The 138,883-nt window shown below is 42.8% G+C and overlaps 8 protein-coding genes and 1 long non-coding RNA gene across 17 annotated transcripts in view; 5 read left to right on the top strand and 4 right to left on the bottom strand.

Moving 5' to 3' along the window:
- Positions 1 to 1,326: 1,326 nt before the first annotated feature.
- On the top strand, positions 1,327 to 7,518 carry LOC105006886 (presenilins-associated rhomboid-like protein, mitochondrial). The gene is made up of 10 exons (XM_013131980.3): positions 1,327 to 1,694; positions 2,190 to 2,418; positions 2,614 to 2,706; positions 2,912 to 3,044; positions 3,830 to 3,925; positions 4,361 to 4,510; positions 4,853 to 4,926; positions 5,563 to 5,664; positions 5,746 to 5,843; positions 6,203 to 7,518. The coding sequence occupies exons 1-10, from the start codon at positions 1,609 to 1,611 to the stop codon at positions 6,348 to 6,350; spliced, it is 1,209 nt and encodes a 402-aa protein (XP_012987434.1). The 5' UTR covers positions 1,327 to 1,608; the 3' UTR covers positions 6,351 to 7,518.
- A 10,826-nt stretch (positions 7,519 to 18,344) lies between these two features.
- LOC106023856 (vascular cell adhesion protein 1) lies at positions 18,345 to 34,905 on the top strand. The gene is made up of 15 exons (XM_034291351.1): positions 18,345 to 18,511; positions 18,604 to 18,885; positions 19,183 to 19,494; positions 19,828 to 20,088; positions 20,356 to 20,628; positions 20,790 to 21,059; positions 21,199 to 21,510; positions 23,397 to 23,405; positions 31,329 to 31,610; positions 31,908 to 32,219; positions 32,553 to 32,813; positions 33,081 to 33,353; positions 33,517 to 33,786; positions 33,926 to 34,237; positions 34,403 to 34,905. Exons 1-15 carry the CDS (start codon positions 18,460 to 18,462, stop codon positions 34,903 to 34,905), a joined length of 3,984 nt encoding a protein of 1,327 aa, XP_034147242.1. The 5' UTR covers positions 18,345 to 18,459.
- A 6,406-nt stretch (positions 34,906 to 41,311) lies between these two features.
- Positions 41,312 to 47,518, top strand: vcam1a (vascular cell adhesion molecule 1a). 2 transcript variants are annotated; one of them, XM_029115589.2, is made up of 7 exons: positions 41,312 to 41,549; positions 41,642 to 41,923; positions 42,221 to 42,532; positions 42,900 to 43,169; positions 43,309 to 43,620; positions 43,786 to 44,226; positions 46,371 to 47,518. In XM_029115589.2, the coding sequence occupies exons 1-7, from the start codon at positions 41,498 to 41,500 to the stop codon at positions 46,517 to 46,519; spliced, it is 1,818 nt and encodes a 605-aa protein (XP_028971422.2). In that variant the 5' UTR covers positions 41,312 to 41,497; the 3' UTR covers positions 46,520 to 47,518. The 2 variants fall into 2 exon arrangements, with proteins under 2 accessions (XP_028971422.2, XP_028971424.2); XM_029115591.2 differs by lacking the exon at positions 41,312 to 41,549 and having other exon boundaries at positions 41,557 to 41,923.
- Positions 45,216 to 57,252, bottom strand: LOC109615257. Its single transcript, XR_002196233.3, has 3 exons — positions 57,108 to 57,252; positions 55,893 to 56,767; positions 45,216 to 46,477 (listed from the first exon to the last, which is right to left on the bottom strand). It is a non-coding gene; the product is annotated as an uncharacterized LOC109615257 (long non-coding RNA).
- A 10,308-nt stretch (positions 57,253 to 67,560) lies between these two features.
- extl2 (exostosin-like glycosyltransferase 2) lies at positions 67,561 to 70,354 on the bottom strand. The gene is made up of 5 exons (XM_010866513.4): positions 70,257 to 70,354; positions 69,035 to 69,468; positions 68,771 to 68,841; positions 68,411 to 68,526; positions 67,561 to 68,276 (listed from the first exon to the last, which is right to left on the bottom strand). The coding sequence occupies exons 1-5, from the start codon at positions 70,259 to 70,261 to the stop codon at positions 67,877 to 67,879; spliced, it is 1,026 nt and encodes a 341-aa protein (XP_010864815.2). The 5' UTR covers positions 70,262 to 70,354; the 3' UTR covers positions 67,561 to 67,876.
- A 41-nt stretch (positions 70,355 to 70,395) lies between these two features.
- Positions 70,396 to 75,577, top strand: zgc:110366 (aldo/keto reductase). 2 transcript variants are annotated; one of them, XM_010866519.3, is made up of 8 exons: positions 70,396 to 70,618; positions 71,525 to 71,773; positions 72,073 to 72,174; positions 72,286 to 72,377; positions 72,567 to 72,749; positions 73,340 to 73,399; positions 73,750 to 73,850; positions 74,556 to 74,643. In XM_010866519.3, exons 1-7 carry the CDS (start codon positions 70,465 to 70,467, stop codon positions 73,843 to 73,845), a joined length of 936 nt encoding a protein of 311 aa, XP_010864821.1. In that variant the 5' UTR covers positions 70,396 to 70,464; the 3' UTR covers positions 73,846 to 73,850; positions 74,556 to 74,643. The 2 variants fall into 2 exon arrangements, with proteins under 2 accessions (XP_010864821.1, XP_010864820.2); XM_010866518.3 differs by lacking the exon at positions 73,750 to 73,850 and having other exon boundaries at positions 70,399 to 70,618; positions 74,556 to 75,577.
- Positions 75,578 to 76,046: 469 nt separating this feature from the next.
- Positions 76,047 to 84,071, bottom strand: LOC105007547 (zinc finger protein 658B-like). Of its 3 annotated transcripts, XM_010866514.4 has the most exons (7): positions 81,785 to 84,071; positions 81,169 to 81,371; positions 80,742 to 80,846; positions 79,858 to 79,953; positions 79,631 to 79,741; positions 79,191 to 79,320; positions 76,047 to 79,100 (listed from the first exon to the last, which is right to left on the bottom strand). In XM_010866514.4, exons 1-7 carry the CDS (start codon positions 81,813 to 81,815, stop codon positions 76,588 to 76,590), a joined length of 3,189 nt encoding a protein of 1,062 aa, XP_010864816.2. In that variant the 5' UTR covers positions 81,816 to 84,071; the 3' UTR covers positions 76,047 to 76,587. The 3 variants fall into 3 exon arrangements, with proteins under 3 accessions (XP_010864816.2, XP_010864817.2, XP_010864818.2); XM_010866515.4 differs by lacking the exon at positions 80,742 to 80,846 and having other exon boundaries at positions 81,785 to 84,069; XM_010866516.4 differs by lacking the exon at positions 81,785 to 84,071 and having other exon boundaries at positions 79,858 to 80,535; positions 80,742 to 81,277.
- Positions 84,072 to 84,480: 409 nt separating this feature from the next.
- Positions 84,481 to 112,145, bottom strand: LOC105007549 (RNA-binding Raly-like protein). 5 transcript variants are annotated; one of them, XM_029115738.2, is made up of 10 exons: positions 111,529 to 111,664; positions 111,146 to 111,198; positions 103,225 to 103,506; positions 90,662 to 90,740; positions 87,669 to 87,716; positions 87,371 to 87,567; positions 86,474 to 86,581; positions 85,472 to 85,620; positions 85,247 to 85,284; positions 84,481 to 84,901 (listed from the first exon to the last, which is right to left on the bottom strand). In XM_029115738.2, exons 2-9 carry the CDS (start codon positions 111,165 to 111,167, stop codon positions 85,252 to 85,254), a joined length of 918 nt encoding a protein of 305 aa, XP_028971571.2. In that variant the 5' UTR covers positions 111,168 to 111,198; positions 111,529 to 111,664; the 3' UTR covers positions 84,481 to 84,901; positions 85,247 to 85,251. The 5 variants fall into 5 exon arrangements, with proteins under 5 accessions (XP_028971571.2, XP_028971575.2, XP_028971569.2 ...); XM_029115742.2 differs by lacking the exons at positions 111,146 to 111,198; positions 111,529 to 111,664 and adding an exon at positions 111,908 to 112,145; XM_029115736.2 differs by having other exon boundaries at positions 111,146 to 111,664.
- Positions 112,146 to 136,472: 24,327 nt separating this feature from the next.
- LOC109615260 (putative selection and upkeep of intraepithelial T-cells protein 1 homolog) overlaps positions 136,473 to 138,883 on the top strand; it is an 8,826-nt gene continuing 6,415 nt past the window's right edge. Inside the window, exon 1 of the mRNA XM_020044170.3 lies at positions 136,473 to 136,582. The gene's annotated coding sequence lies outside the window, so the exon portion shown is untranslated. The remainder of the gene's footprint in view (positions 136,583 to 138,883) is intronic.

The following is a 138,883-nucleotide window of genomic DNA, read 5'->3' as shown; positions in this document are numbered from 1 at the left end:
GGTGCATGGTGGTGGTCTCGCCAAACGGTAAGCTTTCCCGCCAGCTGGACACCTAAGGAAGCGCAGTTCATCTAGGCACACCTGGGACCGCGTCCACTCAGGGGTGGGTTCGTTACTAGAACACAAGACGTAAGACGATGTTAGCACCCCGTTACCAACATGAGACCCACCCTGGCAGGTTCTTCCGGTCACGTGACAGATGCCACTGCCACCCTCGTGTAAGCACGAGATGAGCAGAGCACCCAGCCCGGCGTCCGTTCCTGGCAGATCGATAGGAGAGCCTGAAAGACGACACCAGACCACTGCTGAGAAAAATGCGCTCTATCGATCAGGGAGGAATCCAGAGTCCTCTACGGACTCGTCCACCACAAGGGGAGAGAGTGAAACTGTGTGCCTGTTTTTATCACTGTATTATTGTAGCATTGAGCAGACTAGTGTGGCACATTTATCCATGCATGCTTAAAAGAGCTTAAAGCACCAACTGCTTTTTCCTGACTCTACTTCTGACGGCTCTCAAATATTTATGCCTCTTCCTCCCCTGTGTTTTCTCTTCTCGTTTCTCATAGGTAATTTCTCTCCCCCCCCACCCCCAATTCCCTATCTCTCCCTAAATGTTTTTATTTTGTCCTCCTGCCTCCCACCCCTCCCCGTCTTTCCTCTTTTTCAGACACAGACCTGGAGGGCAACATCCAACTTGATAGTGTGTCCTTGGTTCTCTCTGGCTCTTTTACCCTCGCTCTGTTTTTCATTTCCCTCTCTCACTTTCCATCCTAAAGCTTCCATGCCTCTTTAAAACTTGTTTGTTTTCCCCCAAAAAAATAAAAAGTTCCAAAACTAGCTGGTCTCCCTGGATTCTCCCACTCCTTAAATGGACTCAATACCCATCCCGCCCCAGACCAAATCTATCAATGAAGTGGTGTGAAAGGAGGTAATGTACAGTTGGTGTGTGTACAGTATGTGAAGTTTGTCGCCATTTCATTTTCCAGGACTGCACTGCAGCTGGACTCAAACCCCACCTACTTCAGCCTACCTATTTCTGGGATATTTGGCATGCTTAGTGAAAACCTTCTGGACCCGGTCCAAGTGCCAATAATCTAACCTCAGGTCGGTCAATAGGCCTCGCCTGGTTCTGTGGAGACAAACACTCTCCTGGTGGACCTATAAAATAAAGCCTATATACCCTTCCCCAACCATGGCCCTCTCTTCCCCGCCCACTCTTCTCGGTCCTCGTTCTTTTCCAACTACCATACTTTCACATACCCATTGGACCTCAGCCAGATGTTGCGCAACTGCTCAAATAAATATATATGCCCCACTAGGGGGCAGTAAAACATAAATCCAGTAAATCCCTAACACGACTGCCTTCTTTCAGTTGTTCCGTTTTGCTATGTTTTGATGGGAATGCTCAAAGATTACACAGCCTAATGTCTACATACAACGAAGGAATTAAACTGTACCGTTTAGCTGGGTTTGTTTGGGTACAAACTTAGCATCTACAATCAAAATGTTCTAGAATTCATGACAAGGCAACCGTAATTTCTTCGCTAAACGTAGGATCTTTGTCCTGACCCGGTAGTGAACCGTCCCTGGACGCTGCGTTTGGAGTTCATGAACATGGCGTGGAGGGGATGCTTTGTGAAACTGACCAAAACAGAATTGATCAATTCTGTCTCCACGGTATCGCGGGGTTGCAGGTGAGCGATGGAAACATGGGAGCGTAATATATTCAGGTTGCAGTATCGTTGGTAACAGCGGAGCTGTAGCACACTTTCCCTCAACATTGACTGTCCTCTATTAACTGTCCTTTTAAATAACTTATTTGCGTTATTGTTGACAATCGCTACCAATGCAGCTTTGTCCATATTAAAGCTTTCCAGGCCGGAAAATTTTCTTAGATTGACAAGGAAAGTCATTCTCATTAAATAAATTCAACATAAACAAATCTTACAACATTATTTGGCATCGGCAGGTTAGAATGTTGCTTTGTAAAATAATCCGTAACAACGCTGGTGTAGGTAGGCTGGTTTTGAGGAATAAATTAATAGTAAAATGCTTTAAAAAAACATCTGCTACAGACATAACTAAAAACAATAACATTCAAGATAATGAAAGCAGTCCCACATACTTGGTGAATATTTTCGGATAAGTTTCAAACTTTGGTTGAACAAGCTGTATGTACCTTTCCTTAGGTTGACCCTCCACCCCCAGCAGAAATGTGGTTTTAGGAAAGAAGCGAGGAAACCGGAGACGCTTAAGAGGAACAGCGGCACCCCAAAAGAAAAAGTACCTCCTCCCTCTGAGGCTGGCGATGCCGTGGTGCTTCGGAAGGCGGCACGCCCACCGACGGGGGCACCACCCCCTAACGCGTCCCCAAGGCACACTGGGAAGTTGTTCAAGCCCTTCATATTCACAATAGGGGTAAGTCCTACCAACACAGCTATTTCTCATTAAAAACCCAAAATGGTCCTGATATTGGAAGTCACTGTTCTAAAGAACTGTGTGTTCATATCTAACATAAAGGAGCATATAGTAAATGTCTATCCAGTGAATATAGCTGCATGGTGAGCAGACCCCAAAAAAAGGAATTTGAGGTCTTCTCTGACTCCATGTCAGTTTACAGGGTGCTCCTTTGGCGCGGCAGCAGTATTGCAGTACGAGTCCTTGAAGTCACGTGTGCAAACAGCCAGGGACAAGACAAATGGGCAAGTGAGTGTAATGGAGATCTCCTTTTAGTCTCTGCATATCTGTCTGACTTTCACTACATTTTAAAACGGCGAGGGCACGCTTCTGCACGACAGTACACATTCGATTATCGATGCCATAAGTTCTCCCGAAGGGGCTGGTAGAAACACACGACCACGTCACATGGCGTGACACCGTGACACCCGACTCGTCTGTATTTGGTTGTTAGGCATCACAGGACACAACGTACTGGCACAACTGGTGGAACCAGCTCACTGACTTCCAGAAACAGGCCATCTTGCTCTTGTCGTTCGCGGACGATATCTGGAGCGGTCTGACGGAGGGGCAGCAGGTGGCTTCTGGTAGGTGGCCCTGAACGGGTGACCCGTCTTGGGGAAGGATGGGAACCATGGCGTAGGCCTGCAGTGTTTTCAGACTTTGTCCCAAGCAAACGGTCGACAGGTCTAAATCAAAGGCGTAAAAAAGGGTGTGTTAATTTGAAGGCTGTGGCAAGACGCACTGGGCGTGTTCAGGGCCGGGCTGGTAAAAATAAAGCCTGCCTCAGATGTTGTTCCGGCCAAGCTCAAACACCTCATTTAAGGTGGTATGTTGTTTTAAAAGCTGCCATTAGTTGTTTTGTGTTGTATTAGTGCTGGGATGAAACAAAAGCCTGCACGCACTGTTGTCCACCCCTGGATTTCATTTTGTACGAGATGCAGAGAAAGCGTAATTGCCAGAAAGTGCATGAATGTATCATGCTCAGGAACCAAGGTTGTGTTCAGTGGGGAATGGTGTAGAATTAAGTCATTTCGGCATTACTGTCCTGTAACCTAACGATTGGAGCATCTGACCCGTAACCGAAAAATTGTTGCACTGAATCCCTAAGTCGTCAAGGTAAATATAATTTGTACTGTTCGTAAGCGAGACAGTGAACCTTATTTGTTCCTGTGAGTTGCTATAGATAACATGCTTTTTAAAATAAAGTGTAAGAAAACTATATACTAGTATACTGTATATGTAATGTGTATGTATGGTCTGCACTAGCCCTCATCAATAACTGCATTCTGTCTAGGCTGCCCAAAAGAGAACTTCCGCCTTGTAGATATTGTAAGCCCTTTGCTCCAACATCTCTGTCTCTTTCTCGTAGCGATCATAGCGGTCAATGCCATGGTTCTCTGCTGTTGGCGAATTCCGTCTATGCAACGATCCATGCTCAAGTACTTCATCGCCAACCCAGCCTCCAGTATGTTCTGCATAATTTTTTCTTCAACCAATGCACCTGAATGCTGTTTGTATGGTCGCTTTATTATTTGTTTTAAAAGTTATACCCCATACCTCGGGTTTTCTGGTGCATTAAGAAAGCTTCACTGAACAAAAATGTAAACGCAACAACAGCAGATGAAACACGGGACAACGCTTTCTAAGTTGCATTTATTTCAACTGACTGATTCCATTCTGTTTATATATTTATTTCAATATAAACACTGGTGTTTCTTTGACTGTTGTCTCAATTTCAGGCTTTTCTTAAAAATATAGAATTTTCAGAATATTTTGGCAAGTTAGCTGGCTAATTCCATGAACCTGTTTTGTAGTACTATCAGGTAATCGTTTTTTTATTTGTCCTCCTTGATCGAGCGTCGTGGTTCTGCCGTCCTCTTCCTCTGTGCTCTTCCTCCAGAGACGCGGTGTCTTCCCATGATCCTCTCCACCTTCAGCCATTACTCTGTGATCCACATGGCAGCCAACATGTATGTCCTGTGGACATTCTCCTCCAGCGCCGTCTCTGTCCTGGGCAGGGAGCAGTTCCTAGCGGTCTACCTCTCTGCTGGTATGACTAGACAAAATTTTGTGTGTGCGCGCAGGGTGTGTGTGTAGTGGGTATGCGTATAGGGTGTGTGTGTAGTGGGTATGCGTGTAGGGTGTGTGTGTGTGTGTGTGTGCACAGGGTGTGTGTGTAGTGGGTATGCGTGTAGGGTGTGTGTGTAGTGGGTATGCGTGTAGGGTGTGTGTGTAGTGGGTATGCGTGTAGGGTGTGTGTGTGTGTGTGTGTGTGCACAGGGTGTGTGTGTAGTGGGTATGCGTGTAGGGTGTGTGTGTGTGTTTGTCGGTGTGTTTCGATGTGTTCGGTCATTTCAGGAGGCTGCTGCTAACCTGCTCTCTCTGTGGTCAGGTGTGATCTCCACCATGGTTAGTTACGTGTGCAAGACCGCCATTGGAGGACGCCTGCGTCCCTCACTTGGGGCGGTACGAGTCAACACACCCCCAAAACACAACCCCAAAACACACCCCCAAAACACACCCCCAAAACACACCCCCAAAACACACCCCCAAAACACACCCCCAAAACACACCTGGCTCCTACACCCCCCACACACACCCCCAAAACACACTCCCAAAACGCACTCCCAAAACACACCTGGGTCCTACACCCCCAAAACACACCTGGGTCCTACACCCCCCACACACACCCCCAAAACACACCTGGCTCCTAAACCCCCGCACACACCCCCAAAACACACCTGGCTCCTAAACCCCCGCACACACCCCCAAAACACACCTGGCTCCTAAACCCCCGCACACACCCCCAAAACACACCTGGCTCCTAAACCCCCGCACACACCCCCAAAACACACCTGCCCCCCCCCCCCCCCCCCCCTTGTTGGGCCACACCTCACGGTACAACACCGTCCAAATGTTTGTTACTGTAGGAACAAGGAATACCATGACAGCCAAGAACCACACACTTCCACAGGCTTTCACATTACGATAGTCACATGTAGTTAGTGCATGACAATGACTGTTTACCGATCGCTCTCTTGTTCATTACTGCGGCGCTGATGCAACATTGTGACGTCACTTCCTTTTTTCCCGGACTCCCAGTCGGGGGCCATCATGACGGTGCTGGCCGTGGTCTGCACCGAAATGCCGGAGGCCAAACTCGGCGTCCTCTTCCTGCCAGTGGTCAGCCTCACCGCCGGCTACGTGAGTGAGAGGGCAATGAGGGAGGGTGTCCGGGGGTTGGTTGTGCAAACCTGCAGCTCACCGTGTGCTGTTCCTCTTCAGGCGTTGAAAGCCATCGTTGCCGTGGATGCAGCCGGCCTCGTTATGGGATGGAGGCTGTTCGATCACGCGGCTCACCTTGGGGGTGCCCTCTTCGGAGTGTACGTATCTGGTTTCCCTGCTCACACTGCAGAAACGGGCGACTGGACTCAACCGAGCCCAAATGGCGTGTCAAAAAAATAAAAACAAGCCGCCGACTGTGTCATGCATAGCCGTGTTGCCAAGGCAATATTGACGAAGTATAGTAAGAAATACCTTACACGATGTATTTACATAACATGTGAAGCGCCTTGACATTCAGTGAACAGCGCTAAATAAGTTCAACACATTCCTAATGCTTGTCTGGTCTCGCCGAGACACTGCAATGCGCGTGGACCAAACAGGCCTTCCTGGCACTGCGTTTGTGATACCACCATGCTGTCGTCCGTTTTGTCTCACTCGCCGTCCCCCCCCCCCGCAGGTGGTATGTGTCCTACGGCCACAAGCTCATCTGGAGGAGGAGGGAGCCACTCATCAAGGCCTGGCACGGCGTCAGATCTCCGGGCCCTGGTGGACGGGGCGGGCCGGGGGGCTCTGGTTCCGTCGGGGGCCGACCTGGTCCCGTGTAGGATCGGGCGTGGGCACTTCGGCTCCGGCGTCTGTGCTGAGGGGCAAGTCGAAGTACGGGGCGGGACTTCCGCTCGTCATCCAGGTGACGGCTACAGAAAGCACGGCCGACGGCCCGAAGCTGTGTCCGCCCTCGTGGGTGTTCTATCGGACCGTTGGGACGTTGACCCGCTATGGCCGGTCTGTAACTGTTGGCGACGCGTGACGCTTCCATCTCATTCCTCCTCCATCCTCGTCTACCTCACAGCGGGGTCTACCTGGGTGTGGTCTTGATCTCCGCAATGTCCTTCTGTCAATCAACTGAGGTGGTGAAGGGACTTGCCCTCTGATTGTTAATGGCGTTCAAGTGTGCGGGTGTGAGTGTGTACTAGCTGCTAATGTGGCCATTAATGACTGCTATGCGTCCTGCAAATATCGCCTCCTGTTCGTGAGGAAGCGCAAAAACAAAAAAAATACAGGTCTGGACGTGAGAAAAACAACAAAGTAATTCTTCCGCAGCGTTCTTGTCAATCACCTGAAGCCTCCTGGTCATTCTAGGGAGAAGCGGAAACGCCAGACTTAGAAACATGGTGAATCCTGTCCTGCAGTATTGTAGGGTAGAGACTGCGGGCACAGTGACCACAAATACTACGCCACGGATATACTGTACAGCCCACTTCAGAATCTCTGTGGTTCTTAACAGGAGTGGAGTGCAGTTCAGTGGTTTCACCACAAGGTGGCACCAGGTAATACATTTATTTTCCATTTTAGTCATTTAGCAGATGCTCTTAACTGGAGGGACTTAAAATTATTACATTCGTCTTGAGAAGGACCAGCACTTAGCCCAGTGGTGAGATGGAAGACGCAAAATGAATACAAGCATTAGTTCACAAAGGTAACAGTGGGGGGAGTGGTGTAGGGATATTTTCATAAAATGTTATTTCACATTAACCTGATGAAGAGTAGACAGAACGTCTCATGTGATCACCTGTATATTAATTGAGTGTTAATTGATAAAACATTTAACCAGGGCTCATGTTATTTCCCCAAACAGTTTAATTAGTTAAGAGCGAGTCATGAACTATTGTTCTCATGGTCAGTGCAATGAGTGGTTGTTGTTATCTCATATTGAGGACAGAAGGACCTGTAGCTTGTCCTTGACTGTCTTGGCAAAATCTTGGGAGGATGAGTGAGCCCATAGATAAGGAAATCTTTCCATTTCAGAGAATATGCTGAGTCATGACGAGTAGTGGCTGGGGGAGCGAATCCCAGAGGGTTGTGAAAAACATGATGGAAAATTCAAGAAGGATCCATCCAGAAATTAGCATAATTGGGAGGACCTAATATCATTGTTTAACCATACTGTATAAAAATGTGTGTTTAATGTTTGGAAGTCGGTTGTTCTGCAGACCAACATGGCTTTATGACGTCAATAAAGTATACTTTTGGATTCGACGGCTCCTGAGTCTTTGCATCTTTTTTTGTCTGGAAATCTGAAGTGTTTTCCACGACATAATTGGCGCTGCGAGCAGGGGTGGCATCGGGCTGGCTGGCTGTCGACTGCAGAAGGCGCCGTGGGTCGGGTCGCACAAACAACACGTGGCCACGTTGAGAGGTAAGCATGTTCTTACTATAATTTAGTGGTTTGTGTGACTTGAAACACCTAGCCTGGCAGTTTGGCACCACCAAATTTAACGAACTTAACCTTTTTTGATTGATGCAATAGGGAGCTTCTGAATCCCAAAATTGGGGGGTAAATGGCATGCTACACATTTAGGTAGGACACAGCACAACAAGATAGGTCATATACAAATAAGTGTGAGGGTTGCAACCAGTATAAGTCCTGTGCTCCCACCACGGTCTGTTAGGGCCGACCGTGGGAGTTGAGGAGGCAGGCAGGATTCGTGATAACGGCTCGACGGCCCGAGCGACTGCATGGACGAATCCACCGCGCCGTGCCACCCTCAGCAGGAGAAGAAGACTGCTGTGGGACAGGACCGGGTGGCTTTGAATTCAGCTGTATGAGTGTGGCCCCGCGAGTACCGCCTCAGATATAGACTTTGGGGGACAGCACGGGTGGGGGCTGAATGACAGTCAAGGTTTTAACTTTGTGTTGTGCGAGGTTCCATCTTTGTTTCTCACCGAGTAGGAGTCCTGAATCCTGCAACCCTGATACACCTTGTCCAATAAAGGGGTAACTCACACAGATGGCCCAGATCATTCCAAGGCCAAACCAAGCCCAGACCTGTGAGAGACTGCCTTGGGTTCAGAATAAGAATATTGGACACTGATGGTTCCAGCTACACCACAGTCAAGGAGAGGTTGGAGGAATGGAGAGACGCATGCAGAACAAAGAGGCTCCTACATCCATGACTGTAACAGCCAGGAGCCACTTGACTGGACAAGGGGAAATACGAGAGGAGAGGGGAGTTTTATTTTAATCTTTAATACACTTTTTATATCAATGTTATGTTTGGGTTTTGAAATTTATGTGAAACAGTGTTTTGTAAAATGATACCCCTATAGCACCAAGAAAACAGTTTTTACAGATTTTGTGATTTGGAACCTATTGACCAAAATACATTCACATGGGTGGAAACATAACTTGGACAAAAAAGGAAGTTTTTATTAGGGCACTGATAATTCATATTGTTATTTTAAATCTAAATCGATAACTATTTTGGATTTGTTGTGAATTATTTGTGATGATTTTATACATCTGAAACATTTGTTTATTTGTCTGACATTTAAGTAATGGTCCCTCCATCTCTAATGATTGAGTATTATTAGAGTATGGCAGTAGCCCAGATGTAAGGGCCCAGGAGAATAGATAAACTAATGGAGTGTTTTTGTCTTCTCTTTCTCCTATGGGGATGGTGTCATGGACCTCTGACTCAATGCATGGAGACGATTTGGAAACAGTGGTGTGAATGGAAACCTCCTGCAACCATTCCCTTTGGCACTTTCTGGGTTCCAGAACCTGATTCATGAACATTTCATTGGGGGGGATGGCGGAAGGCCTGTCCTTGTTATGTCTGGAACACATCAATGAGGAGACAGAAGAGCAACAGATCTGAGGCACAGAGTGGCTCACTGCCAAAGAAGATGTGACTGAGTTTCTGTTAAAGTACTTACAACATCAAGACCAAAGCAAAGAGGCCTTTGGGTCAAAACGTCAACAGACAATAACAGCAAAAGGACAATGTGCCAGGTGAAGGGAGAGGACTAGAGAGTAACTTCCCAGTTAAATTCAGACTTTGCCATGTATTGGGATAGAGGTTGTGACACAAAGTCTAAATGGACCGGGAAGTCAAAACTAAAATGTAACTCTTTTGTTATAGGTATTGCAGGTGTGATGGTAATTCCATGTATCGACACTTGGAGTAAGGGACACAGAGACAAAGTTCTCTTTGTACATTATAACCGTTTTATTAATTATTATGCACAGAGACTATAATGAGAGACGCGTCAACCGCTTACACACACATAATCGTCTGAGGAGTCTCTAACTCCATATAGCTCATACAACCGTATATATCACATAGGAAAAAGGGGTGTGGTAAGATGCTGCCATCTGTCTCATGTCAATCAAACACATTCCCTTTGTTCTATCACACAAGTCAAATGCTGTCTTCCCCCACCTTATCCTTCCTGCCATAATGTTTACTACTGTGTTTACCTAAGCTTCACACCAAGGACAGCTCTCCTTCCCGCCATAAATTACTTCTTCAATTCTAAGAGTTCTTACAGTATCTGGACAGACAATAGATGCCCCCTATGCAAATACCAGAACCCCCACATTCCTCTATCTATCTAAACAATAGGGACTCAAGTCCTTTAATCAGTAAGAATGCATCAGGCTTCAGAAACTTCCCCAACACAGGACAACGAATATCCTAGGAAGATAGGTGAACAAATGTTTCAAGATGACATATTAATTACTCATTGTCTCAAAGGGGCTGATTTCTGTGCTGAGTTGGATTGTTCTCCACTGTTACTGAAGGTTTCAAGTTCCTAGGTGGCTGGTAGCCAACCTATTACAAAGGGAGTACTGCTTGGAGAATTAGATGGTTTATTATTTTACTTATATTCTCATACTCTCTTTGATTGAAGTGATTATCATTCAAATGATGTATGATTTATTTTATGCAATTTATACTCATTGTATAATCAGTTTATATTCCATTCATATGTAATGGTTTGAAACAACATATTTTGCAAGGCTCTGAAAGAAATCTGCACATGCTTACACACACTCACTTGATTGGTCAGGTTGGAAGTCTTTACTTCCTCCCAGCCAAACGGGGAGGGAGAGGTTTGTCTTCCAGCCTCTGGAGCGGTGGTTGGCAGAGGAGATTGTTTTAGGAAATTGGGTTGATTTCAACTCTCTTGTGGGAACTGAGTTCTCCTCCTCAACTACCGTTTCCAGGCCTGGATGGTGGGACAGAGGGGATGTGAGGGTCAAGGGAGTCAGTGGATGTGTAGGGATATTTTCATAAAATGTTATTTCACATTAACCTGATGAAGAGTAGACAGAACATCTCATGTGATCACCTGTATATTAATTGAGTGTTAATTGATAAAACCTTTAACCAGGGCTCATATTATTTTCCCAAACAGTTTAATGGTTAAGAGAGAGTGATGAACTATTGTTCCCATGGTCAGTGCAATGAGTGGTTGTTGTTATCTCATATTGAGGACAGAAGGACCTGTAGCTTTTCCTTGACTGTCTTGGCAAAATATTGGGTCAGCCCATAGATAAGGAAATCTTTCCATTTCAGAGAATATGCTGAGTCATGATGAGTAGTGGCTGGGGGAGCGAATCCCAGAGGGTTGTGAAAAACATGAGGGAAAATTCGAGAAGGATCCATCCAGAAATTAGCATAATGGGAGGACCTAATATCATTGTATAACCATACTGTATAGAAATGTGTGTTTAATGTTTGGAAGTCGGTTGCTCTGCAGATCAGCATGGCTTTATGACGTCAATAAAGTCTACTTTTGGATTCGACGGCTCCTGAGTCTTTGCATGTTTTTTTGTCTGGAAATCTGAAGTGTTTTCCACGACGGGGGGGGTGGGGGTTGGCTTTTTATACTGGTGTAAAATATAACACACCATTAAAATAAAAGAGGCCAGATCAAATTAAAGTATGCGAGACACACAATACAACCAGAGAGCTATTCGATACTACTGTGGATCGAAATAAAATGTAGATATTAATACACGCATTGTTTGAATGGAACTAATACGTAATTTATTTAAGTATTTTATTTACGGTAATCTCTCAGTGTCCTGTGGGAAATAAAGCATATGGGGTTTGTCCCCTCATCTGCTGTTGTAATCTTTTTTTCTTGAAGTGTGATGTATTAGATAGAAATCAAGACAGTATCGGCCTTTTCACGAAGAGCTGAACAAATCCCTTTTGGACTTTTCGTGGTTAGGACAAATCTGTAAGGATTTAACGACACAGGAACAATCCATTGCTGTATTGACAAGGTTCATTTCCTTGAAAACGCTGTGGAGCTGGACAGACCCTGGCTGTGCTCCAGACTGGCAAAATACCTCCCCTAGCCACTTTCCATTTTGTGGAAATCCCCATATGGAACAATGCTTAAAACCCTGCACAGAAATCTCCCCATCTGCCTTAGATTTAGCTTCAGGGACCAAATAAACAACTTTGCTCACGCACAGGGTTGATATCAACCACAATTGAATGCAGTAAGGCTTTAGGGGCTAACTGGACCATCCAGTAAGGCTTTAGGGGCTAACTGGACTGTCCAGTATGGCTTTAGGGGCTAACTGGACTGTCCAGTATGGCTTTAGGGGCTAACTGGACTGTCCAGTATGGCTTTAGGGGCTAACTGGACTGTCCTCTAAGGGTTTAGGGGCTAACTGGACCATCCAGTAAGGCTTTAGGGGCTAACTGGACCATCCAGTAAGGGTTTAGGGGCTAACTGGACCTTTCAGTAAGGCTTTAGGTGCTAACTGGACTGTCCAGTAAGGGATTAGGGGCTAACTGGACCATCCAGTAAGGCTTTAGGGGCTAACTGGACCATCCAGTAAGGGTTTAGGGGCTAACTGGACCTTTCAGTAAGGCTTTAGGGGCTAACTGGACCATCCAGTAAGGGTTTAGGGGCTAACTGGACCACCCTGTAAGGGTTTAGGGGCTAACTGGACCATCCAGTAAGGCTTTAGGGGCTAACTGGACTGTCCAGTATGGCTTAGGGGCTAACTGGACTGTCCTCTAAGGGTTTAGGGGCTAACTGGACCATCCAGTAAGGCTTTAGGGGCTAACTGGACCCTCCAGTGGCCACTTCCAGTCAGTGCAGAGATGCCGCCTACGCTGGCAAAGTGGAATCCCATAATGCATCGCTTCAGCTTTCAGCTTCTGCAATTTCACACGAAAGAATAGAAAGGCCTGCCTAATTAAGTTACACCATTTGTTTGTGCCTGATTTTGTGACCTGAGTTAAGGGCAGAGGGTGGACTCAGAAGGGACCCATTTGGGACCTGGCAGTCGCGCTAAATCGTTGCTAATCATATAGGGGCCCTCTAGGGGCCGCCGTTGAGTCCTTATAACTCACGATAAGGAAAACGGCAGAGAGTTTTGGCTGGTCTGAAATGCGTTCATTGCTACAGTGCATCGTTCTTGGAGCAATAGCAATAACTCGACATAAGACAACTTCACCGTTTTTTCATGTAGCTATATTAAAACAACACAATACTCTGTGTACTTACATCTAGTCCCTCTGTTCTTAATGGTGTGTTCAACTCACTGCTCCACTTATGTTCTCTCTACTTTCCATCCTCCCTCTGCTGTTCGGCTGTTGTAGTTGTTTTATATAGGTGATTATAGATGCAAGAGAAGAGACTATCTGCATAAATGAACTTCAGTTAGTGCTGAAAATATGAATACGTTACCCATGTCCTGGCGTCTTTACACTGGCTGCCTGTTAGGGTTAGGGCTGATTTTAAGGTTTTACTCTTAACCTATAAATCAATACATGGACTTGCTCCTACTTACCTTGCTGAAATGATCCAGCCATACATACCTACACGTAACCTACGATCACAAGATGCAGGCCTTTTAATTGTACCTAGAATTTCTAAACAAACAGCCGGAGGCAGGGCCTTTTCTCATAGAGCTCCACTACTGTGGAATGATCTGCCAATTAAGGTTAGAAATGCAAACTCAGTGCAAACTTTCAAGTGTCTACTAAAAACCCATCTCTACAGCACGGTTTATAATTAGGTGTAGCCTGGCCTGGGGGCGTGAAGGTGACCAGTAGGCTTGATACTGTCCACCCTTGCTGTCTTGCCAGGTGGGCTCTCATCGCCACTGGGATTCCCTCCCTCCAATGCCCTTTGGGGGAAGAGTCACTGGCTTGTTGTTGACGCTCTGTTGCGCACTTGTGCTGTACGCTGCTGGCAATACTCGGCCCTCATTCAGGGGGGTTGCGGTTGGTGGGTGTCCCTTTGGTTGATGCCTGGCAATGTGGGTGGACTGATTTCCTGCCTGTTGGGCCCTGTCCGGGGCCTCCCCCCGGGTAGGGCCACAGTGTCGCCGGACCCCCCCATCTTAGTTCCAAGGTGTTACGCTGCTATATTATTGTGCTGGGGGATATGAGGAATGCACTTTCTAACTTAAAATTTCTTCCTAAATATTCGGCCTTTTTAGGGAGTTTTTCCTAGCCACTGAAATTCAACACTACTGTTGTTTGCTCCTTGGGGTTTAAGGCTGGGTGTATTTGTAATGCAATGACAACTGCTGTTGTAAAAAGGGCTTTATAAATAAATGTGATTGATTGATTGAAGAGACAAGGTTTCACATTGAAATATATATTTTGGTCTAATTGAAGTCCCTTGAAAAAATCAGTACATAAACTGATGTCAATTAAATGTACTTAAACCTACTGATGTTTGTGTGGCTGATTGTTGAGGTATGTACCTCATTTATATTAGTTCTTTTTCTCCACACTTACGTTGAATGTCATTGTGAAATGTTCTTGAATTGCATTCTGAGGGGCATTAAAAACTTTTTAAATTAACGCCATGAAACCTGTAGATACTCGGCTCACTCAAGGTCGGTAAATACCATATGCCATTGCAATATCAAATATTCTTAATCTAGAGGTCCATGTGAGATTGAATGTCTAGGCTTGAAGTCTTTCTCTTGCTGGAGAGGCCAAAACTCTTTCTCTGAATCTGTGTTTTTCTCTGCCGAGTCTGTCTGACCACAGTGGCGTCAGACGTCTGTTTTTCTTTGAAGTATTTTGTTGTTTTTACAGGCAAAGCAAAAGAGCATTTTGATTGTTGACTTTAGTTGCCCGTGACTTCCTACAGCAGAGGCCATTTATTTGAAATCTCATTGCCTACGGTCTATCTGATGTTCCAGCCACCCCCAGTAATGAAAACTTAACTTATCTCCTTCACACCCTCTCAGCAGAGATTTCCTCCCAACCAAACACCACACAACATTTTACTGCCACGTTGATAAGTCCTGGGAAAAGTGCCCACTATCTGCATACATATGTAACCTGTTACTGCAGTGGGTTTTTAGTAGTCTTAAACAAATCTATTTTACAGTCTTATTAGCAAAGGTACACACCTCACCCTCAGTATTACAGGCTTAAAACAGAGATAGCACCTAAACCCAAAAAAAATAACTTCTATCGCTGGCTAGTGTCCAATCAGAGACAATGGCCAGGTTTCTCCAAAACAACCTGTCTGGGCTGCTACGGACGATTGGGGTCTGATCAGGATTGGATATGTTGCGATGGACCCAGGTTGCTAAGTATCCAAAATCCCAGCAACCTGGGCTCATTGAAAATATTTATCTGAAAATGTCAAGTACTATAGGCTAAATATGGGGGAAACCCACCCTTAAGGAAAAAAGCAACGCTGGGATAGATATGTACTTACTATAGTCAGAAAAAACACATTTAGAAAAACATTATTTGGCAGAATTATTCTATTTTCTTGGAAATTAATGAAATGCCAAACAGTGAAAAGGGGGCGTTTTACCCCACTATAAGGGTAAAATGACCCTCCCAATGGGGTTAAATTCCCCCCGGGTGTTGTTCTACCCTGAATTAAGATTAATTCTATATTTAGGTGTCAAAATCATTGATAACATTGGTGTCACAATCTATAGATAACATTGATTGAATGACTTTGACACCTAAATATATAATTATTTTAAGTGGTTTGCAAACTTTTTTTGTTACTGTAACACCGACAATTTTGCTCTGCTTGGAGTAACCCTGAAGTACCCGGTCATGTGAATTTCATTAGTAAGCCTATTGTATCTTCATTTTCAAGTGCCCCCTGTGGAAAGGCCAAGTGCCCCCTGTGGAAAGGCCAAGTGCCCCCTGTGGAAAGGCCAAGTGCCCCCTGTGGAAAGGCCAAGTGCCCCCTGTGGAGAGGCCAAGTACCTCTGGTTGGGAACCACTGGTCTATACCAGTATTTTGAAAGAAATGTATTTTTGACAGCAGTATTTAAGTGAACAAAACACATTTTAACCGTACTATTGCACATTCCACAAACTGGGGCATTGAGCCCCACCATTTCTGTTTCCCAATGAACACTGCAAATTTTAAATTAATTAGATATGCTTCATATTGATAGAAAAGGACTCCTCAGTCATTTCATCCTGGAGCCGGGATTACTTGTCTCTAAATTGACAATATCCAAAGGCAGAAAAATCTGTATTAACATTGATTACAATATCAAATAACTTTTGATTAATATGTACAGGTGCTGGTCATAAAATTTTAATATCATCAAAAAGTTGATTAATTTCAGTAATTCCATTCAAAAAGTGAAACTTGTATAATGTATACATTCATTCCACACAGACTGATATATTTCAAGTATATTTCAAAATGTATTTTAATTTTGATGATTATAACTGACAACTAATGTCAACCCAAATTCAGTATCTCAGAAAATTAGAATATTGTGAAAAGGTTCAATATTTAAAACAACTGGGGCCACACTCTAATCAGCTAATTAACCCAAAACACCTGCAAAGGTCTTTAAATGGTCTCTAAGTCTAGTTCTGTAGGTTACACAATCATAGGGAAGACTGCTGACTTGACAGCTGTCCAAAAGACGACCATTGACACCTTGCACAAGGAGGGCAAGACACAAAAGGTCATAGCTAAAGAGGCTGGCTGTTCACAGAGCTCTGTGTCCAAGCACATTAATAGAGGCGAAGGGAAGGAAAAGATGTGGTAGAAAAACGTGTACAAGCAATAGGGATAACTGCACCCTGGAGAGGATTGTGAAACAAAACCTATTCAAAAATGTGGGGGAGATTCACAAAGAGTGGACTGCAGCTGGAGTCAGTGCTTCAAGAACCACCACGTACAGATGTACGCAAGACATGGGTTTCAGCTGTCGCATTCCTTGTGTAAAGCCACTCTTGAACAAGACACAGCGTCAAAAGCATCTCGCCTGGGCTAAAGACAAAAAGGACTGGACTGCTGCAGAGTTATGTTCTCTGATGAAAGTACATTTTGCATTTCCTTTGGAAATCAAGGTCCCAGAGTCTGGAGGAAGAGAGGAGAGGCACAGAATCCACGTTGCTTGAAGTCCAGTTTAAAGTTTCCACAGTCAGTGATGGTTTGGGGTGCCATGTCATCTGCTGGTGTTGGTCCACTGTGTTTTCTGAGGTCCACGATCAACGCAGCCGTCTACCAGGACGTTTTAGAGCACTTCATGCTTCCTGCTGCTGACCAACTTAATGGAGATGCAGATTTCATTTTCCAACACACTGTGCCAAAGCTACCAGTACCTGGTTTAAGGACAATGGTATACCTGTTCTTAATTGGCCTAGCAAACTCGCCTGACCTTAAACCTATAGAAAATCTATGGGGTATTGTGAAGAGGAAGATGCGATACGCCAGACCCAACAATGCAGAAGAGCTGAAGGCCACTATCAGAGCAACCTGGGCTCTCATAACACCTGAGCAGTGCCACTCCATGCCACGCCGCATTGCTGCAGTAATTCAGGCAAAAGGAGCCCCAACTAAGTATTGAGTGCTGTACATGCTCATACTTTTCATGTTCATACTTTTCAGTTGGCCAACATTTCTAAAAATTATTTTTTTGTATTGGTCTTAAGTAATATTCTAATTTTCTGAGATACTGAATTTGGGATTTTCATTAGTTGTCAGTCATAATAATCACAATTAAAAGATAATAAACATTTCTGTGTGTAATGAATAAATATAATATAAAAGTTTCACTTTTTGAATGGAATTACTGAAATAAATCAACTTTTTGATGATATTCCAATTTTATGACCAGCACCTGTATATATATATATATATAATATATATAAAAAAATATTAATATATTTTGGTTAACCATGCAAAAGTAGTAAGTTAAAAACCACAAATCAATAAAATACTCAGGAATTCATTCAATATCAGTGCCAACTGATCATAAGATCAGAGAGCCTCTGCTGCTTTGTTTAATCACTGAACATGGAATTTCCGAAAAGCTGGAAAATAATTAAAAGCCCCACTAATTTTCCGTTAGAAAGTGAAAGTGTAAACCCATTTCCGAGAAGTAGCTTTTTATCCTGAAACACATGACTTTTTACAATTAAATAAGGCAATCACTTTTAGTTTTTTTGACCTAAACTACTCCTACACATTTCTTGTAATCTACTTGTCACATATGCCCTCAGTAGCTGATGCTCAGACACTGATTGCAGTTATACAGTAACTAAACTGCAGAATAATGCATTTCCAAAAACAAAGAACAGCAATGCAGTGTAGTAGCACGATGCTATGGGTAAGTGTTCCCCTAACCCCCTTTCCCTTTTACGCGGCATGGTCTATGTATTCGGATCTAGGGTTGGTATATGTCGGTCTTAATTAGAACCCCCCACACACACACACACAATCGGCAAGGTGTTCTTGTGTGGTTCCTTCCTTCCGTCTCCAGATGTGTTAGCTTGGATGAAAACTTCCAGCAGGAGTCTTGCCAACTGAACCACCCCCGAACACAATTAAACGATTCCTATATAAATATGAAATGGTGCAAAGCACAGACATTTACTTCTTCTTGGGCTTTTAAAGGGAAAGGAGTAGTCTGCTTGTATTTTCTTAAAACACATTATGTTTCAATTCGCAATTGGTTTGATTTGCATCATATTGCTGCCTACTTCAGGTAAGAATTAAAGGCTTCTCGTAACATAATGTAAATTTGGGTTTTATGTATCTCAGAGGGCATATTTTTAAATGTACATTTTATATTTTAAGAATCAAAATTGGTATTAGTCCTGACACCGAAAAATCCCATGGCTCGAGTCGGCGAAAGACTGGTCCTGACTTGCAGCGCAAGCGAATGCGCGGGTGATGTGACGTTCACATGGCAATCCTTGAAACACAGACCGCTCTACGGTCGAATGGAGAAAAACAACACAGCGTCTCAACAGATTTTTGACCCGGTGGGAATGCAGCACGAGGGCAAGGTCAGCTGTGTGGCTACCTGCGCGGATCCAAAAGACAAGGCTCAAAGGTCTGCTTCAGTGGAAGTTTATGGTACGTTTTCTGGATCTTTGTTTTTACTTTGTATCAAACTGTTTTATTAGAAACTGTACAACATACAGCTATTGTAGACATAGCGGGTGATTAATCTTTTAACATAAAACAAACAAGACGGACAAAAAAGAAAGTACACTTCCAAACACCTGCCTCCTACCATAGGCCAATTGCTAGCTTACTGGCATAGCTGCAGGTCTGTTACCTGTAACGGGCATGGGACAGTAATGGATTTCAGTAGTTGGATGAATGGGTTTCTACAGAGACTAAATATTCACTGATGTTTCTCATTGACAGCGTTCCCAAAGGATCCCATCATATCTGGAAGTGAACTTTTGACGGAGGGTCAGGACAGTGACCTCACCTGTATAGTCCCAGATGTGTACCCAGCTGACCGTCTAAAAGTGCAGTGGCTGCTGGGAGATAAAGTTCTGAAGGACGACAAAGCCCTGAACCCTGTGATTAAAGGTGAAGCCCAGACGGTGACCTCAGTGTTGAAATACAAACCGACAGCCCAGGACCATGGACAGAATGTTACATGTAGAGCCACGCTGGATATTAAGAATGAACCAGAAACCAGAGAGACTGTTGCCTCAATCACAGTTCAATGTAAGTACATCATGCATTTAGGTCCAGAGCCTTTCAGTCTTTCACATCAAAGAATGTATGAAATACTACCAGTGAAGAGGTTTAAGTGGCATTCCAAACTTTTGCGTCTGGTTTTCTCTTGAGCAAAAATGGGTTTCCTAAATACACAAAACTACTACTATTTAGCAACAATATCCGTGTGTCCAAGATTGTTCCAGGGGTGTATGCACATCTTTTGATGTTCATAATGACTGTATTTTGACCCCATAGCCAACAAGCCAAACTGTGTGGCAAAGAATTAGTAACTGAATACAAAATCTATTTTAATATCAACTAATTGTTTTCCAAATGTAGATTCCCCCAGAGATGTCCACATCTCAGAGAATATTCAGGTGAATATTGGAGAAAGCTTTACCCTGACCTGTCAAGCCAAGGGGCACCCTGAACCCACAGTGCTGTGGAGAAAACTGGAAAAAGGTGGCCTCTCTGTCATGGTAGGAGACGGTGAGACCCTACGGGTCAAAGAAACGTCATGGTCCCACGACGGAGACTATGAATGTATGAGCCACAACACTGTAGGGAATCTCACAGCTCAAGTGACTGTTAATGTTCAAGGTGAGTCAGATGGTAGATGAATACATCAGCTTGGTTTGGGGTCTTCAAGCCACATCCCATTCAGTTCCCTTCCTATAGACAAAGACGGACTGTAAGCAAATGTCTAAACAATGACCAAGTAAAATTATAACTCACAGGACTGTACATTCACACATTTATAACAAAGTCTGTCATATATGTATCCTGTCAACTCTTCAACTATGATGATGTTTAGTTTTTCCCTGGTAAATATGTCACAGACATTTATACTGTCACTATTTTTCTCAGGCCTTCCAGGCAAACCTGTTCTCCATCTGAGTCCATCCGGCGAGCTAAAAGAGGGAGACAGTGTGACAATTTCCTGCCAATCAGAGTGCGGGTCGCGGGGTCGCGTGTCACTGCGGCAGGTGGCCGGCGGTCAGGGGGCGGAGCTTCAGTCCAGCCTGGGAAACGCCTCCATCACAATCCAGTCGTTGACGGTCAGAGACTCGGGAAGATATGAGTGTGAGGCCACAAATCCATTTGGGAGCGTGACATCCGCCATCAACGTCACAGTCAGAGGTGAGTTTGTATCACACACTCACACACACACACACACACACAGACACACAAACAAACACACACATACACACAAACAGACACACACACACACGTAACATATTGCGTTACATAAAGCCATTAAACATTTTTAAAATAAATCTTCTGCTCTTCCTCTCATAAAGCACCTTTCATTGTAAACCTAACCCTGGAGAACACAGTCCATCATATCGGTGACACCCTTAAATTGATCTGCGTCGCGATTGGCTGCCCAGACACTGTGTCATTCACATGGAGCCCCTCGATTGGCGGGTCAGCCGAGGACCAATCACACGGCACTGGGCTCTTGACCCTTGAACCTGTGACGATGGAGCACAAAGGCCCGGTGGTGTGTAACGCCACCTGCAGGGCTTCTGGAGAATACAGGCAGGCGTCAATCGACCTGGAGGTTTATTGTGAGTTATCATTCATCACGGGAGCCTTAAGTGGACTCCAATCGTGTGTTATAAATTGATCAGAAAATCTCTGTAGGATAAAGATAAAGGAATGGCGACCACGTGATTATTAACCAATCGCTTGATTTGTCATCAACAGCCTTCCCAAAGGATCCCATCATATCAGGGAGTGAACTTTTGACGGAGGGTCAGGACAGTGACCTCACCTGTACAGTCCCAGATGTGTACCCAGCTGACCATCTAAAAGTGCAGTGGCTGCTGGAAGATATAGTTCTGAAGGACGACAAAGCCGTGAACCCTGTGGTTAAAGGTGTAGTCCAGACAGTGACCTCAGTGTTGAAATACAATCCGACAGTCCAGGACCATGGACAGAATGTTACATGCAGAGCCACGCTGGATATTAAGAATGAACCAGAAACCAGAGAGACTGTTGCCTCACTCACAGTTCAATGTAAGTACATCATGCATTTAGGTCAAGAGCTTTTCAGTCTTTCGCATCTAAGAATTTATTATTAGGGCACTGTTTTTATTTTTTATTAGGGCACTGATAATTCATATTGTTATTTTAAATCTAAATTGATAATTGTTTTGGATTTGTTATGAATTATATGTGATGATTTTATACATCTGAAACATTTGTTTATTTGTCTGACATTTAAGTAATGGTCCCACCATCTCTAATGATTGAGTATTATTGGAGTATGGCAGTAGCCCAGATGTAAGGGCCCAGGAGAATAGATAAACTAATGGAGTGTTTTTGTCTTCTCTTTCTCCTATGGGGATGGTGTCATGGACCTCTGACTCAATGCATGGAGACGATTTGGAAACAGTGGTGTGAATGGAAACCTCCTGCAACCATTCCCTTCGGCACTTTCTGGGTTCCAGAACCTGATTCGTGAACATTTCATTGGGGGGGATGGCGGAAGGCCTGTCCTTGTTATGTCTGGAACACATCAATGAGGAGACAGAAGAGCAACAGATCTGAGGCACAGAGTGGCTCACTGCCAAAGAAGATGTGACTGAGTTTCTGTTAAAGTACTTACAACATCAAGACCAAAGCAAAGAGGCCTTTGGGTCAAAACGTCAACAGACAATAACAGCAAAAGGACAATGTGCCAGGTGAAGGGAGAGGACTAGAGAGTAACTTCCCAGTTAAATTCAGACTTTGCCATGTATTGGGATAGAGGTTGTGACACAAAGTCTAAATGGACCGGGAAGTCAAAACTAAAATGTAACTCTTTTGTTATAGGTATTGCAGGTGTGATGGTAATTCCATGTATCGACACTTGGAGTAAGGGACACAGAGACAAAGTTCTCTTTGTACATTATAACCGTTTTATTAATTATTATGCACAGAGACTATAATGAGAGACGCGTCAACCGCTTACACACACATAATCGTCTGAGGAGTCTCTAACTCCATATAGCTCATACAACCGTATATATCACATAGGAAAAAGGGGTGTGGTAAGATGCTGCCATCTGTCTCATGTCAATCAAACACATTCCCTTTGTTCTATCACACAAGTCAAATGCTGTCTTCCCCCACCTTATCCTTCCTGCCATAATGTTTACTACTGTGTTTACCTAAGCTTCACACCAAGGACAGCTCTCCTTCCCGCCATAAATTACTTCTTCAATTCTAAGAGTTCTTACAGTATCTGGACAGACAATAGATGCCCCCTATGCAAATACCAGAACCCCCACATTCCTCTATCTATCTAAACAATAGGGACTCAAGTCCTTTAATCAGTAAGAATGCATCAGGCTTCAGAAACTTCCCCAACACAGGACAACGAATATCCTAGGAAGATAGGTGAACAAATGTTTCAAGATGACATATTAATTACTCATTGTCTCAAAGGGGCTGATTTCTGTGCTGAGTTGGATTGTTCTCCACTGTTACTGAAGGTTTCAAGTTCCTAGGTGGCTGGTAGCCAACCTATTACAAAGGGAGTACTGCTTGGAGAATTAGATGGTTTATTATTTTACTTATATTCTCATACTCTCTTTGATTGAAGTGATTATCATTCAAATGATGTATGATTTATTTTATGCAATTTATACTCATTGTATAATCAGTTTATATTCCATTCATATGTAATGGTTTGAAACAACATATTTTGCAAGGCTCTGAAAGAAATCTGCACATGCTTACACACACTCACTTGATTGGTCAGGTTGGAAGTCTTTACTTCCTCCCAGCCAAACGGGGAGGGAGAGGTTTGTCTTCCAGCCTCTGGAGCGGTGGTTGGCAGAGGAGATTGTTTTAGGAAATTGGGTTGATTTCAACTCTCTTGTGGGAACTGAGTTCTCCTCCTCAACTACCGTTTCCAGGCCTGGATGGTGGGACAGAGGGGATGTGAGGGTCAAGGGAGTCAGTGGATGTGTAGGGATATTTTCATAAAATGTTATTTCACATTAACCTGATGAAGAGTAGACAGAACATCTCATGTGATCACCTGTATATTAATTGAGTGTTAATTGATAAAACCTTTAACCAGGGCTCATATTATTTTCCCAAACAGTTTAATGGTTAAGAGAGAGTGATGAACTATTGTTCCCATGGTCAGTGCAATGAGTGGTTGTTGTTATCTCATATTGAGGACAGAAGGACCTGTAGCTTTTCCTTGACTGTCTTGGCAAAATATTGGGTCAGCCCATAGATAAGGAAATCTTTCCATTTCAGAGAATATGCTGAGTCATGATGAGTAGTGGCTGGGGGAGCGAATCCCAGAGGGTTGTGAAAAACATGAGGGAAAATTCGAGAAGGATCCATCCAGAAATTAGCATAATGGGAGGACCTAATATCATTGTATAACCATACTGTATAGAAATGTGTGTTTAATGTTTGGAAGTCGGTTGCTCTGCAGATCAGCATGGCTTTATGACGTCAATAAAGTCTACTTTTGGATTCGACGGCTCCTGAGTCTTTGCATGTTTTTTTGTCTGGAAATCTGAAGTGTTTTCCACGACGGGGGGGGGTGGGGGTTGGCTTTTTATACTGGTGTAAAATATAACACACCATTAAAATAAAAGAGGCCAGATCAAATTAAAGTATGCGAGACACACAATACAACCAGAGAGCTATTCGATACTACTGTGGATCGAAATAAAATGTAGATATTAATACACGCATTGTTTGAATGGAACTAATACGTAATTTATTTAAGTATTTTATTTACGGTAATCTCTCAGTGTCCTGTGGGAAATAAAGCATATGGGGTTTGTCCCCTCATCTGCTGTTGTAATCTTTTTTTCTTGAAGTGTGATGTATTAGATAGAAATCAAGACAGTATCAGCCTTTTCACGAAGAGCTGAACAAATCCCTTTTGGACTTTTCGTGGTTAGGACAAATCTGTAAGGATTTAACGACACAGGAACAATCCATTGCTGTATTAACAAGGTTCATTTCCTTGAAAACGCTGTGGAGCTGGACAGACCCTGGCTGTGCTCCAGACTGGCAAAATACCTCCCCTAGCCACTTTCCATTTTGTGGAAATCCCCATATGGAACAATGCTTAAAACCCTGCACAGAAATCTCCCCATCTGCCTTAGATTTAGCTTCAGGGACCAAATAAACAACTTTGCTCACGCACAGGGTTGATATCAACCACAATTGAATGCAGTAAGGCTTTAGGGGCTAACTGGACCATCCAGTAAGGCTTTAGGGGCTAACTGGACTGTCCAGTATGGCTTTAGGGGCTAACTGGACTGTCCAGTATGGCTTTAGGGGCTAACTGGACTGTCCAGTATGGCTTTAGGGGCTAACTGGACTGTCCTCTAAGGGTTTAGGGGCTAACTGGACCATCCAGTAAGGCTTTAGGGGCTAACTGGACCATCCAGTAAGGGTTTAGGGGCTAACTGGACCTTTCAGTAAGGCTTTAGGTGCTAACTGGACTGTCCAGTAAGGGATTAGGGGCTAACTGGACCATCCAGTAAGGCTTTAGGGGCTAACTGGACCATCCAGTAAGGGTTTAGGGGCTAACTGGACCTTTCAGTAAGGCTTTAGGGGCTAACTGGACCATCCAGTAAGGGTTTAGGGGCTAACTGGACCACCCTGTAAGGGTTTAGGGGCTAACTGGACCATCCAGTAAGGCTTTAGGGGCTAACTGGACTGTCCAGTATGGCTTTAGGGGCTAACTGGACTGTCCTCTAAGGGTTTAGGGGCTAACTGGACCATCCAGTAAGGCTTTAGGGGCTAACTGGACCCTCCAGTGGCCACTTCCAGTCAGTGCAGAGATGCCGCCTACGCTGGCAAAGTGGAATCCCATAATGCATCGCTTCAGCTTTCAGCTTCTGCAATTTCACACGAAAGAATAGAAAGGCCTGCCTAATTAAGTTACACCATTTGTTTGTGCCTGATTTTGTGACCTGAGTTAAGGGCAGAGGGTGGACTCAGAAGGGACCCATTTGGGACCTGGCAGTCGCGCTAAATCGTTGCTAATCATATAGGGGCCCTCTAGGGGCCGCCGTTGAGTCCTTATAACTCACGATAAGGAAAACGGCAGAGAGTTTTGGCTGGTCTGAAATGCGTTCATTGCTACAGTGCATCGTTCTTGGAGCAATAGCAATAACTCGACATAAGACAACTTCACAGTTTTTTCATGTAGCTATATTAAAACAACACAATACTCTGTGTACTTACATCTAGTCCCTCTGTTCTTAATGGTGTGTTCAACTCACTGCTCCACTTATGTTCTCTCTACTTTCCATCCTCCCTCTGCTGTTCGGCTGTTGTAGTTGTTTTATATAGGTGATTATAGATGCAAGAGAAGAGACTATCTGCATAAATGAACTTCAGTTAGTGCTGAAAATATGAATACGTTACCCATGTCCTAGCGTCCTTACACTGGCTGCCTGTTAGGGTTAGGGCTGATTTTAAGGTTTTACTCTTAACCTATAAATCAATACATGAACTTGCTCCTACTTACCTTGCTGAAATGATCCAGCCATACATACCTACACGTAACCTACGATCACAAGATGCAGGCCTTTTAATTGTACCTAGAATTTCTAAACAAACAGCCGGAGGCAGGGCCTTTTCTCATAGAGCTCCACTACTGTGGAATGATCTGCCAATTAAGGTTAGAAATGCAAACTCAGTGCAAACTTTCAATTGTCTACTAAAAACCCATCTCTACAGCACGGTTTATAATTAGGTGTAGCCTGGCCTGGGGGCGTGAAGGTGACCAGTAGGCTTGATACTGTCCACCCTTGCTGTCTTGCCAGGTGGGCTCTCATCGCCACTGGGATTCCCTCCCTCCAATGCCCTTCGGGGGAAGAGTCACTGGCTTGTTGTTGACGCTCTGTTGCGCACTTGTGCTGTACGCTGCTGGCAATACTCGGCCCTCATTCAGGGGGGTTGCGGTTGGTGGGTGTCCCTTTGGTTGATGCCTGGCAATGTGGGTGGACTGATTTCCTGCCTGTTGGGCCCTGTCCGGGGCCTCCCCCCGGGTAGGGCCACAGTGTCGCCGGACCCCCCCATCTCAGTTCCAAGGTGTTACGCTGCTATATTATTGTGCTGGGCGATATGAGGAATGCACTTTCTAACTTAAAATTTCTTCCTAAATATTCGGCCTTTTTAGGGAGTTTTTCCTAGCCACTGAAATTCAACACTACTGTTGTTTGCTCCTTGGGGTTTAAGGCTGGGTGTATTTGTAATGCAATGACAACTGCTGTTGTAAAAAGGGCTTTATAAATAAATGTGATTGATTGATTGAAGAGACAAGGTTTCACATTGAAATATATATTTTGGTCTAATTGAAGTCCCTTGAAAAAATCAGTACATAAACTGATGTCAATTAAATGTACTTAAACCTACTGATGTTTGTGTGGCTGATTGTTGAGGTATGTACCTCATTTATATTAGTTCTTTTTCTCCACACTTACGTTGAATGTCATTGTGAAATGTTCTTGAATTGCATTCCGAGGGGCATTAAAAACTTTTTAAATTAACGCCATGAAACCTGTAGATACTCGGCTCACTCAAGGTCAGTAAATACCATATGCCATTGCAATATCAAATATTCTTAATCTAGAGGTCCATGTGAGATTGAATGTCTAGGCTTGAAGTCTTTCTCTTGCTGGAGAGGCCAAAACTCTTTCTCTGAATCTGTGTTTTTCTCTGCCGAGTCTGTCTGACCACAGTGGTGTCAGACGTCTGTTTTTCTTTGAAGTATTTTGTTGTTTTTACAGGCAAAGCAAAAGAGCATTTTGATTGTTGACTTTAGTTGCCCGTGACTTCCTACATCAGAGGCCATTTATTTGAAATCTCATTGCCTACGGTCTATCTGATGTTCCAGCCACCCCCAGTAATGAAAACTTAACTTATCTCCTTCACACCCTCTCAGCAGAGATTTCCTCCCAACCAAACACCACACACCATTTTACTGCCACGTTGATAAGTCCTGGGAAAAGTGCCCACTATCTGCATACATATGTAACCTGTTACTGCAGTGGGTTTTTAGTAGTCTTAAACAAATCTATTTTACAGTCTTATTAGCAAAGGTACACACCTCACCCTCAGTATTACAGGCTTAAAACAGAGATAGCACCTAAACCCAAAAAAAATAACTTCTATCGCTGGCTAGTGTCCAATCAGAGACAATGCCCAGGTTTCTCCAAAACAACCTGTCTGGGCTGCTACGGACGATTGGGGTCTGATCAGGATTGGATATGTTGCGATGGACCCAGGTTGCTAAGTATCCAAAATCCCAGCAACCTGGGCTCATTGAAAATATTTATCTGAAAATGTCAAGTACTATAGGCTAAATATGGGGGAAACACCCACCCTTAAGGAAAAAAGCAACGCTGGGATAGATATGTACTTACTATAGTCAGAAAAAACACATTTAGAAAAACATTATTTGGCAGAATTATTCTATTTTCTTGGAAATTAATGAAATGCCAAACAGTGAAAAGGGGGCGTTTTACCCCACTATAAGGGTAAAATGACCCTCCCAATGGGGTTAAATTCCCTCCGGGTGTTGTTCTACCCTGAATTAAGATTAATTCTATATTTAGGTGTCAAAATCATTGATAACATTGGTGTCACAATCTATAGATAACATTGATTGAATGACTTTGACACCTAAATATATAATTATTTTAAGTGGTTTGCAAACTTTTTTTGTTACTGTAACACCGACAATTTTGCTCTGCTTGGAGTAACCCTGAAGTACCCGGTCATGTGAATTTCATTAGTAAGCCTATTGTATCTTCATTTTCAAGTGCCCCCTGTGGAAAGGCCAAGTGCCCCCTGTGGAAAGGATAAGTGCCCCCTGTGGAAAGGCCAAGTGCCCCATGTGGAAAGGCCAAGTGCCCCCTGTGGAAAGGCCAAGTGCCCCCTGTGGAGAGGCCAAGTACCTCTGGTTGGGAACCACTGGTCTATACCAGTATTTTGAAAGAAATGTATTTTTGACAGCAGTATTTAAGTGAACAAAACACATTTTAACCGTACTATTGCACATTCCACAAACTGGGGCATTGAGCCCCACCATTTCTGTTTCCCAATGAACACTGCAAATTTTAAATTAATTAGATATGCTTCATATTGATAGAAAATGACTCCTCAGTCATTTCATCCTGGAGCCGGGATTACTTGTCTCTAAATTGACAATATCCAAAGGCAGAAAAATCTGTATTAACATTGATTACAATATCAAATAACTTTTGATTAATATATACAGGTGCTGGTCATAAAATTTGAATATCATCAAAAAGTTGATTAATTTCAGTAATTCCATTCAAAAAGTGAAACATGTATAATGTATACATTCATTCCACACAGACTGATATATTTCAAGTATATTTCAAAATGTATTTTAATTTTGATGATTATAACTGACAACTAATGTCAACCCAAATTCAGTATCTCAGAAAATTAGAATATTGTGAAAAGGTTCAATATTTAAAACAACTGGGGCCACACTCTAATCAGCTAATTAACCCAAAACACCTGCAAAGGTCTTTAAATGGTCTCTAAGTCTAGTTCTGTAGGTTACACAATCATAGGGAAGACTGCTGACTTGACAGCTGTCCAAAAGACGACCATTGACACCTTGCACAAGGAGGGCAAGACACAAAAGGTCATAGCTAAAGAGGCTGGCTGTTCACAGAGCTCTGTGTCCAAGCACATTAATAGAGGCGAAGGGAAGGAAAAGATGTGGTAGAAAAACGTGTACAAGCAATAGGGATAACTGCACCCTGGAGAGGATTGTGAAACAAAACCTATTCAAAAATGTGGGGGAGATTCACAAAGAGTGGACTGCAGCTGGAGTCAGTGCTTCAAGAACCACCACGTACAGATGTACGCAAGACATGGGTTTCAGCTGTCGCATTCCTTGTGTAAAGCCACTCTTGAACAAGACACAGCGTCAAAAGCGTCTCGCCTGGGCTAAAGACAAAAAGGACTGGACTGCTGCAGAGTTATGTTCTCTGATGAAAGTACATTTTGCATTTCCTTTGGAAATCAAGGTCCCAGAGTCTGGAGGAAGAGAGGAGAGGCACAGAATCCACGTTGCTTGAAGTCCAGTTTAAAGTTTCCACAGTCAGTGATGGTTTGGGGTGCCATGTCATCTGCTGGTGTTGGTCCACTGTGTTTTCTGAGGTCCACGATCAACGCAGCCGTCTACCAGGACGTTTTAGAGCACTTCATGCTTCCTGCTGCTGACCAACTTAATGGAGATGCAGATTTCATTTTCCAACACACTGTGCCAAAGCTACCAGTACCTGGTTTAAGGACAATGGTATCCCTGTTCTTAATTGGCCTAGCAAACTCGCCTGACCTTAAACCTATAGAAAATCTATGGGGTATTGTGAAGAGGAAGATGCGATACGCCAGCCCCAACAATGCAGAAGAGCTGAAGGCCACTATCAGAGCAACCTGGGCTCTCATAACACCTGAGCAGTGCCACTCCATGCCACGCCGCATTGCTGCAGTAATTCAGGCAAAAGGAGCCCCAACTAAGTATTGAGTGCTGTACATGGTCATACTTTTCATGTTCATACTTTTCAGTTGGCCAACATTTCTAGAAATAATTTTTTTGTATTGGTCTTAAGTAATATTCAAATTTTCTGAGATACTGAATTTGGGATTTTCATTAGTTGTCAGTCATAATAATCACAATTAAAAGAAAATAAACATTTCTGTGTGTAATGAATAAATATAATATAAAAGTTTCACTTTTTTAGTGGAATTACTTAAATAAATCAACTTTTTGATGATATTCAAATTTTATGACCAGCACCTGTATATATATATATATATATATATATATATATATATATATATATATATATATATATATATATATATATATATATATAATATATATAAAAAAATATTAATATATTTTGGTTAACCATGCAAAAGTAGTAAGTTAAAAACCACAAATCAATAAAATACTCAGGAATTCATTCAATATCAGTGCCAACTGATCATAAGATCAGAGAGCCTCTGCTGCTTTGTTTAATCACTGAACATGGAATTTCCGAGAAGCTGGAAAATAATTAAAAGCCCCACTAATTTTCCGTTAGAAAGTGAAAGTGTAAACCCATTTCCGAGAAGTAGCTTTTTATCCTGAAACACATGACTTTTTACAATTAAATAAGGCAATCACTTTTAGTTTTCTTGACCTAAACTACTCCTACACATTTCTTGTAATCTACTTGTCACATATGCCCTCAGTAGCTGATGCTCAGACACTGATTGCAGTTATACAGTAACTAAACTGCAGAATAATGCATTTCCAAAAACAAAGAACAGCAATGCAGTGTAGTAGCACGATGCTATGGGTAAGTGTTCCCCTAACCCCCTTTCCCTTTTACGCGGCATGGTCTATGTATTCGGATCTTGGGTTGGTATGTCGGTCTTAAGTAGAACCCCCCCCCCCACACACACACAATCGGCATGGTGTTCTTGTGTGGTTCCTTCCTTCCGCCTCCAGATGCGTTAGCTTGGATGAAAACTTCCAGCAGGAGTCTTGCCAACTGGAACCACCCCCCGAACACAATTAAACGATTCCTATATAAATATGAAATGGTGCAAAGTACAGACATTTACTTCTTCTTGGGCTTTTAAAGGGAAAGGAGTAGTCTGCTTGTTATTTCTTAAAACACATTATGTTTCAATTCGCAATTGGTTTGATTTGCATCATATTGCTGCCTACTTCAGGTAAGAATTAAAGGCTTCTCGTAACATAATGTAAATTTGGGTTTTATGTATCTCAGAGGGCATATTTTTAAATGTACATTTTATATTTTAAGAATCAAAATTGGTATTAGTCCTGACACCGAAAAATCCCATGGCTCGAGTCGGCGAAAGACTGGTCCTGACTTGCAGCGCAAGCGAATGCGCGGGTGATGTGACGTTCACATGGCAATCCTTGAAAGACAGACCGCTCTACGGTCGAATGGAGAAAAACAACACAGCGTCTCAACAGATTTTTGACCCGGTGGGAATGCAGCACGAGGGCAAGGTCAGCTGTGTGGCTACCTGCGCGGATCCAAAAGACAAGGCTCAAAGGTCTGCTTCAGTGGAAGTTTATGGTACGTTTTCTGGATCTTTGTTTTTACTTTGTATCAAACTGTTTTATTAGAAACTGTACAACATACAGCTATTGTAGACATAGCGGGTGATTAATCTTTTAACATAAAACAAACAAGACGGACAAAAAAGAAAGTACACTTCCAAACACCTGCCTCCTACCATAGGCCAATTGCTAGCTTACTGGCATAGCTGCAGGTCTGTTACCTGTAACGGGCATGGGACAGTAATGGATTTCAGTAGTTGGATGAATGGGTTTCTACAGAGACTAAATATTCACTGATGTTTCTCATTGACAGCGTTCCCAAAGGATCCCATCATATCTGGAAGTGAACTTTTGACGGAGGGTCAGGACAGTGACCTCACCTGTACAGTCCCAGATGTGTACCCAGCTGACCGTCTAAAAGTGCAGTGGCTGCTGGGAGATAAAGTTCTGAAGGACAACAAAGCTGTGAACCCTGTGGTTAAAGGTGAAGCCCAGACGGTGACCTCAGTGTTGAAATACAAACCGACAGCCCAGGACCATGGACAGAATGTTACATGCAGAGCCACGCTGGATATTAAGACTGAACCGGAAACCAGAGAGACTGTTGCCTCAATCACAGTTCAATGTAAGTACATCATGCATTTAGGTCCAGAGCCTTTCAGTCTTTCACATCAAAGAATGTATGAAATACTACCAGTGAAGAGGTTTAAGTGGCATTCCAAACTTTTGCGTCTGGTTTTCTCTTGAGCAAAAATGGGTTTCCTAAATACACAAAACTACTACTATTTAGCAACAATATCCGTGTGTCCAAGATTGTTCCAGGGGTGTATGCACATCTTTTGATGGTCATAATGACTGTATTTTGACCCCATAGCCAACAAGCCAAACTGTGTGGCAAAGAATTAGTAACTGAATACAAAATCTATTTTAATATCAACTAATTGTTTTCCAAATGTAGATTCCCCCAGAGATGTCCACATCTCAGAGAATATTCAGGTGAATATTGGAGAAAGCTTTACCCTGACCTGTCAAGCCAAGGGGCACCCTGAACCCACAGTGCTGTGGAGAAAACTGGAAAAAGGTGGCCTCTCTGTCATGGTAGGAGACGGTGAGACCCTACGGGTCAAAGAAACGTCATGGTCCCACGACGGAGACTATGAATGTATGAGCCACAACACTGTAGGGAATCTCACAGCTCAAGTGACTGTTAATGTTCAAGGTGAGTCAGATGGTAGATGAATACATCAGCTTGGTTTGGGGTCTTCAAGCCACATCCCATTCAGTTCCCTTCCTATAGACAAAGACGGACTGTAAGCAAATGTCTAAACAATGACCAAGTAAAATTATAACTCACAGGACTGTACATTCACACATTTATAACAAAGTCTGTCATATATGTATCCTGTCAACTCTTCAACTATGATGATGTTGAGTTTTTCCCTGGTAAATATGTCACAGACATTTATACTGTCACTATTTTTCTCAGGCCTTCCAGGCAAACCTGTTCTCCATCTGAGTCCATCCGGCGAGCTAAAAGAGGGAGACAGTGTGACAATTTCCTGCCAATCAGAGTGCGGGTCGCGGGGTTGCGTGTCACTGCGGCAGGTGGCCGGCGGTCAGGGGGCGGAGCTTCAGTCCAGCCTGGGAAACGCCTCCATCACAATCCAGTCGTTGACGGTCAGAGACTCGGGAAGATATGAGTGTGAGGCCACAAATCCATTTGGGAGCGTGACATCCGCCATCAACGTCACAGTCAGAGGTGAGTTTGTATCACACACTCACACACACACACACACACACACAGACACACAAACAAACACACACATACACACAAACAGACACACACACACACGTAACATATTGCGTTACATAAAGCCATTAAACATTTTTAAAATAAATCTTCTGCTCTTCCTCTCATAAAGCACCTTTCATTGTAAACCTAACCCTGGAGAACACAGTCCATCATATCGGTGACACCCTTAAATTGATCTGCGTCGCGATTGGCTGCCCAGACACTGTGTCATTCACATGGAGCCCCTCGATTGGCGGGTCAGCCGAGGACCAATCACACGGCACTGGGCTCTTGACCCTTGAACCTGTGACGATGGAGCACAAAGGCCCGGTGGTGTGTAACGCCACCTGCAGGGCTTCTGGAGAATACAGGCAGGCGTCAATCGACCTGGAGGTTTATTGTGAGTTATCATTCATCACAGGAGCCTTAAGTGGACTCCAATCGTGTGTTATAAATTGATCAGAAAATCTCTGTAGGATAAAGATAAAGGAATGGCGACCACGTGATTATTAACCAATCGCTTGATTTGTCATCAACAGCCTTCCCAAAGGATCCCATCATATCAGGGAGTGAACTTTTGACGGAGGGTCAGGACAGTGACCTCACCTGTACAGTCCCAGATGTGTACCCAGCTGACCATCTAAAAGTGCAGTGGCTGCTGGGAGATAAAGTTCTGAATGACGACAAAGCCGTGAACCCTGTGGTTAAAGGTGAAGCCCAGACGGTGACCTCAGTGTTGAAATACAAACCAACAGCCCAGGACCATGGACAGAATGTTACATGCAGAGCCACGCTGGATATTAAGACTGAACCAGAAACCAGAGAGACTGTTGCCTCAATGAATATTCGAAGTAAGTGCTCCAAAAATATCTTATGTTCAGGTTGTATACTGGTTGTAAACGAACGTTTTGCAAACGTCCTTCAGCAGCAAAGCTGAAAAAATACTAACATATTCTCACAAGACCCAGCCAGGTGAATCCTTCATTTCAGTTGGTCACCTTTCTTTTTCCCCAAAGCTCCGCCCAGGTACCTGTCCGTGGAGGTGTTTCCGTCTACGAAGGTGGAGGAGGGGCAGAACGTGTCCCTCCGGATCTGGGCAGTGGGAGTCCCGCTCCCTTCCGTCACCCTGATTAGGCTACAGGACAGCGTGGAGCCACACTCCCCCAACGGGACCCTCAACCTAATCGACATGGGCCCAGTAGAGACGGGCCAGTACCTGCTAAAACTAAACAACTTGGGCCCGGAACAGACGGGCCAGTACTTTCTAAACCTAACCAACGTGGGCCCAGATCAGATGGGCCAGTACCTGCTAAACCTAAACAATGTGGGCCCAGATCAGATGGGCCAGTACCTGCTAAACCTAAACAACTTGGGCCCGGAACAGACGGGCCAGTACCTGCTCAACCTCACCAATGAAGTGGGACACCAGAGCCACCATTTCAGCCTTAGTATTCAAAGTAAGACTGCAGAGAAACATTCACACAAACACAGCATGTACATGTGTATATTGTGTGTCTGAGACTCACACACGCACAAGGAGTTCTGAACTCTTGGACTTCATATTTTCAAGGTGCGCCATAACCGATGCGTAGACACGTCACCTATGGTGCATCTAGTTACTGTGCCATGAAAAAGTATTTCGTCCCCCATCTGATTTCTTGCACATTTTTAACATTGTATTTGGTCAGACATTTCTATGGGTTGTAGTAACATATAGTCTATTAATGTACAACCCTGTTTCCAAAGAGTTGGGAGGCTGTGTAAAATACAAATAAAAACAGAATGCAATGATGGGTATATAATTTATTCCTATATTTAATTGAAAATAGTACAAAGGCAACATATCAAATGTTGAATCTGAGAAATGTTATTGTTTTTGGAAAAATACATGCCCGTTTTTTTTAATTTGATGCCAGGAACACGTTTCAAAAAAGTTGGGACAGGGGCATGTTTACTGTTTACCAATATTGGTTTTCAGCCTTGTCCCTCACGTAGAGAGATTTCTCTATATTCTCTGAATCTTTTAATGTTATTATGTAACATTGATGATGAGATCCCCAAAGTCTTTGCAATTTTACCTTGTGAAAGGTTATTCTTAAATTGTTGCACTATTTGCCTGTGCAGTCTTTCACAGAGTGGTGAACCCCTCCCCATCTTTACTTCTGATAGACTCGTCCTTACTGCGATGCTCTTTTTATACCCAGTCATGTTGCTGACCTGTTGCCAATTTTTTTTTCGTTACACAACTTTTCCTGTCTTTTGTTGCCCCTGCCCCAGCTTTTTTGAAATGTGTCGCTGGCACAAAATGGGCATGTATTTTTCAAGAAACCATAACATTTCTCAGTTTCAACATTTGATGGGTTCTTTTTTTACTCATTTCTATTGAATATAGAATTCAATTATTTGCACATCATTGCATTCTATTTTTCTTTACATTGTACACAGCATCCCAACTTTTTTGAAAACCGGGTTGTATATATATTTTTATTTGTTTGATGTTGCTATGTAATCAAACATGCAATATTCCACCGTAGTTATAAAGGGATTCTTAGGGTCAGGTGTTTTGAACACCTTGGTAAACAATCAGACCTGACTGGCGCCAGCCCTGCCCAATAAAAATCTGACTGATTTTGGCTTTCCCTGTCAGTTTGGTCATCGCAGGAACCAATGGTCAAGCCTTGTGTTGGCTGTGTCACAGGAACCAATGGTCAAGCCTTGTGTTGGCTGTGTCACAGGAACCAATGGCTAAGCCTGGTGTTGGCCTTGTCACAGGAACCAATGGCTAAGCCTGGTGTTGGCCGTGTCACAGGAAGCAATGGTCAAGCCTTGTGTTGGCTGTGTCACGGGAACCAATGGTCAAGTCTGGTGTTGTTGCCATGTCACTGTTTGAGGACGTTTTTCCACATCAGGACCTGGACATCTTGTCTTTGTTGAAGGATCTATGACTTCTGCTTTGCATCACAGATTTCCACAGGATAATGTCAGGCCATCTGTTAGTGAGCTGAAGCGGAGTGAACGATCTGAAACCCCCAAGCACATCTACAGCAGAATGTTGAAAGAGCAATACTTTTTTTTATGTTTTGTAACGTCCCACTCAATGTCCAGGCCTTAACCCCACTGAGATGCCTAGGCAAGACCTGAAACAAGCAGTTCACGCTCAATGCCAACAGATTCACTGAGTTATTGCAGCTCTGTGCAAAGTGGGCCAAGTTCCTCAGAGGCCCTGCAGGAGACTGGTCAGCAACAACTATGTTTAATGTGAAAGGCTGGGAGGAATGAACTGAACAAGCACATTGAACAGAACTGGTAGAATGAAAAATATTGAGTCAGATGTCTTTATCTGAATGTCTGGATGTAATGAAATAATAACTGGGCCTTTATGACCAATGGAGTCATTACAAAAAACTAAATGGCAGAAATGTTTCTCCTAAGGGGGACGATTGCTTTTTCACAATGGCGGCCTTGGGTGTTTCTTAAATTCTTTATCATTGTTTTCTTCACTCAGGTTCCCTTTTATCTAAAGTCTTAGACCTCCCCAAGTTTGACAGGAATATTTCATGTTGTTTGTGGAGTTGGCTAACATTGAATCTCACCCCTCCAGGTAAAACTCGACTGGTTGGACCCGACTGGTACCATCCGAAGACTGTCGTCATACCTGCCGTGGGTTTAGTTTCCATAGCGACAGCTGCCGGGTTTCTCATACGATTCCTGAAAAAGAGAAATTCATATGAAACATCCAGGGTGGTATAGACTCTACTCTTGGAGGTCTTGTGTGGCTCAGTTGGAAGAGCATGGAATCCACGGAAGGACAGAAACAAAAAAGTGCTGCATGTAAATGTATCCAGCCAGGATATGCTTGAAATAAGGGAAGGGAAATATTCTCATCCTTGGTCCGCAAAGGAACATTTGTACACTGGAATAATTCAATTCTTATGTTGAAGCTCCCAGTTGAGGTCAATTGGAATCAAAGCCACTCCTATGGAGATGGATTTCTATCAAAATGTTGCGAGTCACAAATACATAATGCAACTGTCAAATAACATTACTGTCAACAAATATGCGCTTACATTTTCACAAACATATGTTGAAATCCCAAAACAAAGTTAATCGTTAACAAAAACAAAGGTTGATTATCAAATAAATGTAAGATAATTATTTATTTTCAAAGTTTTGTGAATGTCACAGCATTGTGCTTCAACTCTGGTTGCTTATTTGTTTTGTAAAAGCACTTTGTGACAACTGCTGATGTAAAATACTTTATAAATACATTTGATTTATTGATTAATTTGTCATCAACATTCTACAGATTTGTGACTTTCATTACATTTGTGAGTGGCCTTACATATTTGTGTACTGTTCTGCCTATTTATGAGTGCTGCTACATATTTGTGAGTGGCATTTAAGATCAGTTGGTCAAGGAATCCAGATTTGGACCTCCTTACTTCTGGTTATACTTAGTCTCCAGAAACCAAATATGTTTAACCTCAGAGTTCCAGAATTTGATGATGACATTCCATCCACAGCTGCCCAAAAACACCATGCTGCTTACTGATTATCCATCTCATGTCTGATTTCAACTGGTAAAAATGATATTAGCAAACTACTAATGGCATTAATACTGGTAAAAGGTATACTGAATATTAATGACTGCTATGCGTCCTGTATGTCGCCTCCTGTTTGTAAGGAAGCGCAAAAGAAAATGACTGGTCTGGATGTAAGAAAAACAATAAAATATTTTTTTGTGCTGGTGATGGCCCGTTGTCTGCACGCCTCCGCGAGTACACGCTCGACACGCTCGACCGTAAAGGGAGATTCCCGCTCCATGTCTCAGTAGAGGAACGTGCCGAGCATGCATGAGAGGAGGCGGCGATTCCACAGGTGGTCCTCCTCCATCATAGCCTGCTGGTTCCAGTTTAGGTGGCTCATTCTGTCACAACAGGTGGTGTAGTGATGTGTTGCGAGAGCAAGGAACCAGATGCAGGCAGGGGTAGTCGGTGTGGATTCTTTAATATATAAGAAATAAACAAACACAGAGCACAAAACACACAAAAGCAAAGGGCTGACTAAAGCAGCAAAAACGACAATAAGAAATGGTACAAGTACTTACAATAACGGCAACACACACACGACATCCAAACATGACAAGAACAATGAGCCACAATGTGGGGAGCAGAGGGGAAACATACATACACATACAAATTAGCTAGATTAGGACCTGGTGTGGAAGATTGGAAACATGTGACAGTCCGGGATGTGTTCGTGAGAATATGGGAACTTGTGAAAATATGGCACGGTGGCGCTGCTGCTCACCGCACCATGACAAGTAAGCCTATAGTATCTTCATTTTCAAGTGCCCCCTGTGGAAAGGCCAAGTGCCCCCTGTGGAAAGGCCAAGTGCCCCCTGTGGAAAGGCCAAGTGCCCCCTGTGGAAAGGCCAAGTGCCCCATGTGGAAAGGCCAAGTACCTCTGGTTGGGAACCACTGGTCTATACCAGTATTTTGAAAGAAATGTATTATTGACAGCAGTATTTAAGTGAACAAAACACATTTTAACCGTGCTATTGCACATTCCACAAACTGGGGCATTGAGCCCCACCATTTCTGTTTCCCAATGAACACTGCAAATTTTAAATTAATTAGATATGCTTCATATTGATAGAAAATGACTCCTCAGTCATTTCATCCTGGAGCCGGGATTACTTGTCTCTAAAGTGACAATATCCAAAGGCAGAAAAATCTGTATTAACATTGATTACAATATCAAATAACTTTTGATTAATATATACAGGTGCTGGTCATAAAATTTGAATATCATCAAAAAGTTGATTAATTTCAGTAATTCCATTCAAAAAGTGAAACATGTATAATGTATACATTCATTCCACACAGACTGATATATTTCAAGTATATTTCAAAATGTATTTTAATTTTGATGATTATAACTGACAACTAATAAAAAACCCAAATTCAGTATCTCAGAAAATTAGAATATTGTGAAAAGGTTCAATATTTAAAACACCTGGGGCCACACTCTAATCAGCTACTTAACCCAAAACACCTGCAAAGGTCTTTAAATGGTCTCTAAGTCTAGTTCTGTAGGCTACACAATCATAGGGAAGACTGCTGACTTGACAGCTGTCCAAAAGACGACCATTGACACCTTGCACAAGGAGGGCAAGACACAAAAGGTCATAGCTAAAGAGGCTGGCTGTTCACAGAGCTCTGTGTCCAAGCACATTAATAGAGGCGAAGGGAAGGAAAAGATGTGGTAGAAAAACGTGTACAAGCAATAGGGATAACCGCACCCTGGAGAGGATTGTGAAACAAAACCTATTCAAAAATGTGGGGGAGATTCACAAAGACTGGACTGCAGCTGGAGTCAGTGCTTCAAGAACCACCACGCACAGATGTATGCAAGACATGGGTTTCAGCTGTCGCATTCCTTGTGTCAAGCCACTCTTGAACAAGACACAGCGTCAAAAGCGTCTCGCCTGGGCTAAAGACAAAAAGGACTGGACTGCTGCAGAGTTATGTTCTCTGATGAAAGTACATTTTGCATTTCCTTTGGAAATCAAGGTCCCAGAGTCTGGAGGAAGAGAGGAGAGGCACAGAATCCACGTTGCTTGAAGTCCAGTTTAAAGTTTACACAGTCAGTGATGGTTTGGGGTGCCATGTCATCTGCTGGTGTTGGTCCACTGTGTTTTCTGAGGTCCACGATCAACGCAGCCGTCTACCAGGACGTTTTAGAGCACTTCATGCTTCCTGCTGCTGACCAACTTTTCCAACACACTGTGCCAAAGCTACCAGTACCTGGTTTAAGGACAATGGTATACCTGTTCTTAATTGGCCTAGCAAACTCGCCTGACCTTAAACCTATAGAAAATCTATGGGGTATTGTGAAGAGGAAGATGCGATACGCCAGACCCAACAATGCAGAAGAGCTGAAGGCCACTATCAGAGCAACCTGGGCTCTCATAACACCTGAGCAGTGCCACTACATGCCACGCCGCATTGCTGCAGTAATTCAGGCAAAAAGAGCCCCAACTAAGTATTGAGTGCTGTACATGCTCATACTTTTCATGTTCATACTTTTCAGTTGGCCAACATTTCTAAAAATCTTTTTTTTGTATTGGTCTTAAGTAATATTCTAATTTTCTGAGATACTGAATTTGGGATTTTCATTAGTTGTCAGTCATAATAATCACAATTAAAAGAAAATAAACATTTCTGTGTGTAATGAATAAATATAATATAAAAGTTTCACTTTTTGAATGGAATTACTGAAATACATCAACTTTTTGATGATATTCCAATTTTATGACCAGCACCTATATTTTGGTTAACCATGCAAAAGTAGTAAGTTAAAAACCACAAATCAATAAAATACTCAGGAATTCATTCAATATCAGTGCCAACTGATCATAAGATCAGAGAGCCTCTGCTGCTTTGTTTAATCACTGGACATGGAATTTCCGAGAAGCTGGAAAATAATTAAAAGCCCCACTAATTTTCCGTTAGAAAGTGAAAGTGTAAACCCATTTCCGAGAAGTAGCTTTTTAACCTGAAACACATGACTTTTTACAATTAAATAAGGCAATCACTTTTAGTTTTCTTGACCTAAACTACTCCTACACATTTCTTGTAATCTACTTGTCACATATGCCCTCAGTAGCTGATGCTCAGACACTGATTGCAGTTATACAGTAACTAAACTGCAGAATAATGCATTTCCAAAAACAAAGGACAGCAATGCAGTGTAGTAGCACGATGCCATGGTGTTCCCCTAACCCCCTTCCCCATTTACGCGGCATGGTCTATGTATTCGGATCTAGGGTTGGTATGTCGGTCTTAAGTAGAACCCCCCCCCCACACACACACACACACCCACACTCACACAATCGGGAAGGTGTTCTTGTGTTCCTTCCTTCCACCTCCAGATGCGATAGCTTGGATGAAAACTTCCAGCAGGAGTCTTGCCAACTGGAACCACCCCCCGAACACAATTAAACGATTCCTATATAAATATGAAATGGTGCAAAGCACAGACATTTACTTCTTCTTGGGCTTTTAAAGGGAAAGGAGTAGTCTGCTTGTAATTTCTTAAAACACATTATGTTTCAATTCGCAATTGTTTTGATTTGCATCATATTGCTGCCTACTTCAGGTAAGAATTAAAGGCTTCTCGTAACATAATGTAAATTTGGGTTTTATGTATCTCAGAGGGCATATTTTTAAATGTACATTTTATATTTTAAGAATCAAAATTGGTATTAGTCCTGACACCGAAAAATCCCATGGCTCGAGTCGGCGAAAGACTGGTCCTGACTTGCAGCGCAAGCGAATGCGCGGGTGATGTGACGTTCAGATGGCAATCCTTGAAAGACAGACCGCTCTACGGTCGAATGGAGAAAAACAACACAGCGTCTCAACAGATTTTTGACCCGGTGGGAATGCAGCACGAGGGCAAGGTCAGCTGTTTGGCTACCTGCGCGGATCCAAAAGACCAGGCTCAAAGGTCTGCTTCAGTGGAAGTTTATGGTACGTTTTATGGATCTTTGTTTTTACTTTGTATCAAACTGTTTTATTAGAAACTGTACAACATACAGCTATTGTAGACATAGCGGGTGATTAATCTTTTAACATAAAACAAACAAGACAGACAAAAAAGAAAGTACACTTCCAAACACCTGCCTCCTACCATAGGCCAATTGCTAGCTTACTGGCATAGCTGCAGGTCTGTTACCTGTAACGGGCATGGGACAGTAATGGATTTCAGTAGTTGGATGAATGGGTTTCTACAGAGACTAAATATTCACTGATGTTTCTCATTGACAGCGTTCCCAAAGGATCCCATCATATCTGGAAGTGAACTTTTGACGGAGGGTCAGGACAGTGACCTCACCTGTACAGTCCCAGATGTGTACCCAGCTGACCGTCTAAAAGTGCAGTGGCTGCTGGGAGATAAAGTTCTGAAGGACAACAAAGCTGTGAACCCTGTGGTTAAAGGTGAAGCCCAGACGGTGACCTCAGTGTTGAAATACAAACCGACAGCCCAGGACCATGGACAGAATGTTACATGCAGAGCCACGCTGGATATTAAGACTGAACCGGAAACCAGAGAGACTGTTGCCTCAATCACAGTTCAATGTAAGTACATCATGCATTTAGGTCAAGAGCTTTTCAGTCTTTCACATCAAAGAATGTATGAAATACTACCAGTGAAGAGGTTTAAGTGGCATTCCAAACTTTTGCGTCTGGTTTTCTCTTGAGCATAAATGGGTTTCCTAAATACACAAAACTACTACTATTTAGCAACAATATCCGTGTGTCCAAGATTGTTCCAGGGGTGTATGCACATCTTTTGATGGTCATAATGACTGTATTTTGACCCCATAGCCAACAAGCCAAACTGTGTGGCAAAGAATTAGTAACTCACACACACACGTAACATATTGCGTTACATAAAGCCATTAAACATTTTTTAAATAAATCTTCTGCTCTTCCTCTCATAAAGCACCTTTCATTGTAAGCCTAACCCTGGAGAACACAGTCCATCATATCGGTGACACCCTTAAATTGATCTGCGTCACGATTGGCTGCCCAGACACTGTGTCATTCACATGGAGCCCCTCGATTGGCGGGTCAGCCGAGGACCAATCACACGGCACTGGGCTCTTGACCCTTAAACCTGTGACGATGGAGCACAAAGGCCCGGTGGTGTGTAACGCCACCTGCAGGGCTTCTGGAGAATACAGGCAGGCGTCAATCGACCTGGAGGTTTATTGTGAGTTATCATTCATCAAGGGAGCCTTAAGTGGACTCCAATCGTGTGTTATAAATTGATCAGAAAATCTCTGTAGGATAAAGATAAAGGAATGGCGACCACGTGATTATTAACCAATCGCTTGATTTGTCATCAACAGCCTTCCCAAAGGATCCCATCATATCAGGGAGTGAACTTTTGACGGAGGGTCAGGACAGTGACCTCACCTGTACAGTCCCAGATGTGTACCCAGCTGACCATCTAAAAGTGCAGTGGCTGCTGGGAGATAAAGTTCTGAATGACGACAAAGCCGTGAACCCTGTGGTTAAAGGTGAAGCCCAGACGGTGACCTCAGTGTTGAAATACAAACCAACAGCCCAGGACCATGGACAGAATGTTACATGCAGAGCCACGCTGGATATTAAGACTGAACCAGAAACCAGAGAGACTGTTGCCTCAATGAATATTCGAAGTAAGTGCTCCAAAAATATCTTATATTCAGGTTGTATACTGGTTGTAAACGAACGTTTTGCAAACGTCCTTCAGCAGCAAAGCTGAAAAAATACTAACATATTCTCACAAGACCCAGCCAGGTGAATCCTTCATTTCAGTTGGTCACCTTTCTTTTCCCCCAAAGCTCCGCCCAGGTACCTGTCCGTGGAGGTGTTTCCGTCTACGAAGGTGGAGGAGGGGCAGAACGTGTCCCTCCGGATCTGGGCAGTGGGAGTCCCGCTCCCTTCCGTCACCCTGATTAGGCTACAGGACAGCGTGGAGCCACACTCCCCCAACGGGACCCTCAACCTAATCGACATGGGCCCAGTAGAGACGGGCCAGTACCTGCTAAAACTAAACAACTTGGGCCCGGAACAGACGGGCCAGTACCTCCTAAACCTAACCAACGTGGGCCCAGATCAGATGGGCCAGTACCTGCTAAACCTAAACAATGTGGGCCCAGATCAGATGGGCCAGTACCTGCTAAACCTAAACAACTTGGGCCCGGAACAGACGGGCCAGTACCTGCTCAACCTCACCAATGAAGTGGGACACCAGAGCCACCATTTCAGCCTTAGTGTTCAAAGTAAGACTGCAGAGAAACATTCACACAAACACAGCATGTACATGTGTATATTGTGTGTCTGAGACTCACACACGCACAAGGAGTTCTGAACTCTTGGACTTCATATTTTCAAGGTGCGCCATAACCGATGCGTAGACACGTCACCTATGGTGCATCTAGTTACTGTGCCATGAAAAAGTATTTCGTCCCCCATCTGATTTCTTGCACATTTTTAACATTGTATTTGGTCAGACATTTCTATGGGTTGTAGTAACATATAGTCTATTAATGTACAACCCTGTTTCCAAAGAGTTGGGAGGCTGTGTAAAATACAAATAAAAACAGAATGCAATGATGGGTATATAATTTATTCCTATATTTAATTGAAAATAGTACAAAGGCAACATATCAAATGTTGAATCTGAGAAATGTTATTGTTTTTGGAAAAATACATGCCCGTTTTTTTTAATTTGATGCCAGGAACACGTTTCAAAAAAGTTGGGACAGGGGCATGTTTACTGTTTACCAATATTGGTTTTCAGCCTTGTCCCTCACGTAGAGAGATTTCTCTATATTCTCTGAATCTTTTAATGTTATTATGTAACATTGATGATGAGATCCCCAAAGTCTTTGCAATTTTACCTTGTGAAAGGTTATTCTTAAATTGTTGCACTATTTGCCTGTGCAGTCTTTCACAGAGTGGTGAACCCCTCCCCATCTTTACTTCTGATAGACTCGTCCTTACTGCGATGCTCTTTTTATACCCAGTCATGTTGCTGACCTGTTGCCAATTTTTTTTTCGTTACACAACTTTTCCTGTCTTTTGTTGCCCCTGCCCCAGCTTTTTTGAAATGTGTCGCTGGCACAAAATGGGCATGTATTTTTCAAGAAACCATAACATTTCTCAGTTTCAACATTTGATGGGTTCTTTTTTTACTCATTTCTATTGAATATAGAATTCAATTATTTGCACATCATTGCATTCTATTTTTCTTTACATTGTACACAGCATCCCAACTTTTTTGAAAACCGGGTTGTATATATATTTTTATTTGTTTGATGTTGCTATGTAATCAAACATGCAATATTCCACCGTAGTTATAAAGGGATTCTTAGGGTCAGGTGTTTTGAACACCTTGGTAAACAATCAGACCTGACTGGCGCCAGCCCTGCCCAATAAAAATCTGACTGATTTTGGCTTTCCCTGTCAGTTTGGTCATCGCAGGAACCAATGGTCAAGCCTTGTGTTGGCTGTGTCACAGGAACCAATGGTCAAGCCTTGTGTTGGCTGTGTCACAGGAACCAATGGCTAAGCCTGGTGTTGGCCTTGTCACAGGAACCAATGGCTAAGCCTGGTGTTGGCCGTGTCACAGGAAGCAATGGTCAAGCCTTGTGTTGGCTGTGTCACGGGAACCAATGGTCAAGTCTGGTGTTGTTGCCATGTCACTGTTTGAGGACGTTTTTCCACATCAGGACCTGGACATCTTGTCTTTGTTGAAGGATCTATGACTTCTGCTTTGCATCACAGATTTCCACAGGATAATGTCAGGCCATCTGTTAGTGAGCTGAAGCGGAGTGAACGATCTGAAACCCCCAAGCACATCTACAGCAGAATGTTGAAAGAGCAATACTTTTTTTTATGTTTTGTAACGTCCCACTCAATGTCCAGGCCTTAACCCCACTGAGATGCCTAGGCAAGACCTGAAACAAGCAGTTCACGCTCAATGCCAACAGATTCACTGAGTTATTGCAGCTCTGTGCAAAGTGGGCCAAGTTCCTCAGAGGCCCTGCAGGAGACTGGTCAGCAACAACTATGTTTAATGTGAAAGGCTGGGAGGAATGAACTGAACAAGCACATTGAACAGAACTGGTAGAATGAAAAATATTGAGTCAGATGTCTTTATCTGAATGTCTGGATGTAATGAAATAATAACTGGGCCTTTATGACCAATGGAGTCATTACAAAAAACTAAATGGCAGAAATGTTTCTCCTAAGGGGGACGATTGCTTTTTCACAATGGCGGCCTTGGGTGTTTCTTAAATTCTTTATCATTGTTTTCTTCACTCAGGTTCCCTTTTATCTAAAGTCTTAGACCTCCCCAAGTTTGACAGGAATATTTCATGTTGTTTGTGGAGTTGGCTAACATTGAATCTCACCCCTCCAGGTAAAACTCGACTGGTTGGACCCGACTGGTACCATCCGAAGACTGTCGTCATACCTGCCGTGGGTTTAGTTTCCATAGCGACAGCTGCCGGGTTTCTCATACGATTCCTGAAAAAGAGAAATTCATATGAAACATCCAGGGTGGTATAGACTCTACTCTTGGAGGTCTTGTGTGGCTCAGTTGGAAGAGCATGGAATCCACGGAAGGACAGAAACAAAAAAGTGCTGCATGTAAATGTATCCAGCCAGGATATGCTTGAAATAAGGGAAGGGAAATATTCTCATCCTTGGTCCGCAAAGGAACATTTGTACACTGGAATAATTCAATTCTTATGTTGAAGCTCCCAGTTGAGGTCAATTGGAATCAAAGCCACTCCTATGGAGATGGATTTCTATCAAAATGTTGCGAGTCACAAATACATAATGCAACTGTCAAATAACATTACTGTCAACAAATATGCGTTTACATTTTCACAAACATATGTTGAAATCCCAAAACAAAGTTAATCGTTAACAAAAACAAAGGTTGATTATCAAATAAATGTAAGATAATTATTTATTTTCAAAGTTTTGTGAATGTCACAGCATTGTGCTTCAACTCTGGTTGCTTATTTGTTTTGTAAAAGCACTTTGTGACAACTGCTGATGTAAAATACTTTATAAATACATTTGATTTATTGATTAATTTGTCATCAACATTCTACAGATTTGTGACTTTCATTACATTTGTGAGTGGCCTTACATATTTGTGTACTGTTCTGCCTATTTATGAGTGCTGCTACATATTTGTGAGTGGCATTTAAGATCAGTTGGTCAAGGAATCCAGATTTGGACCTCCTTACTTCTGGTTATACTTAGTCTCCAGAAACCAAATATGTTTAACCTCAGAGTTCCAGAATTTGATGATGACATTCCATCCACAGCTGCCCAAAAACACCATGCTGCTTACTGATTATCCATCTCATGTCTGATTTCAACTGGTAAAAATGATATTAGCAAACTACTAATGGCATTAATACTGGTAAAAGGTATACTGAATATTAATGACTGCTATGCGTCCTGTATGTCGCCTCCTGTTTGTAAGGAAGCGCAAAAGAAAATGACTGGTCTGGATGTAAGAAAAACAATAAAATGTTTACACCTTTCAACATGTAGCTGAAGCCTCCTGGTCATTCTAGGGAAAAGCAGAAATGCCAGACTTAGAAACATGGTGAATCCTGTCCTGCAGTATTGTAGGGTCGAGACAGCCAGGTAGCCAGTGTATACATTTACATTTTGGTGACTGCGGGCACAGTGACCACAAATACTATGTCACAGATATACACTAATCAGCCATAAAATATGATCACCTGCCTAATATTTTGTAGGTCCCCATTTTGCCGCCACTAGACCTCTGAAGGTGTGCTGTAGTATCTGGCACCAAGACGTTAGCAGCAGATCCTTTAAGTCCAGCAACTTGTGAGGTGGGGCCTCCATGGATCGGACTTGTTTGTCCAGCACATCCCACAGATGCTCGATTGGATTGAGATCTGGGGAATCTGCAACAATGCTTAGGTTGGTGATACGTGTTAAAGTAACATCCACATGAATGGCAGGACCCAAGGGTTCCCAGCAGAACATTGCCCAAAGCATCACACTGCTTCCGCCGGGTTACCTTCTTCCCATAGTGCATCCTGGTGCCATGTGTTCTCCATGTAAGCAACACACACACACCCGGCCATTCACGTGATGTAATAATAAACATGATTCATCAGACCAGGCCACCTTCTTCCATTGCTCCATGGTCCAGTTCTGATGCTCACGTGTCCAATTGTGGGTGCTTTCGGCAGTGGACAGGGGTCAGCATGGGCTCCCTGACTGGTCTGCGATTACACAGCCCCATACGCAACAAACTACGATGCCCTGTGTGTTCTGACACCTCTCTATCAGTAGCAGCATTCATCTTTTCAGCAATTTGAGCTACAGTAGCTCGTCTGCTGGATTGAACCACACGTGCCAACCTTTGCTCCCCATGTGCATCAATGAGCCTTGGCCGCCCATGACCCTGTCGCCGGTTCACCTCTTTTCCTTCCTTGGATCACTTTTGATAGGTACTGTCCACTGCAGACCGGGAACACCCCACAAGGGCTGCAGTTTTGGAGATGCTAAGACCCAGTTGTCTAGCCATCACAATATGTCCCTTGTCAAAGTCGCTCAGATCCTTACGCTTAACCCATTTTTCCTGCTTCTAACACATAAACTTTGAGGACACAATGTTCACTTGCTGCCTAATACATCGCACCCACTGACAGGTGCCATGATAACGAGATAATCAATGTTATTCACTTCACCTGTCAGTGGTCATCTTGTTATGGCTGTTCGGTGTACACTCCATTTCAGAATTTCTATGTGGTTCTCAATAGGAGTGCAGGCAACAGGTAATACATTAATTTTCCCTTTAGTCATTTAGCAGATTTTCTTAACTGGAGGGACTTACAATTAGTACATTCGTCTTGAGAAGAATTAACACTCAGTGATATTGAGTTCACCTTTTTCATTGAAGCAGGTGCCACACACCATTAAAATAAAAAAGAAACTTAAAGTATACAAGACACTCAATACAACCAAAGAGCTATTCGATACTACCATGGATCGAAATAAAGAGTTGATATTAATACGTGCACTGCCTGAATCTAATTAATGCATATTTTATTTACATATTTTAAATAACAAACAAAAATGTAAGCCTAGGAGCAACCCTTGAGAATGCCCTGTCACCACAGCCTCGGAGCCTGGACTTGGGGTTTATGAGGTAGCCCTCAGTACCAGAACGGGGTGAGCGTGTAGGTTGATATGGAAGAAGGTCAGAGAGGTAGGCAGGAGTGATACTGTTTAGGGCTTTATATGTCAGTAGGAGGATCTTGTAGTCAATGCGATGGGAGAAACAACAGTGTCATCGATGCTGAGAGTGAAAGTGCCAATTTTGATGAGGGTGGATGTGATTCCAATGTGTAGGAGTTCTGTTTTGTCACTGTTTACTTTGAGGACGTTGTCCTTCATCCATGCTTTTATTACAGCCAGACAGGATTCAGTATGGGTCAGAGGTGGGTTGGTGAGAGATTTGGTGGCTAGATATATTTGTGTATCATCAGCATAGTCATGGAAATTTAGGTTGAAGTGACGGAGGATTTGACCAAGGGGAAGGATGTAGATGATAAAGAGTAGGAGAGCAACTACTGAGCCCTCTGGGACACCGTGAGAAACTGAGTTTGTGTAATGTAATGGGTTCCGTTAGTGAGATAGGAGTTCAGCCAGGAGAGTGCAGTTCCCTCAACGCTCAGCCCCTCGTTCTATTGTTTTCTATTGAAGTGTAATGCATTAGATAGACATCAAGACAGTATCGGCTTTCTCACAACGATCATAATGAATGCCTTTTGGAATTTTTGGGGCTAAGACAAACCTGGACGTTTTTTACCATACAAGAACAGTCCATTGCTGTATTTACAAGGTTTATTTCCTTGAAAACGCAGGAGAGCTGGACAGACCCTGGCCGGGCTCCAAACAGGCTAATTACCTCCCCTAGCCACTTCCCGAGTCACTTCCCTAGCCACTTACTGAGTCAGTCCCCAAACCACTTTCCCTTTTAGGCAATCCCCTTATGAAACAGATGAAGTTTTGATTGCCATCTCAAATTCCTGTCCAGAAAACCTCACTTTACTGATCCGGTTCTTTTTTAATCTTTTGGTAAATAGAACAAATCGTTCGACTAATTTCGTTAATTTGAGTCAGCCCATCCCACCTCCTGTCCTGGCACAATCCAAAAGATTAACCAGTGATCACGGGATGAAACGGATCATGAGAAAAGTTTATTAATGAACTGGATCAGTTTATGAGAGTCCTGATATTTACAGTATTACCAATAGACATGTACATAACATAATCACTTGACGGCTGAATAACAGCCCACTGTCCTAAAATGTATTGTAGTTAACATTTCTTACTTTGGAACATTAAGGATGATAACATGAGATACAATGAGACCAGAAAGGTGGAAATAATTATTTTCGTCATTAGTCGATTGCCTTCCATCTTTCTCAGGTGATCCAAAGTGCATTGTTCATTTCGTTCATCTTTCCTTCCTGTGAACAAGATTCAAAGATCCGAAGAACCTACTGAGATCAATCATGAATCACAATTTACCAAAAGGATTTATTCAAAAGGAACAAATCATTCACGAACGACCCATCACTAGCGAGTTGGCTAGGTCAAATCACCACTCTCCCTTGCTTGAGGAGGTGCCTGTGCAATATACTATGATGATGTAAAACATCATTCAGTGGCTGAGGTTGTATGGTTTACGGCAGTGTTTCTCAACCCTGCTCCTGGAGGCCCCCTGCCCTGCATGTTTTAGATCTCTCCCTGCCCTAACACAGCTGATGTACCTCATCTAGGACTTGATAATGAGCTGATCATTTGAATCAGGTGTGACAGAGCAGGGAGAGATCTAAAACATGCAGGGCAGTGGGCCTCCAGGAGCAGGGTTGAGAAACACTGGTTTACGGGCTCTCTTCACTTGCTGAATCCTAAATGGACCACTACATATCAATCAATCAATCAAATGTATTTATAAAGCCCTTTTTACAACAGTAGTTTCACAAAGTGCTTTTACAGAGACACCCGGCCTTAAACCCCAAGGAGCAAACAACAGTAGTGTTGAATTTCAGTGGCTAGGAAAAACTCCCTAAGAAGGCCAAATTTTAGGAAGAAACCTAGAGAGGACCCAGGCTCAGAGGTGTGACCAGTCCTCTTCTGGCTGTGCCAGGTGAAATATTAAGAGTCCAATTGGAATAATTAATACATTTATCTTGGCTAAATCCAGAGTCTATTTAAAATTAGACTAGGTCAGAAGTATGACCAGATGGACAAGGACAGGGACAGCAACGGGCCCCCCAAACCAGGTATTCCGCAGGTGTAGACCAGGACCTCATGTCCTCCTAAAGCTTAAAACGGGAGAAGATTGCAAAAAATTCTGAAAATGCATTCATCATATCAACAACGATTTATAGTGGAAAAGGAGAACTTTGTGGGGAAGGAGAACTGACCCAATCCCCCAGCACAATAGTATAGCAGTGTAAGACCAAGGGTCTGAGACGGGGGGGTCCGGCGACACTGTGGCCCTACCCGGGGGGAGGCCCCGGACAGCTGAAAGTCTGTATTGCCCAGCGACAGCCCCGAAACCTGAAGGATCTGGAGAAGGTAGTATGGAGGAGTGGGCCAAAATCCCTGCTGCAGTGTGAGCAAACCTGGTCAAGAACTACAGGAAACATATCTATTTCTCGTGACAGGAATAAATCTAAGGTGTGATTGTGGCAATGTGTTGAACCTGAGACATGTTGGATAAAACCCATTGAGTCAATTATGGCTTCAAAGTCTTTTTGAAGAGGATCATTGGACTTTTACTAGTTGACACGCTGATGCTATGTTCTGCTTCGTAACCTCTGACGGTTTCATCCTAACGTCGTTGGTGCCAACATAAATAACAATATCTCAGTATGTAATGGGGACTCTTACTGGTTATGAAAATTTGTCACCGATAAGGGGTGTCTAGTCAGGACACGGAAGGCAGGGATATTCTTTGAAGGGTTTAATATATTCTTTCAAATACAAATGCACAATCTCTTAAACGCTTTACAGTGTAGGTGTGGTTCTAAAGGAAACAGGAATAAACATCAATGTTAACTAACATAAACACAATTGAGGCTAATAACTCCCTAGTTACTAAATATATAGTGCTAAACATGTCCTGAAAATGGAAACTACAATAAGAATGGAATGAAAGCCATACAATGGAGATAAAGGCTGTCACTTACTGCAAACTTGATAATAAATTGCTCATGTTAACTTATCTATATAATATAACTGTAACTTACTTGTGGTCACAAACGCACACGAACACCACCTGAAACTTTGCTTATGAACTGAAACGGAAGCCAGGGCATGTCTCAACATGTTGGAGAAAGGGGGCGTGGCCTGAGAGAACACTCGCTGTACATGCTCTGTCCACTTGAGCCTTTTGCATACAGTACTTCTTTATACTTGCCACTTTTCGACTTCGCTAACACCAATCCCAGATTTGCGGCTATGTCGTTGGCTCTGCCCCCCAGCAAACAGTGTACGATCACGAAACTGTGGCCCTATCTGGAGGAGGCCAAACCAGGAAGTCAATCAGGAAGTCAATCCACCCACATCGCCAAGCATCAACCAAAGCGACATCAGCTAATCGCAACCACCCTGAGTTCACCCTAATTGCACAATGGGAGCAACGGAGAGACGACAACAACAAGCCAGTGACTCCGCCCCCGAACGGCAATGGAGAGACAACAGCAGGCCAGTGACTCCGCCCCAGAACAGCATTGGAGAGAGGGCATCCCAGTGGCGATGACAGCCCACCTGGCAAGACAGCAAGAGTGGACAGTTTCCGTTCACAAAATAATCAGTTGATTATAACTTGTTTATTATTACAGGGGATTTTAACATCCACATAGATAATCGTATGGACAATAATGCCAAATAACGTTTTGCACTACTTGACACTTTTGATCTCACACAACATGTGAAAGAGCATACACACACTCGAGGCCACATTCTAGATCTGGTTATTTCTAAAGGTCTCGATATTTCCTCTGTCATGGTTAAAGACTTGGCCCTGTCTGATCATTTCTGTGTCTTTTTTTGATTCACTTATCACCCCGGATGTTCCAGTAAACTCTGTTTCTGTTAAGAAAAGGTACATTAATGAGAGTACCAATGCTCAGTTTATGGAAGCCATAGCTATCTCTCCAACAATAAGTGCAGAGTCAGTTGATGTACTCCTGGATAATTTTAATGCCAAAATATTGAATGTCATGTATCGTGTTGTACCATTAAAGATATAGAAAACTTTGAGCAAACAGAAAACCCCATGGAGAACCACCATGATGGTAAGCGCCCTGAAAAGAGAATGTAGGAAAGCTGAACGTAAGTGGAGGAAAACCAAACTTCAAATCCACTATGACATCTATAAACAAAGCCTTGGTAGCTTCAACTATGAGTTACGCAGGGCCAGACAGCAACATTTATCGGGAATGATCAACAAGAATATCAAAACCCGCACTCTACAAGCTTACAAACCCCCTAAAGCAGAGAGCATCAGAACCCATGTCCACTGTGAAATGGAATTAATTTGCGTGTTTCTTTAGTGAAAACATTTAAAGTATTAGACAGACCATCAGAACTACACAGTCTAACAAGGACTCTGTACCGTCACCATGACCACCATGACCACCATGACATAACTTGGTTATTATGTCGCAATTTAATACAATTGATCGAAAATCCCTAGAAGAAACAGTTCTACATATTAAAGCTTTTACATGTTGTCTCGACACACTGCCATCAGACTTAATGTATATTTTTTTAACTATATAACAATGGCCTGCAGCAAATTATTAATACCTTTCTGCAATCAGGCATTTTCCCAATGTCTCTAAAAACAGCTGCCATTAAGCCTCTTTAAAAAAGAGAACACTGGATGCATCTATATTGAATGACTACAGACCAGTATCAAATCAAGCTTTTATAGCAAAGAACATTGAGAAGGTTGTCTTAAATCAACTCAGCATTTTGTGACCTCAAATGGTCTCTTACACAAATTTCTGTCAGGCTTCCGACCTCACCACAGTGCTGAAATGACCCTGATTAAAGTTTTAAATTATATATGGCTGAATACTGATTCAGATAAAATAACAGTTCTGGTCCTATTAGAGCTCAGTACAGATTTTGACACTGTAGCTCATAGAACACTTAGATAGGCTGGACAATTGGGCAGGACTCTCCAGGACAGTCCTTGATTGGTTCCGATCTTATCTAGATGGCCGGAGTTGCTTTGTTACCATTGGTAATCATGAATCTGATAGGGTGGCTATGACCTGCAGAGTTTCCCAGGGATCAGTTCTCAGACTGCTTCTATTCAATCTCTATATGCTACCTCTGGGCCAAATTCTACAGAACAAAAATATCTTCATTTTTGATGCAATGCAGGATTTTTATTTGGTATTGTAAACCCAAATGTGACATTGGTTATTAGTGACATGACATTTCTTATCCATGAGCTGCAGGAGGGAGAAATGTTCAATGGGATGGCGGTCATAGACCTTCCACCTCCATAATGAAAAGGAGATTATGGGCCAAATCTAGGGTCAGGAATCAGGGATAGGCCCAAAACCAGTCTTGAATCTGAATGTTCCCGAATGGAGGAACCAAACATTATCACACACAATGTCTGAGGAACTCAAAAGGCGTGTTCACACTTGCATATTTGGAAGTGGTCTAGCACCACCCTTGGCCGGGGCTAGCCCCAGAAACACGGTGCCAAAGTAACCAGTGTGAAACGGGGTCAAGAATAAAACCATAGAACGTTTACTGTCCAACCAAACCACCTGCCCTTTCACTTAATTTACATACACTCGTGACACACGCCGTTATAGCTGGGTCTGTTTTGGTCCTTTCACTCTGCAAAGTGTCATTTCGTTATACATGCCAAATCTTAGCGAAGTAGTTATTGCAGCTTTCTTTGGAAGTAAATCTAGCAAATGAGTTGAAATAATTAAGGTTGATTAAAGTTTTTCTCTTTCTTAGCATACTTTTAACAAGTTGTCCAAGCAAATAGAGAGAGGTGGGCATCTTGATCAACCGATGTCAAGTTCTTAATGAAATCGCTGTAGCGTAACATTGATCATTTAGTGACACAGTGATCTAGGCTACAATAACATAGTTAGCTTGAGAACATAATATTTGTAGCTTATCATAGAATGTAAAATGGTATTGTATCGCATTTGTACGTTAGCCCAGGGCTTATGAATACAAGTGTGAATCCTTTGCCTAGGGTAAACCTTAGCCCAGGGTTGACAAACTCTTGTGTGAACACAGGCTAAGCAAGCCCAGGGCCAGCCTTAGCCCAGGGCTAAGATAGCCCAGGGCTTAGAACAATGCAGTGTGAAAAGGCCTAATGAGGTCTACAGCCACAGAATTGTAAGACCCAAGAAGGAGCTTACGTCCCACCGCCCCATCTTCAGATATGGATACAGGAATATGTTTCTCCCACATTGTCTGCTCACCTGCTGTAATCAGTTTTTCCAAGCAATCTCCCACTCCCTGAAGGAGCTTTGCCCTTTTTTTTGGTCTTGTAATTATACAGCCCTCCTCCCGTGGCTGTATAAATACAAGACCATCCGGTTCACAGGTAACTTTCATGCCCAATTTGCACGTCTCTGTCTAACCTGGTCTCTGCCAGCCAAATTGCAGGGACAACAGGTAGATAAAATGAATCGGTGCCGATTTGGAATACCATCTACAGATAAAGGCATATTTAAAGGCTCAATCGTCTCTACACCAGAAGCACCTACAGTGCGCACAGTTTCATCTGACGTGGGAGAATTCAACATGGAGTCATGCATGATCACAGACATTGCAGCACCAGTATCTACTAGAAAACTTAGGGGCTTACCTTCGATCAGAAGGGTAACACAAGGTATCTTTGGACTTGGTAAATCTCTTAAGGAACTGCTTCTGTGAAACACACTTCAGTCATCCTTAGGTTTATTGAGTGTGACATTGTGTGGTGGTCCCGTCTGCCATCCGCCACCCACAACTTCCTGTCTCTCCAGTTCAGGGCACCTTCTATAAAAGTGACCATATTTACCACAACTGGAACATGACTGATCTCTTGTCTGGTCCCCACTCCATCCCTGTCCACCTCTCCCACGGCCTCGTCCTCCCCTCTGATCTCCTCCACTCCTCGGAAATCCACCAATTCCTCCCCCCTTTTCGGCTGAATTGCTGACCTTCTCCCTGATAATACATGAGCTGAGCAGCCTGGAGCTTGGTGTTTTCCTTTTCTTGTTTGGATGTAGCCTTGTTATCAGCAGACTGCTGCTGCCGTTCTGCATGTTTACAATGTTCAGTCACAGTCTGTTGAGGTACTGTCTCCCACCCAATGCAAGTGAGTTTCACAGTTTTGCTCAAAGCAAGCTGAAGTCCACGCACCAGGGCAGCCTTTAGCAGGCTATTAAAGTTCTCAGAGCTGGTCAGGCCACTGTATTTCCTGAAAGACTTCTCCAACCTGTCTCTGTAGTCTCCCAGCTACTAAACGAGCCAAAAGGAAAGCCTGGTCAGGGTCGGCTGATCGTCCGGACCTGGTAAACATGGGAGCTGGTTCAGGAGAAGGAATGAAGGCGGTGTGGGAAGAGGGAGTGGAGGCAGACGGAGGTTTAAACCCTGTAGGGGAGACCATGAGGTCTTCCAGCTTCGGGTAGAGGAGTGGCCGGGGCGGCGCCTGGGTTGGGGATAGAGACGGGCCCGGGACCGGTGCTGGTTCAGGAGCTGCAGGGATTGGAGTTCAGTAAGGAGGTGGAATGTCACGCTCATCATCCTCTCTATTCCTTTTCTTCACTTTCTCGTCGCCCTCTGTCACACTTTCCTTTACCATTATCTTTTTACTCCCACTCTCTGTCCTTCTCTCAGCCTCTCTCTCCCACTTACCATAGTTATCCCACTTTACTTTATCTTTCTTTCCTCTCTTACTCTTTTCAAACTCTTCTAACTTCCTTCTACATTCTTTTAACTTAGCCTCGCTAAATGTTCCCTTTAATGGAAAATCAGATACTTTGTGCCACAATACCACTTGTCTTGAGACATCCGTGCCACACTTATCCATCATTACCTTTGCTGGTCCGATCAGTGGATCTGGCAGGTGTTGATTTTACTGCAGCCAGTCCCCATGGTATCCGCTCACCCGTCACCATGGTATCCGCTCACCCGTCACCATGGTATCCGCTCACCTGTCACCATGGTATCCGCTCACCCGTCACCATGGTATCCGCTCACCCGTCACCATGGTATCCACATCACTTGTACTCAAAACAGGTGATAACTCACACAAGAATAACGTATTAGTTTAGGGAGATATCGCTATTTCCGCACTTATCAACAAGTTTTTTCATTATCTTTCATGTAAACATCTATGCCATGTTATACCAATTCTCTTGTATATACATGCATCTTATATTCATCCTGGGAAAAAAACGGTTTACTGCGCAGCCTGTTCCACGAGGGGTCCCACGGGCCCAAACAGGTTTTATTAAAAGGTATTTAGAACCTTTCCCCAAACAGGTTTTATTAAAAGGTCTTTAGAACCTTTCCCCGAACATGTTTTATTAAAAGGTCTTTAGAACCTTTCCCCCAATGGTGTTATTCCAAGAAGAAAATCAGTCTCACCCTTTAGTTTTTTACGTTCGAGATGATGTATCCATCCACTGACGCTCCCTGCTAGATCCGAGGCAGGTCCCTTCTGCTCCGGCCTAGACAGAGTGTGAGCTCCCTGAACCACACTGTTGTGGTCCTTGCCAGTTAACCTTGGAGTCCCCGGGAACGATCAGTGAACGGAGTTAGCCATCCCATCCTTGGACAGCTCTTTGGTCTTGACCATGGTGGAGAGTTTTGAATCTGATTGATTGATTGCTTCTGTGGACAGGTGTCTTTTATGCAGGTAACAAGCTGAGATTAGAAGCACTCCCTTTAAGAGTCTGCTCCTAATCTCAGCTCGTTACATGTATCAAAGACACCTGGGGAGCCAGAAATCTTTCTGATTGAGAGGGGATCAAATACTTATTTCACTCATTAAAATGCAAATCAATTAATACAATTTTTGACATGCGTTTTTCTGGTTTTGTTGTTGTTTTTATTCTGTCTCTCACAGTTCAAATAAACCTACCATTAAAATTATAGACTGATCATTTCTTTGTCAGTGGGCATACGTACAAAATCAAAAGGGAATCAAAAAGAAATCCCTCACTGTAGGCCGAGGTTAGGTCCTTCAAATGGTCCCATCCACATGTTGGAATCAATTGTCAATGGTCCAATAGAAATTGTTGACGGTTGGGTTGGTATCATGTTTGTCTTCCCCCCCAACTTCTGTTGTGGTCTTCGTCTTACTGGTATATTGTGGGCGTATTACTTTGTTTTTCTGTGATGGTAACCCTGTAGTTGTCAGGTCTGGTGGCCAACAGGAACTCAGTGTCTACGTTTAGATTTAGCATAAATCCCATCAGATTTTATATACATCGATCAGCCATAACATTATGACCACTGACAGGTGAAGTGAATAACACTGATACACCCATCAGCCATAACATTATGACCACTGACAGGTGAAGTGAATAACACTGATACACCCATCAGCCATAACATTATGACCACTGACAGGTGAAGTGAATAACACTGATACACCCATCAGCCATAACATTATGACCACTGACAGGTGAAGTGAATAACACTGATACACCCATCAGCCATAACATTATGACCACTGACAGGTGAAGTGAATAACACTGATACACCCATCAGCCATAACATTATGACCACTGACAGGTGAAGTGAATAACACTGATACACCCATCAGCCATAACATTATGACCACTGACAGGAGAAGTGAATAACACTGATACACCCATCAGCCATAACATTATGACCACTGACAGGAGAAGTGAATAACACTGATACACCCATCAGCCATAACATTATGACCACTGACAGGTGAAGTGAATAACACTGATACACCCAACAGCCCCAGGAATTGGATGTCTGGAGGAGGTGGGAATGTTAGATCCGGTGAGTCAGTCTAGGCTCTGGACGGAAGCCTAGACTGTTTGCAGCGCCGGTCTGTTAGATGAACATATTTTTAACCGTTAGGCTAATAGATGTTCATGTAGATTTACACAGGTGAAAGAATGAATCCGATGTTTATTCAGCAGTCATAGAACATGTCTCAAGATGTTACAATCACAGCTCTCACCAGTGTTAGTTTCTCTCTGCTGATTCACACCATCTAATAAGCCAACTTAAAGTACGACCTACACTATGGGTAATGACTTAAATCATAACAGGGAAAACTTGCTTCTCACTTGGTCAGCAGAACATCTCTTCTGGAGCAGGCTTGACCTCATCAACGTTGTCAGGTCACCACAGGCCTGTAATGATTACAGCAGAGACAGAAATGTGCATCAGCAAACCTAACATCCAACATTTTGTTCCGAGACGTTGACAGACACAGCAATGCTAAAGTCATTTCCTCAGAGACGGGGGTCAAAGGGCATCCAAACACAGGATAGTACTGCTAGGAAAACAGCGATGAAATAAACGTACTTGCCAAGGCCTCGCCTAGGTCTTCGAGTACCTCCCGACACCACATGGTTTTGTCAAATCGCCGGTCAAACACATGATTCATCTAATTTAAGGCCTGGTTCTCAGTTGACTCATGTGTGCTTGTCAAGGCTTAAAGAATAAGAACTGGCACTGCAGTAGGCTCAGTGCAGTTACTAGTGTTATGATAAAACCGGCCCATTTATGGTGGCAGGTTCCTCCACTGGCCAAACTCCAGCCTAAGTATAATCCAATTTGACACAGAGGTCAAAGATATACTGCCAACAGCCCTCTGGATCAACCAGAAGAAACCCTGCAAAAAAGGCAATATGCACTGCCCTGGTTGGACAAAAGTGAAGTAGCCGGGACCTGTTCAACAGGCACTAAGCCAGTCAAAGCAGATTTTTCTATAAATAATAAACAGGGCCAATTTCCACTGGAAGTTCCAGAATCGGTTATCACAATCACCTCTTTCCTCATACGTGTCTTAGGGAAAAGTCAAGAACATGATTACATTCTTTGAAAGTAGACTGATTTTGGCCTGGGAACGTCCAGTATGTTTCTGGGGCCAAAGAAAATGAAAGAGGTGTTTTGTCATGGCTATTAATAATATATGGCCTGTTGAGGTGGAACGTAACACAATGAGACAAAAGGCTGTAAACGACCGGATACTCTAACAAAATAATCCATATGCTGACATATTTTATGACATAAAAAACATTAATCCTGTAAAGCCTGACACATCAAATAATAGCCTGAAAATTCTAATTCTAATGTTTAATAGACCCTTTGAGAAAATATTTTAAAAATATATATAATTTATATATATGCAAAAATGTATAGGCATTTATGGCAATTTATTGATCACTACAATTTTTATTTTAGAAAACCAAATAGACATTGTTTATTGGATTTGGACCATTGAACTATTTTTTTTCAACTGGAACCATTTTATTTTGCTGTGTGTGTGTGTGGGGGGGGGGTGGGGGGGTCTGGCTCTAGAGAGGATAGTGGTCTGCCACACCTCTACTTCTGCACTAGTCTGGTCAACACTTTCTTCTCAAACTTCTTCCTCATCACTACCATCTGAGCTTTCCTCAGAAAGCTTTGCATTAGGAGTCCATTTCTCATCATTCTCATCTGCCCCATGTCACTTGAATTGCCACACATAGTCATGCTGATGACATTTTGAACATTGTACTTCTTTGGCCATCTAAAAATACATTGCATACTCTGAATTTCATTGCATACTCTGAATTTCTTCTCTGAATTTGTCAATACAACATACAGATTATGATAGCCAAGGAGTTATTTTTGTGAAAGTCGATGATAAAAAGACTTCATCATGAGAGTGGGTTGCATATACAAAAAAAACCCACAAATATCTACATTTCCACTGTAAATATATCTTAAAATATATCCAATGTTTCATTAGTTTAATTAAAATATCTAAATTGTGTATTTGGCATTATGGTAGGCATAAAGCAGATTGAATCATGAAATCCAATGCAATGACGGTTGAGGGATTTAATACCTTATATACCTGCTGTATCATATTTGATACACACATTATCAACACGATGTTACTATAAAATAAGGTACGAAATATTAAGTAATTATAAGTTGCTTCAATACAGTAAATATTCATATTGAAATATTACTAACAAGAACATCAGCCATAACATTATGACCACTGACAGGTGAAGTGAATAACACTGATACACCCATCAGCCATAACATTATGACCACTGACAGGTGAAGTGAATAACACTGATACACCCATCAGCCATAACATTATGACCACTGACAGGTGAAGTGAATAACACTGATACACCCATCAGCCATAACATTATGACCACTGACAGGTGAAGTGAATAACACTGATACACCCATCAGCCATAACATTATGACCACTGACAAGTGAAGTGAATAACACTGATACACCCATCAGCCATAACATTATGACCACTGACAGGTGAAGTGAATAACACTGATATACCCATCAGCCATAACATTATGACCACTGACAGGTGAAGTGAATAACACTGATACACCCATCAGCCATAACATTATGACCCCTGACAGGTGAAGTGAATAACACTGATACACCCATCAGCCATAACATTATGACCACTGACAGGTGAAGTGAATAACACTGATACACCCATCAGCCATAACATTATGACCACTGACAGGTGAAGTGAATAACACTGATACACCCATCAGCCATAACATTATGACCACTGACAGGTGAAGTGAATAACACTGATACACCCATCAGCCATAACATTATGACCCCTGACAGGTGAAGTGAATAACACTGATACACCCATCAGCCATAACATTATGACCACTGACAGGTGAAGTGAATAACACTGATACACCCATCAGCCATAACATTATGACCACTGACAGGTGAAGTGAATAACACTGATACACCCATCAGCCATAACATTATGACCACTGACAGATAGTGACTGACTCACCGGATCTATCGTCGGCCAAAATTATATATATTTTTAAAATATTTTCTCAAAGGGTCTATTAAACATTAGAATTTTCAGGCTATTATTTGATGTGTCAGGCTTTACAGGATTAATGTTTTTTATGTCATAAAATATGTCAGCATATGGATTATTTTGTTAGAGTATCCGGTCGTTTACAGCTGGCTGTCTCATTGTGTTACGTTCCACCTCAACAGGCTAAGATATTATTAATAACCATGACCTAATGGAGTCATGCTAGAATAACAACAAAACATCTCTTTCATTTCCTTTGGCCCCAGAAACATACTGGACGTTCCCAGGCCAAAATCAGTCTACTTTTAAAGAATGTAATCATGTTCTTGACTTTTCCCTAAGACACGTATGAGGAAAGAGGTGATTGTGATAACCGATTCTGGAACTTCCAGTGGACATTGACCCTGTTTATTATTTATAGAAAAATCTGCTTTGACTGGCTTAGTGCCTGAAGTGAATAACACTGATACACCCATCAGCCATAACATTATGACCACTGACAGGTGAAGTGAATAACACTGATACACCCATCAGCCATAACATTATGACCCCTGACAGATGAAGTGAATAACACTGATACACCCATCAGCCATAACATTATGATCACTGACAGGTGAAGTGAATAACACTGATACACCCATCAGTCATAACATTATGACCCCTGACAGGTGAAGTGAATAACACTGATACACCCATCAGCCATAACATTATGACCACTGACAGGTGAAGTGAATAACACTGATACACCCATCAGCCATAATATTATGACCACTGACCGGTGAAGAGAATAACACTGATACACCCATCAGCCATAACATTATGACCACTGACAGGTGAAGTGAATAACACTGATACACCCATCAGCCATAACATTATGACCCCTGACAGATGAAGTGAATAACACTGATACACCCATCAGCCATAACATTATGATCACTGACAGGTGAAGTGAATAACACTGATACACCCATCAGTCATAACATTATGACCCCTGACAGGTGAAGTGAATAACACTGATACACCCATCAGCCATAACATTATGACCACTGACAGGTGAAGGGAATAACACTGATACACCCATCAGCCATAACATTATGACCACTGACAGGTGAAGTGAATAACACTGATACACCCATCAGCCATAACATTATGATCACTGACAGGTGAAGTGAATAACACTGATACACCCATCAGCCATAACATTATGACCACTGACAGGTGAAGTGAATAACACTGATACACCCATCAGCCATAACATTATGACCCCTGACAGGTGAAGTGAATAACACTGATACACCCATCAGCCATAACATTATGACCACTGACAGGTGAAGTGAATAACACTGATACACCCATCAGCCATAACATTATGACCACTGACAGGTGAAGAGAATAACACTGATACACCCATCAGCCATAACATTATGACCACTGACAGGAGAAGTGAATAACACTGATACACCCATCAGCCATAACATTATGACCACTGACAGGTGAAGGGAATAACACTGATACACCCATCAGCCATAACATTATGACCACTGACAGATAGTGACTGACTCACCGGATGTATCGTCGGCCAAAGTGCCCCAGGAATTGGATGTCTGGAGGAGGTGGGAATGTTAGATCCGGTGAGTCAGTCTAGGCTCTGGACAGAAGCCAAGACACAAACGGAAATCAACCACCCTGTTTGCAGCGCCGGTCTGTTAGATGAACATATTTTTAACCGTTAGGCTAATAGATGTTCATGTAGATTTACACAGGTGAAAGAATGAATCCGATGTTTATTCAGCAGTCATAGGACATGTCTCAAGATGTTACAATCACAGCTCTCACCAGTGTTAGTTTCTCTCTGCTGATTCACACCATCTAATAAGCCAACTTAAAGTACAAACCTACACTATGGGTAATGACTTAAATCATAGCAGGGAAAACTTGCTTCTCACTTGGTCAGCAGAACATCTCTTCCGGAGCAGGCTTGACCTCATCAACGTTGTCAGGTCACCACAGGCCTGTAATGATTACAGCAGAGACAGAAATGTGCATCAGCAAACCTAACATCCAACATTTTGTTCCAAGACGTTGACAGACACAGCAATGCTAAAGTCGTCTCCTCAGAGACAGGGGTCAAAGGGCATCCAAACACAGGATAGTACTGCTAGGAAAACAGCGATGAAATAAACGTACTTGCCAAGGCCTCGTCTAGGTCCTCGAGTACCTCCCGACACCACATGCTTTTGTCAAATCGCCGGTCAAACACATGATTCATCTAATTTAAGGCCTGGTTCTCAGTTGACTCATGTGTGCTTGTCGTGGGGGGGGGGGGGGGGGTCTGGCTCTAGAGAGGATAGTGGTCTGCCACACCTCTACTTCTGCACTAGTCTGGTCAACACTTTCTTCTCAAAATTCTTCCTCATCACTACCATCTGAGCTTTCCTCAGAAAGCATTGCATTAGGAGTCCATTTCTCATCATTCTCATCTGCCCCATGTCACTTGAATTGCCACACATAGTCATGCTGATGACATTTTGAACATTGTACTTCTTTGGCCATCTAAAAATACATTGCATACTCTGAATTTCATTGCATACTCTGAATTTCTTCTCTGAATTTGTCAATACAACATACAGATTATGATAGCCAAGGAGTTATTTTTGTGAAAGTCGATGATAAAAAGACTTCATCATGAGAGTGGGTTGCATATATAAAAAAAACCCACAAATATCTACATTTCCACTGTAAATATATCTTAAAATATATCCAATGTTTCATTAGTTTAATTAAAATATCTAAATTGTGTATTTGGCATTATGGTAGGCATAAAGCAGATTGAATCATGAAATCCAATGCAATGACGGTTGAGGGATTTAATACCTTATATACCTGCTGTATCATATTTGATACACACATTATCAACACGATGTTACTATAAAATAAGGTACGAAATATTAAGTAATTATAAGTTGCTTCAATACAGTAAATATTCATATTGAAATATTACTAACAAGAAAAATGTTATTCTTACTGTAACTTTTTCAAAATTAGCAAAGAATTCCCTATCAAAAACGGGTGTGTCGCTATATGAAAGCAGACATTTTTGATCGGTCATTCATCGGTCATTCATTGCCTGCAGTGCACGGACTATCCACCAGGGGGAAGAAGAAGTACCAGATTGCATACAACAGGTTTTTAGCGAAAGTGTTGATCATGACGACGTAGAGGTCTCAGAAACTCATGTATCAAATCTGATACAATTGGCGTTACAGGGTTAAGAAAACCACGTTCATGAAACAGCCTTTAATTGTGCCATGGTGGGCGTCTGAAAAACATTAACAATTGTTAGCAGCTCATACAACAGCATAATTATGTAAACAAAGCCAAATAAAACCTTACATTTCAGTTGAAACTCAAGGTGGATATATAGGACACCTCAGGTGCCACTAAATAGATTTTGGCGCGACGGAATGTTCCAGTGCATCATAATTACAGGCTCCGTGGATCCGTGAAACACTTAGCAATATAATGACCTAAATCACTTGTTCAAATTGAACAAGAGGATTATAAGCTTCGATGTTTCACATATTCCATTTCCTTAATTGTTTATAGAAAAAAAATATATGTACATCATTTTAAATTGTTATTTTGGTTACTTCTTTCATTGTTCAAATGCACGTTTTGTCAGTATGAACAAATGACTATAAATCTTTGTGTGCTTGGTCTTTGGTTTCATTGGACACCATTTCAGTCCGGATTAGCAAATGTTTCCAATTGAAGCCTAATTAAGGCAAAAGACCAGATAGAACTAAAAACAGTAAATGCAATCAAATGTTTTGTTCGCCATAATAAATACACCCTAAGGATTAGGAACTAATTATTGACACCTAGGTTTCCCCAAACTCACCTTGGACCCACCCCAGGTAATTTCATATTTCTGGTTTAACCCTAAAATAGCAAACCTGATTTTAATTACTTTAAGAACCATCAAGCCTTTTGTTAACTGAATCAGGTGTGTCATTTTACGGTAAAAACATGAAGATCAAAAACATCTGGGGGGCCCAGTGGAGCAGTTTGGGAAACCCTGTTACAGTACTTTGAAAATGTGCATACTGCAATGGTGACATCTGCTGGGCATACAAGCAACTGCGCCAACAGACACTTCTACATACAGTACTGTACCATGTAACATGGAAATTATGAATTTCAACAGAAAATGTCCTTGTTTTTTTACCGTTGTTTAATCCAACGCTATCTTGTCTGTGATGGTCAGCTCATCATCTCGGTCTGTATCCTGTATACAAAAACATCTGGGGGGCCCAGTGGAGCAGTTTGGGAAACCCTGTTACAGTACTTTGAAAATGTGCATACTGCAATGGTGACATCTGCTGGGCATACAAGCAACTGCGCCAACAGACACTTCTACATACAGTACTGTACCATGTAACATGGAAATGATGAATTTCAACAGAAAATGTCCTTGTTTTTTTACCGTTGTTTAATCCAACGCTATCTTGTCTGTGATGGTCAGCTCATCATCTCGGTCTGTATCCTGTATACTGTTCCTGGGCCCTGGCCGTTCGACAGCAACAGGATTTCTCTCATTCCCGCTTCCTCCCAACACGTTTTTGTATGACGTACTGATGATGGACCAGCTCCTAAAAACATATTTCACTTCTGGCAGCATCTATCGAGCAAACTTTGCTTAACCAACATTATTATGCCTGTGCACTAAACCAAGATTCTGCAGAGTGGGCACTTCCATGTCACAAAATGCATTACAGACAAGTTGTGTTTTCAGGCCTTCAGTGTCAGAGGGATCTAGTCATGATGAAGGTATACAGAGGGATATAGTCATGATGAAGGTATACAGAGGGATCTAGTCATGATGAAGGTGTACAGAGGGATCTAGTCATGATGAAGGTGTACAGAGGGATCTAGTCACGATGAAGGTGTACAGAGGGATCTAGTCATGATGAAGGTATACAGGGGGATCTAGTCATGATGAAGGTATACAGGGGGATCTAGTCATGATGAAGGTATACAGGGGGATCTAGTCATGATGAAGGTGTACAGAGGGATCAAGTCATGATGAAGGTATACAGAGGGATGTAGCCATGACATATGAACCCCTTGGTCCCTACTGTTGGCCCTCCACATAGCAGTAATTCACGCCTCTGCCATGGCAACACAGCTGCCAGACCCATAGAGCACCAAGACAGGCATGCCCAAAGGTACGGACAGGCATGCCCAAAGGTACGGACAGGCATGCCCAAAGGTACGGACAGGCATGCCCAAAGGTACGGACAGGCATGCCCAAAGGTACGGACAGGCATGCCCAACTCTATGACATTTGTAAATTGACTAATTTCAAGTCTTGACACACAACTGAATGCCTCAATAAAAAGTTTTACTGTCCCTGAGGTCAATACCTTGTAAAATGGAAAGGAAGAATTATAAATGTGCATTTCACCCACGCTTTATTATTCAAAATGTGAAACATTAACTGCACCGTTCAAGTCAAAGTGTGTCCTGAAGTCGCTGGGATCCCTTTGAGTTTCCACGACAACAACACGTGACAGCGGAGGTCCCTCCGAGGCAAGTAAGCAGGGGCAAGGGTCCGAATCGAGATTCGCTGTGTTGTTCGCGCCTTGTTTCCTAGAAAATATATATCAGAGGATTTGACCCCCATCCCCTCGCCGTGCTGGGGCATCCCAATACCTCTACATGAACCTGTGTTGGCCAATCCGAAAACGCCAGCCCACGCCCTCTGCCCCGCTCAGCCATGGCTCTTGTGGTTGGCGTAGCTCGGGAAGCCAAACTGGCACAGCATGATGTTGGAGTACTGGAGTGGCATGGTGCCGTAGATCTGGGCCAGCCGGTTCAGGCAGTAGGAGCGCTGGAGCAGGTGTTCGGGCCGATGCCACATGCCCAGGTAGCCGCTGCTGGCCTCCCTCTCCAGGTTACGCAGGTCCACGGGCCGCACGAACACGCCGGAGGGTCTGCCTCCCGCGCCCCCCGACCTTTCGCCCAGCGCCGCCGCCACGACGAAGTTCATGGCGATGTCATCGCAGTTCTGCGTGTTGTCCACCAGGGCATGCACCTCCGAAGGCTGCTCCTGGAAGAGCTGCAGGTAGCGGCGGTGGAAGAAGGCCGCACCAATCAGGACCAAGGAGTACCTGAAGGAGGCGTACGCCACATTCTGATTGGTTCAAAGAAGCCACAACAGGTTCCAAGGTTGCAATGAACCTGTTCAAAGCAGTGGTGTTTACAGGTCGGCCTTCAATGTGCAGTTATGCCGGGTTCGAGTTACCTGTCACCGCCTCCCATCTCCGGATCCTGGAGTTCAAAGCTGCCGTAACTGTATATACCAGATGCCGTAGCAACGTGTTTACGAGGAACAAATCCAACAATCTGCTCTGGAAATTGCTGTTGGAGGACAACATGGAGATTACGGAACATTGAGTATCATTGAAATCGTAGTTCAGTATAACAGATTGTGTAGAACGAGCAGGCATCTCTCGGATGGATCTGTGTGTGTGTGTGTGATGTGCTTTTAGGCCCGGCTGGGTCTCAACGGAGTTCCACGATCGGGTCAGCTCTTCTTGACATCGCTGTGCTCAACAATCGGACAACGCATTTACTACACACCGCGTGAGTTGGGGCACGGTACCTTCCACACTGAGTAGGCAAAGCTGATGTCCGGAACACTGACCAGGGTGTCGTCGTCCAGCATCAGCACAGCTGAGGAGAAAAAGGAGGGGACACCCGCAACATCAGCGTGTCGTCGTGCCAGCACACCCAACTGTCCCGGGACTTATTATGCAGACGAGGAAAGGAGACGAGGGGAAGAGAGAGGGACATAATTCGGGCTCCGCCCTTAGAGCCGCTCACCCGTCCCTCCCCCTCGACAGGTGCGGGCGCACGCGCTTCTCACCGTCGGTGTCGATGTCTGCGAACGGCTGCAGGCGGTTGCGCACGCGGTTGACCCGCTGCTCCTTGAACACCACCGGGACAGGATGGGGCCCCAGGGCGTCCCAGATGTCCCGCGGCGGCGGCTCCCCGACGTTGTTCCACACGACGACGATCCGCCGGAGGTGCGGCACCGCCTGGTAGTGGTTGAGCACCCTCAGCAGGACGTCGGTGCGGTTGTACGTCTGCATGACCACGGTAAAGCCGGCGGCGGCTTTCCTTTCCGCCTTGAGCCCGGCCACGGCGTCGGCTCTGCGGCGAAGGGCGCCCACGATGCCGCCATTGGCCCGGTCGTCGACGGATGGCAGCAGGGCCGTCAGGGCAGCGCCGACCAGGAGGAGCACCAGGATGGGAACCACGAGATGGGACCGCCGGAGGCCTTTGCAGCCACGGAGGAGTCTGTGCCCAGAGAATGAGATTTTTTTTAAAATAATAATTTACAAGCCTGAATCGATCCCTTGGCCCTGTGGCAGGGGTTCCTAAACTTGTTTTGGCCTTTGACCCAATTTGGATTGACATCTCCTCACAGCCCTATCTGACATCCTGAGCCATCTTTCTCCGACCGTGCTGAGCAAATCTGAAGTCCTCTATGAAACCCCTGAACACTGTCAGGAGGTCAAGACCAGGATTTGACCACTGCGCTACGGTACATGGAAGCACCCTAAAACATAGATAGATACTGACTAACTACCTGGTCCTGTCCATTACAAAAGGAGAGGAAATAGAAGAGAAACGTGTCCCTCAATTTTATCTATCAGCAAGACTCATAATATTTTGTATTGTAACCTGACGCACAAGCAAGAAAAAATAAACAGCACTTAGTTGGTACGCAACATCCAGTTTGGGAAAGGCTGCCCTACTGAGATTTGGAAGCATTACAAGGTAATGAACAATATGGCTATCGAGCATACGGGTCGTCCTCAGTAATTTAAATATTGCTTTGGAAAACTGAATATATATTTCTCTCATGCAAATGTTGTCCCAGACATCACAATTACTACAACACCCACTAGGATGGCCTGATTATCGAAGATAACATGCGGGCGCGAATTATGCAGAAATGTAAACATTTTCCAAAAGTTAACGTTATCAAACTATCAATTCCGTTCGGGATGTTTTAAGTAGCCCACAATAGTCTAAACTACCCTACCTAAAATGCAACACAACATTTATAAAAATATCTATACCTCATTTTATCCGTATAAAAAGAGCATTCCAAAACAAATTCTTAACTTGATACTCCTACTTCTCCCATTCCACACAACGCTCTGTACATCTGCGCAGGCGCAACATAAACTTGCAGGAAGGTAATTGTAGGCAAGCTCGCACAACTCGTGAAACTACAGTGACTTACGACTGTGATTATACTGCTTTACCGCATTTCTTTCGACACTAATGAGGGCTATATCGTTCGTTTTACGACGTGTTGGGGTTGAACGTTTTAGAAGAATACCCGCAGTCGTAGAAGAACAAGCAATGTATTCTACTGAATCAACTTGTCCCAAAGTTTCTCTTTCCAACGGACTGAAAATTCCAATTATTGGATTGGGTAAGATTGTATCTATGACATGAGGCTATGAATGTTCAATACTGGTTTTATTTTCACATCATGTGCAGCTTTTTCACGGGAAACGTCAAGTTTATTTGAATGAACTGACCACTTTGCAAGTTTGATTTTGCATACGCTCAGCATTTTGTCAGATTCGTGGAAAAGAATCAGAAATTGACAGTGAAGTTCACAAAAACCCTCGTATATGACATCTTGAGATCACTTGCCATTTAAAAACAAGATTTCAGCTTTTTTTAAACCAGGTAAGCCGATAGAGAACCAACTATCATTTATAAGTGACGACCTGGCCAAGAGCTTAACAATTGCTGGGCAACACAGTCTCACACATACAATCAAAGGAGAGATTTAAGTCCACTATGCTCTGGTTACTCCGAGGAATCTTGGCAACACTTAGTAAACTGCCCTAAATGGCGTAATATACGACTGACTGAAGAGGTGGGAGTATACCAGTAACCCAGACAGGCAAGTAGCCTAAAGGTTAGTGCTTCTGACAAGTAGCTTAACCAAAAGGTTGCTAGATTGAAACCCGTGGCAGGATGAGAAATATGTTGTTCTAGACATGAGCGACATTGTGTCAGTTCATTTACTTGGTGAATAAAGGTCTCGAGTTGTTTCGTTCTGTTTGCTATTGCTGGCATTCGTTTAGTCATTTGGTTCCTACTGAATAGTTTCCCTGTGCTTCTGCACCAATGTGCAGGAACTGGTCTGGTGAAAACAGAAATCCAGTAGGCACCATCCGCATTGCTTTCTGCTGTTGCTAGAGTGCATGATGGAGAAGATACTAAGGAGAGACAGCCACCTCAAATAGATGGTACCCCATATTAAAGAAGTTTACTGATGGTAATTCTAAATTCAGTTTGTGCGCGTTTTCCTTTCCTTCCCAAGGAACATCACATCATGGCGGTTATTCTCATGACGCCGTATTGTACGCGCTCCGCGAGTGTGGCGTGCGGCACATCGACACGGCGAAGCGATACGGCTGTGAGGAGCAACTTGGTAAAGCTGTGAGGGAGAGCGGAATACTGCGTGAGGACTTGTGGCTCACCACCAAATTGTGGCCGGGAGAATACGGTTTTAACACGGCTAAACAGGCCTGCCGCGACTCCTGTTCTCGTCTGGGGGTGGAATACCTCGGTAAGGCTACGGTCTGAATACGTTTACAATCTATAAAAATATATATTTTGTAAAAATACTCAGACTAAAAAACTAGTCTTTGACCTTAAGTTCTGATAATTCAGATTTAGAGGTGAATTAAAAATACAGTTTTTATTTTCAAGAGGCAATATCCGCAACACTGAAAATGAGACCTGGGGTGGTCCATCACCCAAGCTGCTGTTTCCAATGTACATGTACTTCTCCAGTGTGGTTTTGGCCCTCTGCTTTTTCTGCAAAAACATATTTTTCACCCCTTTTCCTTTCACTCTCCCTCTCAGACTTGTACCTGATGCACTGGCCAGACGCCATGGTACCTGGAAGGTCCAACAGGGAGGTCCGGGCGGAGACCTGGAGGGCCTTGGAGGAGCTGTACGATGAAGGTGAGACGCAGAGTACCGGACATACACACGGTGTTTAGAAGCTTTAAGGGCACTGCGGCTTTCTCTCACCTATCGCCCGGCCTCCTTGTCTCTCGGGGGAACGTGGGGTAGGCGTGTGCCGGGCCATTGGCGTGAGCAACTTCCTCGTGTCCCACCTGGAGGAGCTCAAGGAGGACTGTGGCGTTGTGCCTCACGTCAACCAGGTGAGCGGGTGTAGCTCCGGGGGCTTTGGGTGGGTCTGTGGCCACCTCCGACATGGAGGGGCCAACGTTGCAGCGTTCCACCCAGAGGTCTAGGAGTTAGACCGAGTGCGGCCCATGTATATACCCCTCGACCCTCTGGTACATCCGGAACCAGGAACAAGCGGCGTGATGTCACTTCCTCCTCCCCAGGTGGAGTACCACCCGTTCCAGCAGCCAGGGGAGCTGCTGGCGTACTGCCGCCGGGAGGGCATCGTGTTCGAGGGCTACTGCCCCCTTGCCAAGGGCCAGGCCCTCAGCCACCCCGTCATCCTCCAGATGGCTCAGAAGTACGGCCGCACGCCCTCTCAGATCTGCATCCGCTGGAGCATACAGGTACCGCCCGGGCCCCACATTTGGCACACCCTTGTTGTGGTTACTGCGGTTGAAATAAACGGAAATAAACGGAGCAGTCTGAACTCAAGTCAGTGATGGCATAACAGGCGGTCCCAGATGTGGTGAAGAGCTCAGTGGGGGGATACCATGGGGAACAGAAGAACACTGGTCTATGCGAATATTCTGCTCTATGCGAATATTCCTGTCTATGCGAATACTCGTTGAATCCGTAGTGACTTATTTTTTGTATCCTATATATTTTTTTCTATAATTTTCTTTTTATTCATACGTAATTAATTGAAATGGACTTTGTTTTTGCTCTACAGATATTCATAGTCAAAAATGTAAAAGAATGAACTGTAGAGGAAGGAGAACATTTTTCCCAATTGAAAGCACCAAAAAACAGTAGCCTGCAACATGACATGTAATATATATTTTTTAAAGTAGTTCTCATGCCTGAAAAGGTAGGAGACCCCTATAAAAGGCTGAAAACATTCTGCGTTATTTCTGAAAGTATTGTTTTATAATGACACACTATTTTGATGTGGCATGTTTCAACTCAAACTGCTTCTTCCCATTTTCCTCTTCAGAACAGAGTTGTTACCATTCCCAAGTCCACCAAAAAGGAAAGGATTCTGGAAAACTGTCAGGTGGGTTTAGTTTAGTTTGCTACATCAAGAAATCAGAGCTGTGTGATTGTCTTAGTGCTGTCTGAGCATGTTGATATAAGTAGCGAGACTAACCTTAAAGGACACTTCATCCCAGTTGTGCAACATTGAGATCATTGTCACGTAATTCAGATGTTGGAGTGCGTGCTACTTAACCCTGTTATTTTGGGATAACTAATGCCGACGTGTGCTGGTCTTGGCTAAAAAGTTACATTTGGGTGTTGGTACTTGAAGATCGAATAAATATCTAACAAGTCATCTCTCACTTCACCATGTCTGTCCCCTCAACATTCACCCCTCCCCCTGCTGCTCCTGGCCCCTCCCACTCCCAGGTGTTTGGGTTTGAGCTGGAAGGGGCCGACATGGCGTCGCTGGGCAGATTGCATGATGGGAGACACATGAGCTGGGACCCCACGCATGTGGAGTGACGCAGGTGGAGCATCTGTTCACCATCAGAGCCTCTCTCTCTCTCTCTCACACACACTATATAGAACACCTGGCCTGTGATTCAGCAATTTCTGTCATAGGACCAGGACACGAGGTATTGACCGTTCAACTAATTGGTTAATTATCCCGTTCCCTGAGGACAATGCAGCAACAAAAGGAGTAAATAAAATCGGACCTTAAGATGGAAATGTTAATAACTAGATGGGTGAATAGATGGCATAGAAGTAGAAGATGTGGGCTGTTCCATTGCAATATGAGGACATGCTAACCTGAGTTTTCACATTAAACCCCCGGAGTTACTAAATAACCCGTTAACACAAAAATTCTTCCTCTGCTCTGGTCTTCCTGTTTTAATTGGCTGTTGTCCACTCCCTCTTGAGTGATCACTTGTGTTCAGTTTCCTGATCTTTGGTTACTTTTTCTCGTGTCTGCGTGAGTGGTATTACACCTTCTACTTCTGCCTGAGAAAATGATGTATACAGAGTATGTACAAAGTATGTATACAGTAACCCAGACCGGTGTTGCTTGCGTGTCTTAGTTTCGTTTTTAGTGTTTTATTAAGAGTCGGAATGTGAGTTCACTGAGAACAAACTGCTGCTTCGCAATTCAAAATGGCACCGTGGTCTCTTCAGCGTTGATATCTGGTGTGGATTGTTCTCTAGAATGTCGCTCATAATTGGTGTCTCCTCAGGTCTTTGGGTTCTCTCTCTCCAGTGAGGATGTGGATCACATCAGGAGACTTCACAGTGACCTGAAGCTCGTTCATCTCAGCTACCCGCTGTGGAAAGGATAGACGTCACCTAACAACGCAGAGATTTTGGCAAATTACATCGGCACAACTAGATGGTGAATAGGAAATATGACACAGGCGCTTCACCCAGAATTTTGAAACCCAAGTTTCTGCCAAATGCATCCAAGTGCCTTACCCCCATTCTCCTAGTTAACGTGACAGGCAGAATGGTACTGACATTGATTTACACAATCATTAGTAAAACTTAGGCGGAATTGTACTGACTTAAATAATCAGTAGTTAATATTAGCCATAATGGTAATGACACTTATTTAGATAACATGGGGCTGGTGTGCTCCAAGCTGCTTTGATCAGTCAGAAACAAACTAATGTTCATTGGAAATGTGGAGGTGAATGATTACAATGTAATTGACTGGTTGCCTGGCTAGCCAATGTACTCATCGCTTCTGGCCCACTGACATTTCTTGACCACATTCGGGGTGGGTTTTCCTCCATCCCTGAACATTTCTAGAATGCAAACACATTCTGTTCTGATTGGTCGTCTAGAAAGTGACAGGCTGGGCTAGAGCTGGCTTAAGGGAAGTTGTTATATTAATACTCTGACTGGTTGAATTGTTACACCACTCAGTTTTAAGTTACATAAATTACTTCTGGGGTGTTTGAGGAAATGTAACAGTCGATAGTGAAGCATCAGCAGGAATAAATTTTGTCTTGCTGCAAAATGTTCTGACATAACAATAGAAACACTGAATCAGATCAAGTTTGACATTATGTACAAAAGTGAATTCCTTGAGGATATTAATTATCCTATCATGATGTGGGTTATAGGGTAACATTTCCTTCAAAGACTTAAGGATTAAATATATGTGGTGGAGTTTCTCAAATGACCCGCGGTTCGTTTTGTAAATTTTTTAGGCCAAAGTTGATTTACTGTTTAACGCATGTTAAAAAAAAAAAAAAAACTTTGGTTCAGATTATGGGAACTGCATTTGCAGTGTAGCGATCAACCACTTTTTTTCACCAATGAGGTCTGACGAGGTTACTCAGTGCCTACTGAACTAAGGTTGTTATAGAACTTAACTAGGCTTATGTTTATGTTATGGCAAAATGTTAAAACGTGTTGCATGTTGCAATGTGTTTTATTGATATGTATCAATAATTTTTTTGCTATTGTAACTTGAGGGTGTACAGTTTTAATCCTGCTCTATTATTCAGAAATTCTGCAATGAACTGAAAAGGCATTACATCATGAATATTAACAAATACTTAATGTTTCTTGTAATAAGTCAAATTAAACCCCAATATAACACCCAGATCTTAAAAAAACATTGGGTCTCACATGGATACAAACTGTACAGCTACATGTCGCTGGGTATAATATAGCAAGTTTTAGTCTGAGGACAAACACATGGGGAGAACTGCCACCACTCGTGAATTCAAGGCATTGTTTATTTTTATATCTACGTCATGCGTTTGACATTAACGTAGAATTTTCACAAAGGAAAATAACAGCCAGCATTGGACAAATTACTGCAGCAAAGGTGACCGCTACACAGCTTTTTCTATTAGTGTGTATGTATATACTTAATCTAGATAAAAGTCCAGCAATGTGGTCAAACGATGCAATACGATATTGTGAAACACAATATCATCGTCATAATGGGAATGCTACGATTAAGCGTGCAAAGTAGAAAGCGCAGATCTGACTGGTCCTGGAAGAAAAAAAAAAATTGTTCCAGACCCAATTGTTAGCAAAATGGGTGTTTTTTTAGAAAACAGTGACAAAAACTGGCAAATGAAGTGTTTTGAATCAAGGACAACGTTCCTGCCATTTGCCCATCTTTCACATGAAGAACAATTTAGGAGACACTTATCCAGAGAAGCGTACCTCAGCGAATGCATACATCTCATACTTCGTACTTTTAACCAATCAAAACAGAGGAAAAACAGCACACATCCTAGTATAAACAACTTAGGAACATGACGCTAGCAGATGTTTCCTCAGCAGAAATTTCAGCTGAAAGGTCTTCCCACAAGCCAGACACTTATGAGGCCTCTCCCCCGTATGAGTTAGCATGTGTATTTTCAGTTGGGACTTGATGCGACAGCGTACTTTACAGAAGGTGCACGCGAACGGCCGCTCCCCGGAGTGGACCCGCTGATGGGCTTTCAGGTTGCCCTTTGAGGAGCAACTTTTGCCACAGTTTGGGCAGGAGAACGGCCTCTCCCCCGTGTGAACGCGCATGTGCACCGTCAAGGCGTACTTGGTCCTGAAGTCCTTACCGCACGAGTCGCACAGGTGGGGCCTGTAGACGTGCGAACGAACGTGGGTGTACAGTTTATACTGCTCGGTGAACGTCTTGCCGCAGAACCTACAGTCAAACCCCTCCCCCGTGTGGCACACCATGTGTGTCTCCAGTTTGCCCTTGCTCCGGAACCACTCCTGACAATGGGGGCATGAGAAGACCGGCACGGCGTCCGTGGGAACGTTCTCGTGCGCCACGCGATTGCGACGCATCGGTCCGCACCCGGTTTTCCGGGCCTGATGTCTTATCAAAAACAACGCCTGACTAAAGCTCCGGGAACAAATGCTGCACGTGTGCTTTCCCTGACCCGGGCTATGGCGTTGCACATTCAGGAGCAAACTTGCTCTGTCGCAGAAGGTCTTGTCAGTTGGCGGAACGTCGGAAGTCGTCTGGTTCTGGGTTGACTCGCTACTGGTCTGGGGTGTCCCAGACTCCCTCTCAACCAGAGAGCTGCTTCCATCCAGTGGATCCGCTTGTTCTGGATGATGGTTTGGATCAGCTTCCTTACTCTGGTCTTGCTGTCCTATCGGAACGTTAACCTCCTCACATTTATAAGTGTGGTGTGGCGACAAATCATTTGAACATATGTCCGTGCTGTTTAACTCCGTATCGTTTCCACAACCAACTAGAGGCCCACTGGGTTGCTCTCTTGTAAGGTTCTCACCCTCAACGGTCTTTAACTGCTGCGGTCCAGATTGAGAAGTTCTTTTTCGGCACCCCGGACACTTTCTGGAGTCTGGAATGTTCTGACCCGAACACTTGTGCGTCTGCAGATCGGATACGTTTGGGAAACTTTCCCCACAGTGGATGCATGGGTAAGGGTGTACGTCATGATGAAATTTGAGGTGTTTCCTCATGTTTGCTACAGTATCAAAAGTCTCATTACACAGGAGACACGTCTTGTAATTGCTGGAGGAGGGTGTCATGACGGGAAGCGCATTAAGAGATGTTGTGTTCTGTGGTGCCGAACTGGATGGTTGGGGTGCCCCTAGAACATGTTCTTTTACAGCGTTCAACGTCTGTTGTTTCCCCCGCGGATGTTCTGTCGGCTGAGTAGGCATAAAGTTCACGCCGCACAGAGAGCAAGTTTGGCGTTTCTTCAGCTTCACACACTCTTTCACATGCGTTTTTAAATCGGGGTTGTTCCCAAAACTTTCCTCACAGTTGTGGCACATGTACGGTAGCAGACCGTGCACAGATTTGATGTGCCTTCTCAACATGAATAAGTTACATAAGGTCTTGTCACACACGTAGCAGACTTGTCTGGCTTTGGAAGGCTGGAAGGCTTTCGTGGCGTGGCGGACATAGGGACCTCTTTTGCTCTGAGGTAAAGTGCCAGGGGGTCGGGCTGCCTCACTCTGATCGTGCCCCGCCGAAGTCGCAGGCGTATCGTCCTCCTCACAAGACAGCGTGGACACGTTGTCCTTGTGTTGAGTTGACTTCTCGCACACGTTCTGCTGATGTTTCTGGAGGTCCTTTTGGAGTTCAAAGTCCTTTCCACAGTGGGCGCACCTGCAAGGGCTCTGCTCAGTGTGAGACCTCATGTGTGCTGTCAAATCCTTCGCTTGGCTAAAAGACTTCCTGCATAAAGAGCACACTTTGACACGTTTGCTCTTTTTGGACCGCCCCGTGGCAGGGCTCGGGTCAGGAGCTAAAGGATTCTGATGGTGACCATCATAGGCTTTGTTTTTGACATTCCTCTGACTTCGTTGTGACACAACCTGATCTGTCTTTCCGTGTGACCTCACTCTTCTACTCTTCCTCCCCAGAGAGACCTCTGACACAGGTAATAGAATTTCCTGTTTCCTGTTATGAGGTTTTGCATGGATTTTCAGGCCTCTGTCAATTTGAAGGTTGTGAAATGCTTTATTCTTTTTTCCGACCTTTGTGCGATTCATTTTTCTCCCTTTTGCTAGCTCTTTGTGTTTTACGTTCTCTTCTTTTTCGTGTATAAACAACACATCCGAGAAAGCGGGCTTTGCTTCTTCGTTTACAGAAAACGTTTTTCTCTCTGTGTAATCCAACACAGGGGCCATTCCTGCCTCATTGTCAGATGAGACGGGGCTCATACATCCCTGCATGGGCTCTGACTGGATCTCTGGGTCAAACACGGCATCAACAGCCTCAGAGGGAGAGAGAGATGTCGGCGAGAAGATCCGATCGTCTCCCGAAAGCTGGGCTGAAAATGAGAAATAAAGAAATTACGTTAAGGCACGGCGTGGAAACGGGACAGTGATGATGTCTGTTACGTTAAGCCTATTCCCCCTACCACTGCCTACGTGGACAGATGTGTTGTCGTGGCGGTGGTGCTGGAGAATGTTCTTCAGGGGCTGGGGGTGACACACACACTGCACACACTCCTCCAGGACAGCGGGGTCCGGCAGGAACCACGACGCAGTCTGACGGAAAAGGGAATGAAAACAGTTGTTAAATATGAATTAAGCAGAGGCTGGGTCTAGAACGACTAGCTTAAACACTGACACTGTACCAGGGATCTTGCAGGTGACACTTTATTTTTATTTTATTTATTTTTTTATGGGGAGAAGTAATGAATAAAATATGGTCAAATGAGAAATTATCCAACAATTAGGATTTATAATTGCAATGATGTGTAGCATTGTTCTCCGTAACACCTAACAGCTGAGGTTAAAAACAACCTTGAACAATACACCCCGATGATGGCAGTGAGACTTAGTGAGACATGGTCACCTGCTGTAGGCTCGGAGACGGAAGAGTCGTGTCCAGCCTGGAAAGAAATTCCCACAATAGAGCCTGGAGGGCAGAGTCGTACTTGGGGCCAAACTTCTCAGCAAAAACGTTCTGATAGAAACACGTACAGGGCATTCAATCATTTTCCATCCGGATAAGGATTTACATCACCTTGTAAAAATTAAAACACCAATCGCCAGTTTATAGTTTCGGGCTATGAAGGTAACCTGAAAGAAGTGTTCTTTCTCAACTGGGTCTTCCAGCAGAGTCTGAACCAGCTTCAGGAAGGTTGATTCTGACGCCTCAACCTCAGGATCAGAAATCTGTAGCAAGTGCAGAAAAATCCACAATTGAAACCAGTCAGTGTACATATCTGCTGATATAGACATTATAGACAATGCTTGTGTCTTCTATTTACAATGGGTTATTCTTTGACTGAGGAGTTTTGTGAGGAACCCTGATGCTTGGGTCTGTACTTTAACACAGCTTCCTTGCATGAAAACCAAAAAAGGAAGCAATGAGATGTTGAAACACAGTGGCTAGCAAGACCTTCCTTAAAAGGTTGGAAGCCAGGAAGAAACCCAGAGAGGAGCCAGACTCTGAGGGGTCGCCAGTCCTATTCTGGCTGTGCCGGGTGGCAATCACAAGTGTGTGGTGACAATTTAGGGCCACACAGTTAATCAAGATATGCAAATGTTCAGATGACCAGTAGTTCAAAAAAATGTAATATGAGTGGGAACAGAATGGGTTGTGACCAATAACAGCAGAAGTCTTCAGGCAGAGTCCAGATCAGCAAAATGACCAGGTGAACTAATTACCTACCTGGCATGCCCCAACCACCTGTCTGTTTCGTAACCATGGATGAGGTGTAGTTCCCTGGCTTTTATTTTGCGCTGATGTGAAAGCTATGAAAGATAGGTTTGATTACTGGTGGTAAAAAAATAAATATGCCATTGTGATTGTAGTTCCAGGCAACAGCAGGCAAATAAATTTTTGCGAAGCAGCAGGGGTTTTAGGGGGCAGCGGCCAGCCTAGTGATCAGTAACCGGAAGGTTCTGCCTGGTTAAAAAAAACCTGCAGAGTGCTGTTGTGTCCTTAAAGTGCCGCTCACCTCTGGGTCCCTGCAAGAGATGATGCAGGTGTGTATCCTGTTCAGGTGTGGCTGGATGGTCTCATGGTCCGCTAGGTGATCAGAGCGGCACAACTCGAGAACCAGCTGGGAAAATATTTTTTAAAAGCAACCACTTTTTCTACGTTTTTTTTTTTTATGAGGAAGCAGAAAAATCTATATTTTTTATCTCAATCACATGAAAAAGGTGATGTTGAAATGTGTATGGTAAAATTTACTGGACCGTAATTTGAGTAAAGGGGGGTGGAGCATCTGAGCCCAATGGGCTGAGAATGGGACGGCCCTATTTGGAGTTTTTCCCAGCATGACACTGTTGTTTTTATTGCAAAATAATTGTATAGGTTGAACACTAATGAATATAACTGAGAAACAGGCTACTGCCCGCGCATCGATCAGCTCCCGGCCTCACCTGAGCCCGGAGTCCCATGACGAGTTGAACTCTTTCCCTGTAACTCATCTTATCCGGGGCTTCTTCCAACACGGTGGTGACAAACTCCTCCACCAACCCGTAGTCCATGACATCCCTCCGCAGAACAATTTGCCATAGGGCTGCAGAAACCAGCCGAAGCGGAGAAACCAAGAGACGCAAAGAGGACAAGGGGAGAGGAGGACCTGCCGTCCGACAAAACAATTAGATCGACTACAAAGACCCCGGTCCTCTTTGATGACACTGACAAGACTTCTTGTAACTCTGGCTGCCGTCGAACAACGTGTTGGCCAGTGGCTAATGTTTATTTTAAAATCTACAGAAATCTACTAGCTGTATGGAAGGAAAAGAAAAACTATTTCTGTGAGAACATTTAACGGAATGCATTTACATCGTTGTATGAGTGGCTAAATATTTTTTCGTAACATCTGTCACAAAAAGTGTTTACCAGTACAATGCCGATAGTAGTATTTATTATGTAACCCGGCTAGTGAGCTTGTTAGCATTATGAATACTATACCGTAGTGCCACGCGTTTTTAACGTAATTATATCTTACTACATAAGTCGAGTCCAAATTGGAGGCCCCTGCAAACATACCTGTGTCCATAAGTAAACTCTGTTTTTGCATTTCAAGATTTCACTTTCAGTAACGGAGTTATGGCGATTTAAAGTATAAAAAAAAAAAAAAAAAAAAGCTGTTTACGAACGTCTTCCTTCTTCTTCGTTGTGTTTTTAAACTAAGAATTCCCGTGTAGTGGAGTTTTACCACCACCAAGTGGATGGGGTGAACCTAGACGTTTGTTAAACTTGCATTTGGTATCTATAATTTCAAAATATACTGGGTTATACAAAATATACCGAGTGCCAATCTGAAATACACACAAAAAAAAACTAGAATAAAAATGTACAAGCAACTGTAATTGACTAACTTAACATCTTGTCAAGTGTACTTGGAATTTGGAACTTGTGCACGACATCTTCAACTCCCCGAAGTTTTTTGGGAGTTCCTGTGTGGCCATAATTATTAGTCTATTCTCACAATGTAATCAGCACCAACTGATCTGCGTTTTACAAGCAACTCCCTTATTCCACCGCTTGGCAAGAGTCAAGTGCTGTCACTCTCAAGCAAACATGGGCACAGATTTGTGCTCATTCATGATTGATAAATGAGGCCTGTAAGCATCACAAGGACATCAAACACTCCCCTTGATAAAGCACTCCTGCCATTTGGCAATTCTACACACTGTAATCAGGGAGCTAGTCAGTTCAGCGGGTGAGAGGTCACGCTCACTTGACTCAAGACCTCAGTTCACTTGATGGCGCCTGACTTGCCTGAGGGAGTCGCTAGAGCGGGGATAATTTCAGGCTATCCCTGTTGACAAGGCCACCCCACCCTGGGCAACACTTGGGGGATGTTGCCTCGTGTTGTTAACACAGCTCTGAGGCACTTTTTTCGTTTTTTTGTTTCAAATATTTTTATTAAACAAACACATCAAAAATAAAGCTTACAGAAATCAGGCATACAACACTACTTATTGCTTACCATCTTTCAACCTGAAGCTCAAATATTGTCAACCTAGTTAAGATCTGCCTGTTTTGGGGCCCCGCGGGGACAATTAATTAGTCTGGATATGTATAACACAATGAATTCAATGTTTGTTTCAAATATTTTGTAGAACACACAGTTTAAAGGCACAGTACAAAATTATTACTGAAAGTATATGTGCGTTTTTAAAGATGTATTATTATCCTCCTTTGATTCCATGGCAACCAAAAGAACACAGTGGTAGACCTGTTAAGTACTCTTTGAATCATTTGTTAAATGGTACCGCTACTGCTTTTTAAACCAACTGTATAAATTAACTTTAAATGAGCAATTAGTAGCATATATAACCCACTAACGGTGGGAATAACAAACATTCCAGCTAGAGACACCAAAATACATGTTCGGGGTTTCTTATCCTTCAAACCATTTTACCAATTAAAAACCAATTTACCCAAGGAAATGTAATTTCCTAACTGGATGATTAATTAAATTAAGTCGCAAATTGCTTCACACATTGTTGTTAGAAAGGGCTAAATCGACCTCTTGGGTTGGGATGAACAAGTGTCGGGGTAGAAAAGACATAGATGGTGAAAGATTACCATGCTTTAATACCGTGGACAGAGCTAGTTGTAATATGCTGTATTCAAAGGTCGACCTTGCGCAAAAACACAAAAACAATGCCTAATTTGTCAATGTCAATAAATAATGGAAGAGCAAGATATGGAAAGCCCCTCCCTAAAGCCCCTTCTGCTCCACCCTGGTCCTAGCAGTGTCTGACGAGTGGGAGTAATTTATCAGTGTGATTGAAGACCCACTAAATGCACATGCCATTCCTGTTTTACTACTGAGAAACAGTCTACCTTAAAATAAACAACCTGTTTTAATTTGCAAAGATGATCTTTGGGACTTTGTGGAGGTTGCTTTGTAGTCTTACACATACGTACATATTGTTCCCCGTAGTTGAACTCGGGGCACTCAAACCTCAGCTTCTGACGCCGATAAACTGCCAACATCCTTTTTCAGAACCTGACCTCTATTACAGTAATGATCAAGATGATTAATTCAGTCCATTAGATATTGAGCCCTGCCCAAATTGGAGTAACACTACGATTGATAACAGTAGTTATTATTCGCTCCTGGCCCTGATTTACATATATGACAGCCAATTAGCCGTCCCGTCAGCGCAGTGGACGGCCCATGTTTACATGGAACCAGATGACGTGCTGCTAAGAAAGGCGGGGAATCAGACTGGCCATTGTTTCCTGACGATCTGACATTCATCTTTCCCAGACAATCTGGCCAAGCCAGACAATCTAATGATATGCCTTTCAAGGGAGCTGCCGAGAAGCAATTTCGACAGAGGAAACCAAGTCTGGATTTAACCTTGGCTTGCAGCTATTGTGCTGAGAGTAGGACAGTGTGCTATATGGCCACACTCCTTACCTGGATGAGGTGACACGAGAGGGAAACTCACATTCAGGCAACCTTACACATGATAATTCTATGTTTACAGAGATTACACAATTTAATATCCATGGCATGAAGCCTATTAAATAATTTTCTGAATACACACATACATCCATTTCACGTAACCTTTAATAAACACACCTTTAAAGCCAAAGTTAAGCTAATTTCTGAATTTGTTTGTGTTCTGCCATCCAAGGACCAGAGACATGCCACTGCAATTTGTAAAACATTTAATCACCTCACTGCCCCCCCCCCCCCCCCCCCACCACCACTCCCCCCTGTGGGTAGCCGTACAACAGCTGAAAAAATTAAATAAATAAACTCACAATTCCAACCACCATTCATGTTTTAGACAACGACACCTCAGAGGCCAAAACAGTTCTGAGGACAATGAGAATGGGCCCCACTTCCACCCCATATCACCGGAATAAAACACGTTAGGTTGAACTCTTTCAGGTTACGTGTTGAGCATGAAATGACGGTGCAACTCCGAAGTGACAGGCCAGCAAGTGTGTCGCGACTCAATGGAAAAAACGAAGCACTCTGAAGTCCGCGAGAGCCTGTCCCCTCGTTGTTCCTCATTGACTCGTTTTCTTTTCGTTCCGCTGATTTGTCGTTCAAGTCCTGTTCTTCTCCGTCAATGCAGCTGCTACAGTAGCCCGTTTGTTCTTGAAACTCCAATGAGGTGTAATTTTAGCAACCTGTGTAGAAGGCACACAAGGCAGTGTAAGAGTTGTGAACCTAACTGTTGTTATCTTCACAATTGGAAAAAGCCAAATAGCATGTTATTATTGTGGCCCCCTACTTCATCATTCATCTTTGAAATCGAATTCATCATAAACCCTTATGGTAAACCCATTGAAAAAGACATGTCACATGAGTGATTACTCAGACATGTCACATGAGTGATCACTCAGACATGTCACATGAGTGATCATATAGACATGTCACATGAGTTATCCATCATCTCTCCCTCACCTGTACACTTGCACTCATGATAAACCCATTATTGCTGAACAAATGATGCCACCTGAGTGACCACTGACCTCTCTCAATTGTCAATGTCCGACACGTGGTTTTCCATCTGAAAAGAAGAAAACACAATATAGTTAACACAGATAGGCTTCCTCCCGGAGTTCAATAACACCAAACCGTGGCCTCAGAACTCCTGAAAATTGGGCTCCAGCACACAGGGGACACAGAGATGACGGTTAATCTGGGTTTTTGACCCCAGATCAGGTGTCAGACTTATGGTGATCGTCTGGCCTCACCACGTCGCCGTCGCCTTGACCATCAAAGTCCTCCTCACTGTCTTCGTCGGTCACCCCTCCCACCGCGCTGCTCCTGGACCCGTTGGCTCCGGAACGGTCCGCCGTGTCAGCGTGGAGACGTGTATACGGTGCCGCGTGTTTCCGCTGAGCTGGTTGGTGGATGAGAGAGACGGGACAGAGGAGAACCGTAGACACTTTATGACGTTTACACGTACACACACACTCACTCACACTTTTTTTCTGAATTTATATTGAGACGGGTATGTAGAGGGGGAGTCGGCCCAGCCGGGGCTTAAAACACCCCTTCGTCTCCAGGGGACATTTGGGGTCTGGGCTCGGGAGGGTAGATAGCCCCCTTCGTCTCCAGGGGACATTTGGGGTCTGGGCTCGGGAGGGTAGATAGCCCCCTTCGTCTCCAGGGGACATTTGGGGTCTGGGCTCGGGAGGGTAGATAGCCCCCTTCGTCTCCAGGGGACATTTGGGGTCTGGGCTCGGGAGGGTAGATAGCCCCCTTCGTCTCCAGGGGACATTTGAGGTCTGGGCTCGGGAGGGTAGATAGCCCCCTTCGTCTCCAGGGGACATTTGGGGTCTGGGCTCGGGAGGGTAGATAGCCCCCTTCGTCTCCAGGGGACATTTGGGGTCTGGGCTCGGGAGGGTAGATAGCCCCCTTCGTCTCCAGGGGACATTTGGGGTCTGGGCTCGGGAGGGTAGATAGCCCCCTTCGTCTCCAGGGGACATTTGGGGTCTGGGCTCGGGAGGGTAGATAGCCCCCTTCGTCTCCAGGGGACATTTGAGGTCTGGGCTCGGGAGGGTAGATAGCCCCCTTCGTCTCCAGGGGACATTTGGGGTCTGGGCTCGGGAGGGTAGATAGCCCCCTTGGTCTCCAGGGGACATTTGGGGTCTGGGCTCGGGAGGGTAGATAGCTCCCTTCGTCTCCTGGGGGCATGTGGTTCGGAGGGCAGAGAGCCACACCCAAATCTGGCACTGGCTTCTGTTTCTTACCGGCATGCTGTTGTCTCTCAATCCTCTCCAGACGCCCCAGGAGAGAGTCCACCTTGGTCTTGATCTGTGACAGCTCCCGCTTGATAGTTACCAAGTGGTCCATCTTTACTGGGAACACAATCCTCAGCGTCAAGGACATTTCCACACGATTCACATCTTCTCAGTGATGAACAATCACAATTTGGGATTTAGTTTTACACTTGGAATTGTCTGGAATTCAAACAGAATTGATGCCCAGCCTGCAAAGTATGTAAAAACGAAAAGCTCAGTTTATAAGAATTAGGAAATAATGAATGATGAGTAAGGAGAGAGAAGGACAGATGAGTAAGGAGAGAGAAGGACAGATGAGTAGGGAGAGAGAAGGACAGATGAGTAGGGAGAGAGAAGGACAGATGAGTAGGGAGCGAGAAGGACAGATGAGTAGGGAGAGAGAAGGACAGATGAGTAGGGAGAGAGAAGGACAGATGAGTAGGGAGAGAGAAGGACAGAAGAGTAGGGAGAGAGAAGGACAGATGAGTAGGGAGCGAGAAGGACAGATGAGTAGGGAGCGAGAAGGACAGATGAGTAGGGAGCGAGAAGGACAGATGAGTAGGGAGCGAGAAGGACAGATGAGTAGGGAGCGAGAAGGACAGATGAGTAGGGAGCGAGGACAGAGATGGAGTAGATGGGAGGACAGAAGGTGTAAGAGGATGACAAAGCAGGTACCCAAATTATTTCAACCGGGTTGCCAAATCTCAGTCCTCAAGGGCAAAAAACACATCTGTTTTAAGTTTCCACCTGATAGTTAATTACCATCCCCTGGTGTCCCATGTCTGACTGTGTCCCTGATTAGAATGACAGAACCAATGCGCCCCAGGACCACCAATGGGCAACCCTGGTTCAGCGCAGGAAACATACTCTTAGGGCCAGCAGTCGACGTCCCAGAGGTGAGCCGAACAGGTACGGAGGAAGAGGAGGAAGAGGAGTTGGAGGAGGTCCTGACAGGGAAGGACGATTTGGTCGGCCGCAGGGACGGGACCACAACTCGAGAGCGCTTGGCGCGTATTAGCGCCCGAGCGTGGGGCGTAACCATGCGCCCGTGGTACTCAAATAACCTGGGGAGGAAAGTGGGGCGCAGGGGTTTTAGGAAGTGGCTGGGTGAAGTAATAAAAGCAGAGAACACTGTTTCTGTGAAACACCAATAATAAAATATTACCTGCTGTAGAAATCCTCCCTGTAATAGTCATAGTCAAACTCGTAGCCACTGCGGGGAAAAAAAACAGAGAACTGCGTAATGTACGGTAAGCCAGTGACACACAGCCAATTCAATAAAATGGGTTTTTCTGTCCCGACTCCAACACTGGTGTGAATGGAAGTGGTCTTCCTGTAAGTGCCATAACTTGTCGGTCTGGGGCACAGGAATCGTTGAGATACGCTCCAGCAGCCAAATCCATTTATAGAACGGTATCGACTCTTAGATGGTTTACTGTGGTTTCCATTCCGACTGATTAAGATTTAGTGATGCTAACGATGACTTTAATCCACTGTACAGCCACTTTAGCAGCGCTTAGCGAAACATTCCAATTAATGTTGGTTTATAATTTTTTTGTAAGTCTGCACACATACACACATATACACTCACCTAAAGGATTATTAGGAACACCATACTAATACTGTGTTTGACCCCCTTTCGCCTTCAGAACTGCCTTAATTCTACGTGGCTGTTGATTGAACAAGGTCCTGAAAGCATTCTTTAGAAATGTTGGCCCATATTGATAGGACAGCATCTTGCAGTTGATGGAGATTTGTTGGGATGCACATCCAGGGCACGAAGCTCCCGTTCCACCACATCCCAAAGATGCTCTATTGGGTTGAGATCTGGTGACTGTGGGGGCCATTTCAGTACAGTGAACTCATTGTCATGTTCAAGAAACCAATTTGAAATTATTCGAGCTTTGTGACATGGTGCATTATCCTGCTGGAAGTAGCCATCAGAGGATGGGTACATGGTGGTCATAAAGGGATGGACATGGTCAGAAACAATGCTCAGGTAGGCCGTGGCATTTAAACGATGCCCAATTGGCACTAAGGGGCCTAAAGTGTGCCAAGAAAACATCCCCCACACCATTACACCACCACCACCAGCCTGCACAGTGGTAACAAGGCATGATGGATCCATGTTTTCATTCTGTTTACGCCAAATTCTGACTCTACCATCTGAATGTCTCAACAGAAATCGAGACTCATCAGACCAGGCAACATTCTTCCAGTCTTCAACTGTCCAATTTTGGTGAGCTCGTGCAAATTGTAGCCTCTTTTTCCTATTTGTAGTGGAGATGAGTGGTACCCGGTGGGGTCTTCTGCTGTTGTAGCCCATCCGCCTCAAGGTTGTGCGTGTTGTGGCTTCACAAATGCTTTGCTGCATACCTCGGTTGTAACAAGTGGTCATTTCAGTCAAAGTTGCTCTTCCTTTAGCTTGAATCAGTCGGCCCATTCTCCTCTGACCTCTAGCATCAACAAGGCATTTTCGCCCACAGGACTCCCGCATACTGGATGTTTTTCCCTTTTCACACCATTCTTTTTGCTTAAATCACCTTTCTTTCCCATTCTGACATTCAGTGTGGAGTTCAGGAGATTGTCTTGACCAGGAGCACACCCCTAAATGCATTGAAGCAACTGCCATGTGATTGGTTGATTAGATAATTGCATTAATGAGAAATTGAACAGGTGTTCCTAATAATCCTTTAGGTGAGTGTATATATATATATATATATATATATATATATATATATATATATATATATATATATATATAAATTACCCAGCAGCACACTTCAATAAAACAATGTCACAACCAACGTCACCTATCACCACTTTGTCTTATAACATTATCAGGGAGCGGCAGGGATCTCACCAACACCAGTTTACATTATCAACTAACAACTTAATTATGGAGAGGCAGGGCTATCACTATTGCTACTTTACATTATCATCTAACAACATAATTATGGAGCGGCAGGTGTCTCACTATCGCTACTTTACATTATCATCTAACAACATAATTATGGAGCAGCAGGGGTCTCACTATCGCTACTTCACATTATCATCTAACAACATTATCATGGAGCGATAGGGGTCTCACAATTGCTACTTTTCATTATCATCTAACAACATAATTATGGAGCGGCAGGGGTCTCACTATCGCTACTTTACATTATCATCTAACCACATAATTATGGAGCGGCAGGGGTCTCACTATCGCTACTTTACATTATCATCTTACAACATTATCATGGAGCTACAGCGGTCTCACTATCGCCACTTCACATTATCATCTAACAACATTATCATGGAGCGGCAGGGGTCTCACTATCGCTACTTTACATTATCATCTAACAACATTATCATAGAGTAGCAGGGGTGTCTGGGTTTCCCAGCACTTATTTTTACTTTACATTTTTCTTCTCTTCTCCCCCGCAACTCTCCTTATTACTTCAAAAGAGTAAGTACTGCACTACCTTCACTGTCAATACACATAGTCAAATAAGGTGAATAACTCACAAGGGGGCACTAGAGATAATCTGTTCAGTTTCCCCCCACATTTCTTTTTGTGCATGGACTTTATCCAGTCTAATTTAGCTTAGCCAAAAGCCCTTCGAGGTACACTCTGAAGGAGAGATAAAGCCTGCAGTCCATCACTGGCCATTACTAGACACAGTATTCAATTGTCATACTGTTCTGTTATTTGTATTGTATGTTGTAGTGTGGTGTTGACTGTGTTTTATGCTGTAATGTCGTGTTGATTGTATTGTATGATTTAATGATGTGTTGACGGTATTATATCCTGTAGTCTGTTTTGACTGTGTAGTGTGTTGTAATGTTGTGTTGATTGTATTGTATGATTTAATGATGTGTTGACGGTATTATATCCTGTAGTCTGTGTTGACTGTATAGTGTGTTGTAATGTAGTGTTGATATTGTATGTTGTTTCAAGGACAAAGACAGCCACTCTGGGGCCCTGCCCTGGGGACCCACCTGTACAGAGACGTGACTGTCGTTACAGCCACTCAGGGGCCCTGCCCTGGGGACTCACCTGTACAGAGACGTGACTGTCGTTACAGCCACTCTGGGGCCCTGCCCTGGGGACTCACCTGTACAGAGACGTGACTATCGTTACAGCCACTCTGAGGCCCTGCCCTGGGGACCCACCTGTACAAAGACGTCACTGGCCTCTTGGTGTCCATCACCTGTGGCCTGTAGGGTCTGGGCTCTCCCGCCATGTTTATGTCTGGAAAACACACGAGACCTTCAGTATGACTGTTCAAACGCTTCAAAATGACACAAACACAAACCCTCAGTATCGGTGTTCAAACACATCATACACACACAACGTAATCATTATACCTAAACTACTTAACCTAGGTCTAATGTCTAAACCATAATGCCTAGATTTAACCTAGCTATTGCCTAATTCTAACCTTAATAGGATATGTCACCCTAAACTTGACCCAATGCCAGAAAATCGGTTTTGTCCTCATGTGAATGTCCTGAAATGGTCCAGATTTCATGTATTAATTAACCACTGCAGACTTTAAGTCCTCAGAAGGGAAGTGAAACATGCCCACACACAGACACACACCCTTCAGTATCACTGTTCAAACACTTTACACATACATATTCACACACACACAACCAATCTTCAGTATCACTGTTCAAACACTTTACACATACATATTCACACACACACACAACCAATCTTCAGTTTCACTGTTCAAACACTTTGCACACACAGACAGAGAATGAAACGAGCCCATAGATACACGCTCAGCAACAAGGGGAGAATCTCAATTGCATACTCCTTGCCTCCTCTGACCTCCGACTTTTTTTCATCCACTGGGATGTGAGAGAGAAATTAATAGAAAGAATAGGACGACATCATTGAGAATTGCCCAGAGAAAATGTCAAAAAACATGCCGGGTCACATATATCTGCACACACAGTGACGTTAGGCCAGTAAACAACAGGTCACTGGTTCAAATCCCAAGGTCGACAAGGTAACAAAATCCTGTAGTTGTATCCTTGAGCAAGACAGTTTTGCTCCCAGGTTTCTGTAAATAAGAAAGAGCTCTTAGGACTGCATACTTCAGTAAGTGAACTTGGTGTTTTTATGGCGTACACCATTCCAGATCCAGACCCTACTACAGTGGTTGACACAGAGGCTTCCTCTCACAGGAGCACAGTCGTGACCAACTAATAATCCATTTTACAAAAGACACCTCCTCCTCTGGACTCCTGCTGCTCACGCTAATGACTGTGGAACGGAGCTCTGAGGAGCTAGTCATCGAGCCTGGAAAAACACACTGTGATTAATCTCAGTCATTATGATTATCACATACATGTGTGTGTGTGTAAGAGATTGTGAGTGTGTGTGTGTGTGTGTGTGTGCGTTGGCCAACGTTTGCATGCTTGAATGTGTTGCTAAGCAATGACCACTTAGAACTTCAGATGTATGACGGGTGGGTTTTCATGTGATCTATTTTGGCATAAAATCTTCTTTTTAAGAGGGATTAAAGATTCAAAATGCATCTGAAGTGGTAAGCCATCCCCATTTAGCTGAGGGTACATTATTAGCATTTCTGTACCAGCTTGTACCATTATGAATCACTTGATGCCCCCACATCCAAACACGTTTTGATGGGAGAACTGCTTGTATTTCAGACACCGCTGGCTGATTGGGAGAGCTTTCACATTCCCTTAACTCCTCAAGGCCTGCCTTCACAGACCCCATGCCATCTTTAATTATTATTTAAATTACCACTGGATGTATAATAAATCACTATGTGCATTTAGTTAAGTAAGATAATGTCAAAATATATTAGAAAATCATAGATTTCCCCTGAGACTCCTTTGTTTGTGGAACGGCTGCCTGTTCATGTGGGCTTAAGCAATTTGAAGGTATGTACATACACAGCCCCAATCATGCCACACTGTGACCTCATGATGTGACATCACACTGTGACCTCATGATGTGAGATCAAACTGTGACGTCATGAGGTGACATCACACCGTGACATCATGGTTTGGCCTGTTACGTTAAAATGTTCATCTCACCTGAGGAGGCAGCAATTCCAGGCAGAAAGGCAACTCCGTAATTTTCCCAAGGCCAAAGTGTTATTTCAACATCAATTCGGGAAAAATCGAAAACACACGTGTCTAACTGCACTGACCCTTTATGAAAACCTAAATACTGTGAACTTTGTAGTATTGCAGTAGACAGGAACATAGGCTATAAAATCTTAATTGTCGACAATAAAGTTCCAGATTGAAACCTGGTGTAAATGATTTGAATGATTAGTGCAAAATAAAAAGAGATAGATGTAAACTATTTTCCATCAAAATGAACAGAGGTGTAGAACAAATGATCTCATTAGTGCTATTTGCTCTTTGCTGCTTTTGGGTCCATTCTCATGACTCAACATCTTGGAATGTGGCAGAGGATCAGGAACAAGATCATTTTATTCTAAAAACTTTGTTTTTATATTGTGTTTCAAAGTTGCATTAACGTTGCATGCTGCTTTCTTGGTCAGGCCTCTCTTGTAAAACAGACACAAATCTCAATGTGACCTTTGGTTAAATAATGGAGACATTTGGGGCAAAACAGCCTGGGGACTGACAGCCCCTTTCATCTTCGTTTTTTATCTTCATACTTTCATGATGTAACTAACATTCAACATTCTGCAATACTCGGTCCCTTTGCAAATCCATTCCTTCTTTAACGTCTGACTGAGTCGTTGGTAATGCATTCAGTGCCGGCTCTAGCCTTTTCAGGGCCCTAAGCAACATTTTATCTTGAACTCATCTACTTTCGATTCATTACAGTATAGAGACCTCAGATAAAAATCTGGACCTGGAAAATTGTTAGGGTTCACCAATTCAACGCCCCACCCATCCATTCTGCCCCATTAATCAGGAACAGATTGAGACCTGGGAAAACAGCCGACTCCAGAACTCCAAGGTTAAGATTAAATGCTGTGTTCACGTGCAAGCTTAAACAAGGAAACTCAGGGGTTCTGGACTTGGTCATGTGATTTAATAGAACCAGTTAGAAAGTTGTCTAATTCTGAATATGATGTGAACACAGCAAAATCAATAACTACAGTAATGTAATGCATGGAATGTGAGAAGCACAAATCCACTTCAGTTGCATTTTGTTTGTAGAACTTTTATAATAACCACAAGGAAAATCCAAGATCAGTTTCAATAACAATGACTGCATCACTGACTAGTCCTATGGATAACCATACCCATCTGTGGCTCTGTAAACTTTGAGTTTTTCCAGCAAGAGGAATTAGAGCAGATAACCGTATTTCTTTCCCATTACGATCAAATACTCCACGGCTCAATTACACTTCTGTCCCAAATGATTCAGCTCAACGAAGAAAAAGAAAATCCAGTTATCAAACAAGGCATTAAATAACCCGTTGAGATTTGCAAAAATCCCTCAAGTCCATCCGTTAATTAATGGATTGACTGATGACACTCTTGCTACTCCTACTATTCACAATGTAACACTTTTAATACAGTAACGATAAAACACGCACAGCACTGCATCATGGGTAACTACTCACATCTTGGATTGTGGCGTCTGCCCTTATTATACATCGCCATGACGAACTGGAAGCCGTTTCACACGAGTAGAGAGGCTCTGTTCTAGTCTGAGTCCCAGAAATAGACTCTGCTGGTAGTACATGAGGCTCACAGAGCCACCCTGGACCGTACCATCTCAGCCCGTCAAGGGGGGTCTGACGCTTCAGCTATTCCAAATTGAATGACTTTGAATCCGACACGTCAGTATCAAAATGAATGGCGTGTTGTCTGCAGCTCGGCCATACAGTAATGCTGTCTCCATATTCAGTGCATGAAAAGAGCCGCACAGGAGATTGCGCACACACAAACACGCACACAAGCGCACACACAAACAAACACGCACAAAAGGTTTTACTACCAAAGTGAGGACTGTAAATGTATTGCTATTAAAAACAAAAATGCTCCCTTAAAGTAAAAATAACCCTAATCTTAACATAACCCAAAATCTAGAAAATGCCAAAAGGTCTCCACTTCCCCAAACTGTCCTCACCTAGCTAAAGTGAAACTGAAACCGGTCCTAATGTCCCCTCAATAGGACTTTGGGTATGCAACGTCCCCGGTCCCCACCCCCCGCGCGCGCGCACGCGCACACACACACACACGCGCACACACACGCACAGTGGGTGCATTGGTGGGAAGGTCATCAGTAGAAGGCCACACGTCCGTAGCTCCCGACTGCCTCTGTCCAGGAGACCACCACTCCCAGAATCAAAGAATGTTTAAACATCAAAACATTCTGCAGCTGAGATGTACAGTCATCTCTTTTCCAAATAAGTAATAGATATCCTTATTATCCTGAGAAAAACAAAGAGCCTAGCTGGAGACCAACTTTCAGGACAACATCAGACCCCTTCAAACCACCACCCTTTGAGACACAGACCCAGTGCATCAAAGGCCCTAGACAAAGATGTTCTTTCATAACTGTCAAATATAAACCAACTCTGTTATCCCCTCCCTCTCTCCCTCCCTCTCTCCCTCCCTCTCTCTCTCTCTCTCTCTCTCGGTCCCCCTCTCTTTCTGTCCTTCCTAGATGACATTTTCTTTGTCTGACCCTGAGCTACCCTTTCTTCCTCACCCCAAAAGAGTCCCATCATTGCTACATTTTCAGTGGCTTTACTCCAGTCATTTTGAATACTCAACAAGTAGCAGGACTGTGAGATGACTAATCATCGTTATAAAAATGCTCAACGGTCAAGGAGTAAATTATCTTTACACATTTGTGAGTTAACCCAAAAGAAGTACATAAATGTTCTGACATAGTTTTAAATAAGGCCATGTTCTGTCAGAACAAAACAATAATGAATGGCCCCCCGTCACTGTAAATGTAATCAGATGCATTTTAACACTAATATGGCCAAATGACGCTTCAACCGACATTCCCGCTCCAACACCCTTTCTTGTCCTCCTCCATTTCTTTCCCCATGACCAACGCCAAGCTGTTCTGCATTTTTCATCACTGGTTTTCCAACCAGGAAGTCAGTCGGATTAACGTGGCAAACGACCTAACTACATGACCGACATCCTCAGTTAGCTTTCGAAAGGCGGACATGTCGCTGGAGGGAGACGCTACGCTCCAGCACGAAATGACAAGAAAGACACAGATCCTCGCTCCCTCTAAACAGCAGGATTTTTAAGATAAGTGCACTAAATTTCAGTGTTATGACTGGATGCTTCTGATGTACACACGGCTCCTAGGGAGATTGCTAGCGCCTATAGCCACAAATTGATACTCAACAGCCACAAAGACAAAGCTAGGGTACTTTTTAAAATGTGACTTTTACTTCTTAATTCAAGGTTAAGTTTAGGTGTGAGGTTAAACATGTGATTAAGGAAAGGCGTTAGGTTAAACGTGTGGTTAAGGAAAGGCGTGAGGTTAAATGTGTGTTTAAGGTTAGGCGTGAGGTTAAATCTGTGGTTAAGATTAGGGTTACATTTAACATTATCATAATTTTATACATTGTGGCTATGGAAGCTAGTGATAACCATAATTATAGGCAAAGCCTAAGGCAAGACACACATATTTTGGATGCAGGCTATGTTTCAGCTGTTGTTTCTTCCACAAACCTGAATCACTGCTTGAGACAAAAGCTTGTCATACAGTTGAATTATACTCCTTCTGACTAAATTAAATATTTAAGTTATATTTAATTATTATCAATTATTATTTTTAACTGCCCCCTCAGTCACTTCGCCCAGGCTCGGGGCCTGAAAAATATACATATTATAATATATACTAGTAAACACTCGAACTACATGCAAGAATCAACGCACAATCCTGTAATGTAGTAACACCTGTAACCACAGAGAGGCGCTATAACACTATATTGAGAGAGTTCTGCCTAAACCACACAAAGAAACAGAAAAACAATATGTAAAGACACTTCCTCAAATAAAAGCTGTGCACCTATACATTAACCTCATAGTAATTTAATATACAAGCATTTAGAATATAGAGCCGAAAGCAGAAAAAAATGAAGTGTTAACGTTCTGCTTCGTTATTAATTCAGCAATGTATGTTTAATGAATGATATCTCATCAGTCTTAATGCCAAGGAACTTCAATCGGTGGTCCAAGGTAGTCATTTCAAAGGCATGTATAGGTCCTAGAAAAGACAACAGATGTTTTTTGTTTGCATTTATACAGTGAAGTATGGTATTATCTGTATATAATCAGACATTACAGTAGTGAGACAGCAGTTAGGTTCAAACTGTGTTAGTTTTCATTTATAATTTCTGGGTTTTACTGAGCCTGTCCGGATTGCAATGTGTACTGTACTCTGTATATATGTATATGTATATATTGGATAGTCAGGTGTATTTTCCCAAATTATTTGTACATAAACGAGGTCTAGTCTGTATTCTAGGGTTAGGGTTTCTTTTAAGAGTCTGCTATTGATGTCAAGATGAGCACCAAAAGGTGTCAGTCAATGTCAAACACCATTTTGAGACTGTGAAATTGGAGAAAATGTATTCAAAACGTAACCAAAACATCAAAAACAAGAAAGCAAGATCTTGAGCTCAGCAATGGCAAACGACTTGGTATTCAAAGGGAGACCACTACAGTGAATGAATGTGCACTATAATTTAAAGCACTAAAATTAAAGCACTAACATTTGAAGCATTGCTAGGAGTTCCACTTGAGGTATTTGATGTATGGTTCTGTTTTTGCTTGTTGTGTTGATATGTGTGATATTACATTTAAAAAGCAGCAAAACAATAATTTATTATGTATGCAGGGGACATTTGTTGTCATAATATGATTTTAATGACTAATATATTTTTTTTTAAATAAAACATTACATACTGTATATACACCGATCAGCCATAACATTATGACCACTGACAGGTGAAGTGAATAACACTGATACACCCATCAGCCATAACATTATGACCCCTGACAGGTGAAGTGAATAACACTGATACACCCATCAGCCAAAACATTATGACCACTGACAGGTGAAGTGAATAACACTGATACACCCATCAGCCATAACATTATGACCACTGACAGGTGAAGTGAATAACACTGATACACCCATCAGCCATAACATTATGACCACTGACAGGTGAAGAAAATAACACTGATAATCTCATTATCATGGCATCTGTCAGTGGGTGGGATAAATTAGGCAGCAAGTGAACATTGATGTGTTAGAAGCAGGAAAGATGGGCAAGCGTAAGGATCTGAGCAACTTTGACAAGGGCCAAGACGACTGGGTCAGAGCACCTCCAAAACTGCAACCCTTGTGGGGTGTTCCCGGTCTGCAGTGGACAGTACCTATCAAAAGTGATCCAAGGAAGGAAAAGTGGTGAACCGGCGACAGGGTCATGGGTGGCCAAGGCTCATTGATGCACAAGGGGAGCGAAGGCTGGCACGTGTGGTCCGATCCATCAGGCGAGCTACTGTAGCTCAAATTGCTGAAAAGGTTAATGCTGGTACTGATAGAAAGGTGTCAGAACACACAGTGCATCGCAGTTTGTTGCGTAAGGGGCTGCGCAGCCGCAGACCAGTCAGGGTGACCATGCTGACCCCTGTCCACTGGCAAAAGCGCCCACAATGGGGATCAGAACTGGACCACGGAGCAATGGAAGAAAGTGGCCTGGTCTGATGAATCAAGTTTCCTTTTACATTGCATGGTTGGCTGGGTGAGTGTGCTTTTGCTTTTCTGGAGAACACATGGCACCAGGATGCACAATGGGAAGAATGCAAGCCAGCGGAGGCAGTGTGATGCTTTGGGCAATGTTCTGCTGGGAAACCTTGTGTCCTGCCATTCATGTGGATGTTACTTTGACACGTACCACCTACCTGAGCATTGTTGCAGACCATGTGCACCCTTTCATGGCAATGGTATTCCCTGATGGCATTAGCCTCTTTCAGCAGGATAATGCACCCTGCCACAATGCAAAAATGGTTGAGGAATGGTTTGAGGAGCACAACAACAAGTTCAAGGTGTTGACTTGGCTTTCAAATTCCCCAGATCTCAATCCAATCGAGCATCTGTGGGATGTGCTGGACAAACAGGTCAGATCCATGGAGGCCCCACCTCACAACTTACAGGACTTAAAGGATCTGCTGCTAACATCTTGGTGCCAGATACCACAGCATACCTTCAGAGGTCTAGTGGAGTCCATGCCTCGATGGGTCAGATCTGTTTTGGCAGCAAAAGTGAGACTTACACAATATTAAGCAGGCGGTCATAATGTTGTGGCTGATATAAACAAATCAGAAATAAGAAAATTTAAAACATTTTGCCAAAATGGAATCAGCCCCACAACCAAATACCCATGAGTTTTTAGTAGACACGTTCATCTAGATCAATATATTCTCAGGTCCTGTTAGCTCCTGCAGTATAAATGAGTTTGCATTTTATTTGCATATGGCTCTTAAAGTCATTGTGTTGGAAATGGAGCCCTGGCCGATGAAATTAACTGAATACCTGAGCTCAGACGCTCCTATTAAATTCAGTCAAGCATTCAAGCCTCTCCTCACCTGCTGGCCAAGCCCACAGCAATATCACACACGTGCACAACACACACACACACACACACACACACACACACACACACACAAACACAAAATCACACCCAAACACAGAGTAAAAGAGGAGTAAAACACATTACTTTGTTGTGTGCTCTCTGCCAACCATCCCTCTCTTTCTCTTTCCTTCCCCCTCTCTCCTCTGCTCTGTCTCCCCCTCTCTCCTCTGCTCTGTCTCCCCCCCTCTCCTCTGCTCTGTCTCCCCCTCTCTCCTCTGCTCTGTCTCCCCCCCTCTCCTCTGCTCTGTCTCCCCCTCTCTCCTCTGCTCTGTCTCCCCCTCTCTCCTCTGCTCTGTCTCCCCCTCTCTCCTCTGCTCTGTCTCCCCCCCTCTCCTCTGCTCTGTCTCCCCTTCTCTCAGACTCGGCCCCCACTCTCTCTTAATAAATCTTCATCCTATTACTTATTGATTCTCTTCCTGCTTCCTCCATGAAAAATGGAAAATAAAAAACCCTGTCTAGTCCTTGTTGCCTATTAAATATGAACTAGCGTCCACAGGGTCACAGCTGAGATTTATTTTCTTGGTTAATCTTTTCTACCTTTCTTCGTTCATCTTTTCTACTTTTCTTGGTTAATCTTTTCTACTTTCCTTCTTCCTTCTACTTTTTCTACATTCATCTGACTCATCTACAGTGCTCTTGGCAAGTATTGAGACCCCTTCACTTCTTCCACATTTGGTTGTCTCATTGACTTAAGTTATAACTGTTAAAATATTTTTTTTGCCATCAATCCAGACGCAATACCTCATTATGACAAAACGAAAACAGGTTTAGAAATTTGTGGTAATTTATTTAAAATAAAAGACTGGAATATTGTGTGTACATTAGTATTCATATCCTTTATTCCGTACTTTTGGAGGTCATCATAGCTTTCAGGCAAGCGTTGCACACCTGGATCTTTTCAGTTTAGCCCATTTCTTCCTTGCAGTTCCTCTCAAGCTCCGTCAGAGTGGATGGGTAGAGTAGATGAACTGTGTCTTCCCACAGACGTCAAATGGATTTGGCCACTCAAAGATATACCCAAACTTGGGGCATTTAGTGTAGATTAATGGCAAAAAAATTTTTTTTATTATAAACTGAGTGTATCACACAAAACAATTTGGAAAATTGAAGGGGTCTGAATACTTTGCCAAAGGCACTGCATCTCATGTTAAAGGTCAGTGAGATTCCAAGGTTAAAGGTCAGTGAGCGCCCTTCTGTATTCAAACATCTCAAAGGCACAATCAGTGGAAAAGTTCAATGTTTTTTTATGTGGTCTAAATTTTACTGAAGCACCAACAATTCTTGGGAAAAAAAATTCTGTCACAGTTTGCCAACTCATTATTTACCACTGAATGCAATGCATCACGAAAATCTGCTTAAGTGTATAAAACACTCCAATCAATTCACATTACATGTGAATTCTGCATAATGTCTTTAGGTTCCATTTATATTTAAAATGTGCCGTAAATTCCTTTTTGTTAAATGACGCCGTTTGCAAACAAAAAAAATACACAAATATAGATATTTGGGACAATGTTTAGATAAATGTTGAGCACACACAGATACAATACTGTATATACACATCTCAATGTGGAACATGACACATAACGATATTATGATACAACTGTTTTAAAAGCCTTTTTTATCAATATACTCGCACACACTTTCAAAACATCAATGGCAAGTGACTTGTCAGCAAAACATGATATCCAATATTCTCTATAACAAAACAACGTGTTCAATCATTTCATAAACAGTTGAAAATCAGCTACAGGCACAGTAAGAACAAGGCCACATGTCAAACTGGGTGAACCTCCCCTTTAAACAGATTCCAACTAATGTTTTCATTAATATGCTGTGCTAAACCCAACATGGCTGAACTCAGCACCCAACAGAGTAAACCTGCAGACACAGGTGAGGTCACCACCCAAATGAGTAAACCTACAGACACGGATGAGTTCACCACCCAAGAGTAAACCTACAGACACGGATGAGTTCACCACCCAAATGAGTAAACCTACAGACACGGATGAGTTCACCACCCAACAGAGTAAACCTACAGACACGGATGAGTTCACCACCCAACAGAGTAAACCTACTGACACGGATGAGTTCACCACCCAACAGAGTAAACCTACAGACACGGATGAGTTCACCACCCAACAGAGTAAATCTACAGACACGGAAGAGGTCACCATTCGACAGAGTAAACCTACAGACACGGATGAATTCACCACCCAACAGAGTAAACCTACAGACACTGATGAGTTCACCAAATCTCATAAACGTATATTTGATTCACAATAGAAGATAGATAACATATCGAATGTTGAAAGTGAGACATTTCGTAATGTCATGCCAAATATTGGCTCATTTTGGATTTCTTGAGAGCTACACATTCCAAAAAAGTTGGGACAGGTAGCAATAAGAGGCCGGAAAAGTTAAATGCACAGATAAGGAACAGCTGGAGGACCAATTTGCAACTTATTATGTCAATTGGCAACATGATTGGGTATAAAAAGAGCCTCTCAGAGGTCAAGATGGGCAGAGGATCACCAATTCCCCCAATGCTGCGGCCAAAAATAGTGGAGCAATATCAGAAAGGAGTTTCTCAGAGAAAAATTGCAAAATGTTTGAAGTTATCATCATCTACAGTGCATAATATCATGCAAAGATTCAGAGAAACTGGAACAATCTCTGTGCGTAAGGGTCAAGGCCGGAAAACCATACTGGATGCCGTGATCTTTGGGCCCTCACACGGCACTGCATCTCATACAGGAATGATACTATAATGGAAATCACAACATGGGCTCAGGAATACTTCCAGAAAACCGTGCCATTCGCCGTTGCTGGCTAAAACTCTATAGGTCAAAAAAGAAGCCGTATCTAAACAGGATCCAGAAGCGCAGGCGAAGTGGAAAAGTGTTCTGTGGTCAGACTAATCAAAATTTGAAGTTCATTTTGGAAAACGGGGACGCCATGTCATCCGGACTAAAGAGGACAAGACAACCCAAGTTGTTATCAGCGCTCAGTTCAGAAGCCTGCATCTCTGATGGTATGGGGTTGCATGAGTGCGTGTGGCATGGGCAGCCTACACATCTGGAAAGGCACCATCAATGCTGACAGTTATATCCAAGTTCTAGAACAACATATGCTCCCATCCAGACGTTGTCTCTTTCAGGGAAGACCTTGCATTTTCCAACATGACAATGCCAGACCACATACTGCATCAATTACAATGTCATGGCTGCATAGAAGAAGGATCCGGGTACTGAAATGGCCAGCCTGCAGTCCAGATCTTTCGCCCATAGAAAACATTTGGTGCATCATAAAGAGGAAGGTGCGACAAAGAAGACCTAAGACAGTTGAGCAACTAGAAGCCTGTATTAGACAAGAATGGGACAACATTCCTATTCATAAACTTGAGCAACTTGTCTCCTGAGTCCCCAGACATTTGCAGTCTGTTATAAAAAGAAGAGGGGATGCCACACAGTGGTTAACATGGCCTTGTCCCAACTTTTTTGAGATGTGTTGATGCCATGAAATTTAAAATCAACTTATTTTTCCCTTAAAGTGATGCATTTTCTCAGTTTAAACATTTGATATATCATCTATGTTGTATTCTGAATAAAATATTGAAATTTGAAACTTCCACATCATTGCATTCTGTTTTTATTCACAATCCCAACATTTCTGGAATCGGGTTTGTATTAATCCTACCATTAAGTAGATGGAGAATGATCACAACCACATTTAAGTTGTGTATTTTGAATGTATCCTGTGCCAAGTAGTGCTTGTAGATGGAAAGAGACTGAGGTTTTGAAACATTTTAAGGGCATGTTTCTCCAGGCCCTACACCTGATTTCCAGTATTACTGCATTTACAATAAGCCATGGTGGCACAAGGACACATACAGAATTCAGTACATGTGTTTTCAGATCCATTCCAGGGCTTTAATGTGAGCTGTACTGTCTGGTTCTACTGTCTGTAATATCATTTGTCTGGAAATCAACAAAGTCACATGTTAATGGTACCAGAATAATGTCCATTCCCTGTCTGTAATGGACTCCCACATACACACACACACACACACACAAACCCCAAAGTTACCCAGCGGCTGTCCGGCGATGACCCTGGCATTCTCGCCCACCACAGCCAATCGTGCGTTCCTCTCGCTGGCGTACTGGACGAAGGCAAAGCCCTTGTGAATGGAGCAGCCCACGATCCTGCCATACTTGGCGAAGAGGGTCTCGATGTCGGCCTTGCTGACCGCCGTCGTGTTGAGGTTGCCGATGAAGACTCTGGAGTTGAGGGAGCGCGGGTCGTTCTTGTTCGTCACGTTGCTGGTCGGAGTCTTAACGGCCATCATACTGTACCTGGACCAACTGACTCCTGCCAGAGGAGAGAGGAGCAGGGAGGTCAGGGGGCTTGTAGGATGGAGGGGGTGGGGTGAGTGGAAGAGGAGAGAGGAGCAGGGAGGTCAGGGGGCTTGTAGGATGGAGGGGGTGGGGTGAGTGGAAGATGGGGTGGTGGGTGTGTGTATAGGATGTGGGTGGGGTTTGTCTGATGGGGGGTGGGTGTGTGTGTGTGTGTAGGATGGGGGTGCGGTTTGTCTGATGGGGTGTATGTGTGTATGATGGGGGTGGGGTTTGTAGGATGGGGTGTGTGTGTAGGATGGGGGGTGTAGGATTGAGGTGGTGTTTGTAGGATGGGGGTGTAGAATGGAGGTGGGGTTTGTAGGATGGGGTTTGTAGGATGGGGGGTGTAGGATGGGGGGTGTAGGATGGAGGTGGGGTTTGTAGGATGGGGGTGTCAGATGGGGGGCGGGGTGTGTGGGATGAGGGGTTATGTAAATGAGTGGTTGTGTAGGACGGGGTGTGTAAGACAGGGGATGGGGTGAGTGTAGGACAGGGTGTGTCAGACAGGGGATGGGGTGAGTGTAGGACAGGGTGTGTAAGACAGGGGATGGGGTGAGTGTAGGACAGGGTGTGTCAGACAGGGGATGGGGTGAGTGTAGGACAGGGTGTGTAAGACAGGGGATGGGGTGAGTGTAGGACAGGGTGTGTCAGACAGGGGATGGGGTGAGTGTAGGACAGGGTGTGTAAGACAGGGGATGGGGTGAGTGTAGGACAGGGTGTGTAAGACAGGGGATGGGGTGAGTGTAGGACAGGGGGTGTCAGACAGTCTTTCCAGTCATCCTACACACATCCTGCTGAAATTAGAAAATAGACGTTAGCGCCAATTCCAGTTAAGAATGCAGATACGTTACAGTTCTTCAAGTTGAACGCTTGTTTGCCACGACGTACAAATACCAAGCTCTCACAAAACTATTAGTCGAGGTGTGCGTGATTTAACACTCAGCCTGCACCTTGGGGACCAATCAGCTGGACTGCGCCGGCCAAATCATGTGAGGCTCGAGAACAGCATGTGTACCAGGCCCTGATTGGAACACATTCGCCCAGCGGACTCAGCAAAATGAACAACCTCTCCCAGCAGCACCAGACGGGCATTGTGGACAGTAAAAGGCTACGTCTCGCTCTTCCTGAGTGATGGGCACGCCAGAAAAATGATTGAGAGACAGCTGTGTATCTGGGACTGCATAACCCAGCTCTGTCCCTCTCTCGCTCACACACAGATCAGTCTGCATGACAGCCTATCCACAATGAGTCTCTATCTCCCCACACCATTCCCTCCACTTTCAATCCATCGCCGCTCTGCCGCCATACGCAGCAATTTCATTTCCACACAAAGAACAGAATGGAGAGGCGGCTCTGAAGAGACCCGGGCCCAGTCTAATGACCGTAATCTGGCTATTATGTAAGGAAAGGTCGGGGACCCCCACACAACTTTTTAGATGATGATGAGTAGGTGTGAATTGTAGAGTGCATTAGATGAGCTCCAATCACTAAACGAGGCCTCCTCCCTCAGCGACCGAGTATAGCCTGTGGTCTCTGGTGACGGGTCCATTTGCCGGATAATCAACCACCCAGAGCGGCTGTCGTACAGATGCTGTACTTTAATTTGAGACATTATCACAAAGCAGGAAAGAATTTAAAAACGAGTGGAAACTGGACCCAGGGCATTATGTGGGAGTAGTAGGCAACATTAATGTGAGGTTTTTATGTGGTGGTTGACAGATTTGACTTTAGGGCAAATCAAGTCTAACATTTTTAAGTGGAAATTATAAACTCCAGTGGCCTTAGTTCCTGCCCCGTGGGTTTCAATGCGGTCCACTAATCTTTCATTAAAAACTTGATTCTTTATCTTCCCACACACTGTCTCTATCCAGTGAAGCAAAAACTTTGAATACACTACTCGTTTCACATTTCCTGCCACGTTGGAAATCGCCTGTATACCAACAGGGTGATTAAATTAAGATATGGCATCTGTAATTGGGTCTAATGTAGGTGGATCAGGGATGTACTGCTTTTCAAACTGTCACCGCATGAAAGGTGAGCGATTTTCCGCCCAGCTGCTCTTCATTAGTCATTAGCGGTCATTAGAGGTCGTTAGTTGATCGTGGTAGTAGCGATGGTCAGGTGGTTAGAGTTTCACCGCCTACCCAAAAATATGACCGCAACATTCAACAATTTCAGAGGTTTTAGTTCTTCATAAAAGTCAGTAAATTGAAATTACTGTATTGGGCCCTATCACAAGATTTCACATGAGATTATTCGTTTAACCTTATGAAACATGTATGGGATAGGCCTATATTATACCTTCATGAAAGATGCGACCAACACTGTTTTGTTTGGTACAGATAACATCGTCGCAATTGGCTATTTCGTAAAATAAATAATCATAAAATGCTTCATACAAGTGAGAGTTAGGTTGACGTTTCAACATCCTAACTGCGGTTAGGAATGAACAGTGCTTTAATTAGGCGCCTATCTGTAAAGAAAAACAGCGGGTGTTTGTGGCTGAAAAAGAGACACGAGTGCATTTCGGCATGAAAATACGTAGGTAGAAGATCTAACTTCACACATCGTTTTCCGCTTAAAACTGCAACTCAGCCGAACTCGGAAAAAGTTGCTCAGCATTAACTCCCAATTACTCACCATAACGGAACAGATCCGAGCGAAAGGGGGATAACGCTGATGTTCAGACTCATTGGGGAGAACAAGTATAATTGAAAAGAAAAACTTCAAAGGGATTATTTACAATATTCATGAGTCTTCAAGACCCTTGGAGGCTAAAGCAATTAGATCATAAGAGGCATGACTGAGTGTCTCGCTCACGCACGTGTGGGGGGGGAAATCCCCACAGCATCTCTCACAGCAGCCCACCAGTCCATAGGACTCTGACGACCGGGAGACGCCATAGGTGCTCGTTTGTTTGGGTAATTAATAAATCTTGAATTATCATCACAGGGCTGTCAACTCATTCGTTGCCACTAATAGAATATCACAAGTTAAACTACACGGGTCGTCCCGCCGGAAAATCCAATGTTTAAGTGACCATAACATTTAAATATAAAACATGGCCGTGATATTACAGTACATGCTGTGATAGACCATTATATGTTTTCATTTCTTTTAATTGTATTTATGTAAAGCACTTTGAGCTGTATTCCCTGTATGAAAGGTGCTATATAAATAAAGTTGTATTTTTATTATTAGCATAGGAGTGCTAGTGAGCTATGGATCCTTCATATCTCATGGTTATCACATGGGATTCAAGTTTGTACCTTTAGGACCATGCAAGTAGAATAACCTGAAGGAAGAGTGCTACTGTAGTTGTTCCCAAATAGTTTCAGTAATTGTGCTAACGCTACTTAGCAATCGCACAAACTTTACATAGCAAATTGTACACAAAGAGATAAACATTGTATCCACAAGTTCATTTGACTCATCAGGAAGTAGATAAAAACTCCTTCTTGTCCAAATCCTGAACCATCCCAAGTTTCATCTCCAGACATCCTATGAGACAGAGTCTGTTTTCTGTGTTGACCTGAGATCTGGTCATCCTTTTCATATATTATGATTTAAAAGGCAAAACTGATTCTAGATCAGTACTCCCAGACTCTTTATGAATACAGCCCTGGGAGTGTTTCGCCATATCTGGGCATAGGAATTATTGAGTTATGTCTGAGAGGTCCTGGAGTGTTTGGAGTCCATACGTGATGGATGCTTTTGGCAGAACTCAGAACGTGTGTTTGTAGTGTAACGGAGTTGGTTCCATTAACCTGGCTCACAGGATGCGGCACTGACTACATGAGAGGAATATAACGTATTAGAACCAATCAGAACCTGAAACTGCATATCAGAACAGATCAGATTAGAACACAGTGAAATAACGTTCTTTACTCAGAGGGCACTTCAAAACTTATTCAATGTGATTACAGTTGAAAACCTGCCCGAATGCTTTGTGGGGCGATATCATGGGAAATAACAGTGGATAATGATTTTTTTTCATCCCAGTTGAATGTTTTATGAGTATTCTGTAATGCAGCTAAATATCATTACTCTTTTTCCCCTGAGTCCTGGTAAACAAGGTCCTTTTCAGATCTTACTTCCTCCTCTCCTGTTTGTTCCTTACTGTAGCCATGAATTAATAAATGACTCAGCCAATATACCAATGCGGCACGAGTTACTAAATCATTCAAAGCCTCAATTAGGTAATTTTTTTTAACTCATTGTTACTAGAAGGATTTAGCGATTTTGTGCTTCAATGTATCAATATGCACCTACTTAAATAGAACTCATTAATCGAATTAAATGCTATTCATTGATTAATGTTGAGAAAAAAATCAGGCCTTCTATGCTTTTTTTAACAGGAAAGCGGTGAAAGCTAGGGAGCTCTTATGGAAAGAGCAGCTGGTCGGATTCACACTCACACTGCAGCATCGCTGTTCCCCAGAGCAAGCAGCTAAGGCCACGTTTATCGATTAGTGAATAGTAGTTTTATCTGTCTGGTTGAACTTCTCCCACTGGACATATGGATCGCCAAGGAGCAGTGTCCTTAACTGCTGTCCACTCATGTACCTTCAAGGTCCTTTGTTTTGTAGCCAAGCACAGCGCATCTGATTCAACCGCTGATGCAGCCAAACATTATGTATATACAGTAATAGACACCCTTTAACTTTTTAAGGGACTTCCATTTTTTTCTGAAAATAATTGAAATATTAGCTGAGATTATGGCATTCACAACATGGCAAAAGCAGTTTTTGTAAAGTTACGTTTACAATTTTTATTCAGAAAATAAGAAATGTAGACGCATAGATTCTCCAAAGCTGTTGCTTGGTTACACAGCCTTCGGCGAAAATAAATGCAGCGCATATGCTTTCTGTAACCATCAAAGAGCTGCACATTTCTACAGAGCAGCCAATTTGCCCCACTATTCAGCAGCAAACTGCTCTAATTCTTCAAGGTTGGTGGGTTGCCCTCCACAATAAGCTGTTTTCAGATCTCACTGTATTTTGAAGGTTGTTATTCAGATTTGGACACTTCCTTGGCCACTCTAGAATAGTATAGTGTCTCTGTAATCTTCTGGGTTGATATTTGATTTGTATTTGGGGCCATTGTCTGGCTGCAATACCTACAATATTTAGTGGATACCTAGTGTTTGGACTCTAGGTTTAACTTTGGTATCAAACAAAAAACACTGGAGATCAGACAGATTTTTATGTTCAAGGCCCCAATTATCAGAACCAGCCAAGCAACATTATGAAATCTTTATCTGTATCACCGGAGATCCTTTAGTTTAATTTATCCACCAAACGTTCCTATTGAGTATTTGGTCTTGTTAAGGTGGGTTTCTGAGAAGTTCAGTCAGGCGTTCTTGTGTCTTCTTAAATAGTGAAATTTTCCCATGTTTACGAACAGCAGTGAGGGCCAATGGCCTGCTAGGCAATGGAAGACCGCTACAGTGTCTGACTGAATTATGTTTAGCATAAAAACAAAAGTCAATCAAAACTCCAACCAATCAGAAACACACTCCAGAAGGAAGGCGTGGCTGTGTCAGACAATACCACCCACAGGGTGTCTTCAACAGCCAAACTACACAAGATACATTGGAAGGTGCAAACCACTAGCTAGCTTAAAAACAGGGCGGCCAGGTTAGTTCTGGAAAACAGGTATTGTTGATATATGAGACAAACAAACATTGGCCAGAATACAACCAAGAGGAAAGGGTGAAGATTTCCAGCATATCTGTGAAATGTGTACAGGGTTGTTATGGCTTGGGCATGTACATTATGGCTGGCACCGGCTCACTTGTCGTCATTGATGATGTGACTACTGATAGCAGCAGCAGAATTTTTTTTGTACAGAAACATCTTGTCTGCTAAGGAATGAGAAAATGCCCCTGAACTGATTGGACAATGCTTCATCATATAGCAAGGGGAGAATTACTCTTTGTATACCCACAAGGAAAGACATTCATAACATGTGGGAGAGAGAGAGTGCACGTTTGAGGGAGTGGAGGAAAAAAGAGAGAAAAAGAGAGCAAAAGGGCTTTGAAATGCCAATCATCTTCAAGGGGCTTAGAACTGGGCTTATGACCAGAATATCTAAGTTTTGACACAGCAGAACATACTGGAACTCAACCTACTGCTACTGGCTCATGCAGAGCAGGATTCCTGGGAGGACCAGTTGTGCTTGAAGGCATGTAAACAGAGACACACACACACACAGACAGACACAGACAGTCTCATATCTCCTGGCACCAACATATTTCTCGATTTCTTTAATTCCCCTCTCTTGTGTTGACGCCAAATATAGCTTCCATACATTCGTTCTAAAGTGGGTCATCAGAGCTGTAAGCAATTAGGAGATGGCACAATACAGCAGACTCTGTAGAGTGAGGGACACTGCGCTAAGGACGTTGGATCGGTGGCCAGGATGCCTAAGCTTTAGCTCGGAGGGCTATGGCACTGTTTCCGAAGACAGCGCTGTCCAACATCCTCGGTTCAGAAGCCAGATGCCGAAATTAGGTAATATCGGTGAGGGAACACGCTGTCTTCACCCGACTACTGGCACAAGCTTCATTCACAACCTTTTCCCTACAGTAGCGCCCTGGCAGTCCATTGGCACGGCGTGCGTGTCTTCCCCTACCTGGCCCGTCTGAGTGACCGGTTGTTTTTTCTCTCTCCAGAATGCCTCTCATCTGTTCACTATCAGCCTGGGACTAAGTGAGGCTTAAGTGAGCCAGTGAAAATAAGGCTCAGTCGAGCATGAAAAGGGAGGAGAGAAACCAACGCAGCATCGTGGTAGGACGCTGGTTTCAGCGCCAGTGGCCTGTACTGTCAACATGGAGGAAGCCGGAGCGATCAGAGCAAGGTCACAGCCTGTTCCTGAACCAAATGACTATGAGCTACACCCTGAATAATGTGAATTAATTCACTCATACAAATGCAGAGATAAATGGAGGCAGATTTTGGCTGCGAGGAGAGTGTCAACTGTCCAATACTTTTATCATGAAGGGGGCAGGAGTGATCGGAATGACTTGACTAATGCAGTAACATTTACTGGCCAGCTGTCTCTGAACCGTACCGGTTATCAAAACTGGGCTGGTTTTGAAATGCTACTGTCAGTTAATGGGATCCGGTGGCACGCAGACTGACAGGTAAATAGTGCGCCGTAGATAACTGATGGCATGTCAGGATCACATCATTAATTCAGTGTATCATCTGGGGACCTGCATGGACCTTTGGCAGTCATTTGCATATTTAATTAAGGCAGTAAGGTCTAACACACCCACACACATTTTACACACACACACACACACACACACACACACTGGACTGAGCCTGAGCTTTATTTCCCCAATAGATCAAGAGAAATGGATTCCAAAAATTAATGCAGTAATTTCATCAGGAATGACAACACCACCAGGGTGAGATACCTCTGCCTACTTAGTAGAATTGTCAAATGTTTACAAATATTACTGGATTGATTCCAAATCTGTCCAGCATCCTGCTATAGAGTCTGTCCTAAAGAAGTGGAAAAAGTCACAGGACTTGTCAACAAACAACGTGAAGAAAATGAAAAAAGAACTGCAAGCAGTTCAATCCAGCAAGTTGGATTCTCACCTATTGAAAAGCAAAATCCCATCTCAAAGACATGAAGACAACAGCAAGGCGAGCTTAAAAAACAAAACCACACCAAAATAGGACTTGGGGAGGGGGATTAAAAAAAGAAACAAAGAAAAAAAAAGAAAAACGAAAGAGAGAGAAAGAAAGAACTGGAGAGGCGAGCGTATAACTGTTTCAGGGAATAAAAAATATGAAGAGATCCGCAAGCAGTTATATTCCATTGGCAGTCGCCTGAGCCCAAATAGTGTGCATCCAAGATTCCATCATTGCATGCAGAAAATGAGAAAACGCGTAACATTTCCCATGTGCGAACACCAAGACAAGAAGCAAAAATTAAGAGAAAAAATATGCTTAGGAAAATGCCATGAAGAGGTACTCACCCAACGGGAGTAAAATGTTTCAGTTAAGAAATTAATTTGGCGTACGGGAGGATGACGCTTTAAAGGCTTGTGTACACGGTAGAGCTCTGCATCCTTCGCGCGCGCTCTCTCGCTCACCGCCGCCAGCTAGGTCATGTGATGAGGTTCGTCCAAGTTTTATTCCACAAAGGTCTCTAATACAATGTAATACACTATTTTGTCTGTTTAGACTGCCGATACACACGTGCCTGTTGTCCTCACATTTATTTTAATTTCAGCCGAATCTGGAACGGAACTATACACTGTATGCTTTTACTTAAAACCTTAAATCGTTTTTGGTTTTTGTACATTTGTTAATAGTGTATTAAGAATATTAGTAATTGTGAAACAAACAACCTACCTGTGTACGTTTCATGCCTGATGGCGCGCGCTATTGAACATGATCAACACATGCGCAGAGGCGGATTCAGCTAAGGACAGCGGCCAACACAACCATTACTGAGGAAGTTCGATACAAAATGTGTTGTACGGTTTCATCGCCTGCTGACTCCTCTGTCTGGTGCCATTCAGTTAGGCTGCTGGACAGATGACTAAACAAAAGCTGACAGACAGAAGCTTTGTACCACGCCCGTACTTTGTTCAAAGAGCGCTCATGTAGGCTACTGTATTAAACGTCTTCAATCTCTTAGTTGCCATTTAAAAATACATATGGCCTATTTATGAATTACATTAGCCTACATTTCTGACCTGTACAGGTTTCTACCGAGATCCGAAAAGTGCCCTTTAGTTATTTTGCAAACTATACGTGGAATGAGATACAGAAAATTCTCAAATTGGATATCCTGGGGTGTCTTTGTGGCAATTTACTGCATTGATCCCTGACCATTTCGCTTTGACCTTTGTGACGTCTTTTCTCGACGTGTAAATATAAACATGTATCTCTGCATCTATGTGATCTTCTGTTTTGAGGACTGGGCTCAGCTGTAAAAGAGGCCTTGGTTTCGGTTTGAATCCTTTATAAATAAAGTAAAAATAAAAACGACTCTGTCTGAACTGCAGCAGCAACTTCAACAGGTTTAAAATCTGACACACCACCAGCAGAGGCCAAATTACATTTGAGGGAGGCAGATAGTGTCCTTAAGGAGGCCATGAGATCTGAAGAATTCTCTTTCATGGCTCCTTTCCCGAGACTCAACTAAATGCTGTGTTATAACTTGTATCCCACAGAACCGGACAACAGTGGCTAGACTTATTTAGGTACAAAAAATAAGGAAGGAATAAAACACACAATTAGAAATAGATTTTTTTTTTTTATTTCAATATTGTTTCCTCCTAGTAAATGCTGTGTGCCATGTTATATCTTGTGGATACAGGAAAGTGTTTGTGAAATTAAATGTTGTTCCCAAAATAACTGTGCCTCAATACATGATATGATATGTATACAATACAAAACCGTGGACACTCCTATACCCCTCATTCACTTATTGTGAGGTAAGTGGCTGATTAAAGTTAGAGACCCAGTTCAAACCACCAGAGAGAGAGCCTTTGAGAGAGGAGAGAGAGGCTTCATGATGTTAACAAGACAACGCTCCAATTTTATTCATCATCCACATTTACCTGATTGGTTGAACCGTGTGGACATTTGATATTTGATATCAAGACCATGTACAGATTAGGCCAGGTTGTTTTGCTGACTCTTCCTGACTGGCGGAGTGTGCGTCCGTCTGATTCATCCATTGACGTTGCCCATCTGGTCAGAGCTTTTAGTGAGCGCTCACATTAACCTGGTTGACTGGATATGTCAAACGGGTTTTGAATCTGGGTCAAGGTAAAATACTGTGTAAGCCCATCGAGCTGAGCCCTGAGAGACATACCAGTAACTACTAAAGTAATGGTAATTGCTTAGTGTGTCCTTCATTTTGACAGTTTCCCCTGAATCACATTCATCTCACACGGGCTAACAAAGCATGACAGAGTATGTTTGAATTCATGTATCCTTCCCTAATCACTTGACTGCGTTGTTTTGGGACACCAACATCCACCAGTATTTTTTGTTGATTGGAGTTAGTGTCTAAGCATCTTGACGGTGTAGCTATCAAAATGATGAACTAAACTAAATGTGGTTTTGTTTAACTATTAAACACATCCCTATAGAAACCACACACGAGCTACCGCAAGAAATTGGCCAACATGGAGTTTTATTTCACTGCACATTTCACATTAAAACATCTTCGCCAATTTGAAAAAGAAAATATTTGAAATGCAACAATTACTATGTTCTTCTACAACTAACCTAGCACACCAGTATCAACCAAATTCAAGTCGCCCCCATTCTAAAATATCACATGCACAGAGTCATGAATTTATGTGAGTATCCAAAATGTAAATATAAACTGTTCTTTCCTCTATTGTAAAGCAAATGATCCCCTAGTTCCCATTACTTGTCTTTTAAACCTCAGAGAGAGTTCTATAAAAAATGTAAATCGGTTTTTGGCATCAATTGGAAGATGTGACTGACAGAAAGCATTGCCTTGCTGCTATAGCTCTTAGTAAACTTTTACTTTATTTCCTCAAGGTATTTCATTTTTATTTTTCAATTTACTTATTTGTAATGCACTGCTGATTAAGCTTGCACATGAGCATTTTGCTGTGCTGCTGAGAATGCATCTGGCTCATTCTAACAACGTGTGCCGTTTCACTTACAAACAAGAAAACATTCGAACCTAGGTCGCCCACATCTAAGGCTGTGTCTTTAACCACTACACCATATAGCTGACCGTTTGCTATGTGTCAATATATCATATTGACATTTTATAATATTGTCATGACTATGTCTCCCGACTGGCCTGGGAACGCCTCGGTGTCCCCCCGGAAGAGCTAGAGGAAGTGTCTGGGGAGAGGGAAGTCTGGGCATCTCTGCTTAGACTGCTGCCCCCGCGACCCGGCCCCGGATAAGCGGAAGAAGATGGATGGATGTATAATATTGTCATGCATTAAAATCACATCAAGTTTGAATATTTCATTTGAACACAATTAACCATGGTCTTAAACTGAGTAACATTTCTTATTAAGTTTACCTCCACCACAAATAGTATCTATGAACTGAATGACTCTTACCACTGGTCGTTTTAAAAGCTTATTAGCCAGTAATATGTTGCTAGACCCTATTACGCATTGTGTTAAACTTAGTAACGTTTCTTATACATTTTTACCACCACCACAAATAGCATCTATTACCTGTATGGCTTTTGCCACTGGCCGTTTTGACAAGTTCATTGCATTTAGTGAATGACATTGATACAATAAATGCTGTATCAATATAGGTGATGATAACAGACTTTTACGTCAAGTGAAAAGATGAGAGAATCATGTAGCCAGCAAAGTGATTGACTATCCTGAAGAAATCCTAAGACATAATTTGAAAATCCACCAGAAATAGCCGCAATACAACAGTAAACTAGTGATGGCCGTTCTTCTAGCAGCAGGATATTATGCTAGCAGCGCTAACTCAGATTTCCTTTTTCAAAATAAAAGCCATCATTGAACTATATAAGGCGATATAGTTAACAATCCAGTCTGTCAATCTAGTCTGTCATTTTATGTTTAATGTCCAATCCAATGTTGTTCTTCTCAGTTTCTTTTTTTTTTTTACGTACTAGATTGTTAACTATATGGCCTTATACATTTCAATTATGGCTTTTATTGTAATAATGAAAATCTGAGTGCTGCCAGCGTAATATCCTGCTGCTAAAATATCACTAATGAAGCCTTGTTTGGCCATCAGTAAACAGTTTCATTTTAGGCTTCCCATAGCTACAGAAGGTTGTAGTCAGCAATGTTTTTGTCTATTCTGAACAAATCTTCTTTTAACACTGGCCGTTTCAACAGCTAATTAGCCATCCGTGAATGACACTGAGTTTCTATCAATATAGGTGACGATAACTGACTTGTGTCAAGTGAAAAGACAAGAGAATCATGTAGGCAGCAAAGTGTTTGTCTATCCTGAATAAATCCTAATATCCACCAGAACTGTTTTATTTTAGGCTTACTATTACGTAGCTACATAAGGGTTTGTTTGTCCTGAACCTCAGGCATAATGTGTTCAGTCTGTTACAGGAGTCTAACGCGGGACCTGTTTTTGTAGCCTGCATCTCTAGTCAGGGACGGACTCACTCACTCACTCAGTAAGACACATTTGCTCTTTTAGGCCGGCTCTGCTTACAAGGGCTTACACGGTCCGGCAAATATGTTTTTTTGAAAGTAATTTCTATTGGCCTTCTAGGTATTTTGAAGACATCCCTAACTGTACTGAAAATATGTCATGCTACATCCGGATGTTTTTAAAAATATTTTAATTGAGTTTATTGACACAATGATGCACTCAATGTCAACCCTGTTACCTACCTTTGAACCCCCCCCCCCCCACTAACTATTACAATGTATCCATATTTTGAATAAGACTAACATATTATTGACTGTGAATAAGACTAACATATTATTGACTGTGAATAAGACTAACATATTATTGACTGTGAATAAGACTAACATATTATTGACTGTGAATAAGACTAACATATTATTGACTGTGAATAAGACTAACATTATACTGACTGTGAATAAGACTAACATATTATTCACTGTGAATAAGACTAACATATTATTGACTGTGAATAAGACTAACATATTATTGACTGTGAATAAGACTAACATATTATTGACTGTGAATAAGACTAACATATTATTGACTGTGAATAAGACTAACATATTATTGACTGTGAATAAGACTAACATATTATTCACTGTGAATAAGACTAACATATTATTGACTGTGAATAAGACTAACATTATACTGACTGTGAATAAGACTAACATATTATTCACTGTGAATAAGACTAACATATTATTGACTGTGAATAAGACTAACATATTATTGGTTTTGAATGACACTAAATATTATGAAATGCCCTTTGTGCATAAAGATTATTACGAAATGATGAACACTGAAAACAATTCTTGTTTTAACTGATTTAACCAAGGAATTGCAATTTATACTAACAGGCACTTAGTTTTCCAAAAACAAATACAGTGTTGATGTTACTTTGATAGAAACACAGTAGGAACACAAGTTAATATTTATTTTTTAATAACTTATTCATGTGCCAGTTTTGAAAAATGTATTTAAATAGGAAAATGAGAAATGTCTTGTAAATGTAAAGTAACATTGACTCTATCAGGGTTGCCAAATGGGTTGGAGCTATTTCATTGATTCCAATGCACAGGCAACCATGATCAAATATTTAATATTTAAACATATATTCGGGAAAGAGGGAACTTTGAAAGTTACCCACTCTTGAAGGATGACATGTAGAGAATCAGAATCTCAGACTCCAAATGTCATCTTGTTTTCTTTCTCTCTTTTCTGATGCTTCTCCAACTCCTCTCCCAATTGACACAGATGAAAAAGTTGAGCTGATCATTCATGGATGTCAGAAGGTATAAGGCTCTGGCTCTATCTTAAATCAAATCCCGAAAATAATAATCTTCTTGGCAGCTGCCTCAATTGAAGTTGAAAAGTTTAGTTTCAGAGTGCTCCTCCATTCAGGGCGTGCTGAGTCTTGCTATGTGCTCATTGTCACCATTCTCTTGGGAGTTGTTGCACAAGGTAATATTTCTTTTCATCAGACCTCAAACCTGAAAATTGAAATGTACTGTATGTCTCTCTCCAATGGTGAGGATAAAGCATGAACAGGTACTGTACACTGTGTGCCTTCTGAAAGGATTCAACCCCCTCAACATTTTGAGCGAGGATTAAAACATATCTACAGAAAATGCTATGTAATGTCATAGTGGAAGAAACATAAAAAAAAAATTGAATGTGTCTTTTGGAATACAGATTGAGCAAGGTTTACTTTGGGGATTTTTACCTCTGATCAGTTTTTATTTTTTTATCCTAAAACAAATGGTTTGCAGAAAATGCCAGGTGCAGGAGCTAGAGTTGCACAGGCCTGTTAAGGACAGACCCGTTAAAAAGGAAGTAAATTAATCCGACAGTTGGTAAATGCTAGGTATGTTGTTGTTATCCATCTGGTAAGCATCCGGCATGTTGTTGTTATCCATTTGGTAAGCATCCGGTAGTAATTAATGAGTTGCACAGACCTGTTAAGGACTAGGCATGTCATTGTTATCCACCTGGTAAGCATCTGGTAGTCATTCATTCATTTCCAAATCAACAACAAAAATGCAAAAAAATTACAAAACAATGTTTCGATGTTTTTGATGAGGTGTATAGTGGCCAACAGTTAGCATCCATATGGGCCAACTGTCCGTGTCTTTTAGGTTGGGTTTCTATACAAGCACTGTGTGACAACTGCTAATGAAGAAAGGGCTTTATAAAAAACTTTGATTTTATTGATGGCTGATGTGACTGACCAGGCTTTAGTCACAATACTGTTATCCCTTTGAACAAAAAACCTATTGATTATCAGTAAACACATTTAGCTCACAGACCTACGGGAAACCCAGTCCATTCTGCCGGGGTTTAACTTCATTAGCCATGCACTGCCTGTTTCATTTAGGAGCTAATGATATTCCTCTGGGGTCTCCTGGGGCGCTGTGGGCTTGCAGAGGAAAAGTCAGCACAAAAGCTGTCCCAATGCTGACTCAAACACCAGTGCTAAAGTCTGGGTCTGTTCCTGCCTCCAAGGCCAAAACTTGGGAGAGGAGTGACTACAGCAGGTCAGCAAGACAGTCTGCACCACAAGACATGAGTGGGGTAACCCACTGAATAACAATATGCTGCATTCTTGGTTACACATGCACAGATGAGATAGGAAATTAGCTAGCATAGCAAATGAAACAAAATAGCTAGCCGGGCATATGAGAATGCCTGTGACCACACACACACACACACAGGCTGGCGTCCTGAGGTGGCACAGATTGATGACATGCGCCGTCAGAGTGACTCCAGGTTAGTCACTGCCTGATTGTGTTTGAAGGACTCAGAGTTGTGAGGCTAATGAACTAAAGCAGTGCACAGCCAAGTGTGATTAGTTCTCCTGACAGAAATCTTCAATACTGTCTGTTAGAACGTGCTCCACTGGACAACGCAATGCATTTGATGTTAAAACAGGTGGCAGGAATATTGTAACGGAGAGAATGGACACATCATATGAGCCCTGGAGGGTGTTTTATTAAAAGAGGAGGTAGAGGAGGGGAAGAGAGAAACAAAATGGAAAATAAATCTCTGAGGCAGCTATCTGGAGGAGGTCTGGGAGGAACGGGCTCGGTGGTTGTAGGTCCTGCAGCCTCTCCGCCCTTGTCCTAGCTCCCGTTTTTCTCTGCAACACCTGAACTTTTCCCAACGCATCTTCAGCTTCTTATGCTTCTCTTCCAGCTTCTCCTTTGGTCACCCCCCTGAGCAGTTGCTTGAGAGCCACTTCGTTCCTCCCTTGGCGAGGCCCCGGAGGAAGACAGCTGAGCTGTAGAGCTGGTCCTGCTGGTTGTCCCCGGAAGGTTCCGGAACCTGCCGGCGATGTTTGGGAGTGTTGCTGTGATGCTGATGCAGCAGGAGGCTTCCCACCACAATATACCGAACTGGTTGGGTTCTGTAGACATAATGTACACAATGTTTGGTTAATTAGATGTACTGACTACCAGCTGTATGTCACCATGGACATACCACCATACCACCCATGTTGTCCTACCACCTGAATAAGATGTGTGAAAACCAGCAGAGAGGGCAGGAAAATGTTAGTCCATGTCTCATAATCTCTTCTGTAGACTGGCTACTCATTATTTGCGCACACACACAACCGCCTAGCTTTGATCGCCCCACATGGGGCTTGAACCAGCATAACTCTGAATACAAATACAACTGTCACCCACAAAGCGTCGTAACCACGGCCCCACGAAACCTCGAGAAAGAACTACTTCAAGGTCTCAGAGCGAGTGACGTAACCGGTTGAAATGACACCATTTCTGGACGCGGTGCTAACTGACTAGCCATCACACACCGGTTGCACACGCGCAAGGCTCTCTCTTTTGGGGGGAATGACTCAAAAAGAAACCCAGATGTAAGCATTAAGTATTGCCAAGAAGGAAAACAACTCAAATTCAACAGATTTCAATGGAGTGACCCTGGCTCTACTGATTGGATCGGGGGTGATGTCACAGGAATCCATTTTGGGTTTCCCTCACATCCTACTTCGTCTCTGGCACTAGAAATCCCTATGCATCTTAGACACCTGCCAGAGAGCAGCGTTTTCAGCTTCAGACCTTTCCCGTAATGATGAGGTCACTTCGTTAGAAACCAGAAATTACTACAAGAGTATAATAATAAGGATGGTGCATTTAAGCTATGGAAATATTTGTATACAAGCGGTAATCCTTACTGATCACAAAAAACGTGTTTCTTTTGGCACTCAGAACTACAGCATCAACTTCAACACACAGCCCACTAATCACAGGTCTCTCTGGTTACCGGTGCCCCCTATTGGAGGAAGTATTTCATTGCGAAGGTGAGTTTACAGAGCATGTACACCTGAAGACATCTGGGCATTCTGTCTTTACAGTTTTGCTGTGGCTATGAGTGGCCCGCAGGTTAAAGCCTTTCAGAGTAAAATTAATGTCAGTAATGTAGCCAATTACTTTGAATGTTCATGTGGGATTACACAGAAAACCTTATGCCCTATATACCTTTGAATGTACTAAAAACAAATAGGTTTTAAAATAGTTTTTGTACAATGTTTGTCTAGACTCTCTGGCTTCAGCTGGAAAGGGGAAGAACTGTATGTGATAATAACTTGTTTACTTTTGGATTTTGCTATTATTTAACCCTTATTTTACCAGGTGACGGAGAACACATTCTCACTCATCAGTTAATGAAACAGGGGAAGGAGAGGAATCAGCCAATTAAAAGCTGGAGGTGAAGAACGTCAAGTCCCGTTTTTATGATTAGAAATCCTGAAGATAGTTTGTAACCAAATGATTCAGAATCTAGTTTAGTCTTATAATTTACACAAATGAATTGTCCCTTTCTCAACTCTCACTTCCAATTTTCTTTTTCATTGCAGACATCGTGCTTGAAACGGAGGATGCAGAACCATATGGTAAGACTTTTAATGAATAAATATAGATTTTGTGTTTAATGTTTCATCATTTACTTTAATGGTTTAAATGTCTATCCAATTTGCCAAACGGGACAGATATTTTTAACGGCTCATTCTGGTCATTAGTGGCCTATATATAATATACAGAACTGAGTATCTGGACAATAGTGCAGCTAGACATCCAAAGACGGCCAAAATAACGACCTCTGGAACTACTGACTGAATTTGCTAGCTAATGACAATGCCATCTGTCAAAGGACATTTGATGACAATAATATGATGAATGGTCGTATCGCTATTTTAACCATGTTGTAGTATTTCAAATTCACTGTACTGTACTTTAGATTAAAGTCAATAGCCATGTATAACCGTTCAACTTCTGGTCATCAATACGGCAACGGCATCATAGCATCTTAGTGAAACAACGCAAGCGAGTGACGGAGATGCGTGAGTTCCAGATCACTGGAGCCGGGCATATATACGGTCAACACGTCCAAAAACTGAATTGATATCGGAAAAAACGAACCATGGCTTTTGAGTTGGTAAAAAAAAGAGTTGTTCAAAAACTCCTGCCTAGTAAATCCGCCCCTGGACAGATGAGGTTGCCAATTGTTTGTGTGCGGAGTTGACGCGCCCACTAGCCTACATCTCCTTTCAACTGCCCCCATCACCTCTCCGGCCTCATTATTAAGCTACTGACAAAACATGTTCGCAGCGTGTAGCCTAACAGAGGCTCTTTAACATCCTGGGATTTAGTGTTTGTCAGCAACTTCTCCAAGTAACTGCGCAATGTTGGCTGCGGTGTGATCCATGGGTGTGTTCGTTTATGAAACGGCCAATGACGGTGATATACGACCTCGGTGTGATCCACATGTAGGTCTTAAAACGTAGGTTTACTGGCTGGCTGTTTTTGATACTGTTGAAGTCTAACACTTCCCCGAGTTGGTTTGTTGGAAAGAAGAATAAAACACCAGGAGTCAGGTCAATTACCGTATCGTATATCCATTTATTACAGAAGCTTCTGGAGACAAGTGTCGCTGCACAATGTCTAAGGATCAACATTCAAAACATCATTTTTATACTTCTACTACGCCAAAAAAGATAGAGGCGTTAACTTACAAAGCAAGTGTGTCCTTGGACCAATCCCAGTTTTATTTCTTATAGGATAACTGCAAGTACCCCTTTGCCCCCCTTGTGGTTTCTGTGTTGTCTGTCCGACTATGTGTGTGTGTCTCTGACCTGTGACCTGTTTCTCACAAGACAGACATACTAAATCTTTCTCTCCCCGGCAACCGCTTGAACAGGGTGTCCTATTCTCCTACTTGCACCTTTCATTTTAGCTCATATTACAAACAATTAATATTCTGCTTCATTGGTTACAACAGCTTATAACAGTTCACTAACTTATACAATCAATACATCTACAATACATTACAAAACCTTTTGCCTGAGGTGTGTGGCTCGCGGAGTCCTATAGCTAGGCCTAACTAATTCTTATATTCAGATTCACATTTTTATGCTTGAATCTATTGGAATGCACAATTTAATCTCATGGTAATTGTTGAATTTTATATAAAATTCAACAAGATTTTCTTTCTTTTTTATTCTACTTCTGTTTTGTCAAACTAAACAGTGATAAAACAGAGCTCATACTCATTGGAACCAAATCCACTCACCAAAACTGGCACTTTCAATCTCAGCATTGATGACACCGTTGTTTCTCCATCCCCCCACGCACGTAACCTTGTAGTCATTCTGGACTCTACACTCTCCTTTGATCAGCACATTAAACAGACTGTAAAATCGTATTTCTTCCATCTCCGCAACATGGCCAAACTCAGACCTTCCCTCTCCTGTCCTGTTGCTGAAACCCTAATACATGCATTTATAACCTCCCGTCTTGACTACTGCAACTTCCTACTCACTGGCATCAAATCTACATCCCTCCATGAGCTCCAAATGGTTCAAAACTCTGCAGCCAGACTACTGACTCACACCAAGTCCCAGCAGCATATCACCCATATCCTCTGTGAGTTACACTGGGTTTCTATCTCCCAACACATTGACCACCAGATCCTCCTACTGACATATAAAGACCTGAACAGTATCACTCCTGCCTTCTTCTCCGACCTTCTTCTTCCATATCAACCTACACGCTCACTCTGTTCCAGTACTAAGGGCTACCTAGCTCATAATTCCCAAGTCTAAGCTCCAAGGCTTTGGTGATGGGGCATTCTCAAAGGTTGCTCCTATAGGCTCTGGAACTCTTTTCCCAAAACCATCCGTGACCCTGAGACTGTCTTCCAGCAACGCTTCAAGACTAATTCGTTCAAAATCACCAACCCCTAGCCATGCCCAATCCCATTCTCTCAATCTTCTTTGTTTTTTCATGGTATTTTTTTGTTTTTGTTTCTTTGTTTCTGTTCCATTGTTCATGATTTTAAATCATCTTTGGGTCCTTGAAAACCGCTATATGAATATAATGCATTATTATTATGTAGCAGATGCTCTTATCCAGAGAGACTTAAGTGCATGTATTTAAAGAAAGCTAGGTGAAACAACTACACAGCTCAGTATAGTGCCAAAGAAAACAAAATGTCCCAATCATGGAGGGCATTGTGTGTCCTGTTTTCTGGCAGTTAGTAGAATATATTCCCGAAAAATTGAAATCTTTACACAAATAGTAATGATTATGTTAATATGACTTGTTTTTCAGTTGGGAAAATGAGACATAACAGTGCAGGACGATTGCCCCCATCAAGATGGTGATGGATATTAAGACATTTTCCAGATTTAGCTTATATGATATAAACAGTATCTCACAAAAGTGAGTACGCCCCTCACATGCAAATATTTGATTATATATTTTCATGTGACAACACTGTGGAAATGACGCTTTGCTACAATGTAAAGGAGTGAGTGTACAGCTTGTATAACAGTGTACATTTGCTGTCCCCTCAGAATAACTTAACACACAGCCATTAATGTCTAAACTGACAAGCTGGCAACAAAAGTGAATACACCCTTAAGTGAAAATGTCCAAATTGGGCCCAAAGTGTCAATATTTTTGTGTGGCCACCATTATTTTCCAGCACTGCCTTAACCCACTTGGGCATGGATGGAAACCATCCAGAACATTCTGGGCCCACAAGTCAATAACTTCACCAGGATTACATTCCAGTTCATAAGACAACAGTGAACGTTCTGGAACAAAATGAAGACCCAAAGCAACTGATTAAGATGTGTGGAGGAGATACAACATCTTTAATTGCAACATAGAATACCAAGCAGGTGACAGAGCTTGTATCTGATATAGTCAAAATGCAGGATCTGCACAAATCATTCTACACTCCATACATGTATGTGGAGGCACAGAACAGAAGAATATTGGAATTGATGGTGAAAATCAGCAACATGTCTCAAGGTGAGTTAGTTAAACACAGAGAGAAACAAATACTTGGTGGAGATTGGTACCCCTCTGATTTAATTTCAATTACATTTAATACAACTCAATCCTAAATAAACACAGGACATTTAACAGCACAGAACTAACTTATAAAACTAAAAGTTTTGAGACTAAAAGTTTGTGTTATTTCTTTTTTGCATTCACTTTTGCTCTCATTTAATGAAGAGTGCCAATACTTCTTCCACTGACTGTAGTTTATTGTTATTTTTTCAGGTGCTGGAATAGAGTGCTCCACTACAGAGTGTCTGAGGGTGGTGTTGATTGGGAAAACTGGAAATGGGAAAAGTGCTTCTGGAAACACCATCTTGGGCAAGCTGCTCCCACAGCACCTGAATAGGGTTAAGATCCAGTGACTGTGCCGGCCAATGTGTAATAGACAGAATACCAGCTGACTGCTTCAAAGTTATTTGTTTTCCGGCCATTTCGAGCCTGTAATCGAACCCACAACTGCTAATGCTTAAGATACTGAACTAGCCTAAAGAAGTTGTTGCTTCTCTAATCAGCATAACCATTTTCAGTAACATAATTGCAAAAGGGTTTTCTAATGATTAATTAGCCTTTTAAAATTATAAACTTGGATTAGCAAACAGAACGTTGTAAAGAACATTGCAAATTTCTGTGTGACCCCAAAGTTTTGAACAGTAGTGTATACAGTTAGGTCAGCAAACATTTGGACACTGACACAATTTTCATAATATTGGCTTGGTACACCACCAGAATGGATTTAAAATAAAACCACCAAGATGCAATTGAAGTGCAGACTTTCAGCTTTAATTCAAGGGGTTGAACAAAAATATTGTATAAAACGTTTAGAAATTGCAGCCATTTTCATACACAGTCCCTTTATTTCAGGGGCTGAAATGTAATTGGAGAAATTAACACAATAATAAATTAAATGTTCATTTTTAATACTTTGTCCAGAGTCTTTTACAAGAAATTACTGCTTGAAGTCTGGAATGCATGGACATCACCAAAGGCTGGGTTTCCTCCTTTGTGATGCTTTGCGAGCCCTTTACTGCAGCTGTCTTCAGTTGTTGTTTGTTCATGGGTCTTTCTGCCTTAAATTTTGTCTTTAGCAAGTGAAACGCATGCTCGATCAGGTTGAGATCAGGTGATTGTCTCGGCCATTGCAGAATATTCCACATCTTTGCCTTAAAAAACTCTTGGGTTGCTTTCACAGTATGTTTTGGGTCACTGTCCATCTGTAAAGTGAAGGGCCATCCAATCGACTTTGCTGAATTTGGCTGAATCTGAGCAGACAATTCCTCCCTATACACTTCACAATTCATCCTGCTGCTTCTGTCTTCTGTCACATCATCCGTAAACACTAGTGACCCAGTTTCATTTGAAGCCATGCATGCCCATGCCATCACACTGCCTCCAGCGTATTTTACAGATGATGTGGTATGCTTCAGATCATGAGCTGTTCCAAGCCTTCTCCATACTTTTTTCTTCCCATCATTGTGGAACATGTTTATCTTAATTTCATTTGTCCAAAGAATGCTGTTCCAGATCTGGGCTGGCTTTTTGGCAAAGTCTAATCTGGCCTTTCTATTCTATTTCTATTCTTGTGAAGTCTTCTCTTTATGGTAGATATGAATAATGATATGCCTGCCTCCTGGAGAGTATTCTTCAATTAGTTGTGAAGGGGTTTTTCTTTAACATGGAAAGGATCCTACGATCATCCACCACTGTTGTCTTCCATGGATGTCCAGACATTTCTTTGATGCAGAGCTCACCTGTGCGTTCTTTTTTCTCACAAAGTACCAAACTGTTTATTTGGCCACTCCTAATGTCCCTGCTATCTCTCTGATGGATTTTCTTTTTTGCAGCCTAAGGATGGCCTGTTTCACTTGCATTGAGACCGCATGTTGTGGGTTCACAGCAACAGCTTCCAAATGCGAATGCCACACCTGGAATCAACTCCAGAAAATGTACCTGCTTAATTGATGAAGAAATAACAAAGGAATAGCCCACACCTGTCCATGAAACAGCTTTTGAGTCAATTGTCCAATTACTTTTGATCCCTTGAAAAAGAGGGGGCTACATTTTAAAGAGCTGTAATTCCTAAACCCTTTCTTCAATTTGGATGTGAATACGCTCAAATTAAAGCTGAGAGGCTGCACTTTAACACATTCATTATTTAACTGTAACTTTAATTTCTTTTGTTGAACCGCCAAAATAACAAAAATTGTCAGTGTCCAATTATTTCCAGACCTAACCGAATAATATGTATATTATGTGTATACTTGTTGCAAGTCTCTACTAATTGTTTGAAATGTATTCTTAGCAGCAACCCACCATACAAAGCCTTTTCTTGTAATTGTTCTTCAAACGGTTGAAACATTGCCTTTGGTGCCAGATGACTTTGTAAGATGCTTAGCTTTTCCTTCTATTCGTCAAGGGACCTGTAAGTACTGATCACGTATGCAGGCAGCGTTTTGGATTTACCACTGCATTTTCAGTATTCCACTTGCCCAATTTCTTCATGATATTTCTTCTAGCCATCTCACCTCATGATTACCAGTAGGACGACCCAAGAAAGTCTTGTTACTTTGTGTTGTATTCATAAAAATACAATTGTGAAAAATTTGTTTTGGACTTGATGAGTGGAGATTTATTCATGGTCTTAGAGAATACAGACATAGCTTGTTCGGGGGAATGACCTTCACCAAAAGTGCATCTTCCTATCAATTCTAATGGTTTATTATGCCCTGTTAATATCATATATACTCATACTCCCTTTAGGGGCTCAAAAGGCTTTGCTTTACTAGGTGATTGTATAGTATATGTTATACATAGCTTTTTGCCTTTGGATATTTGTATGTACAGCTAAAATTGGTTTTGTTAACTCACTTTAATGTGGGGAATTTGGAGGCCAAGTCAACAACTTGAACTCGTAGTGGCGTTCCAATCAAACATCTGTGGGATGTGCTGGACAAACAAGTCCAATCCATGGAGACCCACCTCGCAACTTGCAGAACTACAAGGATCTGCTGCTAACATCTTGGTGCCAGATATCACAGCATACCTTCCGAAGTCTAGTGAAGTCCATGCCTTTACAGGTTAGGGCTGTTTTGGCTGCAAAAAGGGACCTACATTAGGCAGGTGGTCATAATATTATGGCTGTTTGGTGTATTTAATTCAGAAGATTACTTAATTGACTGGTGTTGGATGCAGTATCCTGGAAGCAGTCACATACACTAGAATAGTCACATATGCCAAGAAGGTTTAGACATATGTTTAAAGAATGTAACATAGTGTAACATAGTTTAAAGAATTGAAACAGTGTTTTAAACTACAGTATTGACACTTCCCTCGAGTCTGATGATTCTTTGGTTACTGGTGCCCCCTGGTGGGGAAAGTATATCATTGCAAAGGTATGTTTACAGAATGGATAAAGATGAGGAAATATTTTGCATTTGGTCTTAAATTTTGTGGTGGGACTGGCCCACTTGTGGATCTACCTAACATGTTAAATTTGGTTTGCGTAACAATCCAACATGTAAGTAAATTCCTCTGATGTGGGATTGGATATGTACTTCATACAGCAAAATGTACCAATACTAACTATACATCACTCTAGAATCTAGAGTGACGTATATTTAGTATTGGTACATTTTGATAGAATCTAGAGTGACGTATAGTAAGTATTGGTACATTTTGATACAATCTAGAGCAGACCTGGGCAAGATAAGGCCCCCGGGCCGGATCCGGCCCGTTGAGTCATTCTATCAGACCCGCGATCCAAAACTTTTAAAATAATACAAAATAAAAAATCCCTAACGAGTTCCGCAGATTACGTTACTTTATTTACTGTTGCATATTTATTTATTTTCACATTAAAAGTCCCGTTGCACTCCCAGTAATAGGTACAGCAGTATCATACTGTCTGTTTAAAATACCTTGAAGTTGAAACAAGGTTTTTGCGTTGCTATGATACGTAGGGACCAGCACCACAATCCACGCGCGGAAGTTATCATTTGTACGTAATATACGCAATTGATGGCTAGCGATCTCTGGAAATAAGCCTAAGAAAAGTTGATAACGAAAGCAGGGAATTTAAAAAACAATTGACAGGAAAATATTTATTTGCAGATGTTGCAGGTAAAGCAACTTGCTTAATATGTTAAGCTAACGTCAAAGTTTTTAAAGAGTACAATTTGCAGAGGCCCTTCTAGAGCAAGCATGCAGCGAAATACAAAAACTGTCACCCGATGCTAAAATTGCAGATGCAGCCTCATTTATGAACATGTTGCACCAGTACCGCACACTGCTTCAACAGAACCGCACACTGCTTCAACAGAAATTACTCCTGACTTCACCACACTTGTCAACGCCCATACGAGGCTCTCCTGTTCATATTGAGTGAGTAGCCCTAAAAGTTGGTTTCTTGGGTCTGGGCTGCTGGAATCGCTGTTGTTAAAAGCACGTAGTACAAAAAATATACTGTATGAAGTTAGATGATGGGAATTATACCAACATTTGCTTTGAGTGAAAATCTTCAAAGGTGATTTTATTGACTTATGTCTGCCCTAATAACTATTATACCTATATAACTGTTATACACTATACCTTATGTAATGTAGCTTACTCTGTTGAATTGAAAGTTAAGTTTTAAGGCAAATATGTGTCCCTAAAAAGGGATTTGTTTGGCCTTTGCCTGCCATAATAACAGTTGTTAACAGAAAATAGGTGTTGCAAGGAAAATAAATATGCATAAATATAATATGCAAGTTAACAGAGTTAGCTATGTTGTGTGTTTTTTAGGCATGTTGGTTAAAAAAGTAATCTGGCCCACGATGCTCTCTGGCATTATCAGTGTGCCCCCCCAGTGAAAAATATTGCCCACCCCTGATCTAGAGTAAAGTATAGTTAGTATTGGTGCATTTTGCTGTATGAATCCATTATCCAGGTCCCTTACCGCCCCCTATCAAATAAGATGTAGACTAATTGCCCTGAATATTAATGATTATTATTACTATTGTTATGATTATTATTATTGTTTATTATTATAGTTGTTACTGTTGTTATCATCAAAAATCATCAAAAAAGCACATAATTGAATGACAAACAACAGATGTATTAAAGCGTGTGTTGCCAGAAAGAAGCCTTTACTGCACCAATGCCACAAAAAAAGCTTGGTTAGAATAATTCATACAACACCTTGCTTCTGGCACACTGTAATTTGGAGTGACAAGACCAAAATAGAGCTTTATGGTCACAACCATATGCGCTATGTTTGGAGAGGGGTCAACAAGGTCTATAGTGAACAGAATACCATCCCCACAGTGAATCATGGTGGTGGCTCACTGATGATTTAGGGGTGTGTGAGCTGTAAAGGCACGGGGAATCTTGTGAAAATTGATGGCAAGATGAATGCAGCATGTTACCAGAAAATACTGGCAGACAATTTGCATTCTTCTGCACGAAAGCTGTGCATGTGACACTCTTGGACTTTCCAGCACGACAATGACCCTAAGCACAAGGCCAAGTTGACCCTCCAGTGGTTACAGCAGAAAAAGGTGAAGGTTCTGGAGTGGACATCGCAGTCTCCTGACCTTAATATCATTGAGACACTCTTGAGAGATCTCAAATGTACGGTTCATGCAAGACGACCCAAGACTTTACAAGATCTGGAGGCATTTTGTCAAGATGAATGGGCAGCTATAGAATTTGGGGTCTCATAGACAACTATTACAAAGGACTGCATGCTGTCATTGATGCTATAGAGGGCAATACACAGTATTAAGAACTAAGGGAATGCAGACTTTTGAACAGGGGTCATTTTCTTTCTTCGTTTACATGTTTTGTTTTATGATTGTGCCATTCTGTTATAACCGACAGTTGAATGTGATTCTCATAAGAAATAAAAGACGTGTTTTGCCTGCTCAGTCATGTTTTCTTTATAAATGGTACATATATTACCAATTCTCCAAGGGTATGCAGACTTTTGAGCACAACTGTATTTCAGAGTATACAGGTTTGTGTGAAGGAGTGATCTCACCGATTGATGTTCCCTGTTCAGTCTCCTCTGAATGTCAGCACCCCTCCCTCTGGCAGTTAGCATTCCTGCGTGTTCCCCGCGGGTCGTTCACGGTTATTCTATCATGGTAGTCAGAACTGTCTCGATTCTAGTGGGAACTGTCTTGATTCTAGTGGGAACTGTCTCTATTGTCTGCAAGCCCATTGATCCGTACACTGCTGGGAAGGCTGTGGCTGCTCGTGTTGGAACAGCGCGGTACGGTGGGGGCCCGGGGCTGGTCAGAGGTACAGTCCAGGTCTGCAACAACCTGAGCGGTGATTGCTAGAACACAGAGATCCCTCCCCCAAAGCCTTCACCAATCACCATTATCCACATGCCATACCCATTCCAATCAACTTGCTATTGGTCCTAATGCAACTCCTTTACTCTACCTTGTCCATATTCCTCCAATCCATCTGACAGGCTGTCACCTATCGAAACTGTCATGTCCTGGAAACCCTAACTCCCAAAGACACCACTGTTCACATGTACATTCACCATATTTGTCTTCTATTATCCTTGCCGAGTCCATCATAGGTACGAGGGACCGCCAAAGGTTGACTAGCACACTTACCCATTTTCCCAGTTTACTCAGGAAATCTATGAGTGGCAAAAACATCAGACCCTAGGGTGGCTTCAAACCACTCCTCTCAAGACGGACTTCAAACTTGTCAGCCCTTTAGTGAGATACATATACATACATACATATACATACATATACATACATATACATATACATACATATACACTCACCTAAAGGATTATTAGGAACACCTGTTCAATTTCTCATTAATGCAATTATCTAATCAACCAATCACATGGCAGTTGCTTCAATGCATTTAGGGGTGTGGTCCTGGTCAAGACAATCTCCAAACTGAATGTCAGAATGGGAAAGAAAGGTGATTCAAGCAATTTTGAGCGTGGGATGGTTGTTGATGCCAGACCGGCCGGTCTGAGTATTTCACAATCTGCTCAGTTACTGGGGGTTTTCACGCGCAACCATTTCTAGGGTTTACAAAGAATGGTGTGAAAAGGGAAAAACATCCAGTATGCGGCAGTCCTGTGGGTGAAAATGCCTTGTTGATGCTAGAAGTCAGAGGAGAATGGGCTGACTGATTCAAGCTGATAGAAGAGCAACTTTGACTGAAATAACCAGTTGAAGACTGGAAGAATGTTGCCTGGTCTGATGAGTCTCGATTTCTGTTGAGACATTCAGATGGTAGAGTCAGAATTCGGCGTAAACAGAATGAGAACATGGATCCATCATGACTTGTTACCACTGTGCAGGCTGGTGGTGGTGGTGTAATGGTGTGGGGGATGTTTTCTTGGCATGCTTTAGGCCCCTTAGTGCCAATTGGGCATTGTTTAAATGCCACGGCCTACCTGAGCATTGTTTCTGAACATGTCCATCACTTTATGACCACCATGTAACCATCCTCTGATGGCTACTTCCAGCAGGATAATGCACCATGTCACAAAGCTCGGATCATTTCAAATTGGTTTCTTGAACATGACAGTGAGTTCACTGTACTGAAATGGCCCCCACAGTCACCAGATCTCAACCCAATAGAGCATCTTTGGGATGTGGTGGGTCCCGACTCATTAAAAGGATTCGTTCAAAACAAACGAATCGTTTGCGAACATCACATCACCATTGGGAAGACACAAGTGGCACTTCATGCGGTAAGATAGCTCTGAATTTGTGCTACCAAAGCTGGGTTGTCACCTTCTCAACTCCAACAGTTGATGCTGCAAAAGCAACTGCCAACGACGCATACAAAGTGCTAGCATATTCACAGTATTTCCTCCCACACACAGGACAGCCCCAAGCAACTGGATGGATTCCTGCCCTGTTCAGCAGATCAGAGGAGGGAGAAAGAGGAAACGGGAAGGGTGCAAGAGGAGACAGGGAGGAAGGAAAGCAAGAGGAGAGAGTGAGGGAGCAAAAGGAGAGGGGAAGAGGAGAAAGGAGTTGAGTGATGGAGGGAGAAAATAAAGCTTGGAGTAAGAAAACATTTCTGTCAAATATCTATCTTATACTTTTACTTTTGAAACATACTAACACCAGAAATATACTTTTGATAGGCCTATTTAAGTACATTTAATATGAGCTCCTTTAAGACTTTTACTCAAGTGATTTTCATATTTTCACTTTTAAGTAGTAAGTACAATATCTGTACTTTCACTCGAGTATGACAATCAGGTACTTTATACACCACTGCAACTTACCTCACTGCTACAAAAACCACACCCGCGTACTTCTACTGTGTGAATAACCAACCAAACCTAGAGAGGTGGAGATCACACTATGAAGATCTGTTATCTATGATCACGCCCATCATGTCATCTGCAGGCAGGGCCGTTTGAAGGAATTTGGGGGCCCCAAGCAAAATGGACATGGAGGCCCCCCCACACGCACCCAAAGCCTACAGGAACCACAGCATAGCCATACAGTTTAAGTTCACCCACATTTATTTATAAAAAAGGTTTACAGTGCAAAAACTGCTGTTGCATATACTGTGCATAAATAAAAAAAAGTTTACAGTGCAAATACTGATGTAATGTGCTATGTGCATAAGTTTTGAACATTTTGAACAATTGAACATTGTCTTTTTACTGTTAACAAACAATGAAATTATAATTAAATGTTTACTAATTATTAGTAGTGCTGTAAATTAACAGTTTGTTGTAACACACATATCTATCATATAATATATTAAGTATCGGGTAATGATTAACAATGTTTGTAAATCTTTAAGAAACTATTTTTAAAACATCTATAAACATTACATAGATAGACGGAACAAATATTCCTAACACTTTGTTAAGGGTTACTAGTTGGTTTGTAAACTGTCTATAAACATAGAAAAAGTTGCAACAAATGACTGTAATACTTTGTTAAATAGTTCATAAACAGTACCAGTGAAACATGTGGGTTGTCCTGATACTGTACTTGTAACAGTGTAAAAATTGCCACACAGAATAAAGTAACTGTTCAAGATCCATTGGTAACTAATGTCATATTTGCATAAACTGTCACTACTGTATATCCTGACACTAGCACATTAAGATAAGCTATGAAAAAATCATGTTCCTCTGCCTCTTTCTGGTAAATAACGTGTAGATGGTTTACAAAGTATTTATTAAGTAAAACGATCGGTTTGCTAACAGTTAAATGACAATTAACTACAGATTAAATAACTAACAATTTACCATCTATTAATGATGGTTATTATAAAGTGTTACCGAAAAGATATGTAAGCAATAGCATTTCCATATTTTGATATTTAGAAGGGATGCAGCTGCTTTCACAACTACCAACGCTTATAAACTTCCCAAGCTATTGTTTGATGCACAGAATTTATCGTGTGGTTTTCCTAACCCCCATTTGGTAAATAGATTATTTTGGTAAATAGATTATCACGGTGGAATAATAGTTCATTTCATTAGCACTTTCATCAAAACCTATTACAAAACTACAGCAACGTCATGGAATTAAACAGCGATTTTGGAACAGATCTGCGTCTTCCTTATCCCGTTAAAAAACATATTACAGTATTTAACCATATTCCGTTTGTTCAAAAAAAAGTTAGACTAACTGTTCGTTACAAGCAGCATTTGCCGTCAGGCAGGTAGCTAACATAAACACATTTTTACTAGCCTACCTGCTGCAAAATTACATCATTTGCACAAGACAAGTAGAGCTATTTTATCCAGTGTAAATTTATTACTTACCACTATCTTGTTTTTTCTTATCCTCCTCTTCCTTTCTCTTCTTTCGTTTCTGGCTTCCAGAAGCATAAATCCGCTTCATGATGACTGCCGAGGTTTTGTATTTTGCCGGCAGCAGAGATGTGGTTGGCTGGCTGCTGTCAGCGACTAGTAATAAGAGGGGCCCCCTTGAGGGGGATCCCGATAATAACAGTGTCATTGCACATTACTGCATTGCATTGACTATCAAAGGGGCACAGTTTGTCGTTGCATTTATTCTCAACCAGTCGTTGTCTTGGGGCCCCAGGCCAGCTCGAGGCCCCAAGCAATTGCTTGGTTTGCTTGCCTTGTCGCGACGGGCCTGTCTGCAGGCAACTCCCACGTCTGGAATTTGAACAGGGGCAGCACACTCACTTATGCTATTAGCGTCATGCTGGCAACATTAGAGATTCCGTTGCAACAATAAGACTTCTGGTTTTCGGATTTTGCCTTCAAAATAGAAGTCTGCGGTAAAACGAGACACTTTTTTTTGACTCTTTGCTTAGTGTATATTGTTAAAATGGATTGTAGCAAATGTTCAGGACAGTGGATAGAATAATTATATGCAAAGAAATCAAGGTGCACTGTGTATGTGTATTTGCATTTGTTACTGGCAAATGGTATAAGCTGAGTAAAATGCCAGCAACAATTGCAAATACACAGTGCCCCTTTTTTGGATGCAATCACTATAGACTATCCTGAACATTTCCTACAATACATTCACTGTGGCGTACAGAATAGTTTTTTCTGTATAGGGCAGTATGTACATGTACAGTCTATTATAGTGTTTTGCATTGGGGCCTAAAGAGGGTGTGGAACATATTGTGTTAGCACACCATTCCCCATGATTAGATGCATTTTAGTCTATACACTCACATAAAGGATTATTAGGAACACCATACTAATACTGTGTTTGACCCCCTTTCGCCTTCAGAACTGCCTTAATTCTACGTGGCATTGATTCAACAAGGTGCTGAAAGCATTCTTTAGAAATGTTGGCCCATATTAATAGGATAGCATCTTGCAGTTGATGGAGATTTGTGGGATGCACATCCAGGGCACGAAGCTCCCGTTCCACCACATCCCAAAGATGCTCTATTGGGTTGAGATCTGGTGACTGTGGGGGCCATTTCAGTACAGTGAACTCATTGTCATGTTCAAGAAACCAATTTGAAATGATTTTAAGCTTTGTGACATGGTGCATTATCCTGCTGGAAGTAGCCATCAGAGGATGGGTACATGGTGGTCATAAAGGGACAGACATGGTCAGAAACAATGCTCAGGTAGGCCGTGGCATTTAAACGATGCCCAATTGGCACTAAGGGGCCTAAAGTGTGCCAAGAAAACATCCCCCACACCATTACACCACCACCACCAGCCTGCACAGTGGTAACAAGGCATGATGGATCCATGTTCTCATTCTGTTTACGCCAAATTCTGACTCTACCATCTGAATGTCTCAACGGAAATCGAGACTCATCAGACCTGGCAACATTCTTCCAGTCTTCAACTGTCCAATTTTGGTGAGCTCGTACAAATTGTAGTCTCTTTTTCCTATTTGTAGTGGAGATGAGTGGTACCCAGTGGGGTCTTCTGCTGTTGTAGCCCATCCGCCTCAAGGTTGTGCGTGTTGTGGCTTCACAAATGCTTTGCTGCATACCTTGGTTGTAACGAGTGGTTATTTCAGTCAAAGTTGCTCTTCTATCAGCTTGAATCAGTCGGCCCATTCTCCTCTGACCTCTAGCAATCACAAGGCATTTTCTCCCACAGGACTGCTGCATATTGGATGTGTTCCTAATAATCCTTTTGGTCAGTGTACACTCTCCTGAACATTTCTTTCTCTGTGGAATATTCAACCTCCCCCCCTTTCCTCCGGTTTTAAACTTAGGAGGACATGAGGTCCTGGCCCACACCTGCAGAGTACCTGGCTTGAAAGACCCGTTGCTGTCCCTGTTCCAAAGTCTGCCTGGTTGTGTTGCAGATCAAAACGATACCTGACAATTTCAGCTACCACTGTGCTGACACCTCCCTCCCCTGTGTTGTCCCTTGTCCATCTGGTCATGCTTCCGACCTGGACTAAGTTTAAATAGACTCTAGACTCAGCCCACATGCATTTATTAACTATTACCATTGTACTCCTAATATGTTCACCCGGCACAGCCAGAAGAGGACTGGTCACCCCTCTGAGCCTGGTTCCTCTCTAGGTTTCTTCCTAAATTTCAGTCTTCTTAGGGTGTTTTTCCTAGCCACTGAAATTCAACACTACTGTTGTTTTCTCCTTGGGGTTTAAGGCTGGGTGTTTTGTAAAAGCACTTTGTGACAACTGCTGATGTAAAATATAAATACAATTGATTGATTAAATAGTTTATGAGCTAAATATGTATTCCATATTCAGTCATTGGCATTGTGTGAATTTTGCCCTTGGAGCGTGTTTTAATACCCACTTTTTATTGAAATTACTATGATTAAATATGAATTGTAGTTAATGTTTTGAGAGGTAAATTTTCTTAAACAAATAAACTCAATTTATAATAATACGTTGGCCTCTTTTATTTTGAAGATGTTCTTTCGTGAGGCAGAAATGTTTCTTTATTGTTTCTTTTGCTCAAGACACTGATGGGGACATTATATCCATGCAGCGAATGTTTTACAGATCCGAATAGAGTCGAGCAGCCCATCACTAGACAGCACACAGAGGACATAACACGTACTCTATCTGGAGTCGAGGTATGTTGTTGTATTTTATGTTCTGTTCTCAGTAGACTAGTTGACAGTTCATTGACAAGTCGACAGTTAACTTTAGATGTCTACGCTACTCTGCTTACACAGTAGCTGCCTTTCGCCAGTCGTATTTTGTTTTTACCAATTGTTTTAGTTGTATGTTTGTTTTATCGATTTAATTTATATTGAATAGATGCACTCCTCATCGGTAATGACCAAACGAGTTAACTATGCAAACACTAAGGTAATTGAGGTTTGTTATGCATGGGCTAGCTAGTAAGACGTGCCTACTCTATACATGTCCTGGTGGACGAAACATTGTTAAAACACGGCTGCTAACAGTGGACATTCTATTGATTCTATTGAGTACACAAGCCGGTCAAATGTTCTACTTTTACAGCCCATGAGAGTTTAGATCACCTCACATTGCATGCAGCATACTTGTAGGTGTGTCTTACTAACGTCCAACTTTCCCGACCAACTCCCTCCATGCTGCGTCTCCGTAGGAAAATAGCTTGCAATCCTAAAGCTCAGGGAATCTCATCACTGCTACTAAAAGTCAGCAATCTTTTTAAAAAGGATCGCAAAAGTTTAATTCTCTTTACGTTCTTTTAATTGTACGGAGAGGATCTCACAACCACCTACGCAAAATGCCGTTATTGGTCAGACCCCGGCGGGTGATTTGCAGAAAGTTGGAAAATCTGAACTTTTTCTTCGCCTCTCGCGGATCCCAACGCGTCGCCCTACAAGCCACGCTTCCATTCATTGAAATGAATTAAGCCATCGCCCCCATCGCGAAGTGTGAATACACCATTAGGCACTTGTGACCCCCATACTGCACCCGCTGCGTTATATACAGCTCTGAAAATAATTAAGATTTGATTAAAATGAACAGTTTTGTTTTATTCTATAAACTGACAACATTACTCCCAAATAAAAATAGTCATTTAGAAAAATAACTGATCAAAATAACCAAACCAAGATACATTGTTTTCAGACCTCAAATAATGTGGTGGTTGAGTGACATTCAAATGAGTTGACGTGAAATTGTCAGGAGAAAAGCAACCTGAAGCTCACTGTATCCTGCCAGTAAAGCCAGAATTGAACCCTTATTTTCCTGATTCAAAGCTTTTCTTTTCAACTCTTTTGTCATGCTGAATAGTAACTTTTTTTTCATTCAAATTGCACTGTTTTTGCCATCCAGCTGGTCCTATTGCAAGAGGATAGTGGCTTTTATACTTTTCCTGGTTAAATTAGATTTGGTTCAGGTAATCACCTAATCAGTACCTCATTAAGTAAAATCAGGTGTTCCTGTGTTGGAATTTAACTGACACTGGAATGGAATGGCTGACATGCATGTAGAGATGCTGATTTAAGATAAAATAGGAGTGGTCTCTTAATTTTTTCCAGAGCTGTAAATTGTTAAAAACAGTGAAATCCCTGCCGGAGCTTAACTTTGGGGATGTGTACATGTACCTAGTGGAGAATCCATCCCCTTATACTGCTGCCAAAATGAAAGCTGTCTGTACTTGTGTAAGTTATCTGTACATTCGATCAGGGCGGGTCAATAATATAATTGTTTGGGAGGAGGCATACCCTCAAAGGATATGCCTCCCCAGACCATCACTGACAGTTTGGTCAGAAAGATGCACACCAGTAGCACGCTGGAGGTCTTTTGTAGGGCTCTGGCAGTGCTGCTCGTGTTCATCCTCGCACAAAAGAGCAGATACCAGTCCTGCTGCTGGGTTGATGCCCTTCTACGGCCCTGTCCAGCCTTCCTCGTGTAACGGCTCGTCTGCTGGTAACTCCTCCATGCTCTTGAGACTGTACTGGGAGACACAGCAAACCTTTTGGTTGCATGTATGGATGTGCCATCCTGGAGGAGCTGGACTACCTGTGCAACCTGAATGGGCTGCAGGTACCGCCTCCATGCTACCAGTAGTGACAAGGACACTAGCAAAATGAAAAACTAGAGAACAATCAGGTAAGCATAAGCAGAGAGCAATTGTCTGTGGCCACCACCTAAAAAAATCATTACCTTTTTGGGTGTTGTCTTGCTGTTGCCTCTCCAGTTCACCTGTTGTCACTTTCATTTGTACCAAAACAGGTGACACTGATTCACAATCGCTTATGCCTCCTAACTGGACAGATTGATATCCCTGAAGTTTAATTTATTTTAAGAAAAGTGAAGCTGAACAAAAGAAAAACAGAGGCAAACTTGGTTTGGGTGCAAGTGTGCTGTAAAACTCCTCTAAATGCTGCTGGTTCAAATCAGCTTGTTTTTCTTAATACAAAGGGTAGCTAACT

This window comes from Esox lucius, chromosome 3, assembly GCF_011004845.1.
Source record: "Esox lucius isolate fEsoLuc1 chromosome 3, fEsoLuc1.pri, whole genome shotgun sequence".
Taxonomy (NCBI): domain Eukaryota; kingdom Metazoa; phylum Chordata; class Actinopteri; order Esociformes; family Esocidae; genus Esox; species Esox lucius.
The sequence above is the reverse complement of the archived record's forward strand: the minus strand, read 5'-3'. Positions and strand labels throughout refer to the sequence as shown.

Bases quoted from the DNA above. Each gene is read 5' to 3' on its own strand.
- LOC105007547 (XM_010866514.4), bottom strand. From the start codon at position 81,815: ATGCAAAAACAGAGTTTACTTATGGACACAG. The intron at 81,372-81,784 runs GTATGTTTGCAG...GTCGGACGGCAG, and splicing joins GAGTTTACTTATGGACACAG to GTCCTCCTCTCCCCTTGTCC. The intron at 79,954-80,741 runs GTGAGCGGCACT...CACTTGCTACAG, and splicing joins TCTCTTGCAGGGACCCAGAG to ATTTCTGATCCTGAGGTTGA.
- vcam1a (XM_029115589.2), top strand. From the start codon at position 41,498: ATGTTTCAATTCGCAATTGTTTTGATTTGCATCATATTGCTGCCTACT. The intron at 42,533-42,899 runs GTAAGTACATCA...CCTCTCATAAAG, and splicing joins TGCCTCAATCACAGTTCAAT to CACCTTTCATTGTAAGCCTA. The intron at 43,170-43,308 runs GTGAGTTATCAT...TGTCATCAACAG, and splicing joins AATCGACCTGGAGGTTTATT to CCTTCCCAAAGGATCCCATC.
- LOC106023856 (XM_034291351.1), top strand. From the start codon at position 18,460: ATGTTTCAATTCGCAATTGGTTTGATTTGCATCATATTGCTGCCTACT. The intron at 31,611-31,907 runs GTACGTTTTCTG...TCTCATTGACAG, and splicing joins TGCTTCAGTGGAAGTTTATG to CGTTCCCAAAGGATCCCATC. The intron at 33,787-33,925 runs GTGAGTTATCAT...TGTCATCAACAG, and splicing joins AATCGACCTGGAGGTTTATT to CCTTCCCAAAGGATCCCATC.
- extl2 (XM_010866513.4), bottom strand. The intron at 68,527-68,770 runs GTACCGTGCCCC...GTCCTCCAACAG, and splicing joins TTGCCTACTCAGTGTGGAAG to CAATTTCCAGAGCAGATTGT. The intron at 68,277-68,410 runs GTAACTCGAACC...CGCCTCCTTCAG, and splicing joins GAGATGGGAGGCGGTGACAG to GTACTCCTTGGTCCTGATTG.
- zgc:110366 (XM_010866518.3), top strand. From the start codon at position 70,465: ATGAGGGCTATATCGTTCGTTTTACGACGTGTTGGGGTTGAACGTTTT. The intron at 71,774-72,072 runs GTAAGGCTACGG...TCTCCCTCTCAG, and splicing joins TCTGGGGGTGGAATACCTCG to ACTTGTACCTGATGCACTGG. The intron at 73,400-74,555 runs GTGGGTTTAGTT...GTGTCTCCTCAG, and splicing joins GGATTCTGGAAAACTGTCAG to GTCTTTGGGTTCTCTCTCTC.
- LOC105006886 (XM_013131980.3), top strand. From the start codon at position 1,609: ATGAACATGGCGTGGAGGGGATGCTTTGTGAAACTGACCAAAACAGAA. The intron at 1,695-2,189 runs GTGAGCGATGGA...ACCTTTCCTTAG, and splicing joins ACGGTATCGCGGGGTTGCAG to GTTGACCCTCCACCCCCAGC. The intron at 3,045-3,829 runs GTAGGTGGCCCT...TCTTTCTCGTAG, and splicing joins GGGGCAGCAGGTGGCTTCTG to CGATCATAGCGGTCAATGCC.
- LOC105007549 (XM_029115736.2), bottom strand. From the start codon at position 111,167: ATGGGATTTTGCTTTTCAATAG. The intron at 103,507-111,145 runs GTGAGAATCCAA...CTCCTCTGGCAG, and splicing joins GGGATTTTGCTTTTCAATAG to GAGTCAGTTGGTCCAGGTAC. The intron at 85,285-85,471 runs GTGAGGCCAGAC...TCTTCTTTTCAG, and splicing joins GTCAAGGCGACGGCGACGTG to ATGGAAAACCACGTGTCGGA.